We start from the raw sequence: 144179 nt of genomic DNA on the forward strand, positions 1-144179 counted from the left end.
TAAATATACTAAAATTAGTCATGCTGAGATTATTTTCCATGGTATGAGTTAGTATATTAAGAAGGGAAAAGGGTCAAATATGCCCCTAAACTATTCAAAAAGGTCTAGATATATCCTCCGTTTAAAGTTTGATTCATTGATGCCCTCGCCATCCAACTTTTGGTCCAAATATGCCCTTATGGATGTTAGTTGTCATGTTGGACATATCCAACTCATTTTTTATTTCTTTAAATGCCACATGGAATTGTCATGTCATTTTGGCCTTACCACATAACATTTATATGAAAATGGAAAGATATTCGGACTCATAAACACCTAATCCGACCCATAAAACAACCCCTTTTAAATAAATTATCCGACCAATTTTCAACAATTTTATTTATTTTTTATTTTTTTTGATAAATTTCGAAAATGAGTAATTGATAAATAAAAATAGGAAAATATGAAAAAAGTATAAAATTAACGCCAAAATTCATAAATAATTATAGTAACCTTAAATTCAATTTAAACACTTTTTTAAAAAAAAAATTATTTTTTCGATAAATCCCGAAATGAGTAATTGATTAATAAAAAATATGAAAAAATATAACATTGTATAACTAATACATAGTTATATATATAGCTCAAAATCCTACCAAAAAAATATTAAAAAATCATGAGTCATGACTAATACTTCTATTAAATTTTCTAATACTCCCATCCTATCAAAATAATCAAATGACCCCTTAATGATAAGTAGGGACAAAAATAAAAGACCTCTGTACTTGAATTTTGAGGATAAAAATAAAAAATCATCCATATAAAATTTAAATAATATTTAAATAAATTATCTAATATCAACTTAATTTATTTTGATCCGTTAAATTCCATTTATTAGTGGAATTGTTTGTTATTATTCCCTTCGATAGCCGCAAATTCAACTCCTGAAGTTGATCTAACGTTGACTTACTTATTCACCCTTTGCACGTCTTCCCCCTCAACTAATATTTTTTTTTCTTGTTTTTTGGCCTAAATTAATTAAAGTATGTTTTTCACGAGTAGTACACAAATTATAATTAAAAAAAAATTATAGTTAGTGTGTACCCAATACACTAAAAAGATGATGATTTGGTCCATGGTTATAAGGTTGTGTTTTATTCTATATAATGACACAATAAAAATTTTGATGGCATAGTAGAATCTAACCAAAATACTTGAGGAGGAAAGGAGAATTCCACTTGTAGAATAAATTCTCCTTTCCCAAGCCATGTGTGTGGATAAAAACAACAAACCATAGAATTTTATTTTCTTCATAGTAGTCTTCTTATCATTATTATTCAACTTAGAAGTTTCATTTTAAATTTCCAAGCAAAGGTCAATGTAAGTTCCCTTCTACTTTAATTTGTTATTCATAAATACTTCACCTAAAAACTTCTATATGCTATTGCTCTTGTTCTATTGTAGTTCTTTGTTTGACAAACGTTCATTTTCTTTGTTAGTTGTTGTTGTAGTTCTTTGTTTGATGAACGTTCATTTTTTTGTTATTGTTGTTGTTGTTCTTGTGTAGTTCTTTGTTTGATAAACGTTCATTTTTTTGTGATTGTTGTTGTTCTGGTGTAGTTCTTTTTTGTTATTGTTGTTTTTGTTCTGGTGTAGTTCATTGTTTGATAAACGTTCATTTGTTTGTGTTAGAATGTCTACGTTGAACGAAAGCCATATCCAAAGGATATTCGACAAGCTTGATGAAGATGGTGATGGATTAGTGAGTTTAGATGAGCTCAAAGAGCTTCTTGATAAGATTGGAGCTTGCACGGGGCTTGATGAGCTTCAATCTTTGGTAGGTAAAACGAGTCTCAACTTCATCGATTTCTTATTCTTTTACGAGGCTATGGTGAAGAAAAATAATGAAGAAAAGATAAAAGAAGACAACATGAATATCAATGATAATAGTTTGGAAGATGATCTTGTTGAAGCATTCAAGGTGTTTGATTTGAATGGAGATGGTTTTATATCATGTGAAGAGCTTCAAAAAGTGTTGTCAAGATTAGGATTATGGGATGAGAAAGAAGGAAGTGATTGTAAGAACATGATTCACATGTATGATACTAACCTTGATGGGGTTCTTGATTTTGAAGAGTTTAAGAACATGATGTTGGTGTCTAAATCTTGAGTGTATTCATAATTTGTAACTAATTGTTGACTTCTTCTTTTATAATGTTTTTGAAACTTTCTTGTGATCAACATTGTTATGATGACTTTTATATATTATGGTTTATTAACTTCTTATATTGTATTATGCTTTTAACATATTCCATGGTACTCAAGACTTTGTATATTTGTTGGGAAAATATGAAATTTTCTTCAAATAATAAGTAGAATATTAACTAACTACATTTCAGCAAAACGGTGGGTGGGTCCTTTCGAGATCATATATAGCAGTATTATATTTTTTTGTAAAAGAAATAAAATATAAATATCTGAACCCTCACTCAGAGTATCATATAATGTGATGATATAATTTGGTACACCTCTCTATATGAGGTTAGAAATTTAAATATTATATTTATCTTGTTTTATTTTTCTTTCTAAAATTAGATAACACCTCTCTAAGTGGTTATCGATAGAACTTTTGATATTTAATTAATTCATATGTATATAAGAATTCCTTATTGTCTGTTCTATTATCATAATTACTTCAATGCATATGAAAAAATGAAATAGTTTAGACTATGATAATTTAAATCTTATCGAGAATGTAAATCTACGAAATAAAATGGATGTTTGCATTAAAGAACGTCACTATTATCTCACGTGATTCCGTTAGTCTTTTTAATTTTTTATTGTTCTGAGTTAAAATTTTAACATAAGACTTCATTTCGATTACTGAATTATGCATGTGAAAAATTTTCAACTAGTTTGTAGTGTATTTAGAATATGAAAATTTACCAAAGTGCAATGATAGAGGCTATTATTGAAAACTTTTTTCTTTGAGCCAAAGTTGTCATAATTTATTTATTTTTTTGATTCATTTATCTTTATAAATTAAAAAGTTTGAATAACCCAAACCGAAGTCTGAACTTGTTATTTACAAGGTTAAAAATAGAATTAAATATTTGATTGTTTTAATGAACACATTTATTCGTAAGGTGATATCATATTCGTAACATTTAAATCTTGAATCCATCTTTAGTTATAGTCTATAATTATAAAAATAATAAATATTGAGCGATCATTAAAGTGCATATTTAATGATAAAAGAAGGATAACAAAAAGAATCATCGATAAAAAATGATCCAATGCATACAGTGTTTCATATTTATGCAAAATCAAAAAAGGACAATACATGTAGTCACGTAGACAATCTAGCTACTTAATACAAACACTAGCAAGTATTTTCAGAATTTAAGTTCGAAATATATAGATCACACGAAAATAATATTATCATTGTTCCAACAACCCATTTCAATTTGTGTCCTATTGATATTCTACCAGATAAGGAGCAAATTTCTAAACATACAAATGGAGGAAAAAAGTTTTGAGAATATAATGCGAGGTCCACAATTTTAAAGTTATGGACACAAATGATATACCTTTGTCAAGAATCTTCACTTCTAAAAAAAATGTATCCATTTCGTACATATAATAATTGTGATATGTATTTTAAGTTTTTACTCTTAAAATTAAATTATTTAATTTGATATAAATATCTAATATTAGTAAGTTTTTGTTGTTTATGGTATTAATTAATTGAATGTCTGAGATTTCGTAATTATTTTTTTTAGAATTTTATACAAATTTCATAGTGTATAGACCTATTTAGATCATATTCCTATTCTTTTTCAAATAATAAAAATCTCTTAAATTTAGTGGAACTCAAATATATCCCATAACGTTTCAATACCGTCCCTATTCAGAATATTGCTCAATGTACTGATATATTGAATTTCAATTTCGAATAAATCATTCAACGTCTTGATACATTGCGTCTCGATTTCAAATATAACGCGTAAAATGATGTATCTAAAAATTGAAGAAAATTATAAAAAAAAATTCTAATGGTATAAATTTTTTAAAATATAATAAAATAAGTTATATTTTTAGATAATTTTTTTAGGACACGTTCGACGATGAAATGGATAATTAACTTTAAAAATCTCACTATATTAATCATAATAAACTCCTTTTTTATTGTATTTTAATCGCCCAGTCAAACAGAATTTTTAAATATGAATTCTCAAATATTCCTTTAGATAACTTTACGAAATCTCATCGTTAGCTAGAATTTTGCAAAAAGGATTTTTTTTTTATGGTTTTCTCCGTCTCAAATTATATGTCTTCAATTTATTTTAAAATAATTTTTTATAATAATATTTTACGTGATAAATTTAAAATTATTTTAAAAAATTATACATATCTAATCGTAAAATTTAAAAAAGTTATTTATTTTTTAAAATTTTATATTTAGTCAAATTAAGATATCTAAATTAAAATAACGGAAGTAAGTATTATTTTATGGGCGCACGTAATGCACGCCAAACTGTAACGTCATACGAAAAATTTGGGGAAAATGTCTAGACTTTACTTTTAAATATATTTTATAAGTCTTTGGTCAATTGGTCCGATGATTCAAATTTGTTAGAGATTCACTGTTTTCGTGATTGAGATGGAGCTAGGTGGAGTTCATAGATTTAAAGATATTTATAAATTTTTTCATAAATTTTATATTTGTATTATAAAATCTCTAAATAAATTTAATTTAAGATTTTGAACTCTTAATTTTGACTTCGGCTTTGTTTTCATAAGCAACAAACATTAGTTTGTTATAATCCACTAACTTCTTATGTTGATTAATTATCTATAATTATGGGTAAAATAGGAAAAAATAATTAATTCTGTCTTAATTTAATTAGTGATCTACTAATATGAAACAAATATTTTAGTAAGATGTTTATATTAAATATAGAAATGAGATGTACTTTTTCAGTTCCTAATTAGTTGTTTATTTTTTTTTTAGTTGTGTATTACTAGTTCATTTTGAAAAATCAAGAAAGGATAATTTTTATTACCTATTATACAATCAATTAATTACTTTAAAAAATATAGAACTTCTTAAAATTTTAAATTTTTAATGCATTCACTTTATATTTAATTAATAGAGATAAAATCGTAAAATCACTATATCAGTAATTAAAAATGGAGGAAGTAATTTAACAAATAACAATGGAGAAGAGTCACCAGCACACGTCTGTAGAATTCAAATGATATAAAAGGATATATTTGTCAGTAGATATTAAATTATTTGAGGATATTTTTAATAAATTATATTTAGAAGTTATGTGAAAAGTTTATAAATTACAATATATTTTTAAAAATCATATAAAGATTTATCATCAAACAAAAAGTTATCGACTCTCCAAATTTTCATTTCTATCCTATAAAATGGAACAAGGAGGAATGAAAGTAAAAACATTTTTCAATAATTTATATATTTGAATTACAATAATTAATAATTTAAATTAATTATCAAAATTGTATTTTGTAAAATAACATATATTGAACACAGACTCCGCATATCTAGTTATGATAACATATGTTTGCGTAAGTGAATTTCTGGTGTTATAATGTATAGTTTTATGTTTTCAGAATATATCATCGGAGGCAAAATTAAGGAAGTGCGTTGCTAAACAATTATTGTGGATTAATTGTTAAATTTCTACTTCCAAGCTTATGAGCAGGCTCAAAATTTCCCAATTGTAATTCCATCCACTTGTATTTTGTATTTATTTTATATTGTGTTTTATATTTATTTTGTATCAATTTTATTCGAAATATAACGAATATAATTATATTTATCCTCTCTTTGATTAGATACAAATATATTTGACAAAGAGAATGAATCCATAAGGTATTCGTATGGATACAAATATGATTGATACAAAAAAAAAACAATTGAAATAACATACAAGAGAGAGGGAGAAGAGGCAAGGGACAACGGGGAAGTCTTTGTTATAAAATCAACATATTGCTCTTTTCATAATATTTTGAAACTATAGTCGTTTTTTGTAAATATATTGCTTTCATTTATTAACTTAACTCAATTGAATTCGTTCAGATTCAAGTCAACGTAACCTCCACATTTGACACCTTTAGCTATTTCATGACCATGTAGCATCCTATTTTAGATAGAGCAATATTTCACTCACTATAACATTTTTTAGATCATAAATTTCCCTTGACTTCTTTATATTTGGATGGAGTAGGTTTGAATAGGCAGTTTTGGTTATTTCAAAATAAACAACTTGTGGATTGGGACCATTTCTCTTTAACTATACTAGGGTTAGAATAGAAGAAGTCTATGCTAATTATTATTATGAAGTGTATGTGTCTAATTTTGATTCTCATCCACTTCTTCTATATGTGTTCTTTCTTTTATATGCTTTTTTTTTGTAAAAGTTATTTGGACATGAATATTTGTAATAGAGTCGGATTAAATTTAAATTTATGTTGAAAAGTTTCATGCACATTGAAAAATTAAGTAGTCTCTAATAAAAACGATTCCATGACCAAGGGAAATTCAAACTCGGTAAAGGAGTACTTACAACTCCACCACAATATTAATCCTTATTTAATCCTTTCTATGCTTGTTCTTAGCAATTACTCTTCAAGGTTTGACATCCGCATTAAAACCTGATTAATTTGAATACACATAGTGTAAGACCTCATTTTGAAGAGAAGCACTCCCTATTGGAAAAACATTTTTATTCTCAAGGTTTAAACTCTCGAGACAGGTAATTAAGAAAGGAACAATCTCACGTTAATTGTTGAGGGCAAGGTCCCTCAATGAGCTCAAGGGACAAAAGAACTAAAAGATTAAAAAACAAAATACTTGCAAGGCAGGGTTAAGATTGAAAGGCATAATCTAGGACTTTTTATTCTTTGTGGTCCTAAAATACATTCATTATGGATTGTTCATAGCTCTTTGTTCATCTCATATTCTATAGTAATCAGAGGCCGAATATATTATAGTAGTACATTTCTTATAAAAAATTTCATTTATAAATATCTTAAGTATTTTACACCACAAATAATATCGTATAAATTATGACGAAAATATAACTTTGACAATATTACTTTCTATGACATTGTATCTTGAACGTGTGAAATTTGCTTTGTGTATTTCTATTATTCTCCTAATTGGAAGTTGTGATACAGACAAAGGAAATTTCTAGAAAGTTTACTTATATATATGAAGTCAATAATAAACATAACTCTTCAAGCCAACGAAAAAACACAGAAATTACTAGTAATACTTATTTGTTTTGATTGAATTTATAAATGTCTGCTTATTTTCTTATAAAAAACTTTCTTCCAAGAAACTTCCTATTTAATATTTTTCCAATTTCAATCACAAGTAATGTCTTGTGATTGTTATATATAAAAAAAAATTTTAGGTATATTAGTCCGTACAAGTAAAGGACATGGGATATTTCCTCTCAATATCTTGATTGAAGTACTATATATAGGTACTACATCTTCTTTGAAGTTTTTCTCTAAAGCATCATTATTTCGCGTCAGAAATTTACTGACTCGATTAATTCAGAAAGCCCTCAATAACTTTATTTATCAATCATGTCTCCGATCAACTCAATTAATTTGTCAAAAATCTTCTCAAAGCTTGACAAGAATGGTGATGGCCTTGTGTGTCTTGATGAGTTAAAGGGATTTCTTGATACAATAGGAATTATTGCAAGCCAAGAGGAGCTAGAGTTGCTACTTGGTAAAACAAGCCTAGACTCCATTGATTTTTTCTTCTTCTATGATGCTATCACAAAGGCAAATATTAATAAAGGTAGCAATTATAAGCACGAGGATCGAGAAAATGTTTTCTTGGAAAATGACCTACGTAAAGTGTTTAGAGTATTCGATTTAAACGAGGACGGATTCATATGTTGTGAGGAGCTGCAAAGAGCATTGTCAAGATTAGGATTGTGGGATGAACAATGTGGGAAAGATTGTAAGAGTATGATCAATGTTTATGACAAAAATTTAGATGGAAAACTTGATTATGAGGAGTTTAAAGACATGATGTTTGATAATTAATTAGAATTAGAGGCATGTAATATAATATAATATAATCCCGCTTACAATCTACCAAGAAAAAAAAATGTTTTAGTTTTATGCATTTGGATTAATGATGTTTGATGGTTTGCTGGGGATTTAATTTTATAGTTTTGTTGAACTTTATATTACTAATAGACTTTTAATATACTCTAGAAATATTAAGCTGCTGACTTTTCTCTTCTACTTGTTTGTTCATAATTTCGTATAAATAACTTTCAACATTTGAATTTGAATGTTTATACTTGCAAGAATTCAATAATATTTCAATCAGATCTTTTTCTTGCAATATCAGCAACCCTTAATTGACAGTTAATGGTGTTGGGTTTTATTGACATAATTTCTTATCATAAATAGGTTTTCCTTTTAGTAAAAGATTTTGGATTGACTAATCCAGGTTATAGGAATGTTTCTTCTAACTTAATCATCATTCACAATGTAGCCTCAAGGGCTTTGAGAGTTTTGGTTAGAGGGAGAACTTGTGGGTCACAAGCTTGATACGTTATTACTTTTGTGAACCTCCCATGTATTCCGAGTGAATTGGTTGAGGTTGTTTTCCTTTGTATTTTGTACTCTCATATTTATAGTGGATTGCTCATCTCCTTTGTGGACATAGGTTGATTGACCGAACCACGTTAAATCTCTGTGTCTTTTGGTATATTTCTCGTTTTCTTCTTACTCGTGGTCTTTTGGAGTTTGCTTTGCTAGCTTCCGCATTTACACCTACTTATTTTCGATCCTAACAAAGTGCCAATTAATTAAATAATTATAATAGAGCGCATATTATTATTTTATGTAGGGATTAGTTGTGTTGTGATACATGTATTCATTATTCCATCTTACATAAAACAATATCGATGTCGCATTAATTTTTCACATAAATAACTTACTTCCTAACTAGCTACCAAATGTGATATTACTTAATAAAATTTTATATCCTGCATAACTCACCTTAAAATCGGACAAACAAAAAGTGTAAATGATTTTTACACAATCAAGTCAATGAGAGTAAATAGCAACTGAAATCAAATCTGAGGCTCTTGCAATCTTTTTTAGAGCCAAGCAGCAAAAGACTACTTGTAAGGTTAGAAATAAATACAAATTAAATTCAAAAAGTAACCAAATTGCTCAATTATTTACTGTATACATAAAAAAAAAAAAGATTTCTCTCCAGAGGCTTTATCAATTTTGATTAAATCATCTATCTTCTTTAGAAATAAGTGAGTGTTGTATCAAAACATATAAATGACACGAGATGATTTGTGCACTGAGCTGCTCTGTGTTATTATAGACGCTTCTCGCCAATCAGTAGCTTCCAATTGGAATGAGGTCCCTCGCTGCTATCATATTTAAATGACACCCATCCTAAGGCCTGTACAATTTCTATGAGCTCTTCGATAACAGGTGTGGTGTCACGAATATAAACTCGTCCCCCGGGACGAAGAATTCTGTCTATTTCTAGCATGATAGTTGTCGCGTTGCATCTGCATGAATGAGATGTGAGGATATATAATCAATCACCTTCACATAAAATGAACTGCTTTGATGAATCACATTAATCGAAAAGTTTAATGCAAGGTGAAGAAGTATTATACCTGTTTTTTTCGACTGAGAAAAGAGCAGCAGCGTGGACTAAATCATACGTTCTTGGATAAGTATCAAATGGCTCACACCTGGAGGTCAAAACAATAGGATTTAAACAGGTCAAGCTATTCGTGTCCACGTTCTAATTTGTTGGTACGAAGTGGTTTTCAAACGACTGAAATTGATTTTGATGTAAGCCAGCCCCGTTATTCATTTGATACATGATCATCTAGAGTGCAATCTAAGATGCTCAAATTCATATAGACATGTTATCAAATCTACTAACGAACAAAAGAGAGAATTCTATGATCTACAGTACAAGCCACATAGTGTAGTGCACTAATTTTGGCTGTACATGAATACCATGATCCGTCACCAAATCTGATGATTAGACTCCTGAAAAAACTTGCAAAACATTTGATGTAAATACTATCCACAGAAGGAGAAGTGTATTTTACCAGTCATGCATGACTCCAATGAAACCCCGGTCATATAGAACAGGCAGTGTATTATGACCACTAATGGGAACAACATTCATAACCCAGCAATCGAAGTTGAAATCATGCAACGCAGCTGCAAACCTACCAAAACATCTCAACAATTAGGAGCACTGCAGCTTAAAATGTTTTTCGAATTTCAAAAGCTTTAGATGTCAGCAGAGCATGTAAAATGGAATGAATAGGTCCAATTCTTTTAAATGAAACATACCCCCCATATACAGCTCTCATGTCCAGCACGTTTCGTAGGTTTAACTTTTCCCAACGGAAAGCACCAATATATCCTTTTATTACAGCATACCAAAAATTTGACTCCGCTTTATAAATTTCCCTCCTAGATAATTCAGCATCCATTTTTATACTAAACAGCCTGTCCGATGGAGAGTGAAGGCGTGCAGGCCAAGCAGTCACGTTAGCTCCATAGCCATTCTCAGGTAATTGGGTAATACATTTCGTTAAATTTACATTCCTGCCACAAAGAATCAATAAAACAAGCATCAGCCCACATAACTACGAATTCAATTACAACCTTGTCACAATGTATTCGGTTTTCTTAAGACCCCTATCGTCAGTCATCCCCTGAAATTTTTGTAAGAAAACAATATGTAAACACACACAGACATACTCTATTAAGATAAATTCATGCAGATAACAAATAGGACTAGTTGATATGAGTAAATGACTAAAAAGGAGCCAAGGAAAATGATAGGCAAGTATCAATATTGATGAAATTAGAGCATGCTACATTATGAAATTGGCAAAAGAGAGTAGAAAATACCAGACATTATCTGGATCATCACCAGCTGAACATAGAGAAGGTTGAACTGCTGGAGCGCGACTGAGATAGCAACTATTATTCAATGGCTTCCTCCAAATATAAATGTCACCCTCCTTCTTCAATAACTCCCAGCATAGGCGTCGGGTAAGATCCTCCATTTCTGCATAACAGTAAGGAACATAAAGCATAAGTAACATTTCACCTTAACGCAGTTTATAGAACTCACAGTAATGATAAAACTGTAAAGAAAAGTAACCAAAATGGACATAGCATTTAATTTAAATATCTGACTCTCCTTAGGCTACATAAAGAGAAATCTAAATATAGACTCTTTGCACAATTTCGCAAACAGAAACAAGCCCAGATGATTTGTGTCTACATTTTTTACTCACATCAGCCTCTATTGGTGCCCTATTGCTAGATAATGATAAAGCAGTTACCTTTAAATGGTGCAAACAAGTTCTCTTCATGTTTGTGAACGGGTTCTGCTGCCCAGATAAAATATCCTCCTGCCCTAAGCATTCTGTTCACCTCTAGAAGCAGAATGCCATCTACACCGGAAAATCAAAGAGCAATAGATGAGAAGCGACAGATTAGGTTGGCAATATCCACCCCTTAAACAATCTAGATAATGTAGCAAAAGAAGAGAAGAAGCCCCAAAAGATAGTTACATGGAGATGCAAATACAATTTACTTATTAAAGAAGAATGCCTGTTAAACTCACAAGATGTTTTTTGCTACTGTCGATATGTTCCTTTCTATTTCCCATATTATGTTGTTGACCACATGTCTACTATTTTTTTCTTTTAACAGGGGAGATGACATCGATTTTAGTTAAAAAGAACAGTTTAAGACATGTCACAAAATCAAAACCTAGCTTTGCATCAGATAATTGTACCATAAGAAAACATATCAACTTTGTCCTGGAAGTAACAGAATTCTGAATGATTTCTTGGTCAAGAACTTGATGATGAATAGCAATCTATAGTGAAACAAACGAGATATATACCATCACGGGTCCAATTTATGCTACATCTGGAACAATGTATCATGTCAAATGCCTGGCTAGGGTACAAAAGACGGTGAGTAGTAAATGCTGCGAACATAGCAGGCACTCCACGTTCCAATGCAAATTGAATCTGATTGTTATGCACATCTTTTGTTGCAATAGACAATGTACTGACATTGTGGTCCATCAGATATGCCCCAAAACTCGCTATTCCACAACTAATATCCATGACAACTCTTGTTCGTTGGCCAAAAGCAATTTCTGGAACCATCTATGGTTGCATGAAAATAGTAGCATAGTCAAGTAATATTGATGAAAAATAAACCAAGTAAGAAGTGGAGAAGCAGAGTACCTTAGAAATCTGATCCAAGTATTGATTTACACCCTGGGAAAATTGTGTCATGTCTCCTGGAAATATGTACTTGTCACCCTTCCTTACTACCCACTTATTGCCTGCTTTTCCTTTGGCAAAGGGTGTACGGGCCACATTGGATAACCATATCTGTTTAAAGCTAGAGCTTTTTAGAAGTAATGCCTTGAATCATCAAATAAAGAAAACAGCACCACACTCGTTTTTGGTTTCCAATATCAATAATAATGGTTTACTTGTGCCGAGGGTCTATCCGGAACAACCTCTCACCTCCACAAGGTGGGATAAAGTTCTGTGTACACTCTTATCTCACCCGACCCCACATTATGGAAATCATTGGGAATGTTGTTGTTATAATATAATAATAATGGTGAATAAGACTAAATTTCAATATTGTTCTCTGGGTCACTTCTAAAACATAGAAACGCTCGTACTTCTAGACAGACTGTGTTCCGAAATGAAAAGAAAGAGATTGCGGATTAATGAGTGTCATCACAGCTCACACCAGAGAATAAATATGATCACATATTGAACCAAAAGAGGAACAGTTGTGGCATTTTCCCTCTAACAGGAAAATGAAAGAAAAGAATACAGAAGATAGTGACCGATAATGGTTAGAGAAATACCACAATCTCAGGAAATAATTAGGCCAGTTCAATTAATTGGATGACTAACATATGTGGTGAGTTCACTGGCGATAATATTGATCAGAAAATTTCTGATGATAATTATCTAAGACTAGCAAGATAAATTACATAGCACATGGTTAGACAGGGGAAAATTAGGTGATGAAAACATGGGGTGTGTGCCTATCAACTAGCAGCTGCCCCATTCTTAATATTAAGTAGTTATTGAGGGCATTCAATCACCATGATAACACAGTAAAGAAAAGTCTAATACCTAACCTACACCACCTCAGAGAGTTTGGTAGGACTTGGAGCAACTTTACCCATAACTTACAACTCCCCCAAACCTGTCTCATGCAAGTATTTAGCGTGGAAGAACCATAACCTAACTATTCAACCACCAAAAGTCCTAGACAAGCCATTTGCAACTATTCCCCTAATTCTAAACTATAAGATCAACCATATTCTATTCCTGTAAATGAGCATTGATGAAAATAATACTTGTAATTCAGTTGGCCAAATTCACCATCACCATTAATTAAAGTGGACCAAAACCAAATAAGAAACCTAAATCACTAAAAGTATGTTAGTAATTCAATTCACCTTCACCGTTAATTAAAGATTGAGCAAAAACCAAACAGGAAACTTATTGGAATTGGCAAAATTCACCATCACCATTAATTAAAGATGGAGACAAACCAAATAATAAGAAACAGGCCTGACTAAACAAAAGTTCCTTCAATTTGGTATCGAGTCATAAAGAAGGCTACGGATAAGCAACTAACATAAACTACTACTGTACAACGCATCTCGTGGACAGCCTTCAAAGGCTATCGTTCTCTAGACCTAGTAGAGGTCCGAATAGACTAGACTATAAGGACCAGTGTCCAAAGACCTGCCAGACCGCTGATCTCACTTAACCTCTCGATGTCACAAATAACAATAAGAAAGGTTCACGTCACAGGCAGCAGATCTGACTAGCTCAACATTAACTAAAAGTATTTTAGTAATTCAGTAAAGTCAAATTCACATTCACCATTAATTAAAGATTGAGAAAAACCCAAACAGAGAAATAATTAACTAGAAGTATCGTGATAACAATAATAATAATTAATGAATAAAACATAAATCCAGTACCTCATCCCTGCTCTTTGGCCATGTTATTCTTAGTTTGTAACCTTTAGGCCATGGCACCAAACAATCCAATCCTTTTCCTTTTGGAGGGCAATGCCTTTCCAAAATCCCCTCCATATTATCCAAACAAGGAATATAATCCCTCATGCGCTCATCACAAACTTTAAATTTCCCAATTTTACCCCTCAAAACTCCTCCATTCTCATCACTCCCATTCTTCTCATCCACCACACTGTCTATCACCTCCTCATCAAAATCCCCCACCACAAACTCAGTTGTCATTGCCCCATTCTCATCAACAATCCCCGTCCTCTCCATCCCCGGCTGTCGGAGCTTCGGAACAGCTGCCGCCGCCGACGGCGGCGGATATGGATTGTCACCGGCAGTGGGTGTGGAAGTGAAAGACATAGAAAATGCTAGAGAAGGGGTTGTGGGGTTAGAGACAGTAGTGATATCTGATGAAAAACTTCTGAGAATGATGAAAAGGGAAAGGCATAGAAAAGAAAACCCCATGATTTTGACGAAAGCTGGAGACTTTGTAAGTGAAACAAGATTATTTTCTGAACCTGACAAACTCGTACTAATCCCCTTCATTGTTCCTCCCTCCACCACCAAAAAAAACGAAAAATCAAGAACTGAAGTTGGAATTCACGTAAAGGTTTGTGGGGTTGAATTATTTCTTAAGAAATTCTTTGCTGGTTTTACATGGCATTGAAACAGTGGACTCTTAGGGGGAGGCGTAAACGTGACGGTAGAAAAATGGTAACATATAAAGTATATATATTATTTCACTTATTTCAAGGAATTGTAAAGTTCAATAATGGCAGAAAATCAAGAATCATCTGAACTGAAGTAGGAGAGTGTGTGTATATTTGTGGGTCCGACTTTTTTCCTATTTTGGCAAGTGGGTCAGGTTTGGTCCACGAACCACTTGTCCCACCCGAACGCTTTGGGGGAAAAGGAAAATTGGTATAAGAGAAAATTATCAAATGGTCCTTGATATATTGAGGTTATTTTATTTTGGTTCTTAATATATTCTACGTGATTGAAATAGTTCTTCATCTATGACAAAATGTGTTTAATTTAATTTATTACACTAAACTTAATAATTTACCTCAAGAACTGTTAAATATAATAGTGAGATCCACAGAACTTACAAAATCCACCATTTTACTATCTTTATTAGTTCAAAAAAAGAGTTTCATGAATTCTAAAAAATATCATTTTCACTAATATTTAACCGCACAATTACAAAATCATTATTGTAAAATCTAGATAGGCTAGAAACAGATCTCTCATCCATTTGTATGGAACATGGTGAAAAACTGACTGATTAAAGCCAAATACTATGGGAATTTGTGAGTTTCTTTCAAGCCTTAAGGGGACTAATACCGAGGAGTTGCCATCTTTGGACTTTAAAATAATAAAGGATGGCCATTTCTTGAATAAACACCAACAACAACTTTGAAAAATGAGGTAAACACGGAAGAGATCATACAAGCACTGAATGAGATGCCAAATAAAAGAAGCTCCAAGTATTGATGGGTTTGCTGTAGAGTTTTTAAGATAATAGTGAAAGATAATAGGAGACGAGATCATTCAAGTGGTTTTCCACTTTTTTGAAATAGGCAACCTGCTAAAAAGGGTTAATTATATTACTGTGACTCTGATCCCTATAGTGTCCAACCCCATCTATGTCAAAAAATGCAGGTCAATTGCTTGTTGCAACATGATGTATAAACTAATAGACATAATAATCACCTCAACATTAGTGTTGGTTATCAATTACTAATTGGTAGATCCATCTCGGTCGGCCTTTATAGTTGATAAGAATATACTAGATAATGTGATTGTGGCACATGAGCTAGTCAAAGGCTAAACAATAAGGGAGTATCATTAAGGTGTCTAATCAAAGTAAACATCAGAAAGAACTATGGTTCGGTGGACTGAGCCTTCCTAAAGATGGTGCTGTTGGAATCTGGACTTTTGTCTAGATTTGTGAATCGAACCATGCATGTGTGTCTACAATAAGTTATTTTTTATTTATTAATAGAGGCTCAACCCCACACTTTGAAGCTAGAAATGATTGAGTCAAGGAATTCCCATGTCCCATACTCTTTGTAACTATAATGGAAGACCTAAATAAAACATTCAAGCAATTAAGACATAACCCCTCATTCAAACACCACCTTAGATGTGGGAAACTGAGAGTGATACATATATGCTTTGCAAATGACCTGATTATGTGTTTCGGGGCTCAAAAATTATCAAATTATTTAATATTGCGAGTATTTAATCATTTCTCAAAGGTTTCAAGGCTAAATGCAAATTTGGAGAAAAGATCACTATACATTTCTGGTACTATACATGAATTCAAAGAATAGATATTAAGAGATATCCTCTTCGTCGTAAGAGAGTTGCCTTTTAGATATATTGAAGTCTCGATATTCTCAAAGAAGATTACAGTACATCAATACATGTCACTAGTAATTTAAGTGATTGCGAGAATAGATGTTGGACTAAGTTCTCATCATATAGTGACAGAGTTCAACTCATCAAGAATTTCCTATTTGAAATGTAAACATATGGGGGACCAATCATTCTAATTTCTAAGAAGGTTATATAACAAATGTAATATCTCGCAATTTGAAATAACTAGAAAGAAACTTGAAAATTTTTGTTAAGTTAGAAAAGTTGAGTTTTGGTCAACTTCAAATGACCATAATATTTAGTTCAGGATTAGTTGGAGGTACTTTCAAATATGGTAGGAAAGCTCTTGGAACGATGAGTTGGAGGTACTTTTAGATATGTCTTTCAAAAGTTGGGTTGTTGCAATAAGAAAAGTCCAATCTGGACTTTTTATGGGTAGTTTGGTCTTTTTCTTACTCATTGTCGCGCCTCATTTTCTCGCGAAAACGGGTTTTATCGCGACCTAATAACTCTTTTGGGGATTTTAGGTTTTGAGGAATCGCCACCTAACAAATTAATGTGTGTTAGGGCACCTATCTAACATAACTAAGTCTAGCTAAGGATAACGAATCAGAGAATCGGGTAAGTGTTCAAATTACCTCGAGGGAAAGGTGTTAGGCATCCCTCAAGGTCCACAAATGTGGATCCCGACCGTATCTCATGCAATTTATGTGGGGGTTACAAGTAGCAGATAAGGTTGATTCATTATTTATTTATTTAATTTTAACATGCTGGTTAGGTGATAACATTAAACAATAAAAATTAATTTATTATTAATTAATGAAACATGTAAGACTAGGTGATAAGAATATTGAACAATTAAAACTATTTTAATTAATTAAACTTGCGAAGGCTAGGTGACAGCTATATTCAGCAATTAAGATCATTTTTATTTAACTTAACATGCGAGACTATGTGATATAACAAGTTGAACAAGTAGTCATATTATTATTTTAATTATTTTTAAGTATGCGAGTCTAAGTGATAACAATAAAACATATATATTAAGCAATTAATAAATAGATAAGCGAGAGGATAGAAAAGAGACAAATAAATAAGCAAATAATTTTATATTTTTAATTTTAAACTACCCAAAATAAACAAAATTTAAACAAACAAATAAAGGGATAAAGGGAAGGGAGCCTCAAAGAGAGACTTTTGGATTAACACTCAACTTTTCTTTTTATTTTTTGATAGGCTGCCGTATAGGGACAGACAAACCAAGGTTTGTCTTTTCGAGCTAGAGTCGATGTCATCATCTCCATAGGGCCAACTACCCCTACCCAACTACCACATGCATTTCGTACCTAAAAGGTGTGTAATCGTCCCAATTTTATTGTCCAAGAGGCATTGGACTCTTAAAGGGCGGGTTTAGACAATAAAATATAAGGCCCTCCTAAACACCAAGTCAAACAAACAAGACAAACAAGATGGTCATTTTAGCATGATATGTTTCAATTTAGCTTCTAAATTTTAATTAGACATGCTTGCAAACAACACATAATTGTGAAAGGTTTTCATGATAAGTGTGTGAGCATACAAACAAGCAAACTTTCAAAAATAGCACAGAATTAAGCAGGCAAAATTATTAATAGACATTCTTAAAAGCATGCAGACAGTTATCGAATTAGATTTAAAAGTGATCGAGAAATATTACACAATGAAGATTTAGCTAATTTTAAAATGACCAAAAGTTAGTGCCTAAATAGATTTTATTTGATTTGATTTTCAAGTAGCAAAGGAATGATCACACATGCATATATATTTTGAATAGTAGCGAATTTGATTATTAAGGCAGAAAATATTATTTAGAACAAAAGACTTTATTTGTTTAAGACAGAAAGTTATTTTAAGGACAATAGTATTTATTACTAATGCAGAATTTTTTTTAATAAGTGACAAATTTATTGTTAATGCAGAAAATTATTTTTAGAACATTGATGGATTTACAGATTGGTTATTAATGTTAAAAAATATTTTTTGGCAGAAAATAATTACAATGCAGAATAAATTAGTATAAATTTTAGATGCAAAAGAGGTTAATTGTGATGCAGAAAAATGTTAATTTTTTTTTTTGCAGATTTTTCTAGGCAAATTAGTATGACAATTTTTAGGAAGAAACATAAAATAATAATGTACGCAGAAATTCGCTATTTTACATAGAGCTGAAAAATATTGGCAGGTTATCTTGTTTTAAGACATGCTAAGAATTATTAGAGAATGACTATAATGAACAATCATATTTAATTAAATCCTATAGGCATGGTTTCTAAGTGAACATGTTGAAACTCGTTAGTAAAATTCACATTAATAAATAAGGGGCAGATTGACATTCAAGATTTTTATACCTTTCAAAATAAGTTAGCATGCTAGAGATTAGTTGGTGATTCCTATTAACATGATTTCTAGGCGATTGGAAAGTCAAAACAACACATATAGACATGTTTTTCTAACTCTCAAAGGACGTAAACTATTTTAATCCTATAAGCATAATAAGACATGTACACGAGTTCTAGCAAATTAAAGAGAGATCTATACTCATAACTCAATTAAGTAATATCATAATGAAGTTAGTCTCAACATTTGATTAGACAAGATTAGCCAAGTCGTCAAACAAAGACGACTTTATTTTATTCTTTTATTCTTTAGTGAGATCTAACTGATTTATCAAATGAGAACTATCAAACGAATTAAAATCCTATAGGCAAGCTTTTTAACACGGAAAAATTTTGCAAGATAAAAGATAGATTAGCACATAATTCCACCTCCCCTTATACGATCCCCAATATATTTCATGTATATAGTTAGCGAGTTTTACAAATATTATAAAATATGAACCAAGTGTACACATTAAAATAAATAGCTTCTTTCGAAATTTTCATCTAGGCAAATCTTCAAACTCTTGAACTCTAAGTTCAAACCTGTTCGAAAGAATATAGCACATATACGATGAAAAAAATCATTGTAACATCCAATGTTCATAATAACCAATTACTCTCATATATATGTACATAACACACAAAAAAAGATAAAGAATAACCATAGTTATGTTATCACACGTAAAAGGATAATGAAACTTACTTGAATGTTTCCTTGTTGTTTCGTTTTCCAAAACACAAGTATTTATAATTATGCAAAAATTAAATTTAAACTAATAAAAAGGGCTAACCAATTATGCAGAAAAGATTATCAACAATAGAGACAGCGTAATCTGAACACAGCAAAGTAACAAAAAGCACTTGAATGCTTATCAGAATCTTAACTTATTTTTAAGAGTAGAACAATATTATTAGTAATCAAGTATGAGCAATGAGAGAATGAGAGAGAGTTAAGAATAAGGTAGCACTTGTATTAGAAGAATGAGTTGAAAATAATGAAGTGAGGGGTCCTATTTATATAGCAAAGAAGAGAAACATAATAAGGGAAATAAAATAAATTAAGGAGTCAATTAAATCACAATTTCCTTATTTTAAAGAAGAGCCAAATCAGAAAAAAATTAAAAATATTTTATTACCAAATATAATTAAGTAAGAATAAATTAATAGAGAGTAATATTATTTTTCCATAAATAAAGAAGAGCCAAAATTGATTTTTTTTAAATTATGATTATTATTTTACCATATAAAAACAAGTAAGAAATCAGTCAAAATTCTAGTTATCCAAGCAAATCAAATAAGGATATTCACTAATTAGTAATATATAAATTGACAGAATTTAAGGAAAGATGTAACGACCCACTAGGTCGTTATGAGAATTAGGACTATTTTGACTCTTCCATTAAAAAATGTATAAAAAAATTAGAGGAGTAATTTAAACTATTCGATAACTATGAGTACTAGAGTTGAGTAGTTAATGTGTCACATCCCTAATAAAAAGTTACCACTTGATCCATGTATGGAATTCACTAAGAAAAGAAATGTTTCACAATTTCTGAGTCAAAGCTCGGGAACAAAAAAATACATAAATATTAAAATATCAAAAAAAAACCAAGAAGTATTATTAGGTCAAGGAGCACGAAATGTTGCGGGGTTACGATGATTTCCTGGTAAGCACTTCAATGTCATCACTTTGTATATGTAAATTGTGCAATGCATCTGAAGGAGTATAATAATTTATTTTAGTATAAGAGTATAACTCTCGATGTATTTTCGAGGAGTACCATGTATATATGGTTGAGGGAGTACAGGGTATTCTGAGATATATCATTTCATGGTAATTATTACATTGCATTTTATCACATCCTTCATTCTTGATGCTTATCTATTTAATTTGGTGGTTGGAAATTACTTAATGTTTGATTACCTCTATTTGATGAAACTTAAGTCCGAGCTTGGAGTGTCTTGGAGTTGTGGTGGGCTATTTGGTTGTTCCGTGGCCCACACCTCCCTTTATCTTTTACTTATTTTGTCATTTAGTATTCAGCAAAGGTATCCCTTATGTTAGATTTGTCATTTTAGTTTCAGACTTGCATTAGATTTGTCATTTTAGTTTCAGACTTGCATCGTATTTTAGAAGCTATTGTACTTATGACACCAATTCTTGGGTGGTATTTTTAGCTTTTCGCAGTTCGTACTTCTAAAGAGCTTTATGTTGGAGATTTTCACTTAGTGTTTATTTTCTTTTTTTCTCACTATTTAGTTAAGGTTGGTAAAATATGTTGGGTTGACTTACCTATTGGTTGGGAACATAGGTGTCATCACGACTTGTGAATTTGGGTCGTGACAATTTTAATATCAGAGCCCTAGGTTCATTGGTCTCATGAGTACAAGAGCAACATGATCCTATTCCTACACCTGCTTCTAGGAACACTATCTGAGGTAGAGGCAGGGGACGAGCTCGAGGTCGGAGTAGGGACCGTATTGCAGTACATGTGGAAGGTCAAGTACCAATAGCTACCTAGGGTCGTGATAGGACCGGACCTCCGGATGCAGAGGTTATTCATGGGGATGTGCAAGATCGTGTCGAGGGGGATGGGCCAGCTCAAGCTCCACCCAGTACTATTGTCACCCAAGTGCTTCAAGATACCTTAGCTCGTATATTAGGATTCCTAGAGGGAATGTCTTAGACAGGAGCTTTACCTGTCACTTTTGATGTCTCACAGACCCGTAGTGGATGTCAGACTCCAGATCCAATAGTTTCCCCAGACTCTCAGAATCCAGAACTCAGCCAGCTACTACTGTAGCTCCTCGTTTGGATGGTATGGAGTTTCCAGATATGCATCACATTTGGCGAACAGACCTTCTATGACCGTTGATGATCAAAAGATGTTTGGAAGGTTCAGGCTAATGAATCCTCCTACTTATACTGGTGACTTAATTGAGGATGCATGTGAATTTATAGTTAGTTGTCATGTGAGGTTCATAATCTTGGATTAGTGGAGTCTCATGGAGTTGACTACACAGCGTTTCAGATGACTGGCTCTACCAAGCAATGACGGAGGGATTATATTAGTTGTAGGACAATGAGAACCCCTCCACTATCCTGGACTCAGTTTACTTAGGTACTTCTATTCAAATTTGTTCTACGCAGTGAGAGAGCGCGCAAGAGGGTCGAGTTTGAGGGTTTGCAGCAAGGTGGTATGTCAGTTGCAGAGTATGAGGATCAATTTCATGCCTTGGATAGGCATGCTTCGATGATAAATCCCACAGAGGCTGAGAGAGTGAGAAGGTTTGTTAAGGGGCTAATTATTCCGATTCGTCTAGGAGTTTCTCAGGTTGCTGCTTCTTGTGTTCCATTCCATAAAGTGGTAAATGCTGCTAAGGAGTTGGAGATGATTCAACGTGAGGGATTTGAGCAGTGTGAGGGCTAAAGGACCCGTTATTCAGGTGATTATGGTGGTGCTCCGCCTAGGAGTCAAGGTTATGTAGGGAGAGGTTATCACTCTCAATCCAGCAGGCCCGTTCATGTTGCTATACCTTCGTTTGAGGTTGGTTACGCTGGGCATAGTTCTTCGAGCTCAGTGCATACATCACATGGTTCATCTTCTAGACCTATAGTTCGTGGAGGGCATTCTGGTCATTTAGGTTTCTCTCATCAACCTGAGTCTCGTAGGGGCTATTTTGAGTGTGGTGATGTGGGACACTTTGTGAGAGACTAACCTAGGACCAGACGAGGTGGCTTACATCTGGGTTCTCAGGCTTCGACTTTCAGAGCTGCACAACCTCCAGCTAGGGATGGTGCACAGAGTGGTGGAGGTGGTTCTCATTCAGGTAGAGGTGATTCTCCTTCTGGTCGAGGTGGTAGTCGTGGAGGTTCACAATCTGAGGGAGGTTGTTCTCATTGTTATGCTTTTCCGGGTAGGCCAGAGGTTGAGGCTTCAGATACTATTATCACAGGTATTATTTCGGTTTGTCATCGACCAACTACTGTATTATTTGATCCAGGATCTACTTATTCTTATGTGTCCACATATTTTGCTCCTAGTCTGGATATATTATGTGAGTCTCTTGATTTGCCGATGCATATTTCTACTTGTGTTGGGGATTCTGTAGTTGTATATCGAGTGTATCGATTATGTATTGTTACCTTGATAGATTATGACACTCGTGCAGATTTAAATGTCTTAGATATGGTAGATTTTGATGTGATTCTTGGTATGGATTGGTTATCTTCTTACCACACAATTCAAATGTCATGCCAAGAGAATCACTTTAGCTATGCCTAGAATTTCTATAGTAGAATGGAGAGGTTCTTTTAGTCACCATCCTAAGGGTGTGATATCATTTCTTAAGGCTCGTCAGTTGGTACAGAGAGGATGTTTAGCTTACTTGGCACGCATTCAAGATACTAGTGTTGAAACTCCTATACTTGAGTCTATTCTAATGGTAAGTGAATTTTCAGAGGTATTCCCGACCGATTTGCCAGGTCTTCCACTAGATCGTGATATTGATTTTTGTATTGATGTAGAGCTAGGCACTCAGCCTATTTCCATTCCTCCTTATCATATAGCACTGGCTGAATTGAAAGAGTTGAAGGAGCAGTTGCAGGATTTGCTGAGCAAAGGTTTTATTAGACCAAGTGTATCTCCTTGGGGTGCTCCAGTGTTATTTATGAAGAACAAAGATAGATCTATGAGTATGTGTATTGACTATCGGCAATTGACAAGGTAACCATCAGAAATAAGCACCTGATACATCGTATTGATGATTTCTTTGATCAATTGCAGGGTGCTTCAGTTTTCTCCAAGATTGATTTGAGATATGCCTTTCATCAACTGAAGGTTAGGGCGAAGGATATCCCTAAGACATCTTTTTGAACACGTTATGGACATTACGAGTTTTTGGTGATGTCTTTTGGATTGACTAATGCCCCTGCAACTTTTATGGACTTGATAAATGGAGTTTTCAGACCGTATTTGGATTCCTTTGTTATTGTTTTCATAGATGATATATTGATATACTCACGCACTAACGAGGAATATGAGCATCATTTGAGGATTGTGCTTGGGATTCTAAAGAAGAAGAATCTTTATGCAAAGTTTTCAAAGTGTGAGATTTGGCTTAGTTCGGTAGCATTCTTGGTACAGTGTCCAAGGAAGGTATTATGGTGACCCTAAGAAGATTGAGGCAGTTAGAGATTGGGTCAGACCTGCTTCAGTTACTGAGATTCGGAGTTTCTTAGGCCTTGCTGGTTATTATAGATGGTTTGTAGAGGGTTTCTCATCCATTTCAACTCTATTAACTAGATTGAAACAAAAGGAGGTGACTTTTCTGTGGTCTGACGAGTATGAGGTTAGTTTCCAAAAGCTCACTTTTATTGACTACCGCTCCAATTTTGACCCTACCCGTGGAGGGAGAGGGTTTTGTTGTATATTGAGATGTTTCTCGGATTGGTCTTTGTTGTGTATTGATGTAGAAGGGAAAGTGATAGCTTATGCTTCGAGGCAGTTGAAGGTTCATCAGAAAAACTACCCTATTCATGATTTAGAGTTGGCAGTTGTTGTGTTTACGTTGAATATTTGGAGGCATTATCTTTATGGTGTACATTGTAAGGTGTTCATGAATCATTGTAGTCTCAAGTATATATTCAATCAGAGGGATCTCAATTTGAGGCAACGGAGATGGTTGGAGTTGCTCAAGGACTACGACATGACTATTATTTATCATCTAGGCAAGGCAAATGTTATAGTAGATGCCTTGAGTCGGAAGGCGGTAAGTATGGGTAGTCTAGCCATGTTACAAGTTGGCGAATGTCCTTTAGCAAGGGATGTTCAATCCTTGGCCAATAAATTTGTGAGACTTGATATTTCAGAACCTCGTAAGGTGTTGGCTTATATGGAGGCTAGGTCATCCTTGTTGGAACAGATTCGAACTCAACAGTTTGATGATGGTGATATATGTAAGATTAGAGACAAGGTGGTAAAAGGAGAAGCCAAGGCTGCAATTCTTGATAGTGAGGGAGTTTTGAGGATTAAAGGTTGTATGTGTGTTCCTCGGACAGGTGATTTGACTAGATTGATCATGGAGGAGGCCCATAGTTTGAGGTACTCTATTCATCCAGGAGCTACTAAGATGTATCGTGACTTGAAGCAACATTATTGGTGGTGTCGTATGAAGAGGGACATAGTAGATTTTGTATCTCGATGTTTGAATTGTCAGCAAGTGAAGTATGAACACCAAAAGCCTGGAGGTATGACTCAGAGGATGCCCATACCTGAGTGGAAGTGGAAGCGCATTGCTATGGACTTTGTGGTAGGGTTGCCACGTACCTTGGGTAAGTTTGATACTATATGGGTCATCGTGAATCGACTGACTAAGTCTGCACACTTTGTACTAGTTCAGACTACCTATAACTCAAAGAAGATAGTGAAGATCTATATTCAAGAGATAGTTCGTTTGCATGGGGTTCCTATATCTATTATTTCAGATCGTGGCACCCAATTTACATCTCATTTCTGGCGTTCTATGCAGAAGGAGTTGGGCACTCGCGAATGCTGCTGACCTCGATGTTTCATGGTCTCCATTGCTGCTGAAGCTGCTGCCAGTTGTTGCTGGTTCAGCTGTCTCTGCAGGTTGCTGGCTGCTGCTGTTGCTACCGGTAGTCTACTGCTAGTCGCCAGCTGCTTCTGCTAGAGCTCGCCTGCTACTGTCCCTGCAAAATAAGAAGAAAAGAACAGAAGAAGAAGAAGGGGAAGGCAGATGAGGGAAACAGGGAAGGAAAGAGGAACGATCGGAGAAAGGGAGAGGAGAAAAGGGAGACGGCTGGAGAGAGAGGATGAAGAGAATGGAATGAAAAATGTTTTAGGTTTATGTCTTTTAGGTAGAAAAGGTAGATTAAATCTGGACCATTAATTTTAGAAGAGATGAGGGGCTAGGATTTGATTTAGGATTTAATTAACTAAATCGATGGATGAGATTAAAAGATGGAGTCTTAAAATCAAATTGGATTGGATATGGAATGACTAAAATTGCAATAAAATCGGCTAGAATTGAAAGGAAGAGGATGATTAAAGTTGAAATAAAATTTGAATTGGAGTGGCTAGAATTGAAAGAAATTAGAAAACAATGGGTTAAGATTTAAATGATTTTGAGGAAAATTTAGGAATTAGTATTCAATAAAAATACTATATATATTAAAAATATTTTCACTTAAATTTTAGAACATTCAAAATTTATTAATAATTTTATAATATTTTAATAATATGTACAATAATTTTATAAAATAAACATACTAAAATATAATTTCCATGCAAAATCGATTAAAATTCTAAACTTTAAATAAATTTTAAATAATCGAATAGTATCCATAGAAATGGTTAAAGGTCGGTCAAAATTGGGTGTCAACATTTTTTTATTTTAATTCATTTTTGATAATTACTTAGTGGTCTAAACTGAACTTAGTCAGTTTGCACTTTTGGAAAAAGAACAAGGGCTTTGAGAAAAGAGAGAAGAAGAGGAGAAAGGAGAAGAACGTTCGTGATTTGTCAACATCGTCGAGATTAGCTTGTGGGTTTCGTTGGAGGTGATCCCTACAAAGGTATGTGAGATCATAGAGTTGGGTTCTTTCACCCACGTGCGAAATATGTTTAATTCAATGATTTTTGTCCTAAAAGAGTTAATATTTTGATGTTATTGAGTTGTGTTCTTGAATTGTTTTCATTCTTGAACTTACATATGATTGATGGGTTTTTTTTTGACATTTTTGCGATATTAGAATTTATTTCGACTTAGATTCTAGTTTACATGTTTTGTTTATCTGAATCTAAGAAAGTATTGAGAAAAAAAATTGATTTAAACGATTTAAGATTAGAAAATGAGATTAAAAAAAGTGTCAAACATACCTGGGGAGGGTCAGGCGCGGCACGCCCCATCTGCGCTTGACGGTCTGGGGCGCCGCGCCTGCAATGCACCCAAAGTGAGCCCCAGGAAATTCGAGCATGGTCGATGCCCCCCGAATGCGCTCGGATCAGCATTTTTCATGCAAATTTTGTCATTCAATCTGTTTAAGCCTTTTTAAAGTGTATTAACACTTTTTGTTGATTCTAACTACTCTAAATGAATTCTAGACATCTAGAATTCATCCAGAAAGATTACAACCTTGAATCTATAACTTTAAATTAATGGAAAGTTAAGAGCCTAGTCTAGGAAGTTCTTAGAGTCTTTTCAAGAAGTCTTTTACAAATGCTTTTAATTTTGTTTTAAGACTTGCATATCAAGTTGAATAAAGAGTAAGGATAAAGATTGAAGTTCATTTCTTCAAAGAAGTATAATATGGAGACTAAGTATTCCCAAATAGTTTAAAATGTTTTCACATTTAAGTAAGAACAGAAATTGAGATTTCCAAAGAGCCTTAGAGCTAGTTTTCAGAAAACAGTAACCGTTTTCCCTTTTCTTCTTAACACATTCTTTTTCTAATAATGTTTTTTTAAATTAACAAATGTTCATCTTACTTCAATTTTTATATATATATATTTAAAAGAGTACATGAAGTTATTCTATTTTAATTGATAAAATGAGATTAAGAAGAAAATAAATATTTGCCACATTTTTATTTGTTAAAGTGATTTTCAAAGAGAGAAAACAAGAATAATATTCTTTAATAATATTTTAATTAAGACAAGACGTGTTTAAAAAGAAAAAAAATGTATACATTTATTTGAAAAAGGATATTTTTGACCCGTTTAGTAACTTTAGGGACATTTTTGGACCATAATATCGATTGCAAAGGCATTTTTGAATCAAGTATTGATGATAAGTAATTTTTTAAGTCAAATTATAAATGAATAATATTTTTATTTCTTTTACATAGTTTAAAGAAATTTTTAACCCTTTTCCCTTATTTTAAGCGTAGTTTTAAGAATATTTTAAGACTAATATTGAGACTAAAAATACCATATGGTATTCTAAAATTTGACACAATTTTCAATGGGGTACCGACATTAGCCGGTCAATTCCCGGTCAACAGTGAAACTGCAGAGAAAAAAAAAAGTTTTTTGTTTTTCCTACTTAAACTACACAAAAAGCGGAAAATGCCCTCTATGTTTTCAAATTTTTTGAAGTACTCTCTAGGATAAGACCTAGTTCTCTCTCTGCCATTTTTCAGACTGAATCACTCAAAAATCTCCATAGATATACTCAGGTGAAGTTAAATTTTGCATTTTTATAGTTATTTTTTGTGTAATTTATTTGAATGCACTCTTTTTAAGTTGATTCATTTGGTCAAGTTATGTTTTTTATGTTAAAATGTTGCAGTTCTTTTGTGATTTTTGAGTTGTATGGATTAATCGGTTTGTTTGGTATGAATATGGTGTAATGCTTGTTATTTTGTTGCATTATTGAGGAGTTGGAATGTGTTTTGATGGACCATGTTGGGATTTTTTCTTTGTAGGATTTTTTTTTTTTTTTGATTTAGAGGTTTAGGAATTAGGGTTTTTTAATTGGTTCATTGAGGAGGTAGAAATGGTTGATGATGTAGAAATGTATGTCTTTTCTTGACATGTTTTTTTTTTTTACTTTCTTGGCTATTGACAGTATTAAATGTTGCAGTTCTTTTATGGTTTTTAGTTGTTTGGATTAAGGGATTTATTTAGTATGGATATGGTGGAATGCTTGTTCTGTTGTTCCCTGATTGAGGAATTAGAATATTTTTTGATGGACCATGTTGGGATTTTTTTTTTTTTGGGATTTTAGTTTTCTTTTTGATGTAGGGATTTATGGATTAGGGTTTCTTGATTTGCTTATTGAGGAGGTAGAAATGGTTGATGATGTAAAAATACACGTCTTTTCTTGACATGGTTTTTAGTTACTTTGCTATTGACAGCGTCTCGTTGATAATCTGTTTTGATTTTTTACCTTTTTGGATAGAGGTTAATTTAGTGTTGGAGTAGTGAAATGGATTATGTTTTGTTGATTGATAGAGAAATTTGAAGCATCTTATGGGGCAAAATGTTTTTTTTTTTTGTAGTGGAAACTTACTTTTCTTTGCTACAAAGATTTTGGAATTAGGGTTTTGGTTGATTGGCCAAGGAGGCAGAAATGGTTGGTGAAGATAAAGGGAAGAGTGCTGGTGCTATTGTTCCACCAGGTTTCTTGGCCGAAAATGGTCAAACTCTAAAGAAATTGAAGTGCCACCTAGTTGAAGACAAGGATGGTGATATGAATCTTGATGGTTCATCAGATGTTGTTTGTCGGACTTACAAGAGGCGGAAGCGTACAAAAGTGGTAGAAGATGGCTTTGTGGTGGGGCACTCTGCTGGTCAGAGTACTAACAAGGTCTGATACTCCTTACACGCAAACTCTTGAAATGACTTTTTTATCTTCTGTTTTTTACCTTTCTTATGCGTAATGTCTTAGTCTTTCCTCTATCCTTCATGGAATAACCAGTTTTGAATCTGATGATATGTTTATTTTGTTTCTTTATCAATAAAAAATTCCTACTCTTGTTCTCTTTCTTTGCAATTATCTTTATATGAGGTATTAGTTCTTTTTTATTGGCTCTTCTCTTAACTTAGGTTGTGTACAGAGTTACGTGGAAAGCTATACTAATTTAGAAGACCTATCTTTTTTCTCTTCTCACTAAAGAATTCGTTCTACTTTATATGAGGGGTGCCCATGTGAGCTTCTTGAGAAGGGAAAAGGAGTTGGTGGCTCTTGGGTAACGCCCCTTAACCAAAAAAAAGTCTAAAAAATATACAAAAGGTAGAGATAAATTATTGATTTTTTAGCAAACATAATAAAATAAAGATAATTATAATAATAATATGAAACTACATTGACATATATATCTCCTTGTTGCTCTATGCTAATAATTCAATATCATGGTTATGGTTGGCGACTTGACATAAAGTATACCCCTCTCTTCCTTGCCTGTTGGTAAACACCCCAACCCCCACCCCAATTTTTTTTCTCTTTCTATCTCTTTGAGATCAATGACATATAACAATGATGAATGGATTTACCAGATAACAGAAGTATAGACCATTTGTACCAAGATATTAGAGATGTTGTTCATACGCATAGTTCAGAAAATACAATTTCATTCATCATTTATGTTTTGAAAATAGAATGTGGTTTTAACTGTAAAGGTTGATTCTTCTGCCATTCTGCTTCTGGTCCCAGAACCAATATCAATTAGCACCAAAATTCTACCAAGTTCCCAGATGGAGATCCATTATGAAGGCCATCATATGATTAACTCCTAAGTGAAAACTTAAGCTCTAGTTCTGCTATCTGTAATGTGCTGCGAGGAAGAAAATTTTAATTGTCTCTGTTCTCTTTAGACAAGAAACACCTCCTTACAATTTTTCTCCACAAGTTACTTAATAATAGCACAAGTGAAGCCACCTTCCGTGGCTTTTTATGATTTCCAATGGGAGAAAGGATTCTACTCAATCATGTAAAAGTCAGTTTTAGATAGATCTAATGATTCGTGATTCTGTGCCCCTGCATCTTCTTCCATTCTTTTCTCCCAACACCTTTTTTCCCCCCAATAAAGTTAATCTTGAAATCATTTTCATATCAATTATTTTTGATGCTGCACAGGAATACCCTTAGTTGCTTAGTTTAAAATAACCAGGGTGGATGCAACATTATGTTACCGGGTTCGTCTAAATCCAATACTTTCAAAGTGGAACCTGAATTTATGTGTAAAAATTCGCTGAAATTGCAACAGCAAGTAGAGTTGAACCCATTAGTTACATATATAATGAGTTCAATACTAAGAACCTTAAAAGTTGAACCCATAAAGCAGTGTTCAGGAAAGTGAGAGCGATGAAGCGAAGCGATGCGAGCCTTCTATGCTTCACAGACTAGAATGAGTATGTGCACGCTTCATCGAAGCGAGCGCTTTATCGCCTAAAGCGTGAAGCATAGCCTTATCGCTTTTTTACCGCTTCACGCTTCCCTGAACACTGCCATAAAGTGTAATTCTTAGACTATCCTCTGTTTAAAAAAAATGTCTTCTTTTCACTTCATTTAGATGATGCCACCTTTGAATATTATATGATAAAATTTCAAAATGTAGTGTGAGTTATGCTGTATGTCTAATAGAAAATTTTATGGTGTAGACTTTTCTTTGAAAGAAATGTTGTAAATTTTGATAGAAATTTCTGTTAGACAGACATTTCCTTCAAATATAAGTCTGTACCCTAAAAATTTCTATTAGACAGAAAGCATAACTCATACTACATTTTGAAATTTTATCATATAATATTCACAAAGAACATAATGTGCAGAATTTAGGAAAGATGAAAGAATATCCAACACAAGAAAAAAATTGATATGTATTCACCATTGATTTTGATAGAGAAATCAATATATTGTGATTAAGAGGATTTATGAAGTGAAAATCATGTTAATCAAGATGGAAATACATATCAATTTTTGGTTCAGATGCAAATATACAATTTCACGTTTTCTTACTCCCAAGTTTCTAATTTCCTATTATGAAGTATTCACCTAGTTTATTTTCTTTAAGATTATGTTATAAATGTACTGCTTAGTACTGCTTCCTAATAAGGAGAGTTCATGAGCCTACTGACTTATCCCAATTCTTTTTTTTGAAACTGGTAACATTACTCTATATCCACAGGTATACTACAACCAAAAAATGTAGTTCCCCTTCAAAGGTATCACAATCTATCAAAAGCTCAAGGCTAATACTTGTTGCCTATAAACAATCTAGAACATCAAAGACGTCTTCAGTTTGAGCTAATAAACTATGTTTGCACCAAAACTAAAATAGAGCTGAACACTTCATTTTGACATTCTGTAGACTGTTTTGCACATTACCAGAGCTCCTGTTGTTTCTCTCTTTCCAGATTGACCACCAAATGCATGCTGGGACTTATCCCGATTCTTCAAAAATGCTTTTTGTTGGATGATTTTTGCTTAGAGTGCCTTGCATCATCGCTGCCTGCAATATGCCTTGCTTCAAGACCACGATCTTGACAATGTCATAGTTACTCTTTAAGAGATGCACGTCCAATTAAGAAATTCCGTCCTTTAAGTACTAGTTGGTGGTCTTCTTCTTGTTTCTTCCTTCCTCCTGTTTTTCTTTGTCCATCTGCACTATACTTTTCTTGTTCTTTGATATACAACTGGTTTGCTTTTTGGTATTCTCTTTGTCCATATGTTGTGTTGTAGGTTTTTACTTTTTGGTATACTTGTATGGCCAATTTTGTCCTTTTCATTAATATAGTCGTTTACCTGATAAAAAAACAACTGGCTTGCTTGATTTTATGCAGTCGATGAATGGACCAGTAGATACAGCTCTTAACAAAAGTTCTTGCATGCAAGCTAGTGTAGCTCATATGGAACCACATGGTCTTCTGAATGATTCCGGTGATTTGCTTGTTAGGAATTGGAAGGGTGCTGCTCTAAAGCAGATGTTTCAATCATTAGAGAGTGATGGTGGTCTGAAAGGATGTATTCAAGAGGCACTGGCATCACATTCAGAAGCCAGTTGTGCTGTTGAAGCTAAGGTATTTCTGTTGCAAGTATCTGGATAACTCAATATACATTAGTAAGCTACTATATACTTTGCTGTTAATTGTTCTTTATAGCTTGTTGCTTTTTTTTTTTCAGGAATCTGGAAAATGTTGTGAAGATGGGAACCGAGGTTCTCTGCCATCACAGCCTGTGTCTTATGGAATCCAGAATGGAACAAAAGCAGTGCCTGGTGGATCAGTGGATGAGCCAAAAAGTCGCACAGTGACAGAGTTCTGTCAGCACATGTTTCTTGATATTGTCAAATCAGAAAAGTTTGCTCAGCTATGTCACGTGCTCTTTGAAAATTTCGAAGGAATGAAGGCTGACAAATTTTTTGATATTAGTCGCATTCACTCAAGGATGAAAGATGGATCTTATGAAGGCTCATCCCTCCTTTTTCACTCAGATATTCAACAGGTACTGTTTTGCATTTTCTGTTTGTGCGTTGGTTTCAGGAAAACAGCCATGTTGTGTATTACTTGGACTTGGCTAACAATCTAGCTAAAATCTCTTTAGTTCCTACATTATGTTATGGTGTAATGTACTTAATCCATCTTTCATCCTCTCTGCTTAGTTTCTCCTTTTTTGAGTCTGATAATGAACTCTCAGCCAGGGAGTAGCTTTGAGATACTTGTTATTGGCATTATTCATTGTCTGCTATAGCTTGTGCATGTGTTAAGTGTTATGAACCTTCACGATGCATTTTGAAAACTGGGTTAAATATAACTGTTTTGACTTCTCGGAATGGTAGTGGTTGGGTAAGACTACTAAAATCTTGTACCTTCTATTCCAAACCTCACTACTATTCTTCGTGTTTTTTCCATGGTTAGGAATACAAATGTCTAAATTCCTAGGCACTCTTAAAGTATTGATACAATCTGTTATGAACTCCATATATTGTGCTGCATTAACTTCATGCATTGAAGCATACAGCTAACATACCCAGGAACTTTGCTGCGCATAGGAAATACACTAGATAAAACTTTATATTGAGACTTTCTTTAAAGTAAATGAACTTTTTTTTAAAGACTTACAATTACAAATATATTAAAGTAATTCAACTGACCAAACAACAACAGCAACACACTCAAGCAATTCAAATCAAAATCAACAGTTCCTAGATCTGCTTCTGTTTGTACTGACTTCATGAGAGACAAACATACAAAATTCAATGTAATTTGTTGTATTGATAAAACTGTGATAAATAAAATGAACTGTTGATGTACATATGGGAACTCCTGTTGGAGAAATTTTATAATGGGTGAGACACAAGTATGACTAGTTGTGTGAGGGATTTTCAATAAAAATATGAGTGTAATATGGGACCAATTATTGACGGGAAACAATATAGGACCCATTATCTCATTTTTTTTTGGAATCAGATAACATTATCTTTTTTTTCCTCTTCACCCAACTACACAAATTCATTTCTGGCCAGTGAATTACCTGCTACTTGAAATGCAGCTCATTACAATAAAAGAAGCGTTCAAAGTTGCTGGTAATGCAGCTTGTTACAACAAGAAGCATCCTGAATGGAAATTGCAGAAAATTTTCCTTTTATGGTATTGCGTACCTTTTGTATGTATTTTTGGTGGTAGAACATATCTTGCTCAGAGATAATGAAAGCAACATATTTGCAATTGTAAGATTCGGTTCCTACTAGTCTACTTTATTGTTACTGAATAAACACCGTAATTTCAGAAAAGAAGAAAAAAACTTTTCTACCAATTTTGAACCAAAACCTCTTCAAGATGTCCGCATTCACAACCTTCTTTTCACTTTCACTGAATACCCATTTTTCAGTTTCTGAAGTTCTTAATAATATTGTCCTTTTGTTTACACCCCCATTTCTTTTCCATTTTCACTATCCATATTGTCAATTTCTTGAAATGCTTGTAATTTTCTAATTTTTTGATAATCATTACCCAAATCAAAAATAGAGAGAGGAAGGGAGAAAATATGGATGATAGAGTTGTGGATTGAACAGTGGCATCCCATTTCTGACTTTGAACTCGGGGCTGGGGTTGTATTGGGATTTGGGGGCTGTTCTGATGAAGAGGGAGAAAAGATAGAGTAGGAGAAAGATGTTTGTGTGTGTGTGTGTGGGGGGGGGGGGGGTGTCTAGGAGTAAGAAATGTGGAGAGGGGATTCGCAAGGGTGATGAGGGGAGTGAGAGAGAAATTGATAAATTAGGGGTTCCACAATTTACACTTGTCATGAAATGTGAAATCTCATACAATTAATAATTTTGTCTCACACCAACTAAAATTTCTCCTCCTATCGAAACATACAGATAAGTTGTAAAAACTGCATGGAGTGTCCTGATGATAAATCTTAGTTACTGGGGAACCTTGTTAGATATTCGTATTAAACCAAAGAAGATCATTTCCATTACAAATCCTAGGAACCTGTTTAGTGTTGTCTAAGGCCTGCATCTGCAATCCATTCAAATCAATATGGCACTCTTGAGCAAAAACTGCTTTGAGTATCTCTGGGAATGATCTGTATTTAGTGTGAAATTCTTTAAATGCAACGTAAACATCTCTGAGGATAAATTTGCAAGGTGTGAATTTTGTCTGGGTCTCTGGGAATAAGAAATGTGGAGAGGGGATAGATTCGCAAGGGTGATGAGGGGAGTGAGAGAGAAATTGATAAAGTAGGGGTTCCACAGTTTACACTTGCCATGAAATGTGAAATCTCATACAACTAATAATTTTGTGTCTCACACCAAATAAAATTTCTCCTCCTATCGAAACATACAGATAAGTTGTAAAAGCTGTATGGAGCGTCTGACTTCAATTTGAGTAGCTGTACCTGATGATAAATCTTAGTTACTGGGGAACCTTGTTAGATATCCGTATTAAACCAAAGAAGATCATTTCCATTACAAATCCTAGGAACCTGTTTAATGTTGTCTAAGGCCTGCATCTGCAATCCATTCAACTCAATATGGCACTCTTGAGCAAAAGCTGCTTTGTGCATCTCTGGGAATGATCTGTATTTAGTGTGAAATTCTTTAAATGCAACGTAAACATCTCTGAAGATAAATTTGCAAGGTGTGAATTCTTAGTCTGGGTCTCTGGGAAAGTTGATGATGGATGGGGAAGTCTTCTAGTCATATTACTGATTGGTGTTTTTTTTTGGGTTGGGAGGCTTGGTAGTATTCTGGATTCCCTGCTAATTGTGTAGAAGGTTGATCTATGTTTTTTAGTTCCATCTGATAGGTTTTTTGCTTAGTTATTGCTATCTTTACTTCGTTAGAGTATTTCATGCATCCTATTGTGGTATCTAAATGTAGTGCTTTATGATTGCAAACTTACGTATTTGACCATGAAAATACTGTCAGTGTCTCCAGTTAAATGAGTTGTAACTTGATTAAAGAAGGATCCTTTGATTAGTAAAATGGTCTAAAGATCAACATAATGAGAGGAAGACTTTAGCTTATGCAGAAATTTGGATTGCCGAATAATACATGTGAGTGGTGAAAGCTATGTATGATTTTATGCTTTTTGCAGTTAAATTATGTCTTGTTTCGGGAATTGGGTCTTCATAATTGAGGAGATAGTTTACGAGGAAAGAGGCTGTTGAAACTTGAAACTTTCCATAGAGGAAAGAGGTGGTTTGGTGGTAATTTCTTGAAACTGGATAGATGGAAGGTGCAAGATGGGTGTGTTGATACTCATCTTATCGGTGATACTGTGATTGTAAATTTGGTGGGTTTGCCGCTTCACCTCTGTTTGTTGACCTTTTCAAGAAGGTAGGGGAGCTGTGTGGGGGGCTTTGTTGATGTTATTTGCAGTATGCAGTATGCACAGCATTTCTAGAGTGAAAATTAGGGTGAGGAAAGGGGGGAGGGGCTCTGTTTCTATGAAGGTGGATGTTGGAGAAAGTAGCTATAGAACATGGATGTGCATTATATTTCAAGCTGAGTTTTTTATTGCAGAAATGGAGGAAAACATGAATCTATCCAGCAGGAGGGGAGGAAAAGGAGGTGGGAAGGGGAGTAGGGTAGCGGAATAAAGGGGAAAAAGGTCATCGGAAGTTATGTAAAGAGCTGTTGCTGAAGAGTTGCTGGAAGGGAAATAAGACTAGAAAGTGATTTGCGTAGGGTTATGCCATCATTCCAACCCTACCCATATTATTTCTCTTTTTCAATCGCGTCGTTCCATCAATTCGAACTATCCTATATAATTTCTATTTACTAGTTTGGTCGTGACATCATTCCGACCATACCCATATAATTTTATTTTTAGATTGTGACCACTTTTAGCCATCAAATCTAATACTCCGGCATATGAGCATGTTCCGATCAATTTTTCGGTGACTTTCTTATTTAATATCATCTCATCTATTGATTCCGACACGATCCATATACTTTATAGTAGATTTGAGCACTTTGTTGCTAAGGGGGAGTTTAGTAGCCTTGTATGTCGATTGTGCATATCACTCTATGGTTTAGAACAATTTTTCTCAAGCTTGGTTTGGGAAGTTCAACACAAACATCATGAATCTAATTCAGTATTTCATGCGAAAATCAAGAACATCGAGATTGACTGACATTATGCATCAAATCCAATATTTAATGTGAAGGCAAGCACATTGATTATTGACTGTCAGTTTTGTGAAGTCTACAAATATCTCACCAAGTCCCTCATCGGTCTCCGTGTTAATTACATTCGTAACAAGCTAGGTACATGAATTGTACGCACTAGCTTGAAGGGGAGTGTTAGAATATGAATAGGTTTATACAATCCTATGAGAATAGGAATATGTTTATACAATCCTAGTAGAACAAGAAAGGTTTCTACAATCCTATTTAGAATAGAATAGGAATAGAAATAAAAACAGGAATAATAAATAGTATCTTACTTGGTAAAGGTTTGTGTTCTGGTGTCTATAAATAGGGTTTCAATGTAATAATGTATACAACAACAATTCAATAATATTCTTTTCCTATATTTCTCACAAAGGGAAGTAAATAAGAGTTGTTAGAATAGTAATAGGTATATATAATTCTACTTACTAGCGTTTGGCCATAGATTTTCAATTATTCTTGGCAAATATTATTTGAATGAAAATTTGGGTGAAATTTCACCATATGTTTGACCATAGTATTCGGAAAATATAAAAAAGAATTTGGAAAATATATTTCACTTTTTTAGAAAAATATGACTTATACTCATAAGTTTTAAAAACTATCAAAACTAACTATAAGTTTGTATTACAAGTCAATTGGATGTCCGTTGCAACGGTAACAATTAGTGTCCATGACACTAGAGCAATGTGGTAGTTTAGAGTGAGCGCAACAAGCATTATTCCATACATCGTGAAGTAGACAAAGCACATGACTTTGTTACCTTGAGCCGATTGTTCATCATTTCATCAACAACCATATCATCATTTAAATATTTCATCACTACTTTGGTGTTCACGTAAAAATTATGTTGTACAACGCAACCTACTACTATAGAGGGTGTTTTTTGTAAAAAAATAGAAGTTCGGGGTACAATTTCAATTTTCAAAAGATTTCAAATAATGAGATTTGACCCAAATACTAGAAAAAACTAGTATTTGGAAATTTGGGATATTTGCTAAATAATGACAAATTGTATGGACAAACACTATTTGTCAATTTTTTTTCCAAATATTAATTAGGAAATCTATGGCCAAACGGGCCCTTAGAATAGGAATAGTAGTAGGAATAGTATATAGTGTCCTACTTAGAAAAGGATTGTATTGTAGTGTCTTAGTTGTAAAATATGTCTATTGTATTGTCTATAAATAGGGTCTCTTTGTAATAGTGTAGATACAAAAATTCAATAATATTCTTTTCCAATATTTCTAACAAGAGTTACTTACAGAACCTAGTAAATGAGTAGTGTTATTACTTCATATAGGAGATACAAACACATATAAAATATTGACAAATTTATAGACAACAATGAAATCTATATGATGCATGTCTAAAAGTACATAGAAATGAATTTAAGAATGAAATCACGTGTCATTTCTTGAAACAAAATTTTCCCTTGACCATTGACCATTGATCGATTGATGTGCATCTACTGAAATCGTCCAATCTTAGTTTTGGTTTCTGATTTCCTAACAAATTGCCGATCAGCAATGGGAAAGAGGTTAATCAATCTTGAGTTTATATATTGCATTGACAAAAGAGATGTCTACTCTTGTTGTCTCTAGCTAGAGTAAAACAACATGACTAAGCACCTTATATGGACATGCAAAAATGAAAACAGCTTCCCTGATTTATGCATTCAAGTTTTCTTTCTTGTTCTGCTCTCTTCTTTAAATTTGTTAAGAATTCCATCTTCAAAAGTTAACTCTATTAGTTTCTTCACCGACTTGAACCTGATTGTGAACACATCTTTTGATCAATACTTCAACCAATTAAAAAGAAAATTGCTTAAAAATAATTAAAAATTACCAAGTCCGAAGGACTTCTGTATCTTCTCCTTTACCGAACCAACTAATTGGAGAGCTAACACAATATGAAAAATGGAGTCCTTAATTAACTAACTGAAGGACGCTCCCTGAAATAAACATGCTTTTATGGATGGTCTAGAGAAGACATCGACAATGGTTACACATTAAATACGGATTGACATAAGTAATCACAAACATTTAAACTTAAATGCAATGAATCACAATTCTAAGTGTCTCAAATGAACAAAATACATTAAGACACTGAGGTAATACATCATGACATGAATAAACATTTAAGCAAATACCTTGTCGTCATCTCACTCTAAGCTTCTTAAACAGGTAAAATTACAAAGCTTAATAACTAGCACGAGTTAACAAATCAAAAACATGCATAAACATTCAAACAAAAATGCCTTGTATGCAAAACACAATTTTAAGCTTCTTAAACACATAATAATAGAACTTACAATAACAAATAGGAAAACCACACCTACCTCTCACACCTTTTCACTAGGGCATATGCGCCGCTGCCCTTAATGTGCCCGCATCATTTCAGCTTCGCTTCCCTCATCTTGTCCACCACAAGGCCCACTCCACCTTGTCTTGGACATCTTCGTTCCTAATCCTTTCTTTCCTAATATGTCCACACATCCATCTCAGCATCCTCATTTTCACAACTTACATCTTCTGAACGTGGGAGTTTTTTATAGGCAACACTCCGTCCAAACAACATGGTTGATCTAACCACCACTTTGTAGAATTTATCTTTTAAGTTTTGGTGGCACTAATCACTTAAGTTGCTCAGATTTGGGTGCAGATGTCCGATACGGGTGTGAATCTAGAGGTCGGGTCCTTCATGATCTAATTTTAAACATTCGGGGATATGGATCCATGTATGAACACGGGTGCACGGGTTCGCCTGAAATTGATTAAAATATATAAAAATAGAGTTGTAAAACCTAGATTCTGAGATAATATGTGGAGAACTTGAGGAGAATCTGGGAAGGAGATTAAAGGAAAAAGAGTGACATAGGAATTTCTATATAAAAGGTATTCCATTTTTTTCAATTTCATCACCCACAACCATGTCGTGTCGACACAGGTACGGCACCAAAAGTGAAGACTCCGAGCAACTTAGCGTGAGTTATCGCACAAGACTCTAGATGTGAGCCTCCATTTCATCCACCCTGCATTCTTAGCTTCTTTACGAATACCATCAATAACAAAATTAATCAGCTCAGCACCCTGGTATTATGACCCTTGACCTCTAGCCCAATTGTTGCCAACACTCGGCTGACCAAAAATAATGTTATTACTTATTAGATCTGAAAGACTGACCGTAATGGTCATATCTAACACTGTTCAAAGTATCAGGCTCTAAATCCATAAGAAGAGTTTCAGTTGCAAGTCTAAATGAACTAATCTATGTTAGCAGATGTAATTTGCAAAGAAGTTCCTCAATAGAAAATTAATGATTGTTTTGTTGTGAAAAAGAAAAAAGCTGATGTAGTAGAAGAAGGATAAGATAGTTAAACGGTTTAAATATGGCAATAGTTATGTACGTTTCCAATTTTTAAAACTTGAAATGGCAATTTTTTCTTTTGAATTTTCTGTTTTTAAAATAATGTCTATTGAAAATTTATGTGTACCACGTGATAGCTGGCACTTTCTAAAGATACAGATTTGATTTATTTTTTTAAAATTGAGAATTTGGTTTTTTTTGGGTGGTGCTTACACGTGGCACTTTTGCCTCTCCTATTGTATACTTTTTTTTTTCAAACTGTCCTCTCCTATTGTATATAGATAGATTATTAAATATAAATCAACGAATTGTACAATGATTGGAGCTATCAAGTTAGATTTTAGATGTCCGTGAATGAAATTTTTGGTGTAACTTATATAGGACTATGCTTAATTTTAGGTAATGTTGGTTATAGTTTCTGATGATATATCTGTACTGACATATCTTGAGCTATGATGTTTGCAAGTCTTAACGAATTTGGTAAGACTAAAAAATACGCCTTGCTACTTCCTTTTTTTAAAATCTTTGTTACCTAATGTGCACAGACACAATATCATATTGTATACATAGCACAATCATTTATAAAAGATATTTAAGGATTTTCTGATTTTGTTTCCTTAGATAAATCTGCTTTTCTGATTCTGTTTCCTTAGACTTGCTTGTACACATCTAAATAACTCTCATTCTTTGAATGATACGTGTAGGAAGGTTGTTCCAGGGTCTATGGTTCTACCTTTATCTGAAGCAACACAATGATGATGAAGCATTTTTTAGTTCTAACTCGTGTATCGTCATCCTGAATTATTTGCAGATGTGGACAAAGCTTAATGAAGTTGGCAGTGAAATGATTTCTCTTTCAAGGAGTCTTTCAGAAATATCTACAGGTTGTTTCCGAGCTCAGGTACGTGGTTTCTTGCTAACACTTGGTTCATTGAGCTTCTGTCTTTTGCACACAATGCTGGTAAAATTGATGTGATTTTAACCTGTCACCTCTTTAGGTGAGCGGTTCAGTGCATGAAAACACTGAAGATATAAAAGAGGAGGCAAGTCTTCTTTTCCGTCATGCTTTTCTGTTTCCGTTTTAGTGGTTGACTATTGGTAATTTTGGTTGTTCTCTAGTTAGCTTCTTGGAGGAGAAACCGCTTTTGAAAATTGTCGTCCCGGAAATTTCAAATCCTTCACTGTTCTTGTAGCATAAAATTTCTCATTCAATGGTATTATCTCTCAATTCTGGATATTTGGTTGTGGCAACTGGCAAGTGCACGTCACCAACCAAGTACTTGCAGTTATTCCAGATTTCTTGGGGAACCACTCAGGGGAATAATGTAGCCAAGCTCCTAGAAGTGGTATTGGAAGCCCTTTATGGGGAGATACCATCTAAAAAAGCTCTTTATGGGGATATATATAGGTATCTTCCATATATAGTGTTTACGTGAACCGAGGGTGTATGACCTACTGTCAGTGAAGTCGGTGCATACCTCAGCTATGCCAAGGTTCACATCCCAGCAGCACCAAAATTACATTATGTGATTTCTTTCCATGAGTTTAAGCGTTGGTGCTGAGTATCTGTGCTAGTTTAAGGTAGTACCTAGTGGAATAGTCGAGGTGTGTGCAACTGGCTTGATCACCACCATTTTCAAGAAAAAGCTTGTCGTATACTTATTTTGCTTTTGGTTTCAAACCTTGAGTTCCACATCGTTGGAATTATATCTTCGTTTTAATATGAAAGTATAAATTAAAAAATTCTTGCTTTTGGCTGGACTCGGTGCTGCAACTTGATATCTACTTTATGAAACCCACAAAGTAAAAAATCACAAAAAATCTGAGGGATTGACTTGGCATCGTATTTTATTTGTTTCGACAACTTGAAACTGCAGATATTTTTAATTATTAGAATTCAAGTTTACTATGTTTTCTTTTCTTTTTGATGTTGACAGTTAGTTGCTAAAATGGAACAAGCAGAGACCAATGGTGTAAATAAAAGATGTGCTTGCCAATGTTGTGGAGAGAAAGCGGATAGTGGGGATAGTTTAGCTTGTGATTCATGTGAGGAGATTTATCATCTGGCTTGTGTTGAGCCTAGTGGTAAAGAAATTCCCATAAGAAGTTGGTATTGTCCCGAATGCACTGCCAAAGGAATGGATTCTCCCCATGACAACTGTGTAGTATGCGAAAGACTCACCACGTCTAGCTCAGTGATAGTTGAAAATGAGGTTGAAGACCTTACATCTGAAGATATGGTTCAAGAATTGGAGGATAGCACAAACGGTTTAGTGGATGGTGAACTTAAACTCTGTGAAGGAGTTGAGGATTCGCCCTTTTGCAACGTATGTAGAACTGTGGTGAGTAATGACAATGTTAGAATATGTGGTCATTCCTTCTGCCCTCACAAGTTTTACCATGAGAGGTGCTTGACCAGAAAGCAGTTGGATGCTTCTGGCTCCTGCTGGTACTGCCCCTCATGTCTGTGTAGAGCTTGCCTGAATGATTGTGACGATGACAAAATCGTACTTTGTGACGGCTGCGATCATGCTTATCATATTTTCTGCATGCAACCACCACACACTTCAATTCCTGTAGGGAAATGGTTTTGCAAAAAATGTGATGTACAGATACAGCGCATACGCAGAGCAAGAAAGGCATTTGAGTCTTCTGAAAATGAAGCGAAGAAGAGAAAAGAACAATGTGGAGAATTAGGTGTACCAAAGGGTAAGGAGAAGGAAGCTTTAAATGAATCTGGAGGTATGGAAATGCTTCTAGATGCTGCCCAAACTCTCAACTACCAGGAGGATTTAGCTGCTTTAGGATCAAAAGACTGATACTCAAATCATTGCATGAATTATGGTAGCTCTGTATATGAAGGATGTGGTTGGGTTCCAGTTGACAGTGGTACATGACCTGTTTACCGGTGGTTTGGCCTGTAAGGAAGATACTAGTGGTGAACTTTCAGATATTGGTAGCATACAATTTCTTGTCTAACTGATAGTCCTTACAAGCCATGCATGCCTGTAGTGTTGCAGATTGTATTTTCTAGTACATATTGCTTGTTGGGGTTGCCAGCCACAGCAACTGCTGTTCCATGTGGTTGTAAAATGAGAGAACCGACTTCCTGAATGTCAAAAGGAATTTCTCTATTCTTCTTTGTTGTTTATGACATGTTTAGGGATAGCAAACAGGGCAGTTTCAGGGTAAACCTGGGAATTTCTCTATCCTGATTTGTTGTTTATGCCCTTTGTTTAGTGATAGCAAACACGGCGATTTCAGGGCAAACCTGTGAAGACTTCCCCGCATAATTTGCTGTTCTTTTTTCTTAGATAAAATGAAAATAGAAATTTCAAACAACAGTTGTTTTTCCAACGGGCGTCCTCTTTATCATACAGTGACAGGTAAATATTCCTGGCGTTATTTTCTTTACATGTGCATGTGTTGGTATGTGTATAGTTCTAAGTTGTGTGAAATATATTTTTTGATATTGAGAAAGAAAGAGATAAGTTTTAGGTCCATCAAGGCTGTTCTTCTTTCAGGGAGACGAAGTCGTCCCTTCTGCTAACTGAACCCTCAATTTATTACAAGACTCCAATCTTCAATGGGTCTGACTAAGAAAGGCAAACTATGTAATCTAGAAAAAAATTATGAAAGGTGGGGATGGCTATACAAATCATTGGGTGTGATACAAATTCTTTCACTGGTCGATACAAATCAGATATACTATTTGAAAGTAAAAAACGTCATTCACTTGATTTGCGCACCAGAGTGTGTGTGTGTATATATATATAGTACTAATCAGAATAATCGAACAAACACAAGCATGAAGTAACTCTATGTTAGAGGCCATAGAGGATCATCTATATTACAGGTACACATTTCAGTGCCCAGGCTCATGTTTTACCATTGTCAACCCTTCTGGCTATTTTATCTCCTCACTGATATGCACACCTACAACTCATTCTATACCTGAACCAGCATTTTGGAACCGCGACTCGAAGTCAAATGTGGCAGAAGATATTCCCTAGCCTCAGGATCTTATCGGAACAAAGCATCCTCTGTAATGAGATTAAACCTACGTTTTCAAACCTTCAAGTGCTCTCAGTTTTGTCGACTACAGCAAAACGGTTTTGGTTCATGCTTAAACCTGATGTCTGTAACTGTTTTCTCCTCTGAATATGATGCAAGGCAGCTTGTCGATCATTACGAGCCTCAGCAGAGTCTGGCTGCAAAACAAGTCCGATTTATGGTTCGTAAGTGGCTTACTAAACACGTGAGCATATCTGACACACTTAGCACAATATACCACTGAATATTTCAGAACTAGGATGTGATAAAAGCAAGATGAATAAAGTTAGACAATTGCTTAAATCTCAAAAGGCAGTTTGTCCTCCAGATATAAAGGTAGTAATATTGACCTTGAGTCTCGGTGTAATACATTAAGCAGAGAATATCCATTTATTCATGAAGGGAACATCTCAGTTAAAAAAGGATCCTCAGAGGAAGCAAGGTTCAGCATTAGCTATGAATTTAATTTATACCTTGATGGCTAGTGCTCTGTCTAAGCTTTCTATAGCACTGTCAGGCTCACCATAATTCAGCTGTGCTCTACCAAGGGTGACCCACGCCTGCAACAGACAGAAGAACTAGCAATCACTGGAATGAAGTAGTGTACATTCTAGTGATAGTTGAAATTGACCGTTCCCTAAGAATCAGAAGCTTGCAGTCAACTGCCTTTTAGTCTAAGCTTCATTTTCCAAAGCTGTAAATAGTTTGGATTAAAGAAATGGAATAGAAACGGAGAGTGCTTTTGCCTGATCATTCCATCAAGCTCTAAGCTCAACTATTTACACAAGTATGAACATGAAGTTCAAAGTGCAAAGCTGCTTCTATCATGAGGTAGCTAGTCAGTACACTGTTCATTACCTATCTTAACCTCTAAAGCCAGTAATTTATTACCAAGTGAAGACATAGAAGCATTGAATTTGCATAGTCTAGGGAATAGATGCAGGAAGAGGTAGAACAGAAAGGAAGTAACATGCACATTGGGTGAACAATTAAGGCTGAAATCCAGAGGACTTTGCACATGAAAACTAGCCCATGACACTTACAGTTAGTAGAAGTTTGAAAAACTAGTCTTAGAAGTATTGAAACTGAGCAGACTACAGATAAAAGTATGTTACGTTGTCCATCAGGATCCCCCATGATATTTAGCAAGGATGGTGTAGGTTCCCAACTATTGCAGTGCACTAAGAGTTGCGTTTACATCCCTAAAGCAGGTATATGAACAACAGGTGAAACAATAGTAAAGCTGAATGATCAACAGTTTCACACACCTCACCCCAGCTTGGTTCCAACTCAGTTGCACCTGCTCAAACAGGAAGCAGGTTACTATGAGTCATGAAATATATCAACTGAAGTTATTTTATACACAAACACAGATCAATGACTTAAAGAGGGCATTAGTGACCATGAAAGTAGGCTAAAATCCAACTTTGAATGTCTATATGCCAGATATAGATTTACAACAGGAAGAATGTGCAAAAGAAAAATCTTCCAATGCTAAGGAAAAGATGAGTAAAAAATAAACTTCATCTTACTCTAGGTTCTGACATTTGGCTGTTATCAAGATCATACCTGAAATGATATATTTGCCAGATTTGTTCATAATCTTAAAGATGAGTCAAAAGTAGGCACAAGAAGCTTCAGAGCCTAAAAATAGGTGCATAACCTTTCATGATATATAACATTGAAAATAAATCCAAGTAAAATATGTTTGTGAATTGACTCTCAGCATAATTTGCTCAGGGAATGAGGAGAATTTCATTTAAATTAATGCGAGTGTCAAAACATACGAGTAGCAGCTTGTAGCGCCTTCCATGTTTCTCCAAGTTCAAGCAAAATTTGAGCCTTCTGTTCATGCAGAATGGCACGATCTGGCATCAAAAGTAGAGCAGACTCCCACTTTCCAAGTGCTTCACGATATTTCCCTTCCTTCAAAAAAAAAAAGAAAAGAAAAGAGAAGAGACTTAACCCCGGCTTCTGGATTATGCTGTTGGAATTTGGAAATGATATCAACAATCAATTAATTGTTCGAAATCACTGATCCAAAAAAAAATATTCCTCGAGGACTCAATGAGGGTTTGAGTGACCAAATGTGGTAAGAGTATCACACCCTTATTTAGAGATAAAAAAAGATCCTTGCAACATAGATATTGAGGTTTGCAAAAGAGGTCATGTGTGCATAGCCTCACTCTCTGAACCGCAACCAGGCCATCTACAAGAGAACTTCTGACATCCAACTCACCTCAACATATACTTTTTTTAATAAAAACTGGTAATGCAGTATTCCTCGGCATTTAGGATATGTTAAAGACCTCCAGAAAAGGTTCTCGCCTCAACATATACTTACTTACCTCTGTCTCAAAAAAAAACATATACTTATTTACCAATGTGTTGAATCTCTTGTTAGTATACCTTTTGGTACTAAAAATCTGTATATAGCCTTAACTTTTATTCTATTCTGAGGCTATTTCAAGGCTTTTCAACTTCAGAGCCACCATAAATAAAGTTAGCTAGCCTCGGCTATCAGTATTAATGCAAAATGTAGCACAACCTTACCTTTATAAGCAACTGTATTAAGTCTTACTTTCTGCAGTAGATTTACCGTTGTGCTTAGCGTTGCCTTAAAGTATCATGCAAAATATACTTCATATAGAGGTAATTTCACACTCAACTTACCATCGCATTAGAGCTCATCTTTAAGATAAGAGTATTAGTGAAACATCACTAAATCCCCCTTCCTCTTAAAAAAAATGTGTTAGTTAACATGACAAGCACTTGTGCATAATCTTACTTTCTACAATACAAAGAAGGTAGTTTCAAGACTCAACTCTTCACTTCAGTTCATCCTCTTACAGTTAACTTACTGCAACGTTAACGCCCGATAAGAGGTGGTGCAAACTGCAGACAACCACTTGGCAAATAGCCTTCCTATCCACATAGAGAGGTAACTGTTTGAAAGACTGAACTTTTGACCTCCAATTCACAACTCCAAACTTTAATGACACAATAAATTTCTAAGGGGTTGTTTGGTTTGCAAATAAGCTATACCCAGGATTATAATATGGGAATTATAATATATATACACTTCTTTTTGTAGATGTTTGATTCATTGAACTAAAAATGAGATATACGGAGCATAATATAAAACATGGGCTTGATTATACAATAAACAAAACTTTTATTTACAATTTTAACCCTGGCCTTCTTAAAAGACTTTGGGAAAGAGCTTTTGTGAATAACAGTTTTGTCGTTTGATTGCTTTGTCCCGAACATCTAATCCCTGAATTGTTATCTCGCATTGGACGGTATTCAAAATAATACTAAAATGTGCTATAACTAATCTGAGAAATGCTTATACTAAAAACAAAAATTCAACCAAACAGGGGATTAATAATCCTACATTTTAGTGCATTCTATCCCTGGATTATTATTTTTTATCCCATTAGCCAAATGACTCCTAATTATTTTTTGGGGGTGCAATAAGGTTTAGAAATCTGGAGTCAGGGCATGCCCCAGCCCTCAACAAAGAGTTACCTTGGGTTTATATAGTGCCCAACAAAATGAATTCTTGGCAGCAAGAAATGATATAGGCCCTTCACGCGAAACATGCTATGCTTACCTGTAAATCTTTGTATATTCATCACTTGTAAATCTTGATTGTCGTTACATGTAAGAACTTCAAGGATCAAACGCTAGATGCTACATTTACGTCAGAGACATAAACTGCTACATTAAAATATTCACCTACTTACTTACAATGACTTCTTCCTCTTAAGAGCTTACTGAAGCAAAAAGTAATATGTTAAAATCTTCTTCATCCCAAAAGAAGAGGAAACAAGGACAAACATATGGAAGAAAACAACCTATCTAGTTAAATATGTAAATCCAATACATGTCTATCAATAGAACAACTACTTTAATTAAGTTCAGTAATCAGATGCAATAAAAACCTTCCTAATACGAACAACATACCCAGCCTGCCTTATTCTGGAGTTCCTTGGAAGATATAGAGTTACTACTGATGCGAAAAAAGAAGGGGAAAAATGAAGAAGAAAACAGAGAGAAGGAAGAGAAAAAGTGACAAAAGAAATAGAGATTACGAGAGACAACGATGGGAGTGAAAAGGTGGGACGATAATGCACCCAAGGGTGTCGCTAACTAGTTGAGGAAACAACGGAGACCATGGTATATGCAAATTCAATGAAGCCAAGGCAAAAAGTTTGGCGATTCCTTTCCATTTGCTTAAACCTCGATGAACAACATTATTATGTATGGATGTAAGGATCATTCCATTACTCGAAATGCATGAACATTAGTCCAGACACCACTATTAGCTCAAGCTAAACAGAATATAAACTTAATTTCTAAATACTCGAGTAAATATAAGAATGATTAACAACTTGGAACTATTGAAATTACTAATACTTCTTTAGAACAACACTTAAGATAATCTTTTACTTTATTTCCATCTAATAAACATGGATAACAATATCAAGTGACCATCTAACAGCAATTTGCTAAAACTAATCAACAACTGTAAATTATACCAGTGAATAACCTCATACAGATTGAAAAGGAGAAAAATTAGATAAAATACAGAAAAAAGAAGAGAAACCCATGTGAGGAAATACCTCAGCAAGCTTATTTCCTTGTTGTTGAAAGGACTCAACAAGTTTGATTGTATCTTCATCTCCATTAACATGAGAAATCTCTTCATTTTTAGCAAGTTTTTCCTCGGGAAAAGTGGAATCTTCAGTAGGATCGAATGGGAGGTTTTGGAGTTGGGAAATAGGTCTTTTGTTAGGGTTCTTCTTGCTCTGATTCTTCCATGTCATCTTCATCTTTTTCTTCTCCGAGCTGTCTCACTGCTGTGGTTGCCACAGTTTAATTTCAAAACTAACTTTTATCTATTTGTGAACTTTTCTGATAAATATTATTCCAAACTGTTTTAATTTATATTTCATCCATATTAATTAATGAGACAATATTTTTCATTTTAATTTATATTATATTTTTTTAATTTTCAAATTTGAATAAGTTTTAATTTAGCTTTGATTTTTTTCAAATTATTAATTAATTATTGTACCTAAATTTATAATGAAAGTTAAATTATTTTACTTTGAAAATTCAAAAGAAGAAGATCTATTTGGTACTAAAGGAATGTAATTTTAAAAATATTTTTCATATTAAAGGTATGGGATTTTAATCATTTTTAGGTAAAATTATAAAGATGCAACTTTTTTCATAATAAATTAACAATTTTACCAATTATACTAACCTAATTTCTTACCCATTATAATATAAAATTATCATGATGGGTAGATTTTTTCATTTTTACAGGTAAAAATTATAGAAAAACAATACGTGCTTATACATATTTTAGATTGAAAGCAAAAATTATCATAAAAAAAGTTTATCAATTTAACGAGAGAAAATGACCAAAATATCTTTACTTCTCAATTTAATGACAAATAACCAGGCATATAAAATAATAATAATTAAATTTTGATATTTTTTAAAAATTAATAAACATTTGATATATATATATAAACAGAGATATTGAAAAGTTGGTGAGAGTGTTTAAGCTTAATGATAGTTCAATAATTTTCATCTACCAAATTACTATTTACTTCTATTACATTGCATTATTGACGTTAAAGAGTTGTTCTTTGAAATATTTGTCCATAAATTCATATTACTTCAATGATAAATACAATTTTGTTGTATGCATATTTTTAATGAAAATATTTAATTCACGCTTTTAATATGGGTATACACCACATATTAGTTTTTTCAATTTAGCAACATTATCTTACATAAGTTTCGCCAACAACTAAAAGTATTTAAAAGTTTTATTAAATATAGTGTTCAATTGATATAAAGTCATGAATAAAATGTCTAACTAATAATCTGTATCAAATATAAAATTTTTCTCAAATCATTCAGCTTAATAAAATAAAAACACAAGTAACATAACAATAACAATGACAAAGAGATATATAAATTTTCAAGGGAGGGGAACTTTCACATATAGCCACTTAAAAATAGCTTAATTATTCTTCATATCTATAGTTTGATAATTACAATTTGTAGTTACATGTTATATGGAGAAGAGAGGTGAGAGAGCGGGAAAAAATGGGAAAAAGGTACATTGTATAAATGTATATCGGTTAGATAAATGTATACAGACACATGTATCTGTATATATGACAAGCGAGAGCGGGAGAGAGGGGAGAGAGGCGAGTGAGACTAGAATAGGGAGGAGAGATGCGAGCGAGAGATGGCAGAGAGTTGGAGAGAGGTGAACTGTATATGTATATAATTGTATATTATACATATGCATTTGTATATATGGCAAGCGAGATTGGGAGAGGGAGAAGATATGTGAGCAAGATCGGGAGAGGGAGGAGAGAGGCGAGCGAGAGAGGGAAGAGAGTGAGAGAGAGATAATTGTATATGTATATAGGTTAAATAATTGTATGTTATACATATGTATTCGTATATTCTGGCGAATTATACATATACAAACGTGACTTATTATACAAACTTGAAGTTATGCCACATAATTAATGTATAATGTTAGTCGTGAGTGATAATTACAGCAAACTATAACTATACTAAATAATTAAATAATATAAATTTATTTATTACGTAATTTTTTAAGAGACACAAATAATCCACAAAATTTACAATAATTTCCCTATATGCCTTACCTACACAAACACACACACAAAAAAAAGAAAAAAAAAGAAAAAAGAGGACAACATAAAATATCAAAACACGGTTAGCGAATTAAAAAAAAAATATATATCAGAAGAATTGTCCTACACGCTTATTACATTAATAAATTCTTTTACATATTATTTCTTGGGTAAACTACATAAATCCCATTAATTTAGGTTTCAATTATTTAAATTCTTAATAGTTTTAACGGAACAAGGTCAAAAATACCTTTGAACTATCCGAAATAGCTCACATATACCCTTAAACTATATTTTGACTCAAATATATCCTTTCCGTCAAACTGTAAGGTCAAAAACACTCTTCCTATTAACAGAATCTGTTAAAGGTCACTTGGATGTTACGTGGATTCCACATATGGGTCTAATCATGACATGTATGCTAATAAACTTCCCCTAATTTTCTCCATTTCTCTAAAATTTTGAAAAATTGACTGAAAAACATAGCAACCCAACCATAATCTTCAACACAATTGATTCTTTTACGAAACCTTTCACCTTTTCCATATCATCCTCAATGAATCTCTATTGTAAAAACGAATAGCACGTATAAGGGAAAATAAATTGAGAAGAAAGATAGATCAGAATAACCATGTCAACAAAAGGGTCTACCCCTAGTTACGAAAGAAGTAATTGTCGATCAATAAAATTATACAAGGCTCAAGCTTCTCCATCAGCAAGAAGTTTCAGAAAGTTTGAAATATAGTACAAGGCTCAAGCTTCTCCCTGCCGCTCAAGCGGGATCAGATCGGGCTTTAGCGAGAACAACTGTAATTGAATCGGGAACGGAAAGACTTCACTTCAACTCAATAAATGACGTCTACTTCGTAAGTGCTAAGGCAAAATATATCACCGAATCTCCATCAGCAAGAAGATGTCTTTAGTGAGGTCTCACTTTAAATTTAGAGAAGAAAATAAAGTAGTTCAAAACTATCATGTGAAATAGTTCAAAATTTTTAGGAAAATGGAGAAAATTAGGAGAAATTAGGAGAAGTTTGTTAGTATACATGGCATGATTAGACCCTATTGGCTTATGTGGCATGCCATGTGGTATCCAAATCTCGTTTAACAGATTCTATTAATGGTTTTGACCCTATAGTTTGACGAGAAGGGTATATTTGAGTCGAATATAGTTCAAGGGTATATATGAGTTATTTTAAATAGTTCAAGTGTATTTTTGACCCTTTTTCGTAGTTTTAAATATTACTTCCTCTACCATATTTCATACTTAGGATACATGGAATAAATCTTAATGATTACGATTCAAACCTAATATCAAACACACTTAATAAACTGAATCGAAATGATTAAAATTTAGACTCTCATTAAGTGCAAATAAATAAGTCCGAAGCCTAGTATTTGAGTTCGAAATATTCTTTGCATGTAAAAGTTAGGATAGGGACATTTTTCTTTTATGAAAACTACGATCTACATTTATAATTACACAAATTAAATAGGAGTCATCCTAATTAATCCCCCCCCCCCCCGCAACACACCCACACAAACCCACAAAATCCATTTTGCCCCACCTCACCCTATGTTTGATTTATAATACTTTTCATATAACTATTAAAATTATAAATTTTATAATAAAATATTCAAAAAGTTTTTATTCAGATTCATAATTAAAATAAAAAATGTTAACCACCATCACACTGACTCTGTATTCTTTCACATAAATTGAAGACGAAAGAATATTACAGATTCATAATTAAAATAAAAAATGTTGACTACCATCATACTGACTTTGTATTCTTTCACATAAATTGAAGACGAAAGAATATTAATGAATAAAATTATTTAGATTTTAGCAACTAATAAAATTATAATTAAAAATCAATGGCGATTAAGCACATCTATATAATTATATAAAGTCACACATTTTAAATTGGAATAACACAAGACTTAGAGCAATAAATAAATAAGAATTACAAACACACACACATAAACACACACAATAACACATTCCATGCAAGAAATAACAACAATGTTGTCAAAATCTTACTTAGAAATTGATGAAGTTACATGAAAAGATCAAGAATGCCATAAACAAAGCCTATAAATACCTCAACATATGAACTCCTCTAAGCATCACAACTTAAAGCAACAAAGCAATAATACACTACACTTTATCATATTTATAATATTATTAGTAAGAGAATAGATATGGAGAACAATGGAAAGGGCAAAGTTAGCACATTAAAGAATGGAAGTGTGTTCCCAAAGAAAGATAAGAAGTCAGTGAAGGCAATGGCTATTGAAAAGATAGGTAAAACTGTGGTGTCCACTTTCAAGAATGATAAGAAGAAGATTAACCCCTCTGATGGAACCTCCTCTTAGTCCCCTTAATTACTATAATCAACTTGCTTCTATGATTGTGCTAATATTATTCAATAATATGTATTTTATTCGATTCTTACATATTTCGAGGGTTTAATTTTATATACATCTCCAGTATTGTAAAGAATAATTGGCCCACACGCTTATTACATTATTTATTAATTAATAAAATCCTTAGCTTTTTTTTATGTATTATATATTTATATATTTCTTTGAGCTCGAACTGTTTTTTCATGTAAAAATTATGGTAGGGACATTTTTCCGTTATGTAAATTACTATATACATATCTTATTATTAGACAAATTAAATAGGAGTCATCTTAATGAGTTAATCCAGACGCTAACCCACAAATTACCCACTCCTCCTCCAACACATGATTTTCTGAAACTTTTTAGCATTGTTGACAAGTAGAACTTTTCATGTCATTTTCAATTTGATTTTAAAATATTTGAAGAATCTATATCCAAATTTCTTACTAAGAAAATTAAAGTTGTTTGAGAGTTGTATTTAGAACCTCTTCATATAAATTGAGGCATAAAGAATTCCAAATAAAAATTTCTTTCATTTTTGAAACTGATTTAGATTGTATTACATTATTAATAAATTTTAATTGTTTAGTGCATCAATACGACTCACACTTTTCAATAGCACAAGATATGATATATAAACAAAATTAAATATGAATTTCACACACACAAACACATTCCATATTGCACGAAATAGACAACAATATTCTCAAAATCTTACATGATCCAACCTAGAAATTCATGAAGAAGTTACATGAAAGCATTCTGAATAAAACCATAAACAAAGCATGACAATTAGTCCCATTATTATGATGAATTTACCTTTTGGATTGTGCTAATATATATTAATATTGAATAAAGTATTTATTTGATTTGAGACCGTTAACTTATATACATCGTCAGTATTATAAAGAATGCTTACACTATTTACCTAATTCCATCTTTATAATACTATTGAGGTATATAAGTTAAATTCATTAGTAACTATGGTATAGTATTTTGTTTTTCAATGAGAGTGATTTTTCCTTTATTAATTAACCTTCTAGAATGTTATAAAATGTAACATGAATCTCGTTTCCGTTTGTTAGTTTTCCTCTTCAATTGCCACGACCCAAAAATGGACGTGATGGCACTCGTCTTATCCCACCAAGACAAGTAAGCCTAAAACTCAACTATTACAATAAAAATGCGGAAAATTTACTATCAACTTACATTATACCCCAAAACCTGGTTGTCACGTGTACAAGCGTCTAAAGTATTACAATCGGATCAAAAGAAAATATAAGTCTCATATGATATTGTTTCTAGAGTAGAACAAAATCATAAACAAGAGTAAGTGTTTTATCGAAAAATGGTGATTTTCGAAAAGAGTTCGTTTTATTTTAAAGATATTTTCGACTTTTAGGAGTCGCCACTTAATTTTTAAGAAAAATCAAGAAAACTTTGTTTCTAAACAACCTAAACAGAAAAAATTGTTTTGAAACATTTTTTAAGGGTTCGGGATTCTTATTAGTGTCTTAGGAAGGTGTAAGGCACCTAAGACACTCCGTTAAATACGGTTTTCCGACGATTAACTTATTTGACTATTTATTTTAAAGACTTGCGAATTTTGAACTACTTAAGATATCTAGGCGAACTTTATAAGTTTTGAAATATTTAACTTTGTAAAATCGTTTTAGGGCTAAGACACTTTATATTCACACAAACTTAGAATTTGAATTTTAAACCTATTAGAGTTTCAAACAAACTTATGAGTTAAAACATTTATCGTTTCGAGATTCCATTAAAGTTAAACCTTTTAAACTTAAGTCTAAGCGACTTTCAAATTCGAACATCTTTAAAGTTCCAATTTTTAATTTCAAGTTTTGATAAAGCAAAAGGCGTTCAATGGGGGTTTGGAGTTCTTCCAACTCTAAAACTAAACGATATTCAAGCACGTAACCAATTAATAAAGAGAGAGAGAGATTTTTGAGTCCAGACTCGGGTTCTGTCCGCCTTGACCGAGTTTTGGACCCACCCCTTTTCCTTTGTGCCTGTCCTAGCCTAAACATGTAAAAAAAAAAGAAATCGAAAAATAAAAGAAACAACAAAGGGCTTATGCCCATTACAACAGTGTAACTAAATAAATAATAAGGACAATCTTCTAATCCGCCTCGGATTTATTCAATCTTCGTGGCATTTTGAATTTTCGCCCGTTGTCTTGACTCGGTAAGATTTTGAACCTTTACGGCTCAACGAGGATGTGTGGGATGGAAATCAAGTCCACAGGGACTCGCGAATAATTTCACATGCAATAAAATGACAATGGATTAGCATATTAAGTGGTATAATAAACAAGACACATATCTTGAACGAAAACAGATTTTACTAAAAGAAAGCTTACTTCAAGGGGTTCAAATTGAAACGACACGTATGACTCTAAAGAAAAGCAAATGAATCAACTAAAGCTTACGAAGTTGATATCAAAATGTGACACTTAGATAGTAACATATATTTCACGTATATCCAACTATGAACACATTATATTTATGGAAGTACATAACCGCTCATCGACAATTAGACTCGAAAAATATAAAGGGAGCATGTTACACATTTACCAAATAAACAACTCGTGCACAATTGAAACAATTCATTTTTGATAAAATAAATATGATATGGATGCAATAGCTGGCTTATTAAGTTGGCAGTAATCCAACAAAATGAGACTTAGACATCTTTGCTCAGACAAATATAATAACAAAGAAGCCAATGCTACTTAGGAAAAGAAGCAGACCATCATAATCGATGCCATTAAAATGCAATATGAGACATGATAAACGGAGTAAAAAGAAAGGAACACGTATAGCACAGAGTTATGCTTGTAGAACAAGAGCAAAACAGTGGATAGAATTGTTAAAATATGCTACTTTTTTATGAAACTTCAGGCATGAATCAGAGAGGGAGTTCAACATATTTTCCCAACTTCACATGAAGAGAAGGGATAGGATGCAAGCAACAAAATATTTTCCATTTTTTTATACGCTAAAGCATGTCCTTAAGGATAAACAAACATGCATCAAAAACTCAAACTTTAAGACTATAATCTTGTGGAATGATAAAATTAACGAAAACCATTATAAAAGAACACAAAACAGAACTCATGCTTTGTAAATATACGTGAGAACATGTCAATCACGAAAACTGGAAAAGAAACTAAACAACTATATAAACAAACATATGCACGCTAAGAAAGAAAATGTCACATATCCAGAGAGAATGTGTGGCAACAACACCATGGGATCTAAATGGGGAGGTAGAAAAGCAGTTGCATCCAAACGAACAATAAATAACACATATAACTTCTACACCATTCAGCCTTCCGACCAATCCAAAGGAAATGCGTTGCAGCTTCCTAAGAAAGCTTAAGAGAAGAAAAATGAGGCAAACTTAAACAAGACTTAGACTAGGATTGGTATCCTACCGAGCAACGAGAACTTTATGCTAAAGAGATAATCTCATGATGAACTCGCTAACCGGGTGAGCAGCACGAACAGGCAAGCATAGCAAACAACAAAGAATAAGACGACGGAAAAACAAACCGTCACGCAAGACCCTTTACAGAATTAGGCCAACAAACAGTGTGTGACTTCCCATACCGCAGCAACACGACCCTATACTAGACGTACAAATGCCAACAGATTTGATCCCAGAACGAAACCAAACGAATAATACATCTACAGCAGCAGCACCCAAAGCATGAAGCAAATAATAATAAAAAAAAATCTTAAAACAGGAAAACAACCGAAGAAATAGGATGGAGAAAGAGAATTACCTCTTCGAAAGCAGCGAAAAGGGGACGGGTGAGCAGAGGACGAGCAGCAGCAACGAGCTTACACCTCCAAAACCAACTTCGAACCACAGCGAAGGCGTCTAGCGGAATATCACAATCGCGCACCCTAGACGGAATGGAAATATTTCTCGACTTCCTTTTCAACTCCTCTCAAAACTGGACAAGAGAAAAAATCGACAGAACAATCTTACGATGAAGCCTGAAATCAGTTTCCCAACCTAACGATTCTGCTATGGGTTGAGCGATAAACAAGAAACTTTTCCAACAGAAAGAAAATCTTTCTGAAAAATCCTCTTCCGAGCTTTCGAACCCAAATTTCTCAACCAAAAATTGCTAACCCCAAAATTCCCCCTTTTTCGTGAAAAACTCCCCCCCTTTTTTATGAAGATGGGAGGGATTTATGTAGGGTCGGTGATACGATTTTCCGCCCATTTTTGAACTCAAAATCGAAATCCCTTGGGTCAAAACCCACATGGCCATTGCGTGTTGGCGAGGGTGACATTGACGATTGGCAGACCTGTTTTGACAGGGCATGGGAGTCTGCGGGGTTGTTGGCGAGTCGCGTCTGAGTTTTCTGGGTTTCTGTCGAGAGGGGAAGGAGAGAGCGAGCGTGGGGGAGACGCGGGAGAGAGGGAAGGAGAGGCGTGAGGGAGACGCGAGAGAGCGTGGGGAGGGGGTCGCGTGGGGGGTGCTGTTCTTCCTGTGTTTTTGCAGGCTGTGATGGGATGGGGAGAGAAAGGGAAAGGGAAAGGGAAAGGGAGGGAGGTCGCGTGGGGGAGAGACGCGTGAGAGAGACGAGAGCGTGGGGAGATGAGGGAGAGAGCGAGATAGCGTGGGGGAGACGCGGGGTTTTTCGGGTTTCGTTTGTTGTTCTGGGTTTCTATTTTGTTCTGGGTTTCTGTTGGGAAAAGATTGAATGGGGCTGAAGAAGAAAGGGGGGGGGGGGGGGGAACGGGTTATTGGGGTTGGGTCAGGTGTTGGGTCGGGTTTTTGGGTGGTTGGGTTTGAATTGGGTTGGGTTGAGGGGAATGTTGGGTTTGAATTGGGTTGGGTTGAGGGGAATTTTGGGTGTTGGGCCGGTTTTAGGAAGAGAAGTGGGAGAATTGGGAACGTTTGGGCCTGAAGGGAACTTGGGCCTGGCTTGGAAGAGGAGGGGTGTGGGCTGATGGGGGGAAGTTGGGTTGGTTTAGAATATACACAAGATATACCGGCTATATACACCACTATGTAAACGTTAAATCGTTATATTTTTTGCAAAAATTATAAAACTAATTAATTTGAATTATTTGGAAAATTTAGGAAGCTCGATAATTAATTTCTACCGACGTGGGTCAAAATTGGGTGTCAACAACTGTCCCTCATTTTACTTTGGTTGATGCAAGCAACTCGAGGAAAATGAAATTGACCAAACCAATTTTGACCAACCTCCATTCACTTTTAAACAGCAGGATTTGACAAAGAGTTTAGGAATTAGGGCCGGACCTTTGAAAACGGGTCTCCTACATATCTCAGGCTATATGAGAATTCAGGCCACCTGTAGTTCGATAAGCTTGATTTACCGCACGATTTCAAAGAATCAAAAGCCACCTCGACACCGAATTATGAAGGTATCGAAATGCTCGAGAATAGAATTCGAGAGCGAATGTTGGAATACAGCCGAGTTTTCAACATTGAATCCGCCTACATACCCTTAAACCTTCGGAATCGGGCTGTGTGTAGTTCGACTCGATTGTTGGAAAAGGAAAATTATTATGCTAGCTAACCTTCGGTTTTGGACGAGTGACACATTAAACGAGTATGAAAAAAAGGCTTGTAACCTCTTAGCCATGAATGTGGCGTGCTTCACACCCATAATTAAGAACTTACACGGACATAATTTCCAAATCTTTTGGCGTATTGTCACTCAGATTGGAAACTTGCTTCCGATAAAACAAAACTTTCGGAAGCGAGACAGAAACTGACAGAACTAGAGAAAACCCGTATGCCTCGAGAGGGGTGGTTCGATCGTGGTGGAAGTCGCTCCTCTGCTCGCGTCCTAAGAGTTTGACACTCCTCTTTGGACTGTGTCCCAGTTCGCTGCTAAGAAAAAGTTCCACGTTGTGCTGCATCCTTTTTGATGTCGTCCGCACCTGTGGTTTTTGGAGAATTCATCCTTTTGGATGCTCTCGACAAAGACTGAGATAAAACTCGTCAGCTTATAAAATGCAATTAGGATGGGAGACAGTGTCTTTTACCATGTCGACACTTCATTGTTCTCCTCCATGTTCGATGTCGACTCGATCGGTCTGACGTCCAGCAAATAAAGCTTATGCCTTGTGTTTTGCAATATCATCTTCAATGTATTCCATACTTGATGTCGAAATAAATAAATAAATAAATGCTGATGCGATATTGATGTTTCTTTTGTTGTCATCTTCGATGCTCTCCATGATGTTTATTTTTATAAGAAATAACATAATGCAGTCGAGGCCAATGGATAAGTATTGCTCTTTCTTTATCCAAGTACGTCTTCTTGCGGGTCATGAATATCTTCCCGCGATACGTAAATTCCTGCGAGATATGAATCTTCTCGCGATGCATAACTTTCAGCGAAGAATAAAATCTTCTGGCGATGTGCAAATTTTGACGAGGCATGAATTCTTCTCGTCGTGCATAAATTTTGACGAGGCATGAAATCTTCTCGTCGTGCATGATTATTGACTCGCGATGCATGATTTCCGCGATGCATGATTCCGCGATGCATGAATTCCAGCGAGGCATAAATTCTTCTCGCGATGTATAAATTTCGAAGAGGCATGAAATCTTCTCGTCATGCATGATTATTGACTCGCGATGCATGATTTCCGCGATGCATGAATTCCAGCGAGGCATAAATTCTTCTCGTGATGTATAAATTTTGACGAGGCATGAAATCTTCTCGTCATGCATGATTATTGACTCGCGATGCATGATTTCCGCGATGCATGATTCCGCGATGCATGAATTCCAGCGAGGCATAAATTCTTCTCGCGATGTATAAATTTTGACGAGGCATGAAATCTTCTCGTCATGCATGATTATTGACTCGCGATGCATGATTTCCGCGATGCATGATTTCGCGATGCATGAATTCCAGCGAGGCATAAATTCTTCTCGCGATGTATAAATTTCGACGAGGCATGAAATCTTCTCGTCATGCATGATTATTGACTCGCAATGCATGATTTCCGCGATGCATGATTCCGCGATGCATGAATTCCAGCGAGGCATAAATTCTTCTCGCGGTGTATGAATTTTGACGAGGCATGAAATCTTCTCGTCATGCATAATTATTTATATTGCCCCCGTGAATAGTAACGGCAAGACGACCTCCAAATAATATATCGACTTGATCGATAATGATAAAAATAATAATTGCATAGCTGTCTCTTCTGAGGTAATGCATTGTCTTGATCGACAATAATCATCTTGCTTTGATAACGCAATGCAAATAGCGTCTTCTATAGAAATCGTGAAATCTTCGCTAAGATTCCTTTTTGATCCACCTTTGAATCTGGCCAGGCACTTTGTAAATTTCATGTATTGGGGAATGGCTTGAAATAAACAAACACATTCACAAGCATCTTGGCATAAAGATATGAAATGCTTCTTGCTTTCAATAAAATCACCGGCTTTGGAGATAGTTTTCTCCTTCTCCGTATTCATCAGTCGGAAGAATTCGGCCGATTTCGAAGAGAAGCTATAAACCTGCATCCACAGAAAAATTGTTAGTTTTAAACATACTGATCTGTGTCGATCCCTTCGATTGTTTGCTCCTTGTCTTGACGTCCTCGGTTGATTTCCCGATTTCCCGACTCTTGATAGATAAGAAAATATCTTATGCCAAAACAGATGAAATATAAAAGGGAAATTTTTAAGAGAAGCAAGAAATTTTTTAAGAAATAGTATCTCGAAAAAGTCAATGCCAAGTCATGTCATGTAAGGCTTAACGAGCTTCTTTGAGTCCGACGCTTGTCGAATGAATTTCAGAGGCATTCCGGACTTGTGGGGAAGTCCCATGACGAAATTTTGAGGCCATCCTCAAAATTTCTGTCCCAGTTTAGTATCTTGCTCATCTTTCCATTGTAACCGAACAGATCTCGGAATTTTTGAGATCTTCTCAAAAATTCTGTCCCAGTCGCAAACTCGAAATGTCTTTAGTTTGATCCGCTGAGGAGAAGGTTCCTTCTGGAGAATTTTTGAGTCCCTCTCAAAAATTCTGTCCCAGTTTCTATTGTAGAAGGGGGAAATAGAAATCTTACGAGAGATATGACCGAGCCCTTGTGGCGCCTACGTATCCCGTTGAGGCACGAATCAGGTCAAACGTAGTTCCCCTTTAAAGGTTAACAAGAATAAAATTTACAAAGAAACCGACCGAAGCCGACACAGGCCGCCTACGTATCTCATTCTTGAGAATTCAGGTCGAACGTAGTTCAGGTACAAAGAAATAGTAAAGGGGGTAAATTGGGTGACCGAAGCCGACATAGGCCGCCTACGTATCTCATTCTCGAGAATTCAGGTCAGACGTAGTTCGTTACAAGAGGGATAAGAATTCAAATTAGAACAAATACAAGCAAACAGAAGATTACAAGTAAATGATGGGAAATGCAAAACGAACTTCACGCGTAATATCTCTTGACAGCATCTGAGTTGATAGGTTTGGGCCACACAGCGCCATCCATCTCTGACAAGACTAAAGCACCTCCAGATAGTACTTTGCGGACCATGTAAGGACCTTGCCAGTTTGGTGCGAACTTTCCTTTGTACTCGTCTTGATGAGGAAAAATACGCTTAAGAACCAACTGACCAACTTCAAAATTTCTGGCTCTTACTCTTTTGTGAAAAGCGCGAGTCATTCTTTGTCTATACAACTGGCCATGGCAAACAGCAACCATCCTCTTTTCATCAATCAAGGCTAGTTGATCAATCCGTTTGCTAACCCACTCAGCATTACTTAGCTCAACTTCTTGGATGATCCTCAGTGATGGTATCTCGACTTCAACAGGTACGACTGCTTCTGTTCCGTATACTAGCAAGTATGGAGTAGCCCCAGTTGATGTTCTGACCGTCGTTCGATAACCCAGTAGAGCATATGGCAACATTTCATGCCAACCCCCCTGCTTGTCAATCATTTTCCTCAGAATCTTCTTGATGTTCTTGTTGGCGGCCTCTACAGCTCCGTTCATTTGAGGGCGATAAGCAGTTGACCTTCGGTGAATAATCTTAAATTGTTCACATATCTCTTTCATCAGATGACTGTTGAGGTTTGCACCGTTATCAGTGATGATGGATTCTGGAACTCCAAATCGGCAGATCAGATTGTTGCGGACAAAGTCGGCCACCACTTTCTTGGTTACCGATTTGTAAGAGGCTGCTTCCACCCACTTGGTGAAATAATCGATGGCAACCAAAATGAATCTGTGTCCATTAGACGCGGCTGGCTCTATAGGACCGATGACATCCATTCCCCAAGCTACAAATGGCCAAGGTGAACTCATAGCATTGAGTTCGTGAGGTGGCACCCTTATCAGATCACCGTGCACTTGACATTTGTGGCATTTTTGCACGAATTTGCAACAGTCATGCTCCATAGTCATCCAGAAATAACCGGCTCGAAGGACTTTTCTTGCCAGGGTAAGCCCGTTCATATGTGTGCCACAGACTCCAGCATGTATCTATTCAATAAGCCTCACGGCTTCAGCAGCATCCACGCATCTCAAAAGACCCAAATCTGGAGTCCTCCTGTAAAGGACTTCTCCATTCAAAAAGAAATTGAGAGCCATACGACGTATCGACTTCTTTTGATTAGATGTGGCGTCTTCTGGATATGTCTCAGACTCCAAGTACCTCTTTATGTCGAAATACCAAGGCAAACCATCTGGTTCTGATTCAACATGTGAACAATGGATTGGATGTTCCTTCAAGTCTATATCCAATGGGTCGATGTAATCAGTATCCGGATGTTTGATCATTGAAGCGATGGTGGCAAGAGCATCAGCTAATTCATTCTGTATTCTGGGAGTATGTCTGAACTCGATCTTGCGAAACCTTTTACACAGATTTTGCACATATTGTACGTAAGGTACAATCTTCGGGTTCTTCACAGCCCATTCTCCTTGAACCTGATGAATCAAGAGGTCTGAATCTCCAATAACCAGTAACTCGTAAACATTCATGTCAACGGCCATCTTCAAACCGAGAATGCAAGCTTCATACTCAGCCATGTTGTTTGTGCAGTCGAATCGTAGTTTAGCCGCCATAGGATAGTGCTGACCAGATTCTGATACCAGGACTGCTCCAACACCCTTACCCTGGTGATTCACCGCTCCATCGAAGAATAATCTCCAACCTGGATAAACTTCAGAGATATCCTCACCCACAAATGACACTTCCTCATCGTGAAAATACGTCTTGAGAGGTTCGTACTCTTTGTCAACGGGATTTTCCGCAAGATGATCAGCCAAAGCTTGTGCTTTTATTGCCTTCTGAGTCACGTACACGATGTCAAACTCACTCAACAGCATTTGTCATTTAGCTAGCTTCCCAGTCGGCATCGCTTTCTGGAAAATATACTTCAACGGATCCATCCTGGAGATAAGATATGTAGTATACGACGACAGGTAGTGCCTCAGCTTCTGGGCAAGCCACGTCAGAGCACAGCATGTTCTTTCCAGCAAAGTGTAACGAGACTCGTACGGAGTAAGTTTCTTGCTGATGTAGTAGATAGCCTTTTCCTTTTTCCCTGTCTCGTCGTGTTGACCAAGTACACATCCAAAGGCGTTATCCGAGACAGACAAATATAGCAACAAAGGACTCCCTTCTCGCTGAGGAACCAATACTGGTGGGTTAGACAAGTAGCTCTTGATAGCGTCGAAAGCGGTCTGGCACTCCTCAGTCCACTTAGTTGGGGCATCTTTCTTCAGCAACTTGAAGATAGGCTCACATACCACCGTCGATTGTGCTATAAACCGGCTGATATAGTTTAACCTCCCTAAGAAACTCATCACCTCTTTTCTCGTCTTCGGCGGAGGTAACTCCTGAATTGCTTTGATCTTGGAAGGGTCGAGCTCAATACCTCTTCTGCTGACTATAAACCCTAACAATTTCCCAGCTGGGACTCCAAAAGCACATTTGGCGGGGTTTAGCTTCAAGTTGTATCTACGCAAACGTTCAAAGAATTTTCGCAGGTGTGTCAAATGATCCGAACTCTTGCGGGATTTGATTATAACATCGTCCACGTACACTTCGATTTCCTTGTGAATCATGTCATGAAAGATGGTCGTCATGGCTCTCATGTAGGTAGCACCGGCGTTTTTGAGCCCAAACGGCATCACCCTGTAGTGATACACCCCCCAAGGTGTGATGAAGGCCATTTTCTCCGCGTCTTCCTCATCCATCAGAATCTGGTGATAACCCGCGTAACAATCCACAAATGACTGCATCTCATGTTTGGCACAGTTGTCAATCAGAATATGGATATTTGGCAACGGGAAATTATCCTTTGGACTAGCCTTGTTGAGATCTCTGTAATCAACGCAAATCCTGATTTTTCCATCTTTCTTGGCGACCGGAACGACATTCGCCAACCAGGTGGGATATTGCGTTACTTCTACCAACCGGGACTCTATCTGCTTGGTGATTTCCTCCTTAATCTTCAAACTCAATTCAGGCTTGAATTTCCGAGTCTTTTGCTTCACTGGCTCGAACCCTGGATTGATAGGCAGCTTATGAGATACGACATCAGTACTCAACCCCTGCATGTCACCGACCTCCCAAACAAACACATCGTTGTATTCGGCAAGCAAATGAATTAGGCTCTCCTTCTGAGTTTCATTCAGGTGAGTGCTGATCTTAACCTCTTTGACACATTCTGAATCTCCCAAATTTACCGTCTCTGTTTCCTCCAGATTCGGTTTATGTTGATTCTCGAACTGTCGAAACTCTTCTACTACATAGTCTGGTTCCCCACTTTCTTCGTCGTAGTCGTCAGCCTCGTCGTCATTTGCCTCATTTTGTTCGTTTAGCTCATGACATGACATGACGTTGGCAGGTTTGTAACTTACATTACTGAAATCATAAACAGACAAAATTAGAAAAGTAAAATATAACAAGCAATCGAATAAACAAAGTCAAAATAAGGAGGCTTTCATTTAAATTGAATCAAGATGCAAAGTTGGGTCATGGCACAAGGCCATGTCGCCCTTTAAACAATCATAACAAAATTCAAAATCAAGAAAATGCAGAAATGGTGGGTCTCGGGCCTCTTCTGAACGACCACCGATTTTGGCATGCACAAAATAATTCCTTTCTACCCAAAAGTCCGGGACATCAGGATTGGTGTGGACGTCCAATTTTTCAGCATCTCCCCCGGTTCAGCATCACGAAATCCAGCTGGCTCAGCCTCCTCCTCTATGACGGCATTGATCTCCTTGAACAGATCACAGATTCCTTCCCCGTCGTCTTCAGGCTCGGCATGCTCCCGAACTGGAAAGGAGTGATAGAGATGCGGGATCGGCTTAGTCAACTCTTGATCCCTTCTCCTCTTCATCTTCATATCATCATCTGTGGGGATGTACCCCAAACCATACTTTGATCCCTGAGCAAGGACCGGAACAGGCTCAATAATTCCTTGGGAATCTCTTCCCAATCCGAAACCTGGCTCGAACCCATTTTGCAGCATCACCGTGGTTATCATTTTGTACACGGTTGGCATGGAGTTGAGGGCCAAATCTTCGTTGGTGGCATTCACCAGCTCCACTGTGTAAAAGTCTGCGCCTTGCGGCATCTCATCAATGACCGACACCTGCTTGCCCGAGCGACTTCCCTCGCCGTGAATCACTAACTCTTCATTTTTCCATACAAGCTTCATCATCTGATGGAGAGTAGAGGGGACGGCTCCAGCCATGTGGATAAACGGCCTTCCCAAAAGAAGGTTGTAGCTAGTGTCTATGTCCAATACTTGGAATTGCGCACTGAACTCTGCGGGGCCCATTTGAAGGGTCAAAGTCACTGCCCCTAAGGTGTCTCTTTGCACACCATCAAATGCCCTTACATTGACCTGATTCTGCTCCAGTTTCCCAAGGTCAAAATTTAGTTGCCTCAACGTCGTCAATGGGCAAATATTCAAACCGGACCCATCATCTACCAAAACACAGTTGACAACCTTTCCACGACATATCACGGTAATGTGTAGCGCTTTGTTGTGGGATCTTCCTTCGACTGGCAACTCATCGTTGTTGACACCCAATTTTGACCCGCGTCGGTATGAGTTAATTGGTTTTATAAATCTTGCGAAAATAAGATAGATGTATATATATACATATATGTATATACATATATGTATATGTATATGTGTGTATCTTAAGGCTTCCCTTCCTCCAGCCCATTTCCCTTTTGTTTATTTTCAGCCCACCCCATTTCTCTTCCCCTTTTCCAGCCCAACGCCCAGGCCCAATCTCCCTTTCTTCAGCAGCCCACCCTTTCAAACATCCCCAGGCCCACTTCGTTCACTCTCCCCAGGCCCAATTACCCCTCAACCCAATAAAAACCCCTCAACCCAACACTAACTTAAATATCCCAGCCCACTTCTTCCCATTCAGACGGCCCAAAACATTTAAATAAAAAAAAACCCTTCAACCCAGCCCATACCCGCTCCGACCCGACCCATCCCTATTCCCCTCTCTTCTCTCCCTTGCCCACCACACGACCCCATTCCCAGGAAGAACAGCACCTCCCACTTGACCCCCTCCCCACGCTCTCTCGCGTCTCCCTCACGCCTCTCCTTCCCTCTCTCCCGCGTCTCCCCCACGCTCGCTCTCTCCTTCCCCTCTCGACAGAAACCCAGAAAACTCAGACGCGACTCGCCAACAACCCCGCAGACTCCCATGCCCTGTCAAACAGGTCTGCCAATCGTTAATGTCACCCTCGCCAACATGCAATGGCCATGTGGGTTTTGACCCAAAGGGATTTCGATTTTGAGTTCAAAAATGGGCGGAAAATCGTATCACCGACCCTACATAAACCCCTCCCATCTTCATAAAAAAGGGAGGAGAGTTTTTCACGAAAAAGGGGGAATTTTAGGGTTAGCAATTTTTGGTTGAGAAATTTGGGTTCGAAAAGCTCGGAAGAGGATTTTTCAGAAAGATTTTCTTTCTGTTGGAAAAGTTTCTTGTTTATCGCTCAACCCATAGCAGAATCGTTAGGTTGGGAAACTGATTTCAGGCTTCATCGTAAGATTGTTCTGTCGATTTTTTCTCTTGTCCAGTTTTGAGAGGAGTTGAAAAGGAAGTCGAGAAATATTTCCATTCCGTCTAGGGTGCGCGATTGTGATATTCCGCTAGACGCCTTCGCTGTGGTTTGAGGTTGGTTTTGGAGGTGTAAGCTCGTTGCTGCTGCTCGTCCTTTGCTCACCCGTCCCCTTTTCGCTGCTTTCGAAGAGGTAATTCTCTTTCTCCATCCTATTTCTTCGGTTGTTTTCCTGTTTCAAGATTTTTTTTATTATTATTTGCTTCATGCTTTGGGTGCTGCTGCTGTAGATGTATTATTCGTTTGGTTTCGTTCTGGGATCAAATCTGTTGGCATTTGTACGTCTAGTATAGGGTCGTGTTGCTGCGGTATGGGAAGTCACACACTATTTGTTGGCCTAATTCTGTAAAGGGTCTTGCGTGAAGGTTTGTTTTTCCGTCGTCTTATTCTTTGTTGTTTGCTATGCTTGCCTGTTCGTGCTGCTCACCCGGTTAGCGAGTTCATCATGAGATTATCTCTTTAGCATAAAGTTCTCGTTGCTCGGTAGGATACCAATCCTAGTCTAAATCTTGTTTAAGTTTGCCTCATTCTTCTTCTCTTAAGCTTTCTTAGGAAGCTGCAATGCATTTCCTTTGGATTGGTCGGAAGGCTAAATGGTGTAGAAGTTATATGTGTTATTGATTGTTTGTTTGGATGCAACTGCTTTTCTACCTCCCCATTTAGATCCCATGGTGTTGTTGCCACACATTCTCTCTGGATATGTGACATTTTCTTTCTTAGCGTGCATATGTTTGTTTATATAGCTGTTTAGTTTCTTTTCCAGTTTTCGTGATTGACATGTTCTCACGTATATTTACAAAGCATGAGTTCTGTTTTGTGTTCTTTTATAATGGTTTTCGTTAATTTTATCATTCCACAAGATTATAGTCTTAAAGTTTGAGTTTTTGATGCATGTTTGTTTATCCTTAAGGACATGCTTTAGCGTATAAAAAAAATGGAAAATATTTTGTTGCTTGCATCCTATCCCTTCTCTTCATGTGAAGTTGGGAAAATATGTTGAACTCCCTCTCTGATTCATGCCTGAAGTTTCATAAAAAAGTAGCATATTTTAACAATTCTATCCACTGTTTTGCTCTTGTTCTACAAGCATAACTCTGTGCTATACATGTTCCTTTCTTTTTACTCCATTTATCATGTCTCATATTGCATTTTAATGGCATCGATTATAATGGTCTGCTTCTTTTCCTAAGTAGCATTGGCTTCTTTGTTATTATATTTGTCTGAGCAAAGATGTCTAAGTCTCATTTTGTTGGATTACTGCCAACTTAATAAGCCAGCTATTGCATCCATATCATATTTATTTTATCAAAAATGAATTGTTTCAATTGTGCACGAGTTGTTTATTTGGTAAATGTGTAACATGCTCCCTTTATATTTTTCGAGTCTAATTGTCGATGTGCGGTTATGTACTTCCATAAATATAATGTGTTCATAGTTGGATATACATGAAGTATATGTTACTATCTAAGTGTCACATTTTGATATCAACTTCGTAAGCTTTAGTTGATTCATTTGCTTTTCTTTAGATTCATACGTGTCGTTTCAATTTGAACCCCTTGAAGTAAGCTTTCTTTTAGTAAAATCTGTTTTCGTTCAAGATATGTGTCTTGTTTATTATACCACTTAATATGCTAATCCATTGTCATTTTTTTGCATGTGAAATTATTTGCGAGTCCCTGTGGACTTGATTTCCATCCCACACATCCTCGTTGAGCCGTAAAGGTTCAAAATCTTACCGAGTCAAGACAACGGGCAAAAATTCAAAATGCCACGAAGATTGAATAAATCCGAGGCGGATTAGAAGATTGTCCTTATTATTTATTTAGTTACACTGTTGTAATGGGCATAAGCCCTTTGTTGTTTCTTTTATTTTTCGATTTCTTTTTTTTTACATGTTTAGGCTAGGACAGGCACAAAGGAAAAGGGGTGGGTCCAAAACTCGGTCAAGGCGGACAGAACCCGAGTCTGGACTCAAAATCTCTCTCTCTCTCTCTCTCTCTTTATTAATTGGTTACGTGCTTGAATATCGTTTAGTTTTAGAGTTGGAAGAACTCCAAACCCCCATTGAACGCCTTTTGCTTTATCAAAACTTGAAATTAAAAATTGGAACTTTAAAGATGTTCGAATTTGAAAGTCGCTTAGACTTAAGTTTAAAAGGTTTAACTTTAATGGAATCTCGAAACGATAAATGTTTTAACTCATAAGTTTGTTTGAAACTCTAATAGGTTTAAAATTCAAATTCTAAGTTTGTTTGAATATAAAGTGTCTTAGCCCTAAAACGATTTTACAAAGTTAAATATTTCAAAACTTATAAAGTTCGCCTAGATATCTTAAGTAGTTCAAAATTCGCAAGTCTTTAAAATAAATAGTCAAATAAGTTAATCGTCGGAAAACCGTATTTAACGGAGTGTCTTAGGTGCCTTACACCTTCCTAAGACACTAATAAGAATCCCGAACCCTTAAAAAATGTTTCAAAACAATTTTTCTGTTTAGGTTGTTTAGAAACAAAGTTTTCTTGATTTTTCTTAAAAATTAAGTGGCGACTCCTAAAAGTCGAAAATATCTTTAAAATAAAACGAACTCTTTTCGAAAATCACCATTTTTCGATAAAACAGAAATGGCGACTCTGCTGGGGATTTGGAGGATTCTAACCTTAAGATTAACGTATTTGATTATTTGTGATTAACTGTTTAAGTGTTTAAATTATTTAGATTTTTTAAACTGTTGCATACATAGCATACATACTTCCGTCAAACGACACTTTTTTACATTTCCACTAAAGGACGATTATGCGGGTTCGCAGTCGTTCGTTAACCAAAAATCTTCTCGGGGCACCCTGACGAGTGTAGTTGATTACTTGATAGTCAACGATCGTTAATTGTCCCAGCCCAAGTAGTCCACTTGGGTTACCCATTCCACTTTAAATATAACCCATTCTTAGTTAAACTAGGATAGAGCGAAACCAAATCCCGAAAATAGCGCATTGGCCTAAGATGACCCGACACCCAAGGAGTGTCGGGCCCATTAGAAAAGTCCACCTTGAGTCCAAAGAGCCTACGGCTCGATAGGACGCTCATGTTTGTTGTTTAAATTTGAAGGATGTATTGCGTGTTTAACTAGTTGTTGTATCGGGGGGATTGAAAATTAACTAGTTGTATGTTTTTGTAGATGTCAAGTCAGTTCCTTCACTTCAAAATGTTCACCCAGGCACCCAACATTCTTCGAGTATGGTGGGGCAATCTTAAGGAGTGTCAGAAGAGAGAAATCTCGATTTACTTGGGTCACCTACCTTCGATAATGGACTTCAAGGTATGGCCCACGTTTATCGAGGTCATCACCCGATTTTGGGACTATAAGAAGATGGTCTTTCGATTTGGAGATGTCGAAATAACACCCACATTAGAAGAGATCAAATATTGCCTTGACTCGATTGGGACGTGTGGCAAAAGGAAAAAACGTCCCGATCATCACATTCTCCTGCCAGATAGGCCAACCGAGACTGAGCTAAGAGACATATTATCCCTAGTGAATGTGAATTGGTTAGAGACCCACAACATTCCACTGATGAGGTTTTTCGAGAGGTGGGGACACGACATTTATTTTAGATTATTCCCGGACGAATTTCATGATCACAGTACTTGGAGGCAAACCCAAGCTATCGCTTTCTCCGCATGCCTCTTGGGAACTATGGTGTTCCCTAAAGACGAAGGTAAAGAGGTCGACACCCGGGTAATAATGGTAGTTAATGCCATGTTCAGAGGAGTCGGTAGAAAATCTGAAGAAAAGAAATATTGCTGTTTGGCCCCAGTCATCTTGTCCGACATTTACCGATCTTTGAGCCTGTGCAAGAATGGTTTCCCGTTTTTTCAAGGTTGCAACATCTTACTTCAATGGTGGTTGACGGAACATCTATGCAAAAGAGACAGCCCCCAACTACAGGGTTTGGCCGAACCAAGTCAAACAAGTCCTCTCGATAATTACGAGTTCTACTTGAGTATCCGTAAATTTCCAATTCACACCACCAGGGATGCGTGGGCAAAGGTGTTTTACAATTTGAAAGAAGGAGACATACAATGGGTATTACCGAGCTTCAGGTCTCAGATGATAGCAGCCCAAGGGGCCAAATTGCCATTTTTAGTCCTTCCCGGCATCAGAGGATTGCGTCCTTACAACCCGACGAGAGTAATGCGGAAATTTGGAAAAGTCCAAATCATACCCGCCCAAGGAGATGTCAGCTCTTTCATTGTCGATTACAACGAGAAGGACAAAATACCTTTCGCTAAAATTATCCTCCAGGAATGGGCCGGACGTGTCAACATAAAGGGGGAGGTTACCGCAGATAGGTATGAAGCTGGATATGTTGACGAATATAAGACATGGTTGCATAATAATTTGCATGGTGTAGTTGATCCGACACCACGTACGAGTCGGAAAATCGAAGACGTGGAGACAAGGCTTCAGATTCACGCGTACCATTTTCAGCAAGAGTGGGACCGAAGGGAGCAGGAATTCTATAAGAAAGAACAGGAATTTCAACAAAATGAGCAAGCATACCAACTCCGGGAATTAGAAAATCAGAGAGTTTTGGCCGTAATGTCACAAGAATTAGCTGACACAAGTACTTGTCTAATGCGTTTGGACACTATTTTGGACGAGCAGATGAACACCTTACAAGCCGTACCAACATCTTCCAAAGCTGAGTTCGCTGAGCCATACGTGTTCACCAGCAAGTGCATTATCCGAGAAGAAGTGGAGAAGGCCAGAAGAGGAGCTGGATCATCAACCTTTTAACTCCCCTGCGTGGGATTGATTTTATATATGTATTTGCATTGCATCCCATTCCCAAGATGTATCCCGTTTGATTTTGATTGTGTAATGAACGCTATGACATCTAGTGAAATTTGTTTCGGGGGTACAATTACTTATTTAAATGGCGCAATACATCCTTCAGATCGCTAGGCCTACCCTTGGCACAAAAGGGTCACATGCATGTTTAGGACACGATATATTTGTTTGAATGCTTATGTGTTATGTCGCTATGATTGAGGATATCGTAAACCCACTCCTAGCCAAAATCCTAAAGAGTATACAAAAGCCAACATTACAATTGTCCGACCAAAATTCCCGAGTCTCAAGTTTCTCACACAAAATCCATACCATAAATCCTAAGTACCGCTCTATCATCTCAGGAAAGTTGAATCACCGCTATGGTCAAAGGCAAGAACGTCCAGACGGAGCTCACTGAGGAGGAATTGCAAAGAAAGATCGAGCGAGTTACTCGAGAGATTCAGAAGGTTAAGGAGGAAGGACTCAAAGTAGACGTGACCACGGCGATCTACAAAGCTGCGGTCACAACCTTGGATGAAGATCTGGCGTCACAGATAAAGAGAAAGAAGGAGGTTGAGATGGAAACCGAAAGCCTAAGGAAAAGGTTGAACTTGCTTCGTTTGGAGATACACGAAGGAAAGGCGAGAGAGGCGAAGATAGATATCGAGACTGCTGTGTTGTTGGATAGAAGCGCGGCGCTCGACGAGGAATTGGCGACCCATAGCGACCCAAAGGGCAGAAAATACCTCGCCCGTGATCGGGGAGAAGATAACAGTGGCCCCGGCCGTGAAGTGATTGAGGAAGATGATGAAGAAGAAATCGTCTACAAGCCTCCATTTCCAACTGTCTGAAAGGAAAGGAATGACGCAGCCACAAGACAAGAAATCTCCAAATGTTGTCTTCTAGAAATTTTGATGTTGTTTTTCAATTCCCTTGTAATCGTAACGAAAGAATGAATGGAAAATTTTCATCCTAAAATCCGAACTACGTTGGGCCTGAATTCTCCCCGTGAGATACGTAGGCAGCCTTCTCGGCCCGGCCCCTATCACAGAAAATTTTCATTCTCCTCCATGTTTCGGAGATACGAAGATAAGATCAACAGACGTCACAAAGCAGCTGCAAGAAGACCATAGCTCAACGTGATTCAGATTTCCCAAGATAGCGCCAAACAAACAAATTCCTGTTTGTTCAAAATATATATCCGTCCTTATTCGTGGGTTATAATATCCTCAAACAAAACGACTTGTGTGTTTATCTGTTTTATGTGCGATATTATGCATTTTGTACTCTGGATATGCACTAACAAATTTGCCTTTGAGTTGTTTTTACCTCTCAGGTACCTTTTACTGATCTGTGTCGATAAAGCTGGCAGATCATCCTTACTTCACCAGGTCAAAAGGTCCTACAGATTCCTTCCCTCGATCAAATTCAGACAAAAGAAAAACAGTTATGGGAGACAACAATGACGAAGGGCGTCTTACTGACGTTGTGGTGGCTCAGCCCACTGTAGTGGAACAGAATGAATTGATCATGCAACTGATGCAACAGATTGCTGAAATGAAAGTTGAAATGCAACGGAGACAGGATGCGCCTCCACCTGGATTTGGTACTAATATTGCTGATGCAAGACCTCCGGTCTACTTCCCTTCATCAAACATAGATCCAACTCAGAACCAGCCTTCTACACCTGTGCATAATCCGTCTGTGATTGACCTCACAACCCAAAACCCTCAATACGCTTCTGCATCTTACCAAACTCCTTCACCTCTTCCAAATAACCACCCTCAAATACCACCCCATCCTCAGAATACTCAAACTGCCCCACCGCCACAAAATCAAAACCAAACTCAAACTGCCTTCAATACCCAAGCATTTCATCCGCATTTGAGTCAGAACACCAATCCTCAGGCCTACCCACAAAACTACCAGACCGCCCAAAACGTTCCAAGTCCCTTTATAGCTCCACCCCTCCCAAAAAGAGCCACCTTCCAAGTTCCCGTTCCTGCCGAGCACGAGGTGCACGGTTCTGAGTTGGATCACTATGAAGAACAGGAAAGAGAATGGAAGGCGAAAGAAGAAGTGAAGATCGATATAAAGGAAGAAATCAAAAAGGCTATGAAAGAGCTGCAGTGCATCCCAGACGCCGTCGGACTTAGCTACGCAGAATTGTGCATCCATCCAGATTTGAACCTTCCCGAAGGTTTTAAAATTCCGAAGTTTGACACCTTCGGAGGAGTGGGCAATCCTATGGCACATTTGAGAGCGTATTGTGACCAGCTCGTGGGAGTTGGCAGGGATGAGGCCTTGTTGATGCGGCTTTTCAGCCGAAGTCTGTGTGGAGAGGCCCTCGAGTGGTTTACTTCACATGAAACCAGGAAGTGGCCCAATTGGAATGCATTGGCTAAGGACTTCATTGACCGATTCGCCTATAATGTTGAAATAGTGCCCGATCGGTATTCTCTAGAGAAGATGAAGCAGAAACCAACTGAAAGCTATAGGGAATTTGCCTATAGGTGGAGGAAAGAAGCGGCGAGGGTAAAGCCACCCATGACCGAGAAAGAGATTGTGGAAGTGTTCGTGCGGGTACAGGAGCCTGAGTACTATGATCGAATCATGTTGCTGGTCGGAGCTAAATTCGCTGAGATAGTCAAAGTTGGTGAGACTATCGAAGATGGTCTAAAATCGGGGAAGATAGCCCGAGTATCTGCATCGCCTGGGTCTTCAGGATTGATAAGAAAGCAAAGAGAGGAAGTTGCCGCTGTCTCGTATGGGGGAAGAAAAACCCCTAGAAACCCGTCACATTCCCAAGATCGTTCCAGGCCTTCCCCAAAGTCTCACCGATCCAACTACCCACAATCCAATCATCCTAATAACCACAATACTGTACCCACCTATCAGAATGCTCAAATTTCGTCGTACCAAAGTCCACCTTCTAATCTCCAAAACTTTTCTCCCATATACCCAAATTACCCTCAACCATACCAGATCCCATCCCCTTATCAGAATATTGCTCCCAACTGTGCCAACGTACAGTCGAGCTACCGACCACCTCCACCCACTTATCAAGTCCAAGCTCCATTATACCAGGACCCCCTCCCGAATTACCAAGCTCCAATGCCAAATTTCCAGGCAAACCCTTATCCCCGGAGCCAAGCTCCTCGTACAAATACCCAAAATTATCAGCGGGTGCCTCCCCCTCGGCAAAGCGGTTATGATACTTCCCATCCAAGATCTGAAAAAAGGCCTTCAAGTAACTTTACCACACTTGCTGAAAGTCGGACCAAACTATTTGAGAGGCTAGCCGCAGATGGATACATCAACCCTGTGGGGCCCAAACCCGGGGATGTCAACTCAAAGTTCTACAGGCCAGATCAAAGGTGTGCTTATCATTCCAACAGTGTTGGACATGACACGGAAGATTGCATCAACCTTAAGCACAAAATCCAAGACTTGATCGATCAGGAGGTAGTTTCTCTTCAACCGGCAGTGCCAAACGTCAACACAAATCCGTTGCTGAATCATGGAGGTGACAACCTTAATATGATTGAAATGGATGAAGACGGGTGTGGAACAAAGATGATTACCCCTATTGTGCATGAGGACTTGGAAAGGGCTGTCGCTTCTTTAAGCGTCAAAGAAAGGAGGAAGTTTGTTATTCTGACACCTGCAAAGGCTGTTGCCTTGGTGCCTTCGAAAACTCTCGTTAAGCCCAAATTTGTCATTGAAACCGCCGTGGCCCAAGGGATGACCAGGTCCGGAAGGTGCTACACTCCTGATGAGCTTGCTCTCGGAGGACAGAAGAAGGACCATGCTAAGAGGCCGATAAGCGAGGGGGAAGCAGAAGAATTCTGGAGAAGGATGCAACCGAAGGACTATTCCATCGTCAAACATTTAGAGAAGACTCCGGCTCAGATCTCCGTGTGGGCCCTGCTGATGAGCTCTCAGTCCCACGAGCAAGCCTTAATGAAAGCTCTTGATGATACATACGTACCCTCAGGTACAAGTAGTGATAACGTGGCCGCTATGATTCATCAAGTCATTCGGGGGCACCGAATCAGCTTTTGTGACGATGAGTTGCCAGTCGAAGGAAGATCCCACAACAAAGCGCTACACATTACCGTGATATGTCGTGGAAAGGTTGTCAACTGTGTTTTGGTAGATGATGGGTCCGGTTTGAATATTTGCCCATTGTCGACGTTGAGGCAACTAAATTTTGACCTTGGGAAACTGGAGCAGAATCAGGTCAATGTAAGGGCATTTGATGGTGTGCAAAGAGACACCTTAGGGGCTGTGACTTTGACCCTTCAAATGGGCCCCGCAGAGTTCAGTGCGCAATTCCAAGTATTGGACATAGACACTAGCTACAACCTCCTTTTGGGAAGGCCGTTTATCCACATGGCTGGAGCCGTCCCCTCTACTCTCCATCAGATGATGAAGCTTGTATGGAAAAATGAAGAGTTAGTGATTCACGGCGAGGGAAGTCGCTCGGGCAAGCAGGTGTCGGTCATTGATGAGATGCCGCAAGGCGCAGACTTTTACACGGTGGAGCTGGTGAACGCCACCAACGAAGATTTGGCCCTTAACCCCATGCCAACCGTGTACAAAATGATAGCCACGGTGATGCTGTAAAATGGGTTCGAGCCAGGTTTCGGATTGGGAAGAGATTCCCAAGGAATTATTGAGCCTTTTCCGGTCCTTGCTCAGGGATCAAAGTATGGTTTGGGGTACATCCCCACAAATGATGATTTAAAGATGAAGAGGAGAAAGGATCAAGGGTTGACTAAGCAAATCCCACATCTCTATCACTCCTTTCCAGTCCGGGAGCATGCCGAGCCTGCAGACGATGGGGAAGAAATCTGCGACCTGTTCAAGGAAATCAACGCCGTCATCGAGGAGGAAGCTGAGCCAGCGGGCATTCGTGATGCTGAACCAGGGGAGATGCTGCAAAACTGGACGTCCACGCCGATCCTGATGCCCCGAACTTTTGGGTAGAAAGGAATTATTTTGTGCATGCCAAAATCGGTGGTCGTTCAGAAGAGGCCCGAGACCCACCATTTCTGCATTTTCTTGATTTTAAATTTTGTTATGATTGTTTAAAGGGCGACATGACCTTGTGCCACGACCCAACTTTGCATCTTGATTCAATTTAAATGAAAGCCTCCTTATTTTGACTTTGTTTATTCTATTGCTTGTTATATTTTACTTTTCTAATTTTGTCTGTTTATGATTTCAGTAACGTAAGTTACAAACCTGCCAACGTCATGTCATGTCATGAGCTAAACGAACAAAATGAGGCAAATGACGACGAGGCTGACGACTACGATGAAGAAAGTGGGGAACCAGACTATGTAGTAGAAGAGTTTCGACAGTTCGAGAATCAACATAAACCGAATCTGGAGGAAACAGAGACGGTAAATTTGGGAGATTCAGAATGTGTCAAAGAGGTTAAGATCAGCACTCACCTGAATGAAACTCGGAAGGAGAGCCTGATTCATTTGCTTGCCGAATACAGCGATGTGTTTGTTTGGGAGGTCAGTGACATGCAGGGGCTGAGTACCGATGTCGTATCTCATAAGCTGCCTATCAACCCAGGGTTCGAGCCAGTGAAGCAAAAGACTCGGAAATTCAAGCCTGAATTGAGTTTGAAGATTAAGGAGGAAATCACCAAGCAGATAGAGTCCCGGTTGGTAGAAGTAACGCAATATCCCACCTGGTTGGCGAATGTCGTTCCGGTCGCCAAGAAAGATGGAAAAATCAGGATTTGCGTTGATTACAGATATCTCAACAAGGCTAGTCCAAAGGATAATTTCCCGTTTCCAAATATCCATATTCTGATTGATAACTGTGCCAAACATGAGATGCAGTCATTTGTGGATTGTTACGCGGGTTATCACCAGATTCTGATGGATGAAGAAGACGCGGAGAAAACGGCCTTCATCACACCTTGGGGGGTATATCACTACAGGGTGATGCCGTTTGGGCTCAAAAACGCCGGTGCCACTTACATGAGAGCCATGACGACTATCTTCCATGACATGATTCACAAGGAAATTGAAGTGTACGTGGACGACGTCATAATTAAATCCCGCGAGAGTTCGGATCATTTGACACACCTGCGAAAATTCTTTGAACGTTTGCGTAGGTACAACTTGAAGCTAAATCCCGCCAAGTGTGCTTTTGGAGTCCCAGCTGGGAAATTGTTAGGGTTTATAGTCAGCAGAAGAGGTATTGAGCTCGACCCTTCCAAGATCAAAGCAATTCAGGAGTTACCTCCGCCGAAGACGAGAAAAGAGGTGATGAGCTTCTTAGGGAGGTTAAACTATATCAGCCGGTTTATAGCACAATCGACGGTGGTATGTGAGCCTATCTTCAAGTTGCTGAAGAAAGATGCCCCAACTAAGTGGACTGAGGAGTGCCAGACCGCTTTCGACGCTATCAAAAGCTACTTGTCTAACCCACCAGTATTGGTTCCTCCGCGAGAAGGGAGTCCTTTGTTGCTATATTTGTCTGTCTCGGATAACGCCTTTGGATGTGTACTTGGTCAACACGACGAGACAGGGAAGAAGGAAAAGGCTATCTACTACATCAGCAAGAAATTTACTCCGTACGAGTCTCGTTACACTTTGCTGGAAAGAACATGCTGTGCTCTGACATGGCTTGCCCAGAAGCTGAGGCACTACCTGTCGTCGTATACTACATATCTTATCTCCAGGATGGATCCGTTGAAGTATATTTTCCAGAAAGCGATGCCGACCGGAAAGCTAGCTAAATGGCAAATGCTGTTGAGTGAGTTTGACATCATGTACGTGACTCAGAAGGCAATAAAAGCACAAGCTTTGGCTGATCATCTTGCGGAAAATCCCGTTGACGAAGAGTACGAACCTCTCAAGACGTATTTTCACGATGAGGAAGTGTCATTTGTGGGTGAGGATATCTCTGAAGATTATCCAGGTTGGAGATTATTCTTCGATGGAGCGGTGAATCACCAGGGTAAAGGTGTTGGAGCAGTCTTGGTATCAGAATCTGGTCAGCACTATCCTATGGCGGCTAAACTACGATTCAACTGCACAAACAACATGGCTGAGTATGAAGCTTGCATTCTCGGTTTGAAAATGGCCGTTGACATGAATGTCTACGAGTTACTGGTTATTGGAGATTCAGACCTCTTGATTCATCAGGTTCACGGAGAATGGGCTGTGAAGAACCCGAAGATTGTACCTTACGTACAATATGTGCAAAATCTGTGTAAAAGGTTTCGCAAAATCGAGTTCAGACATACTCCCAGAATACAGAATGAATTAGCTGATGCTCTTGCCACCATCGCTTCAATGATCAAACATCCAGATATTGATTACATCGACCCGCTGGATATATATTTGAAGGAGCACCCAGTCCATTATTCACACGTGGAATCAGAACCAGATGGTTTGCCTTGGTACTTCGACATAAAGAGGTATTTGGAGTCTGGGACATATCCAGAAGATGCCACATCTAATCAAAAGAAGTAGATACGTCGTATGGCTCTCAATTTCTTTTTGAATGGAGAAGTCCTTTACAAGAGGACTCCAGATTTTGGTCTTTTGAGATGCGTGGATGCTGCTGAAGCCGTGAGGCTTATTGAACAGATACATGCTGGAGTCTGTGGCACACATATGAACGGGCTTACCTTGGCAAGAAAAGTCCTTCGAGCCGGTTACTTCTGGATGACTATGGAGAACGACAGTTGCAAATTCGTGCAAAAATGCCATAAATGTCAAGTGCACGGAGATTTGATAAGGGTGCCACCTCACGAACTCAATGCTATGAGTTCACCTTGGCCATTTGTAGCTTGGGGGATGGATGTCATCGGTCCTATAGAGCCAGCCGCTTCTAATGGACACAGATTCATTTTGGTTGCCATCGATTATTTCACCAAGTGGGTGGAAGCAGCCTCTTACAAATTGGTAACCAAGAAAGTGGTGGCCGACTTTGTCCGCAACAATCTGATCTGCCGATTTGGAGTTCCAAAATCCATCATCACTGATAACGGTGCAAATCTCAACAGTCATCTGATGAAAGAGATATGTGGACAATTTAAGATTATTCACCGAAGGTCAACTGCTTATCGCCCTCAAATGAACGGAGCTGTAGAGGCCGCCAACAAGAACATCAAGAAGATTCTGAGGAAAATGATTGACAAGCAGCGGGGTTGGCATGAAATGTTGCGATATGCTCTACTGGGTTATCGAACGACGGTCAGAACATCGACTGGGGCTACTCCATACTTGCTAGTATACGGAACAGAAGCAGTCGTACCTGTTGAAGTCGAGATACCGTCACTGAGGATCATCCAAGAAGCTGAGCTAAGTAATGTTGAGTGGGTTAGCAAACGGATTGATCAACTAGCCTTGATTGATGAGAAGAGGATGGTTGCTGTTTGCCATGGCCAGTTGTATAGACAAAGAATGACTCGCGCTTTTCACAAAAGAGTAAGAGCCAGAAATTTTGAAGTTGGTCAGTTGGTTCTTAAGCGTATTTTTCCTCATCAAGACGAGTACAAAGGAAAGTTCACACCAAACTGGCAAGGTCCTTACATGGTCCGCAAAGTACTATCTGGAGGTGCTTTAGTCTTGTCAGAGATGGATGGCGCTGTATGGCCCAAACCTATCAACTCAGATGCTGTCAAGAGATATTACGCGTGAAGTTCGTTTTGCATTTCCCATCATTTACTTGTAATCTTCTGTTTGCTTGTATTTGTTCGAATTTGAATTCTTATCCCTCTTTTAATGAACTACGTTTGACCTGAATTCTCAAGAATGAGATACGTAGGCGGCCTATGTCGGCTTCGGTCACCCCATTTACCCCCTTTACTATTTCTTTGTACCTGAACTACGTTCGACCTGAATTCTCAAGAATGAGATACGTAGGCGGCCTTTGTCGGCTTCGGTCGGTTTCTTTGTAAATTTTATTCTTGTTAACCTTTAAGGGGAACTACGTTTGACCTGATTCCTGCCGCAACGGGATACGTAGGCGCCACAAGGGCTCGGTCATATATCTCGTAAATTCTATTCCCCCCCCTTCTACAATAGAAACTGGGACAGAATTTTTGAGAGGGACTCAAAAATTCTCCAGAAGGAACCTTCTCTTCAGCGGATCAAACTAAAGACATTTCGAATTTGCGACTGGGACAAAATTTTTGAGAAGATCTCAAAAAATTCTGAGATCTGTGCGATTACAATGGAAAGAGGAGCAAGATACTAAACTGTGACAGAAATTTTGAGGATGGCCTCAAAATTTTGTCATGGGACTTCCCTACAAGTCCGGAATGCCTCTGAAATTCATTCAACAAGCGTCGGACTCAAAGAAGCTCGTTAAGCCTGACATGACATGACTTGGCAGTGACCTTTTCGAGATACTATTTCTTAAAAAATAAAAAAAAAATTTGCTTCTCTTAAAAGTTTCCCTTTTATATTTCATCTGTTTTGGCATAAGATATTTTCTTATCTATCAAGAGTCGGGAAATCGGGAAATCAACCGAGGACGTCAAGACAAGGAGCAAACAACCGAAGGGATCGATACAGATCAGTATGTTTAAAACTGACAATTTTTCTGTGGATGCAGGTTTATAGCTTCGCTTCGAAATCGGCCGAATTCTTCCGACTGATGAATACGGAGAAGGAGAAAACTATCTCCAAAGCCGGTGATTTTATCGAAAGCAAGAAGCATTTCATATCTTTATGCCAAGATGCTTGTGAATGTGTTTGTTTATTTCAAGTCATTCCCCAATACATGAAATTTACAAAGTGCCTGGCCAGATTCAAAGGAGAATCAAAAAGGAATCTCAGCGAAGATTTCACGATTTCTATAAGAAGACGCTATTTGCATTGCGTTATCAAAGCAAAATGATTATTGTCGATCAAGACAATGCATTACCTCAGAAGAGACAGCTATGCAATTATTATTTTTATCATTATCGATCAAGTCGATATATTATTTGGAGGTCGTCTTGCCGTTACTATTCACAGGGGCAATATAAATATTCATGCATCGCGGAATCATGCATCGCGAAAATCATGCATCGCGAGTCAATAATCATGCATGACGAGAAGATTTCATGCCTCGTCAAAATTTATACATCGCGAGAAGAATTTATGCCTCGCTGGAATTCATACATCGCGGAAATCATGCATCGCGAGTCAATAATTATGCATGACGAGAAGATTTCATGCCTCGTCGAAATTTATACATCGCGAGAAGAATTTATGCCTCGCTAGAATTCATGCATCGCGGAATCATGCATCGCGGAAATCATGCATCGCGAGTCAATAATCATGCATGACGAGAAGATTTCATGCCTCGTCAAAATTTATACATCGCGAGAAGAATTTATGCCTCGCGGAAATCATGCATCGCGAGTCAATAATCATGCATGACGAGAAGATTTCATGCCTCGTCGAAATTTATACATCGCGAGAAGAATTTATGCCTCGCTGGAATTCATGCATCGTGGAATCATGCATCGCGGAAATCATGCATCGCGAGTCAATAATCATGCATGACGAGAAGATTTCATGCCTCGTCGAAATTTATACATCGCGAGAAGAATTTATGCCTCGCTGGAATTCATGCATCGCGGAAATCATGCATCGCGAGTCAATAATCATGCATGACGAGAAGATTTCATGCCTCGTCAAAATCTATACATCGCGAGAAGAATTTATTCCTCGCTGAAATTCATGCATCGCGGAAATCATGCATCGCGAGTCAATAATCATGCATGACGAGAAGATTTCATGCCTCGTCGAAATTTATACATCGCGAGAAGAATTTATGCCTCGCTGGAATTCATGCATCGCTGAATCATGCATCGCGGAAATCATGCATCGCGAGTCAATAATTATGCATGACGAGAAGATTTCATGCCTCGTCAAAATTTATACATCGCGAGAAGAATTTATGCCTCGCTGAAATTCATGCATCGCGGAATCATGCATCGCGGAAATCATGCATCGCGAGTCAATAATCATGCATGACGAGAAGATTTCATGCCTCGTCAAAATTTATACATCGCGAGAAGAATTTATGCCTCGCTGGAATTCATGCATCGCGGAATCATGCATCGCGGAAATCATGCATCGCGAGTCAATAATTATGCATGACGAGAAGATTTCATGCCTCGTCAAAAGTTATACATCGCGAGAAGAATTTGTGCCTCGCTGGAATTCATGCATCGCGGAATCATGCATCGCGTAAATCATGCATCGCGAGTCAATAATTATGCATGACGAGAAGATTTCATGCCTCGTCAAAATTTATACATCGCGAGAAGAATTTATGCCTCGTCAAAATTTGCACATCGCAAGAAGATTTTATTCTTCGCTGAAAGTTATGCATCGCGAGAAGATTCATATCTCGCAGGAATTTACGTATCGCGGGAAGATATTCATGACCCGCAAGAGGACGTACTTGGATAAAGAAAGAGCAATACTTATCCATTGGCCTCGACTGCATTATGTTATTTCTTATAAAAATAAACATCATGGAGAGCATCGAAGATGACAACAAAAGAAACATCAATATCGCATCGGCATTTATTTATTTATTTCGACATCAAGTATGGAATACATTGAAGATGATATTGCAAAACACAAGGCATAAGCTTTATTTGCTGGACGTGAGACCGATCGAGTCGACGTCGAACATGGAGGAGAACAATGAAGTGTCGACATGGTAAAAGACACTGTCTCTCATCCTAATTGCGTTTATAAGCTGACGAGTTTTATCTCAGTCTTTGTCGAGAGCATCCAAAAGGATGATTTCTCCAAAAACCACAGGTGCGGACGACATCAAAAAGGATGCAGCACAACGTGGAACTTTTCTTAGCAGCGAACTGGGACATAGTCCAAAAAGGAATGTCAAACTCTTAGGACGCGAGCAGAGGAGCGACTTCCACCACAATCGAACCACCCTCTCGAGGCTTACGGGTTTTCTCTAGTTCTGTCAGTTTCTGTCTCGCTTCCGAATGTTTTGTTTCATCGGAAGCAAGTTTCCAATCTGAGTGACAATACGCCAAAAGATTTGGAAATTATGTCCGTGTAAGTTCTTAATTATGGGTGTGAAGCGCGCCACATTCATGGCTAAGAGGTTACAAGCCTCTTTTTCATACTCGTTTAATGTGTCACTCGTCCAAAACCGAAGGTTAGCTAGCATAATAGTTTTCCTTTCCAACGATCGAGTCGAACTACACACAGCCTGATTCCGAAGGTTTAAGGATATGTAGGCGGATTCAATGTTGAAAACTCAGCTGTATTCCAACATTCGCTCTCGAATTCTATTCTCGAGCATTTCGATACCTTCATAATTCGGTGTCGAGGTGGCTTTTGATTCTTTGAAATCGTGCGGTAAATCAAGCTTATCGAACTACAAGTGGCCTGAATTCTCATATAGCCTGAGATATGTAGGAGACCCGTTTGCAAGGGTTCGTCCATAATTCCTAAACCCTGTGTCGAATCCTTCTTTTAAAACGATTGGGGTTGATCAAAATTGGTTGGTCAATTTCATCTTCCTCGAGTTGCTTGCGTCAACCCGAGTAAAATGAGGGACAGTTGTTGACACCCAATTTTGACCCGCGTCGGTATGAGTTAATTGGTTTTATAAATCTTGCGAAAATAAGATAGATGTATATATATACATATATGTATATACATATATGTATATGTATATGTCTGTATCTTAAGGCTTCCCTTCCTCCAGCCCATTTCCCTTTTGTTTATTTTCAGCCCACCCCATTTCTCTTCCCCTTTTCCAGCCCAACGCCCAGGCCCAATCTCCCTTTCTTCAGCAGCCCACCCTTTCAAACATCCCCAGGCCCACTTCGTTCACTCTCCCCAGGCCCAATTACCCCTCAACCCAATAAAAACCCCTCAACCCAACACTAACTTAAATATCCCAGCCCACTTCTTCCCATTCAGACGGCCCAAAACATTTAAATAAAAAAAAACCCTTCAACCCAGCCCATACCCGCTCCGACCCGACCCATCCCTATTCCCCTCTCTTCTCTCCCTTGCCCACCACACGACCCCATTCCCAGGAAGAACAGCACCCCCCACTCGACCCCCTCCCCACGCTCTCTCGCGTCTCCCTCACGCCTCTCCTTCCCTCTCTCCCGCGTCTCCCCCACGCTCGCTCTCTCCTTCCCCTCTCGATAGAAACCCAGAAAACTCAGACGCGACTCGCCAACAACCCCGCAGACTCCCATGCCCTGTCAAACAGGTCTGCCAATCGTCAATGTCACCCTCGCCAACACGCAATGGCCATGTGGGTTTTGACCCAAAGGGATTTCGATTTTGAGTTCAAAAATGGGCGGAAAATCGTATCACCGACCCTACATAAACCCCTCCCATCTTCATAAAAAAGGGAGGAGAGTTTTTCACGAAAAAGGGGGAATTTTGGGGTTAGCAATTTTTGGTTGAGAAATTTGGGTTCGAAAAGCTCGGAAGAGGATTTTTCAGAAAGATTTTCTTTCTGTTGGAAAAGTTTCTTGTTTATCGCTCAACCCATAGCAGAATCGTTAGGTTGGGAAACTGATTTCAGGCTTCATCGTAAGATTGTTCTGTCGATTTTTTCTCTTGTCCAGTTTTGAGAGGAGTTGAAAAGGAAGTCGAGAAATATTTCCATTCCGTCTAGGGTGCGCGATTGTGATATTCCGCTAGATGCCTTCGCTGTGGTTCGAGGTTGGTTTTGGAGGTGTAAGCTCGTTGCTGCTGCTCGTCCTCTGCTCACCCGTCCCCTTTTCGCTGCTTTCGAAGAGGTAATTCTCTTTATCCATCCTATTTCTTCGGTTGTTTTCCTGTTTCAAGATTTTTTTTTATTATTATTTGCTTCATGCTTTGGGTGCTGCTGCTGTAGATGTATTATTCGTTTGGTTTCGTTCTGGGATCAAATCTGTTGGCATTTGTACGTCTAGTATAGGGTCGTGTTGCTGCGGTATGGGAAGTCACACACTGTTTGTTGGCCTAATTCTGTAAAGGGTCTTGCGTGACGGTTTGTTTTTCCGTCGTCTTATTCTTTGTTGTTTGCTATGCTTGCCTGTTCGTGCTGCTCACCCGGTTAGCGAGTTCATCATGAGATTATCTCTTTAGCATAAAGTTCTCGTTGCTCGGTAGGATACCAATCCTAGTCTAAATCTTGTTTAAGTTTGCCTCATTCTTCTTCTCTTAAGCTTTCTTAGGAAGCTGCAATGCATTTCCTTTGGATTGGTCGGAAGGCTAAATGGTGTAGAAGTTATATGTGTTATTGATTGTTCGTTTGGATGCAACTGCTTTTCTACCTCCCCATTTAGATCCCATGGTGTTGTTGCCACACATTCTCTCTGGATATGTGACATTTTCTTTCTTAGCGTGCATATGTTTGTTTATATAGTTGTTTAGTTTCTTTTCCAGTTTTCGTGATTGACATGTTCTCACGTATATTTACAAAGCATGAGTTCTGTTTTGTGTTCTTTTATAATGGTTTTCGTTAATTTTATCATTCCACAAGATTATAGTCTTAAAGTTTGAGTTTTTGATGCATGTTTGTTTATCCTTAAGGACATGCTTTAGCGTATAAAAAAAAATGGAAAATATTTTGTTGCTTGCATCCTATCCCTTCTCTTCATGTGAAGTTGGGAAAATATGTTGAACTCCCTCTCTGATTCATGCCTGAAGTTTCATAAAAAAGTAGCATATTTTAACAATTCTATCCACTGTTTTGCTCTTGTTCTACAAGCATAACTCTGTGCTATACATGTTCCTTTCTTTTTACTCCGTTTATCATGTCTCATATTGCATTTTAATGGCATCGATTATAATGGTCTGCTTCTTTTCCTAAGTAGCATTGGCTTCTTTGTTATTATATTTGTCTGAGCAAAGATGTCTAAGTCTCATTTTGTTGGATTACTGCCAACTTAATAAGCCAGCTATTGCATCCATATCATATTTATTTTATCAAAAATGAATTGTTTCAATTGTGCACGAGTTGTTTATTTGGTAAATGTGTAACATGCTCCCTTTATATTTTTCGAGTCTAATTGTCGATGAGCGGTTATGTACTTCCATAAATATAATGTGTTCATAGTTGGATATACGTGAAATATATGTTACTATCTAAGTGTCACATTTTGATATCAACTTCGTAAGCTTTAGTTGATTCATTTGCTTTTCTTTAGAGTCATACGTGTCGTTTCAATTTGAACCCCTTGAAGTAAGCTTTCTTTTAGTAAAATCTGTTTTCGTTCAAGATATGTGTCTTGTTTATTATACCACTTAATATGCTAATCCATTGTCATTTTATTGCATGTGAAATTATTCGCGAGTCCCTGTGGACTTGATTTCCATCCCACACATCCTCGTTGAGCCGTAAAGGTTCAAAATCTTACCGAGTCAAGACAACGGGCGAAAATTCAAAATGCCACGAAGATTGAATAAATCCGAGGCGGATTAGAAGATTGTCCTTATTATTTATTTAGTTACACTGTTGTAATGGGCATAAGCCCTTTGTTGTTTCTTTTATTTTTCGATTTCTTTTTTTTACATGTTTAGGCTAGGACAGGCACAAAGGAAAAGGGGTGGGTCCAAAACTCGGTCAAGGCGGACAGAACCCGAGTCTGGACTCAAAATCTCTCTCTCTCTCTCTCTCTCTTTATTAATTGGTTACGTGCTTGAATATCGTTTAGTTTTAGAGTTGGAAGAACTCCAAACCCCCATTGAACGCCTTTTGCTTTATCAAAACTTGAAATTAAAAATTGGAACTTTAAAGATGTTCGAATTTGAAAGTCGCTTAGACTTAAGTTTAAAAGGTTTAACTTTAATGGAATCTCGAAACGATAAATGTTTTAACTCATAAGTTTGTTTGAAACTCTAATAGGTTTAAAATTCAAATTCTAAGTTTGTTTGAATATAAAGTGTCTTAGCCCTAAAACGATTTTACAAAGTTAAATATTTCAAAACTTATAAAGTTCGCCTAGATATCTTAAGTAGTTCAAAATTCGCAAGTCTTTAAAATAAATAGTCAAATAAGTTAATCGTCGGAAAACCGTATTTAACGGAGTGTCTTAGGTGTCTTACACCTTCCTAAGACACTAATAAGAATCCCGAACCCTTAAAAAATGTTTCAAAATAATTTTTCTGTTTAGGTTGTTTAGAAACAAAGTTTTCTTGATTTTTCTTAAAAATTAAGTGGCGACTCCTAAAAGTCGAAAATATCTTTAAAATAAAACAAACTCTTTTCGAAAATCACCATTTTTCGATAAAACAATCGTCACAAAAGCTGATCCGGTGCCCCCGAATGACTTGATGAATCATAGCGGCCACGTTATCACTACTTGTACCTGAGGGTACGTATGTATCATCAAGAGCTTTCATTAAGGCCTGACTGTGGGACTGAGAGCTCATCAGCAGGGCCCACACGGAGATCTGAGCCGAAGTCTTCTCTAAATGTTTGACAATGGAATAGTCCTTCGGTTGCATCCTTCTCCAGAATTCTTCTGCTTCCCCCTCGCTTATCGGCCTCTTAGCATGGTCCTTCTTCTGTCCTCCGAGAGCAAGCTCATCAGGAGTGTAGCACCTTCCGGACCTGGTCATGCCTTGGGCCACGGCGGTTTCAATGACAAATTTGGGCTTAACGAGAGTTTTCGAAGGCACCAAGGCAACAGCCTTTGCAGGTGTCAGAATAACAAACTTCCTCCTTTCTTTGACGCTTAAAGAAGCGACAGCCCTTTCCAAGTCCTCATGCACAATAGGGGTAATCATCTTTGTTCCACACCCGTCTTCATCCGTTTCAATCATATTAAGGTTGTCACCTCCATGATTCGGCAACGGATTTGTGTTGACGTTTGGCACCGCCGGTTGAAGAGAAACTACCTCCTGATCGATCAGGTCTTGGATTTTGTGCTTAAGGTTGATGCAATCTTCCGTGTCATGTCCAACACTGTTGGAATGATAAGCACACCTTTGATCTGGCCTGTAGAACTTTGAGTTGACATCCCCGGGTTTGGGCCCCACAGGGTGGATGTATCCATCTGCGGCTAGCCTCTCAAATAGTTTGGTCCGACTTTCAGCAAGTGTGGTAAAGTTCCTTGAAGGCCTTTTTTCAGATCTCGGACGGGAAGTATCATAACCGCTTTGCCGAGGGGGAGGCACCCGCTGATAATTTTGGGTATTTGTACGAGGAGCTTGGCTCCGGGGATAAGGGTTTGCCTGGAAATTTGGAATTGGAGCTTGGTAATTCGGGAGGGGGTCCTGGTATAATGGAGCTTGGACTTGATAAGTGGGTGGAGGTGGTCGGTAGCTCGACTATACGTTGGCACAGTTGGGAGCAATATTCTGATAAGGGGATGGGATCTGGTATGGTTGAGGGTAATTTGGGTATATGGGAGAAAAGTTTTGGAGATTAGAAGGTGGACTTTGGTACGACGAAATTTGAGCATTCTGATAGGTGGGTAAAGTATTGTGGTTATTAGGATGATTGGATTGTGGGTAGTTGGATCGGTGAGACTTTGGGGAAGGCCTGGAACGATCTTGGGAATGTGACGGGTTTCTAGGGGTTTTTCTTCCCCCGTACGAGACAGCGGCAACTTCCTCTCTTCTCTTTCTTATCAATCCTGAAGATCCAGCCGACGCAGATACACGGGCTATCTTCCCCGATTTTAGACCATCTTCGATAGTCTCACCAACTTTGACTATCTCAGCGAATTTAGCTCCGACCAGCAACATGATTCGATCATAGTACTCAGGCTCCTGTACCCGCACGAACACTTCCACAATCTCTTTCTCGGTCATGGGTGGCCTTACCCTCGCCGCTTCTTTCCTCCACCTATAGGCAAATTCCCTATAACTTTCAGTTGGTTTCTGCTTCATCTTCTCTAGAGAATACCGATCGGGCACTATTTCAACATTATAGGCGAATCGGTCAATGAAGTCCTTAGCCAATGCATTCCAACTGGGCCAGTTCCTGGTTTCATGTGAAGTAAACCACTCGAGGGCCTCTCCACACAGACTTCGGCTGAAAAGCCGCATCAACAAGGCCTCATCCCTGCCAACTCCCACGAGCTGGTCACAATACGCTCTCAAATGCGCCATAGGATTGCCCACTCCTCCGAAGGTGTCAAACTTCGGAATTTTAAAACCTTCGGGAAGGTTCAAATCTGGATGGATGCACAATTCTGCGTAGCTAAGTCCGACGGCGTCTTGGATGCACTGCAGCTCTTTCATAGCCTTTTTGATTTCTTTCTTTATATCGATCTTCACTTCTTCTTTCGCCTTCCCTTCTCTTTCCTGTTCTTCATAGTGATCCAACTCAGAACCGTGCACCTCGTGCTCGGCAGGAACGGGAACTTGGAAGGTGGCTCTTTTTGGTAGGGTGGAGCTATAGAGGGACTTGGAACGTTTTGGGCGGTCTGGTAGTTTTGTGGGTAGGCCTGAGGATTGGTGTTTTGACTCAATTGCGGATGAAATGCTTGGGTTTTGAAGGCAGTTTGAGTTTGGTTTTGATTTTGTGGCGGTGGGGCAGTTTGAGTATTCTGAGGATGGGGTGGTATTTGAGGGTGGTTATTTGGAAGAGGTGAAGGAGTTTGGTAAGATGCAGAAGCGTATTGGGGGTTTTGGGTTGTTAGGTCTATCACAGACGGATTATGCACAGGTGTAGAAGGCTGGTTCTGAGTTGGATCTATGTTTGATGAAGGGAAGTAGACCGGAGGTCTTGCATCAGCAATATTAGTACCAAATCCAGGTGGAGGCGCATCCTGTCTCCGTTGCATTTCAACTTTCATTTCAGCAATCTGTTGCATCAGTTGCATGATCAATTCATTCTGTTCCACTACAGTGGGCTGAGCCACCACAACGTCAGTAAGACGCACTTCGTCATTGTTGTCTCCCATAACTATTTTTCCTTTATCTGAATTTGATCGAGGGAAGGAATCTGTAGGACCTTTTGACCTGGTGAAGTAAGGATGATCTGCCAGCTTTATCGATACAGATCAGTAAAAGGTACCTGAGAGGTAAAAACAACTCAAAGGCAAATTTGTTAGTGCATATCCAGAGTACAAAATGCATAATATCGCACACAAAACAGATAAACACACAAGTCGTTTTGTTTGAGGATATCTTAACCCACGAATAAGGACGGATATATATTTTGAACAAACAGGAATTTGTTTGTTTGGCGCTATCTTGGGAAATCTGAATCACGTTGAGCTATGGTCTTCTTGCAGCTGCTTTGCGACGTCCGTTGATCTTATCTTCGTATCTCCGAAACATGGAGGAGAATGAAAATTTTCTGTGATAGGGGCCGGGCCGGGAAGGCTGCCTACGTATCTCACGGGGAGATTTCAGGCCCAACGTAGTTCGGATTTTAGGATGAAAATTTTCCATTCATTCTTTCGTTGTGATTACAAGGAAATTGAAAAACAACATTGAGATTTCTAGAAGACCACATTTGGAGATTTCTTGTCTTGTGGCTGCGTCATTCCTTTCTTTTCAGACAGTCGAAAATGGAGGCTTGTAGACGATTTCTTCTTCATCCTCCTCCTCAATCACTTCACGGCCGGGGCTACTGTTATCTGCTCCTTGATCACGGGCGAGGTATTTTCCGCCCTTTGGGTCGCTATGGGTCGCCAATTCCTCATCGAGCGCCGCGTTTCTGTCCAACAACACAGCAGTCTCGATATCTATCTTCGCCTCTCTCGCCTTTCCTTCGTGTATCTCCAAACGAAGCAAGTTCAACCTTTTCCTTAGTCTTTCGGTTTCCATCTCAACCTTCTTCTTTCTCTTTATCTGTGACGCCAGATCTTCATCCAAGGTTGTGACCGCAGCTTTGTAGATCGCCGTGGTCACGTCCACTTTGAGTCCTTCCTCCTTAACCTTCTGAATCTCTCGAGTGACTCGCTCGATCTTTCTTCGCAATTCCTCCTCAGTGAGCTCCGTTTGGACGTTCTTGCCTTTGTCCATAGCGGTGATTCAACTTTCCTGAGATGATAGAGCGGTACTTAGGATTTATGGTATGGATTTTGTGTGAGAAACTTGAGACTCGGGATTTTTGGTCGGACAATTGTAATGTTGGCTTCTGTATACTCTTTAGGATTTTGGCTAGGAGTGGGTTTACGATATCCTCAATCATAGCGACATAACACATAAGCATTCAAACAAATATATCGTGTCCTAAACATGCATGTGATCCTTTTGTGCCAAGGGTAGGCCTAGCGATCTGAAGGATGTATTGCGCCATTTAAATAAGTAATTGTACCCCCGAAACGAATTTCACTAGATGTCATAGCGTTCATTACACAATCAAAATCAAACAGGATACATCTTGGGAATGGGATGCAATGCAAATACATATATAAAATCAATCCCACGAAGGGGAGTTAAAGGTCGATGATCCAGCTCCTCTTCTGGCCTTCTCCACTTCTTCTCGGATAATGCACTTGCTGGTGAACACGTATGGCTCAGCGAACGCAGCTTTGGAAGATGTTGGTACGACCTGTAAGGTGTTTATCTGCTCGTCCAAAATAGTGTCCAAACGCATTAGACAAGTCCTTGTGTCAGCTAATTCTTGTGACATTACGGCCAAAACTCTCTGATTTTCTAATTCCCGGAGTTGGCACGCTTGCTCCTTTTGTTGAAATTCCTGTTCTTTCTTATGGAATTCCTGCTCCCTTCGGTCCCACTCTTGCTGAAAATGGTACGCGTGAATCTGAAGCCTTGTCTCCACGTCTTCGATTTTCCGACTCGTGCTTGGTGTTGGATCCACTACACCACGCAAATCATTGTGCAACCATGTCTTGTATTCGTCGACATACCCAGCTCCATACCTGTCTTCGGTGACCTCCCACTTTATGTTGACGCGTCCGGCCCATTCCTGGAGGATAATTTTAGCGAAAGGTATTTTGTCCTTCTCGTTGTAATCGACAATGAAAGAGCTGGCATCTCCTTGGGCGAGTATGATTTGGACTTTTCCAAATTGCCGCATTACTCTCGTCGGGTTGTAAGGACGCAATCCTCTGATGCCGGGAAGGACTAAAAATGGCAATTTGGTCCCTTGGGCTGCTATCATCTGAGACCTGAAGCTCGGTAATACCCATTGTATGTCTCCTTCTTTCAAATTGTAAAACACCTTTGCCCACGCATCCCTAGTGGTGTGAATTGGAAATTTACGGATACTCAAGTAGAACTCGTAATTATCGAGAGGACTTGTTTGACTTGGTTCGGCCAAACCCTGTAGTCGGGGGCTGTCTCTTTTGCATAGATGTTCCGTCAACCACCATTGAAGTAAGATGTTGCAACCTTGAAAAAACGGGAAACCATTCTTGCACAGGCTCAAAGATCGGTAAATGTCGGACAAGATGACTGGGGCCAAACAGCAATATTTCTTTTCTTCAGATTTTCTACCGACTCCTCTGAACATGGCATTCACTACCATTATTACCCGGGTGTCGACCTCTTTACCTTCGTCTTTAGGGAACACCATAGTTCCCAAGAGGCATGCGGAGAAAGCGATAGCTTGGGTTTGTCTCCAAGTACTGTAGTCATGGAATTCATTTGGGAATAGTCTGAAATAATTGTCGTGCCCCCACCTTTCGAAAAACCTCATCAGTGGAATGTTGTGGGTCTCTAACCAATTCGCATTCACTAGGGATAATATGTCTTTTAGCTCAGTCTCGGTTGGCCTATCTGGCAGGAGAATGTGATGATCGGGACGTTTTTTCCTTTTGCCACACGTCCCAATCGAGTCAAGGCAATCTTTGATCTCTTCTAATGTGGGTGTTATTTCGACATCTCCAAATCGAAAGACCATCTTCTTATCGTCCCAAAATCGGGTGATGACCTCGATAAACGTGGGCCATACCTTGAAGTTTATTATCGAAGGTAGGTGCCCCAAGTAAATCGAGATTTCTCTCTTTTGACACTCCTTAAGATTACCCCACCATACTCGAAGAATGTCGGGCGCCTGGGTGACCATTTTAAAGTGGAGGAATTGACTTGACATCTACAAAACATACAACTAGTTAATTTTCAATCCCCCCGATACAACAACTAGTTAAACACGCAATACATCCTTCAAATTTAAACAACAAACATGAGCGTCCTATCGAGCCGCAGGCTCTTTGGACTCAAGGTGGACTTTTCTAATGGGCTCGACACTCCTTGGGTGTCGGGTCATCTTAGGCCAATGCGCTATTTTCGGGATTTGGTTTCGCTCTATCCTAGTTTGACTAAGAGTGGGTTGTATTTAGAGTGGATTGGGTAACCCAAGCGGACTACTTGGGCTGGGACAATTAACGATCGTTGACTATCAAGTAATCAACTACACTTGTCAGGGTGCCCCGAGAAGATTTTTGGTTAACGAACGACTGCGAACCCGCATAATCGTCCTTTAGTGGAAATGTAAAAAAGTGTCGTTTGACGGAAGTATGTATGCTATGTATGCAACAGTTTAAAAAATCTAATTAATTTAAACACTTAAACAGTTAATCACAAATAATCAAATACGTTAATCTTAAGGTTAGAATCCTCCAAGTCCCTAGCGGAGTCGCCATTTCTGTTTTATCGAAAAATGGTGATTTTCGAAAAGAGTTCGTTTTATTTTAAAGATATTTTCGACTTTTAGGAGTCGCCACTTAATTTTTAAGAAAAATCAAGAAAACTTTGTTTCTAAACAACCTAAACAGAAAAAATTGTTTTGAAACATTTTTTAAGGGTTCGGGATTCTTATTAGTGTCTTAGGAAGGTGTAAGGCACCTAAGACACTCCGTTAAATACGGTTTTCCGACGATTAACTTATTTGACTATTTATTTTAAAGACTTGCGAATTTTGAACTACTTAAGATATCTAGGCGAACTTTATAAGTTTTGAAATATTTAACTTTGTAAAATTGTTTTAGGGCTAAGACACTTTATATTCACACAAACTTAGAATTTGAATTTTAAACCTATTAGAGTTTCAAACAAACTTATGAGTTAAAACATTTATCGTTTTGAGATTCCATTAAAGTTAAACCTTTTAAACTTAAGTCTAAGCGACTTTCAAATTCGAACATCTTTAAAGTTTCAATTTTTAATTTCAAGTTTTGATAAAGCAAAAGGCGTTCAATGGGGGTTTGGAGTTCTTCCAACTCTAAAACTAAACGATATTCAAGCACGTAACCAATTAATAAAGAGAGAGAGAGAGATTTTTGAGTCCAGACTCGGGTTCTGTCCGCCTTGACCGAGTTTTGGACCCACCCCTTTTCCTTTGTGCCTGTCCTAGCCTAAACATGTAAAAAAAAAAAGAAATCGAAAAATAAAAGAAACAACAAAGGGCTTATGCCCATTACAACAGTGTAACTAAATAAATAATAAGGACAATCTTCTAATCCGCCTCGGATTTATTCAATCTTCGTGGCATTTTGAATTTTCGCCCGTTGTCTTGACTCGGTAAGATTTTGAACCTTTACGGCTCAACGAGGATGTGTGGGATGGAAATCAAGTCCACAGGGACTCGCGAATAATTTCACATGCAATAAAATGACAATGGATTAGCATATTAAGTGGTATAATAAACAAGACACATATCTTGAACGAAAACAGATTTTACTAAAAGAAAGCTTACTTCAAGGGGTTCAAATTGAAACGACACGTATGACTCTAAAGAAAAGCAAATGAATCAACTAAAGCTTAAGAAGTTGATATCAAAATGTGACACTTAGATAGTAACATATATTTCACGTATATCCAACTATGAACACATTATATTTATGGAAGTACATAACCGCTCATCGACAATTAGACTCGAAAAATATAAAGGGAGCATGTTACACATTTACCAAATAAACAACTCGTGCACAATTGAAACAATTCATTTTTGATAAAATAAATATGATATGGATGCAATAGCTGGCTTATTAAGTTGGCAATAATCCAACAAAATGAGACTTAGACATCTTTGCTCAGACAAATATAATAACAAAGAAGCCAATGCTACTTAGGAAAAGAAGCAGACCATCATAATCGATGCCATTAAAATGCAATATGAGACATGATAAACGGAGTAAAAAGAAAGGAACACGTATAGCACAGAGTTATGCTTGTAGAACAAGAGCAAAACAGTGGATAGAATTGTTAAAATATGCTACTTTTTTATGAAACTTCAGGCATGAATCAGAGAGGGAGTTCAACATATTTTCCCAACTTCACATGAAGAGAAGGGATAGGATGCAAGCAACAAAATATTTTCCATTTTTTTATACGCTAAAGCATGTCCTTAAGGATAAACAAACATGCATCAAAAACTCAAACTTTAAGACTATAATCTTGTGGAATGATAAAATTAACGAAAACCATTATAAAAGAACACAAAACAGAACTCATGCTTTGTAAATATACGTGAGAACATGTCAATCACGAAAACTGGAAAAGAAACTAAACAGCTATATAAACAAACATATGCACGCTAAGAAAGAAAATGTCACATATCCAGAGAGAATGTATGGCAACAACACCATGGGATCTAAATGGGGAGGTAGAAAAGCAGTTGCATCCAAACGAACAATAAATAACACATATAACTTCTACACCATTCAGCCTTCCGACCAATCCAAAGGAAATGCGTTGCAGCTTCCTAAGAAAGCTTAAGAGAAGAAAAATGAGGCAAACTTAAACAAGATTTAGACTAGGATTGGTATCCTACCGAGCAACGAGAACTTTATGCTAAAGAGATAATCTCATGATGAACTCGCTAACCGGGTGAGCAGCACGAACAGGCAAGCATAGAAAACAACAAGGAATAAGACGACGAAAAAAAAAACCGTCACGCAAGACCCTTTACAGAATTAGGCCAACAAACAGTGTGTGACTTCCCATACCGCAGCAACACGACCCTATACTAGACGTACAAATGCCAACAGATTTGATCCCAGAACGAAACCAAACGAATAATACATCTACAGCAGCAGCACCCAAAGCATGAAGCAAATAATAATAAAAAAAATCTTAAAACAGGAAAACAACCGAAGAAATAGGATGGAGAAAGAGAATTACCTCTTCGAAAGCAGCAAAAAGGGGACGGGTGAGCAGAGGACGAGCAGCAGCAACGAGCTTACACCTCCAAAACCAACCTCGAACCACAGCGAAGGCGTCTAGCGGAATATCACAATCGCGCACCCTAGACGGAATGGAAATATTTCTCGACTTCCTTTTCAACTCCTCTCAAAACTGGACAAGAGAAAAAATCGACAGAACAATCTTACGATGAAGCCTGAAATCAGTTTCCCAACCTAACGATTCTGCTATGGGTTGAGCGATAAACAAGAAACTTTTCCAACAGAAAGAAAATCTTTCTGAAAAGTCCTCTTCCGAGCTTTCAAACCCAAATTTCTCAACCAAAAATTGCTAACCCCAAAATTCCCCCTTTTTCGTGAAAAACTCCCCCCCCCCCCTTTTTTATGAAGATGGGAGGGATTTATGTAGGGTCGGTGATACGATTTTCCGCCCATTTTTGAACTCAAAATCGAAATCCCTTTGGGTCAAAACCCACATGGCCATTGCGTGTTGGCGAGGGTGACATTGACGATTGGTAGACCTGTTTTGACAGGGCATGGGAGTCTGCGGGGTTGTTGGCGAGTCGCGTCTGAGTTTTTTGGGTTTCTGTCGAGAGGGGAAGGAGAGAGCGAGCGTGGGGGAGACGCGGGAGAGAGGGAAGGAGAGGCGTGAGGGAGACGCGAGAGAGCGTGGGGAGGGGGTCGCGTGGGGGGTGCTGTTCTTCCTGCGTTTTTGCAGGCTGCGATGGGATGGGGAGAGAAAGGGAAAGGGAAAGGGAAAGGGAAAGGGAGGGAGGGAGGTCGCGTGGGGGAGAGACGCGTGAGGGAGACGAGAGCGTGGGGAGATGAGGGAGAGAGCGAGAGAGCGTGGGGGAGACGCGGGGTTTTTCGGGTTTCGTTTGTTGTTCTGGGTTTCTATTTTGTTCTGGGTTTCTGTTGGGAAAAGATTGAATGGGGCTGAAGAAGAAAGGGGGGGGAAAACGGGTTATTGGGGTTGGGTCAGGTGTTGGGTCGGGTTTTTGGGTGGTTTTTGGGTGGTTGGGTTTGAATTGGGTTGGGTTGAGGGGAATGTTGGGTTTGAATTGGGTTGGGTTGAGGGGAATTTTGGGTGTTGGGCCGGTTTTAGGAAGAGAAGTGGGAGAATTGGGAACGTTTGGGCCTGAAGGGAACTTGGGCCTGGCTTGGAAGAGGAGGGGTGTGGGCTGATGGGGGGAAGTTGGGTTGGTTTAGAATATACACAAGATATACCGGCTATATACACCACTATGTAAACGTTAAATCGTTATATTTTTTGCAAAAATTATAAAACTAATTAATTTGAATTATTTGGAAAATTTAGGAAGCTCGATAATTAATTTCTACCGACGTGGGTCAAAATTGGGTGTCAACAGTAAGGAGGGATGCTGAGATGACCAACAACTACCTCACAAAATCTCCAGGAAGCCTCGGAAAAGAAGAGAATATATCATAAAGTCCGGGCTAGTAACCTACAAAAATTTGTAGAAGCAAGGGGTGAGTACCAAACCACACGGTACTCAGCAAGTAAACCTCTAAACACAAGCTAAGGGGATGAAATACGGGTACTCCTACCACCCCCAACCGAACCTCCACAACTACAACCTACATAAACATCAGCCCAACCTAACAACTCACAGTTTACATAGAACGTAACTCAACAAAAACATTTAGACAAATTACATATCCTCCACAACAACACTTTAACAAATTACATATCCTCCACAACAACACTTTACAAATTATATATCCTCAACATCAACACTTAAACAAATTAGATATCCTCAATAGCAACACTTCCAACAATTTACATATCCTCAATAACACACTTCAACAAATCACATATCCTCAACAACAACACTTCAACAAATCACATATCCTCAACAACAACACTTCAACAAATTATATATCCTCAATAACAAGCTCAGTATTCAACAATCACAAGTTCCGCAAAAAGGCAATCACTAGATCAGCAAAACACAATATCAAGTTCACTAATGATAAGTATGTGCAATGTAATGGAATGCAATGTCAAGTATAATGATGCATGTCTGACCTAGTGATACACATCCGCTGTCTCTCAGTCCGGGACCCATGGGGGACATATCTGTCCATGCATCTGTCGCGGCGCACGACACGACCCTCGATAATAGTAACCATCGCGGCGCGCGATACGTCCCTCGAAATATAGTATCCATCGCGGCGTGCGATACGTCCCTCGAAATGGTACATCCTCTTAAGTACCCATTATTTCTCAATGCACATAACACTTGCCACAACCAATGCCTCAGAATAATGCAGATGACAAGTTCACACATATAACGAGGAGATGACCATTTTTCATAACATCGCACAGTTCACAACCACAAAAACATGAAGTTACATAAACAATGATTCAACAAGCCTTCAACCCTTTCTCAACACAACACACATAAACAATTAATCACAATGCTTTTTGTTATCCCCATTCTTTTCATCATTAAAATTAATCAATGTGGACAAGTCAACCCATCACCAATCCCGTTACTCCCAACATATACCACAAGGACATACACACATTTCATACACTTAACAAGAGTTTAGAAATCCACTTGCCTCAAATAGTCGAACAATGACTCTAAAACTTGAGCCTTCCTCTTTTAGTTGACTTCCAAACCAATAAAATCTATTCAAATAAATAACCACGATATGATTTCGAAACTAACAACATTCATATTGCTATATCTCAAGCTTACACCCAAAACTCATCCAAATTTATAATAAAATTTCTAAATTTTTATTCCAACCAATTGATCAAATCTCATATTTTTTGAATTTCAAGTTTAGTGTTAAATCTTAATTCTCCGAATAACATAATTATAATGATTTTTATATATCATAATGCACCCACTATTTAACACATATCTCAATATATCAAAACTTGAATCCTAATATGATAATCAAATGAAAATAATTAACGCCGAAACTAACTGCCCAACACACCAATGGCGGACTACAAAACTATTTGCTGAAACCACTTATTTTCAATGTTCAAATTCATATTTATCGTTCCACTATTAATAATCCTAATCTTGGAGTAATCATTGTCCAATGATTAGGACTAATCATTGTCCAATGATTGAACCATAATACTTATACACATTTATAACCCCAAGTTCACATATTAGTATAAATTATACACGTTTTAACCTAAAAATCTATTCCTAGTTACTCAAAAATTTAATAGAAAGGATAAGAATAATTACCTTGATATCTCGAGATAAAAATATCGTTGTTTCTCCTCCTTTTTCTTTTTCTTTTCTCCCTTTCTTTTCTTTTCTTACCTGCGTATTTTTTTTTCCAGATCGTTCCTTTCTTTCCGTTTCTTTAAGCCATGCGGATTTTTAATAGCCTAGGGCATTTTGCCCCTTTTTTTTATTATTATTTTATTAATTTATTTAATTAATTCCTTTTCCATTTTTTTAAATTATATATGTATTAAAAGTAACACTTTCTAATAACCTATTTAAATATTTCAAACTTGGCCTATTATTATTAAAAATAAATAAATTACCCGACATTAATTAATTTAGTTAAATGACAATTAAAAATTATCAAAAATGATCTTTTCGGATCCGGGTCATTACATCAATAGTGCTAATCCGTTGTTAACTTCTCAATTTAAACTAAAGTGGAGTATTCGAATTTTGGGGAAATTTATTAGGTAAATGGTTCAGTTGACTATATATATATTCGAACTTTCACTTTATTGGTGAGAGTTTGATTTTTGAGTTTTTTAATTCTCCCCTCGTATATCTTTCCCCATTCCCTATCCTCATTTTTACTTTTTTTTTTTAGAGTTCTTGAATATTCATTTTAATATGAGGTGAAAATTTTAAGCTAAATATTGAAAGCACTGTCCTATAACTAGGGGGTATATAATAAAATCAAAAATCGAATCAAATTGCAAAAATCGAGTCAAATAAAAAAAAAACAGACTAGTGGTTTGGTTTTACTTGATTTGGTGTTGGAAACCCCCCCCCCCCCCGACTATATTCCCAACCCGACATTATATATAATTTTAAATACGTAAAATACTTATTTTGATATAATTTTTAAATATCTCTTATACTTTTTCCTAGTTTTTATCTTTTAATATATTTATTTCATGTATGGACGTTAGAATTCTTAATGATCTAATAAAGATTATAGTTCACATGGTGGTAATTATAATAAAGTTTAAATAAAAATCAAATTAATACTAATGGAAAAAGAAAATCAATTCAACACTAGGAATGACAATCATATAGAAAAATTGTTTTTTAGTTTTACATAAATTGAGACAATTAAAATACATGATCTAATTTTACTTTCTTTTAATATTTAGTCATGTAACTAATACTTATAAACTTATTTTAGCATGATTTAGTACTTTAAATTATGATCAATTTTATTATGACTTATTAATTTGCAATATATTTTTACGCGATTTCGTTGTTATTTTTTTGTTGGATATTTTAGTGTCATTAATCATGTCATATTTTTTGTTATTTTCTTGAGAAATAACTTAGAGAGTTGCATTTTGATGGGACTAAAGAAATATTTGAAGTACAAGTATATTATATGTTTGTATGAATACTTTATAAAAAAAATTCGAAAATCTGAAAAATCTCGAACCCCTGTCTCATCCCTGACTTGACCCAAATACCAACCTAAGATACGATCCTAGTCTCGACCCTGAATTAAGACCCAACCCTCGATACTGACTCCATCCCACCTTGAAACTTGATCCTCAACTCGACCCTAGCCTAACTCTACCCTGGGACTTGACATCCGGCTGCTGCTAACATCGACTTGAGACATAATTGGGCCAAAAAAAACATGAAAAAAATTCAAAAAAATTTAACTTCATACCAAACATAATGCACACTCATTCTTTCAATCTTACATGATTTGATTTGTTTTTTTAAAAAAAAAAAAATAGAAGGTATTTTATGTATTAAGCATTTTCCCTGAATTATTTGTGAATCATTAAATCTTTTAATTTTTTTTCACCAATCATTATATATATATGTATAAACACATGTACCTGATTATTTGAAGTCTAAGATGTTTTTTCATGTAAGATCATTATGATAGGGACATGATTTTTTTACAAAAAAAAAAAAATACGATTTATATATTTTGCGTGGCAAAGCTGATAATGAAAATATATAGTGAAATTACGTGGAAAAGTAAAATCATTTTTCTCTTAATTATTGATATTTGGTTAATTATTTTTGTAAAATAAACTATTTTCATAAGTATTACGGAGTATTTGAATATTTCCTAGAAATGTATAACAAATTAAATAGAAGTCATCTAATTAATCTACAAACCAATAATAACCTCAACAACACACTCACACACAGCCATGCAATAATAAACTATATAAAAATATTGGTTTTCAGTAATTTAAATTAGCATGAAAATTAAATTCATAGTTTCCTGTCTCGTCAACACACACAATTTCTTAATAACTTCATATTAAAAAATGAACAATCTGAAATCACACACCCACATAAATATGAGAAGAATTGTCCCACACGCTAATTACATTAATAATTTTTTTACGTATTATTTCTCTAATACCGTCAATAAACATTTTAAAACACATTAAGCCTAATAGTTGAACTCGAGATATTTCATTTTTTTTCATGTAAATTACGATAGAGACATTTTTCTTTTATGAAAACTACCATCCACATATATTATAATTAGGCAAATTAAATAGGAGTAATCCTAATTAATCCCCACATACACAAAACCCATCTTGCCCTCACCACACCCCGTTTATAATACTTTTCATATAATTTTTCAAATTATAAATTTTATGATAAAAATTTTGAAAAGTTTTTACTCGGATTCATAATCAAAATAAACTATGTTGATCCTCATACTAACTCTGCACCCTTTCACATAAATTGAGTACTACTGAATAAAATTATTCGAATTTTAGCAACTAATAAAATTATAATTAAAAATCAATAATTAAATGGCGATTAAACGTATCTATTATCTATATGAATTCACACTTTTTAATAACACAAGACTTAGAGATATAAATAAATAAGAATTACAAACACACACACATAAACACACACAATCACACATTCCATGCAAGAAATAACAACAATGTTGCATGTCAAAATCTTACTTTGAAATTGATGAAAAAGAAGTTACATGAAAACATCAAGAATGCCATAAACAAAGCCTATAAATACCTCAACATATGAACTCCTCTAAGCATCACAACTTAAAGCAACAAAGCAATAATACACTACACTTACTCATATTCATAATATTATTAGTAAGAGAAGAGATATGGAGAACAATGGAAAGGGCAAAGTTAGCACATCAAAGAATGGAAGTGTGTTTCCAAAGAAAGATAAGAAATCAGTGAAGGCAATGGCTATTGAAAAGATAGGTAAAACTGTAGTGTCCACTTTCAAGAATGATAAGAAAAAGATTAACCCCTCTGATGGAACCTCCTCTTAGTCCCCTTAATAATTACTATAATCAACTTGCTTCTATGATTGTGCTAAAATTATTCAATTATATGTATTTATTATGTATTTCGAGGGTTTAACTTATATACATCTCCATTATTGTAAAGAATAATGTTTATATTTCATTGTTAGTTTTTAAACATATATAAGCTAAAATAAAGTATTTAAGTTTGAGAAATCTTTATAGTTCAATTAGTTGATTCAGTTTCCTACCTTGTAATCCCTCTCCATTTCTCATTTCCCCATTTTTCAAAAGAAAAATGTAAAGAGGTTGTTTATGTCTGATAGGGCATTGCCTCCAGTAAAACATGTCAAAAAAAAAAAGGATGGACAGAAAGTATATTTTCTTATTTAATAATAGTAGCAATAAAAAATAATTTGATAATCAGAGCAAATGAAATAATTAAATACAATAAAATTGAAGAATAAGATAGTAGAACAATGATAAGGATATTTCATTTATCTCATATTATATGAACATTTTTTATTTTACTCAGTAATCAAGAAATCATTATTATTTTGATTAATCTTAATTTATTTTTGAACGCCGACCTCAAAAGAAAGCTCTCTAGAAAAGAAAAGAGAAGAAAGAATCAATGACATATCCCAATCCAAAAGAAATTTTTGGGTCATTAAAGTTTGTTTAAGTTTTCAAAGACCATACTAATTGTAGGGATAAAATGACAAAAATTTAATGAATTCTATCCTAATTTTGTTATTGATCGAATAAATGAGACACATATTTTTTTATAAAATATTTGTTTAGTATGGAACAAAGGAATTATATGTTATTACATTACATTATAATAAAATCCTTTATGTATTATTTAGAGTATGTGTTATATGTTTCTTTGATTTAAGCTCGAGATATTTTTTCATGTAAATATTATGGTAGGAACATTTTTCAGTTATGTAAATTACTATATTCATATGAGACAAATTAAATAAGAGTCATCTTAATGAGTTAATCCACACGCTAACCCACAAATTACCCACTCCTCCTCCAACACACACACATGACACAACCCATGCAACAATATGATTTTCTTCAAACTTTTTTCTTAATTTTTATTTTTGAAAATATTAGAAGCTATGTTGACACGTAGAACTTTTCATGTTCTTTTCAATTTTATTTTAAATGTTTGAAGATTCTATATTCGAATTTCATAAATAAAAAAAATTAAAGTTGTTGACCGTCTTATTACAAACATGTTCATATAAATTGAGGTCGAAAGAATTTAAATATGAACTCACACTTATTAATAACACAAGATATGATATATAAATAAATTAAATATGAATTTCATACATATCATGCATGCACGAAAGAGACAACAATGTTCTCAAAATCTTACATAACATCAGGGTCATCTTAACCCCTAGACCATTTAAGTCATCGCTTGAGGTCTCATATTTTTTGAGGGCCGAAGTGAAAATTTTAAGCTAAATATTGAAATCACAATCTTATAACGTCGAAGGGTATCCTTGGCACCGCGAGGAAATGTTGAGGCAACAAAATTCAAATGATATGACATTGAACTTGGACCCCATCTCAGGCCTTAATTACATAGATCAATCAAACATGAAAAAATTAAAAAATATTTAACTTCATACCAAGCATAACACACACCCCTTCTCTCAATCTTATATGAACTAACTTAGAAATTCAACCATATATAATTACATGATTTTTTTATGCTTTATTTTAGAAAATATTCTGCGTATTTAGCATTTATCCCTGAATTTGTGAATCATTAAATCTTGTAAGTACATATCAATTCCTTTGTGCCATTAATATATATATTTAAAACGAATCTACGTGATTATTTGAAGTCCAAAGATACTTTTTTATGTAAGATCATTATGATAGGGACGTGCTTCTTTTACAAATAAAAATTGAATAAGGATTCGGTCAAGTGTAGTAATGTTCAATAACCTTATAGACTAATGCCATGTATATTATATGATTATTTATGGTTGAGATTTATATAAATTATATACTCATCTTAATAATAAAAATAACAAAGTTATCAACTTTTTATTTTTTAAAACTATCGAATAAAAGAATTAAGTGTATATCCAAGCTAATATTTTTTTTAAAAAAAATAATTAAGATTGAAAAAGAAAATTTAATATACTTGATTGAAATTATTTGCATTATCAATTTGAGTCTTATCATCAACTCTCGATAATCTTAATTTTTTTTCTTGAAAATATTAGTTTGGGTACACTTAATTGCTTTATTTGATAGTTTTTTAAAAAAATAAAAATAGTTGACAGCTCTGTTGTTTGTATTATTAAGATGAGTGTATAATTTAAATTTATTATTAAGTTGAATATATAATATAAATGAATCTCAACCATAAATTATTATATAGTACACATGGCATGAATCTATAAGGTCATTGAACATTACTTGACCTAATTATACTTGACCGGAATTTTAAAAAAATTACGATTTATATATTGACCGATACTTTATCCAAAAAAAATTACAATTTATATATTTTGCGAGACAAAGTTGGTAATAAAAATATATAGTGAAATTACATGGAAAAGTAAAATCAATTTTCTCTTATTGATATTTGGTAAAGTATTTTTTTAAAATAAAACTATTTTCATATGTATTACGAAGTATTTGAATATTTCCTAGAAATGTAAAACAAATTAAATAGAAGTCGTCTAATTAATCTACAAACCCACACAAACCAATAACCTCAACAACACACTCACATACACAGCCATGCAATAGTAAACTATATAAAATATTAGTTTCCATTAATTTAAATTAGCATGAAAATGAAAATCATAATTTCCTAGCTCATCAACACATAAAATTTCTCAATAACTTCATATTTAAAAGTGAACAATCTGAAATTACACCCACATAAACACATGATATGCAAGAAAAAAATAAAATAAAAATTAGTTTTTGGTAATTTAGGTTGAACAATAAATACGTATAAGTTTTCCTTGGCTCAACCCACACAAATAAGAGTTAGTTTCTTGGATAGTCATACAAGTGATGAAAATAACCTAAAATATCATTTTCTTTCATCTGCACAACAAAATCATTCAATAATTTATTTATTTTTTGATTCAAACCCCCAAAACCCACACTCACATATTCCATGCAACAAATTAATAATTAATCAACAATCTTCTTTTAATCTTGCATGAGCTAATTACTTAGAAATTCAACCAAAATTACATGACCATAAACAAAAGTCACAAAACTCCTATAAATACCTTAACATAGGTACTCCTCAAAACATCACAAGCTAAAAGCATTAATACACTCCCTCATATTCATAACTACTAAGAGAAGAGATTGTTGAAGTATTGAGTGATCATTTCATCTAAAAACTAAAGTCATTACAGAAAACAATACAGTTTTATTTACTTAGTTATATATATTTATCAACAAAGATATGGAGAACAATGGAAAGGGCAAAGAAGGCACATCAAAGAATGGAAGTGTGTTTCCAAAAAAAGACAAGAAATCAGTGAAGGCAATGGCTATTGAAAAGATAGGTAAAACTGTGGTGTCCACTTTCAAGAATGATAAGAAAAAGATTAACCCCTCTGATGACACTTCCTCTTAGTCCCAATGAACTTGTGTTTTTTTTAAATTTATTTTGGTAATATTATTGAATAAAGTATTTATGTAATTCATATGTATTCAGCCGATAGTTTAAATTATATATATTGATAATATTGTAAAGAATATTTGCACAATTTAATTGATTTCTTATTGTACTGGTGATGCATGTAAGCTAAATTCATCAATAAATTATATTACTGTTTAGTATTATGTTATTGTTTGTGATTGTTAATCATCTTACAAGCAAAGGACGTTGTATGTTGTTATAGGGTCTCCATTTTTGTTTATTTAATTTTCCTCCCCAATAATGTTACACCGTTGTTAAATTTTTTTTGTGTTAAACTAAAGTGGACTGCTCACATTTTTATTTTCAAAATTTAAGGTAAATAATGAAATCACATTCTATAATGCCAAAAGAACTAACACTTACACACGCTAAATATTTTTGATTATCTTATCGATACTTATATTTCGTACGCAACAACACAATATTAAGAAATATTTTTTTTAGTAATTTAGAAAAGGAGACGATCTCTAATTGATCGCTCAACCAATTAACTTTGGCTAAAAATGTGATTGATTGATGAATTTTTTGATCAAATTTATTTTTCGTTATCACTTGTTAATTTCCTTTGTCATATTATTTTTGATTTACTCGGTTTGTTGCTAAAGTTTTGTAATATCAATTAGTTGCAAAATAGTGTTCTATTTTATCATGAAAGAAATTAATCCAAATCCTTCAACAAGTGTAAGATTATAAAATCCCTTAAAAAAACACAATATTTTGTATGGTAGAAACTTTATTTTTATTTTTATTATTTTCATTTCTATTAATCTATTTTTTTATCATAGAAATAACATTTTTTTTCCATGTAAGATTATTATAAGTACAACTTGAATTTTATATATTTTACTGGGGAAAACTAGTAACAAACATATATAGTGAAATTACATAAGTAAAATCAATTTTCTCATTGATTGGTTACTAATTTTTTTTTTTAAAACACTACTCTCATAAGTATTACGGAGTAATATACTTGAACATTTCCTAGAAATTAATATAAAAACAATTTCTTCGTCAACTAAAAATTGATAAATACACATGAATTAATTTTAAAATAAAAAATCATCCTAATTAATTTACAAACCCACACAAATCTATTACCCCTCCAACACAAACACCTATAAGTTTTCAGTAATTTAAATTAACACACACTCACACAAACACATATTCCAGTTCAAGAAAACAAAATTAGTTTTTGATAATTTAGGTTGAAAAATAAATACATAATTTCCTTAGCCCAACTACCCAAGTATATAATTTCTTGGATGGTCATTCAAAGTTATGAAAATTACATACTATTCAATCTTTTTTCATTTTTATTTGGACAACAAAAATCATTAAACTATAGTTGTTGTTTTTTAACTAAAAAATATCCAAAAACCCACACTCACACATATAGATAAGCTAATTACATAGAAATTCAACCAGAGTTGCATGAGAATTGTTAAAGCAACAAAGGCCTCAAAACAACTATAAATACCTTGAGATATAAACTTCTCAAATCATCACAATTGTTAAAGCAACAAAGCAATATACAGTACACTTGCTCATATTCATAATTAATTTTAAGTGAAGAGATATGGAGAATAATAGTGAAAAGGGCAAAATAAGCACATCAAAAAATGGCAGTGTGTTTCCAAAGAGAGATAAGAAATCAGTGAAGGAAATGGCTGTTGAAAAGATAGGCCAAACTATGTTGTCCCCTTTTAAGAATGATAAGAAAAAAATTAACTCATCTAATGACACCTCCTCTTAATTAATTAGTCCCCTTACTATTTGGATTGTGTTTATATTATTGAATAAAGTTGTTGTTTTGATTTTGTTGTAGTCATAGGGTATAGCTTATGTACATTGATAATACTATTGTAAAATAAAATGTTTACACGGTTTGACTGATTCTTTATGTTACTGTTGATGTTGATGTATATAAGTTAAACTTATTAATATAAACTGTTGTGTGGTTTTATGTTTTTGGTTAAATATTGTGTAGTATTATGTTATTTTTGTGAGGGTGACATTTCCTTTGTTAATTATCCTTCAAGGACGTTGTATGGTGTAATATTAGTCTTCATTTTCGTTTATTATTTTTACTCTTTAAATTCTGCTATTGTGTTGTTAAAAAACTATAAGCGGAATAATCAAATTTTGGAGAATATTAGTAGCACAATTGATTTACTATTTGAATTTTTACTTTTTCTTTTCTATAGGAATGACAAGGGAGAAATCAAATTTAATTTCAACTTTTTGCGTACATGTTAAAGTGATACAATGCCTTTCACGAGTAAAAATATACAAATCTCATGACAAATTCATTATCTTTATTCACTTTATAATATCAATTGAAAGTTTCTTTAAAGTTACTAAAATATTGAAGATAGTAAATAACAATAGTTTAATAAAAACTAGTACAATTTCTAACAAGCTTTCTAATCGACCTCTAGAAAATAAAATTCTAAGTCATTATTCTATTAAATTAATACATCTTAATGAGAAATTAAATTTCTTTCTATTAATTTTATTTTTTGTATCGAACTTAATTAAAAAGGAAAAAATATTGACAAAATTAGGCAAGATGGGGCAGGTTGAAAAATAAAAATAAAATTATGCAAGGTGAAGCGGGGCTAGTTCAAAACAATGAAAAATTACTTGAATTAATATATAATTACTGATTTTAGCTATACTTTTTATTTATTACCATCTGTAGTAACAATATATTAAATCTACATTATGTATTAAAAGTGAATTATGTATGCAATAAATATATAGTATAACTATTTTTAAAAATACTTTTGTCACACATTGTATTATGAGTATATTAAAATGTGAAATAAATATATTAATCATTAATAAAATTCAAAGTGGCCGTTTGGTTGAGAAAAAGTTATCCCGGGATTAGTTATCTTATGGTTAGCTATTCTGGGTTAACTTATCCCATCACTGATCACTATGATATAAATTGTGAGATAAGTTATCCCAAATATGACAACCGAACAAGATATATTTTTTTAATCTCATAATATTTATTTTTATCCCTCATACCAAGCTATCCCTAAATGACATGACATCAAACTTGAACCCCACTCCCTGTCTTAACATAGACTCGAACCCCTGTCTCATCCCTGACTTGACCCCAATACCAACCTAAGATACGATCCTAGTCTTGACCCTGAATTAAGATCCAACCCTCAATACTGACTCCATTCCACCTTGAAACTTGATCCTCAACGCGACCTAGCCTAACTCTACCCTGGGACTTGACAATTGATTCGAGATCCGACATTGATGTTACATCGACTTGAGACATAATTGGGCCAAAACAAACATAAAAAAAATTCAAAAAAATTTAACTTCATACCAATCATAATGCACACTCATTCTTTCAATCTTACATGATTTGATTTGTTTTTTTAAAAAAAAATAGAAGGTATTCTATGTATTAAGCATTTTCCCTGAATTATTTGTGAATCATTAAATCTTTTAATTTTTTTCACCAATCATTATATATATATATATATATGCTTTTAAGAAACACAAATAATCCACAAAATTCACAATGAATTCCCTATATGCCTTACCTTCACAAACACACACACAAATATCAGAAGAATTGCCCCACACGCTTATTACATTAATAATTTTTTTTACATATTGTTTCTCTAATACCGTCAATAAACATTATAAAATACATTAAGCCTAATAGTTGAACTCGAGATATTTCATATTTTTTCATGTAAATTACGATAGGGACATTTTTCTTTTATGAAAACTACCATCCACATATATTATAATTAGGCAAAATTAAATAGGAGTAATCCTAATTAATCCCCACACACACAAAACCCATCTTTCCCTCACCACACCTCGTTTATAATTCTTTTCATATAATTTTTCAAATTATAAATTTTATGATAAAATTTTTGAACAGTTTTAACTCGGATTCATAATCAAAATAAAATATGTTGATTCTCATGCTAACTCTGCACCCTTTCACATAAATTGAAGCAGAAAGAATAGTACTGAATAAAATTATTTGAATTTTAGCAAGTAATAAAATTATAATTAAAAACCAATAGTTAAATGGAGATCAAGCATATCTATTATCTATATGAACTCACACTTTTTAATAACACAAGACTTAGAGATATAAATGAATAAGAATTACAAACACACACACATAAACACACACAATAACACATTCCATGCAAGAAATAACAACAATGTTGTCAAAATCTTACTTAGAAATTGATGAAGAAGTTACATGAAAAGATCAAGAATGCCATAAACAAAGCCTATAAATACCTCAACATATGAACTCCTCTAAGCATCACAACTTAAAGCAACAAAGCAATAATACACTACACTTTATCATATTTATAATATTATTAGTAAGAGAATAGATATGGAGAACAATGGAAAGGGCAAAGTTAGCACATTAAAGAATGGAAGTGTGTTCCCAAAGAAAGATAAGAAGTCAGTGAAGGCAATGGCTATTGAAAAGATAGGTAAAACTGTGGTGTCCACTTTCAAGAATGATAAGAAGAAGATTAACCCCTCTGATGGAACCTCCTCTTAGTCCCCTTAATTACTATAATCAACTTGCTTCTATGATTGTGCTAATATTATTCAATAATATGTATTTTATTCGATTCTTACATATTTCGAGGGTTTAATTTTATATACATCTCCAGTATTGTAAAGAATAATTGGCCCACACGCTTATTACATTATTTATTAATTAATAAAATCCTTAGCTTTTTTTTATGTATTATATATTTATATATTTCTTTGAGCTCGAACTGTTTTTTCATGTAAAAATTATGGTAGGGACATTTTTCCGTTATGTAAATTACTATATACATATCTTATTATTAGACAAATTAAATAGGAGTCATCTTAATGAGTTAATCCAGACGCTAACCCACAAATTACCCACTCCTCCTCCAACACATGATTTTCTGAAACTTTTTAGCATTGTTGACAAGTAGAACTTTTCATGTCATTTTCAATTTGATTTTAAAATATTTGAAGAATCTATATCCAAATTTCTTACTAAGAAAATTAAAGTTGTTTGAGAGTTGTATTTAGAACCTCTTCATATAAATTGAGGCATAAAGAATTCCAAATAAAAATTTCTTTCATTTTTGAAACTGATTTAGATTGTATTACATTATTAATAAATTTTAATTGTTTAGTGCATCAATACGACTCACACTTTTCAATAGCACAAGATATGATATATAAACAAAATTAAATATGAATTTCACACACACAAACACATTCCATATTGCACGAAATAGACAACAATATTCTCAAAATCTTACATGATCCAACCTAGAAATTCATGAAGAAGTTACATGAAAGCATTCTGAATAAAACCATAAACAAAGCATGACAATTAGTCCCATTATTATGATGAATTTACCTTTTGGATTGTGCTAATATATATTAATATTGAATAAAGTATTTATTTGATTTGAGACCGTTAACTTATATACATCGTCAGTATTATAAAGAATGCTTACACTATTTACCTAATTCCATCTTTATAATACTATTGAGGTATATAAGTTAAATTCATTAGTAACTATGGTATAGTATTTTGTTTTTCAATGAGAGTGATTTTTCCTTTATTAATTAACCTTCTAGAATGTTATAAAATGTAACATGAATCTCGTTTCCGTTTGTTAGTTTTCCTCTTCAATTGCCACGACCCAAAAATGGACGTGATGGCACTCGTCTTATCCCACCAAGACAAGTAAGCCTAAAACTCAACTATTACAATAAAAATGCGGAAAATTTACTATCAACTTACATTATACCCCAAAACCTGGTTGTCACGTGTACAAGCGTCTAAAGTATTACAATCGGATCAAAAGAAAATATAAGTCTCATATGATATTGTTTCTAGAGTAGAACAAAATCATAAACAAGAGTAAGTGTTTTATCGAAAAATGGTGATTTTCGAAAAGAGTTCGTTTTATTTTAAAGATATTTTCGACTTTTAGGAGTCGCCACTTAATTTTTAAGAAAAATCAAGAAAACTTTGTTTCTAAACAACCTAAACAGAAAAAATTGTTTTGAAACATTTTTTAAGGGTTCGGGATTCTTATTAGTGTCTTAGGAAGGTGTAAGGCACCTAAGACACTCCGTTAAATACGATTTTCCGACGATTAACTTATTTGACTATTTATTTTAAAGACTTGCGAATTTTGAACTACTTAAGATATCTAGGCGAACTTTATAAGTTTTGAAATATTTAACTTTGTAAAATCGTTTTAGGGCTAAGACACTTTATATTCACACAAACTTAGAATTTGAATTTTAAACCTATTAGAGTTTCAAACAAACTTATGAGTTAAAACATTTATCGTTTCGAGATTCCATTAAAGTTAAACCTTTTAAACTTAAGTCTAAGCGACTTTCAAATTCGAACATCTTTAAAGTTCCAATTTTTAATTTCAAGTTTTGATAAAGCAAAAGGCGTTCAATGGGGGTTTGGAGTTCTTCCAACTCTAAAACTAAACGATATTCAAGCACGTAACCAATTAATAAAGAGAGAGAGAGATTTTTGAGTCCAGACTCGGGTTCTGTCCGCCTTGACCGAGTTTTGGACCCACCCCTTTTCCTTTGTGCCTGTCCTAGCCTAAACATGTAAAAAAAAAGAAATCGAAAAATAAAAGAAACAACAAAGGGCTTATGCCCATTACAACAGTGTAACTAAATAAATAATAAGGACAATCTTCTAATCCGCCTCGGATTTATTCAATCTTCGTGGCATTTTGAATTTTCGCCCGTTGTCTTGACTCGGTAAGATTTTGAACCTTTACGGCTCAACGAGGATGTGTGGGATGGAAATCAAGTCCACAGGGACTCGCGAATAATTTCACATGCAATAAAATGACAATGGATTAGCATATTAAGTGGTATAATAAACAAGACACATATCTTGAACGAAAACAGATTTTACTAAAAGAAAGCTTACTTCAAGGGGTTCAAATTGAAACGACACGTATGACTCTAAAGAAAAGCAAATGAATCAACTAAAGCTTACGAAGTTGATATCAAAATGTGACACTTAGATAGTAACATATATTTCACGTATATCCAACTATGAACACATTATATTTATGGAAGTACATAACCGCTCATCGACAATTAGACTCGAAAAATATAAAGGGAGCATGTTACACATTTACCAAATAAACAACTCGTGCACAATTGAAACAATTCATTTTTGATAAAATAAATATGATATGGATGCAATAGCTGGCTTATTAAGTTGGCAGTAATCCAACAAAATGAGACTTAGACATCTTTGCTCAGACAAATATAATAACAAAGAAGCCAATGCTACTTAGGAAAAGAAGCAGACCATCATAATCGATGCCATTAAAATGCAATATGAGACATGATAAACGGAGTAAAAAGAAAGGAACACGTATAGCACAGAGTTATGCTTGTAGAACAAGAGCAAAACAGTGGATAGAATTGTTAAAATATGCTACTTTTTTATGAAACTTCAGGCATGAATCAGAGAGGGAGTTCAACATATTTTCCCAACTTCACATGAAGAGAAGGGATAGGATGCAAGCAACAAAATATTTTCCATTTTTTTATACGCTAAAGCATGTCCTTAAGGATAAACAAACATGCATCAAAAACTCAAACTTTAAGACTATAATCTTGTGGAATGATAAAATTAACGAAAACCATTATAAAAGAACACAAAACAGAACTCATGCTTTGTAAATATACGTGAGAACATGTCAATCACGAAAACTGGAAAAGAAACTAAACAACTATATAAACAAACATATGCACGCTAAGAAAGAAAATGTCACATATCCAGAGAGAATGTGTGGCAACAACACCATGGGATCTAAATGGGGAGGTAGAAAAGCAGTTGCATCCAAACGAACAATAAATAACACATATAACTTCTACACCATTCAGCCTTCCGACCAATCCAAAGGAAATGCGTTGCAGCTTCCTAAGAAAGCTTAAGAGAAGAAAAATGAGGCAAACTTAAACAAGACTTAGACTAGGATTGGTATCCTACCGAGCAACGAGAACTTTATGCTAAAGAGATAATCTCATGATGAACTCGCTAACCGGGTGAGCAGCACGAACAGGCAAGCATAGCAAACAACAAAGAATAAGACGACGGAAAAACAAACCGTCACGCAAGACCCTTTACAGAATTAGGCCAACAAACAGTGTGTGACTTCCCATACCGCAGCAACACGACCCTATACTAGACGTACAAATGCCAACAGATTTGATCCCAGAACGAAACCAAACGAATAATACATCTACAGCAGCAGCACCCAAAGCATGAAGCAAATAATAATAAAAAAAAATCTTAAAACAGGAAAACAACCGAAGAAATAGGATGGAGAAAGAGAATTACCTCTTCGAAAGCAGCGAAAAGGGGACGGGTGAGCAGAGGACGAGCAGCAGCAACGAGCTTACACCTCCAAAACCAACTTCGAACCACAGCGAAGGCGTCTAGCGGAATATCACAATCGCGCACCCTAGACGGAATGGAAATATTTCTCGACTTCCTTTTCAACTCCTCTCAAAACTGGACAAGAGAAAAAATCGACAGAACAATCTTACGATGAAGCCTGAAATCAGTTTCCCAACCTAACGATTCTGCTATGGGTTGAGCGATAAACAAGAAACTTTTCCAACAGAAAGAAAATCTTTCTGAAAAATCCTCTTCCGAGCTTTCGAACCCAAATTTCTCAACCAAAAATTGCTAACCCCAAAATTCCCCCTTTTTCGTGAAAAACTCCCCCCCTTTTTTATGAAGATGGGAGGGATTTATGTAGGGTCGGTGATACGATTTTCCGCCCATTTTTGAACTCAAAATCGAAATCCCTTGGGTCAAAACCCACATGGCCATTGCGTGTTGGCGAGGGTGACATTGACGATTGGCAGACCTGTTTTGACAGGGCATGGGAGTCTGCGGGGTTGTTGGCGAGTCGCGTCTGAGTTTTCTGGGTTTCTGTCGAGAGGGGAAGGAGAGAGCGAGCGTGGGGGAGACGCGGGAGAGAGGGAAGGAGAGGCGTGAGGGAGACGCGAGAGAGCGTGGGGAGGGGGTCGCGTGGGGGGTGCTGTTCTTCCTGTGTTTTTGCAGGCTGTGATGGGATGGGGAGAGAAAGGGAAAGGGAAAGGGAAAGGGAGGGAGGTCGCGTGGGGGAGAGACGCGTGAGAGAGACGAGAGCGTGGGGAGATGAGGGAGAGAGCGAGAGAGCGTGGGGGAGACGCGGGGTTTTTCGGGTTTCGTTTGTTGTTCTGGGTTTCTATTTTGTTCTGGGTTTCTGTTGGGAAAAGATTGAATGGGGCTGAAGAAGAAAGGGGGGGGGGGGGAACGGGTTATTGGGGTTGGGTCAGGTGTTGGGTCGGGTTTTTGGGTGGTTGGGTTTGAATTGGGTTGGGTTGAGGGGAATGTTGGGTTTGAATTGGGTTGGGTTGAGGGGAATTTTGGGTGTTGGGCCGGTTTTAGGAAGAGAAGTGGGAGAATTGGGAACGTTTGGGCCTGAAGGGAACTTGGGCCTGGCTTGGAAGAGGAGGGGTGTGGGCTGATGGGGGGAAGTTGGGTTGGTTTAGAATATACACAAGATATACCGGCTATATACACCACTATGTAAACGTTAAATCGTTATATTTTTTGCAAAAATTATAAAACTAATTAATTTGAATTATTTGGAAAATTTAGGAAGCTCGATAATTAATTTCTACCGACGTGGGTCAAAATTGGGTGTCAACAACTGTCCCTCATTTTACTTTGGTTGATGCAAGCAACTCGAGGAAAATGAAATTGACCAAACCAATTTTGACCAACCTCCATTCACTTTTAAACAGCAGGATTTGACAAAGAGTTTAGGAATTAGGGCCGGACCTTTGAAAACGGGTCTCCTACATATCTCAGGCTATATGAGAATTCAGGCCACCTGTAGTTCGATAAGCTTGATTTACCGCACGATTTCAAAGAATCAAAAGCCACCTCGACACCGAATTATGAAGGTATCGAAATGCTCGAGAATAGAATTCGAGAGCGAATGTTGGAATACAGCCGAGTTTTCAACATTGAATCCGCCTACATACCCTTAAACCTTCGGAATCGGGCTGTGTGTAGTTCGACTCGATTGTTGGAAAAGGAAAATTATTATGCTAGCTAACCTTCGGTTTTGGACGAGTGACACATTAAACGAGTATGAAAAAAAGGCTTGTAACCTCTTAGCCATGAATGTGGCGCGCTTCACACCCATAATTAAGAACTTACACGGACATAATTTCCAAATCTTTTGGCGTATTGTCACTCAGATTGGAAACTTGCTTCCGATAAAACAAAACTTTCGGAAGCGAGACAGAAACTGACAGAACTAGAGAAAACCCGTATGCCTCGAGAGGGGTGGTTCGATCGTGGTGGAAGTCGCTCCTCTGCTCGCGTCCTAAGAGTTTGACACTCCTCTTTGGACTGTGTCCCAGTTCGCTGCTAAGAAAAAGTTCCACGTTGTGCTGCATCCTTTTTGATGTCGTCCGCACCTGTGGTTTTTGGAGAATTCATCCTTTTGGATGCTCTCGACAAAGACTGAGATAAAACTCGTCAGCTTATAAAATGCAATTAGGATGGTAGACAGTGTCTTTTACCATGTCGACACTTCATTGTTCTCCTCCATGTTCGATGTCGACTCGATCGGTCTGACGTCCAGCAAATAAAGCTTATGCCTTGTGTTTTGCAATATCATCTTCAATGTATTCCATACTTGATGTCGAAATAAATAAATAAATAAATGCTGATGCGATATTGATGTTTCTTTTGTTGTCATCTTCGATGCTCTCCATGATGTTTATTTTTATAAGAAATAACATAATGCAGTCGAGGCCAATGGATAAGTATTGCTCTTTCTTTATCCAAGTACGTCTTCTTGCGGGTCATGAATATCTTCCCGCGATACGTAAATTCCTGCGAGATATGAATCTTCTCGCGATGCATAACTTTCAGCGAAGAATAAAATCTTCTGGCGATGTGCAAATTTTGACGAGGCATGAATTCTTCTCGTCGTGCATAAATTTTGACGAGGCATGAAATCTTCTCGTCGTGCATGATTATTGACTCGCGATGCATGATTTCCGCGATGCATGATTCCGCGATGCATGAATTCCAGCGAGGCATAAATTCTTCTCGCGATGTATAAATTTCGACGAGGCATGAAATCTTCTCGTCATGCATGATTATTGACTCGCGATGCATGATTTCCGCGATGCATGAATTCCAGCGAGGCATAAATTCTTCTCGCGATGTATAAATTTTGACGAGGCATGAAATCTTCTCGTCATGCATGATTATTGACTCGCGATGCATGATTTCCGCGATGCATGATTCCGCGATGCATGAATTCCAGCGAGGCATAAATTCTTCTCGCGATGTATAAATTTTGACGAGGCATGAAATCTTCTCGTCATGCATGATTATTGACTCGCGATGCATGATTTCCGCGATGCATGATTTCGCGATGCATGAATTCCAGCGAGGCATAAATTCTTCTCGCGATGTATAAATTTCGACGAGGCATGAAATCTTCTCGTCATGCATGATTATTGACTCGCAATGCATGATTTCCGCGATGCATGATTCCGCGATGCATGAATTCCAGCGAGGCATAAATTCTTCTCGCGGTGTATGAATTTTGACGAGGCATGAAATCTTCTCGTCATGCATAATTATTTATATTGCCCCCGTGAATAGTAACGGCAAGACGACCTCCAAATAATATATCGACTTGATCGATAATGATAAAAATAATAATTGCATAGCTGTCTCTTCTGAGGTAATGCATTGTCTTGATCGACAATAATCATCTTGCTTTGATAACGCAATGCAAATAGCGTCTTCTATAGAAATCGTGAAATCTTCGCTAAGATTCCTTTTTGATCCACCTTTGAATCTGGCCAAGCACTTTGTAAATTTCATGTATTGGGGAATGGCTTGAAATAAACAAACACATTCACAAGCATCTTGGCATAAAGATATGAAATGCTTCTTGCTTTCAATAAAATCACCGGCTTTGGAGATAGTTTTCTCCTTCTCCGTATTCATCAGTCGGAAGAATTCGGCCGATTTCGAAGAGAAGCTATAAACCTGCATCCACAGAAAAATTGTTAGTTTTAAACATACTGATCTGTGTCGATCCCTTCGATTGTTTGCTCCTTGTCTTGACGTCCTCGGTTGATTTCCCGATTTCCCGACTCTTGATAGATAAGAAAATATCTTATGCCAAAACAGATGAAATATAAAAGGGAAATTTTTAAGAGAAGCAAGAAATTTTTTAAGAAATAGTATCTCGAAAAAGTCAATGCCAAGTCATGTCATGTCAGGCTTAACGAGCTTCTTTGAGTCCGACGCTTGTCGAATGAATTTCAGAGGCATTCCGGACTTGTGGGGAAGTCCCATGACGAAATTTTGAGGCCATCCTCAAAATTTCTGTCCCAGTTTAGTATCTTGCTCATCTTTCCATTGTAACCGAACAGATCTCGGAATTTTTGAGATCTTCTCAAAAATTCTGTCCCAGTCGCAAACTCGAAATGTCTTTAGTTTGATCCGCTGAGGAGAAGGTTCCTTCTGGAGAATTTTTGAGTCCCTCTCAAAAATTCTGTCCCAGTTTCTATTGTAGAAGGGGGAAATAGAAATCTTACGAGAGATATGACCGAGCCCTTGTGGCGCCTACGTATCCCGTTGAGGCAGGAATCAGGTCAAACGTAGTTCCCCTTTAAAGGTTAACAAGAATAAAATTTACAAAGAAACCGACCGAAGCCGACACAGGCCGCCTACGTATCTCATTCTTGAGAATTCAGGTCGAACGTAGTTCAGGTACAAAGAAATAGTAAAGGGGGTAAATTGGGTGACCGAAGCCGACATAGGCCGCCTACGTATCTCATTCTCGAGAATTCAGGTCAGACGTAGTTCGTTACAAGAGGGATAAGAATTCAAATTAGAACAAATACAAGCAAACAGAAGATTACAAGTAAATGATGGGAAATGCAAAACGAACTTCACGCGTAATATCTCTTGACAGCATCTGAGTTGATAGGTTTGGGCCACACAGCGCCATCCATCTCTGACAAGACTAAAGCACCTCCAGATAGTACTTTGCGGACCATGTAAGGACCTTGCCAGTTTGGTGCGAACTTTCCTTTGTACTCGTCTTGATGAGGAAAAATACGCTTAAGAACCAACTGACCAACTTCAAAATTTCTGGCTCTTACTCTTTTGTGAAAAGCGCGAGTCATTCTTTGTCTATACAACTGGCCATGGCAAACAGCAACCATCCTCTTTTCATCAATCAAGGCTAGTTGATCAATCCGTTTGCTAACCCACTCAGCATTACTTAGCTCAACTTCTTGGATGATCCTCAGTGATGGTATCTCGACTTCAACAGGTACGACTGCTTCTGTTCCGTATACTAGCAAGTATGGAGTAGCCCCAGTTGATGTTCTGACCGTCGTTCGATAACCCAGTAGAGCATATGGCAACATTTCATGCCAACCCCCCTGCTTGTCAATCATTTTCCTCAGAATCTTCTTGATGTTCTTGTTGGCGGCCTCTACAGCTCCGTTCATTTGAGGGCGATAAGCAGTTGACCTTCGGTGAATAATCTTAAATTGTTCACATATCTCTTTCATCAGATGACTGTTGAGGTTTGCACCGTTATCAGTGATGATGGATTCTGGAACTCCAAATCGGCAGATCAGATTGTTGCGGACAAAGTCGGCCACCACTTTCTTGGTTACCGATTTGTAAGAGGCTGCTTCCACCCACTTGGTGAAATAATCGATGGCAACCAAAATGAATCTGTGTCCATTAGACGCGGCTGGCTCTATAGGACCGATGACATCCATTCCCCAAGCTACAAATGGCCAAGGTGAACTCATAGCATTGAGTTCGTGAGGTGGCACCCTTATCAGATCACCGTGCACTTGACATTTGTGGCATTTTTGCACGAATTTGCAACAGTCATGCTCCATAGTCATCCAGAAATAACCGGCTCGAAGGACTTTTCTTGCCAGGGTAAGCCCGTTCATATGTGTGCCACAGACTCCAGCATGTATCTATTCAATAAGCCTCACGGCTTCAGCAGCATCCACGCATCTCAAAAGACCCAAATCTGGAGTCCTCCTGTAAAGGACTTCTCCATTCAAAAAGAAATTGAGAGCCATACGACGTATCGACTTCTTTTGATTAGATGTGGCGTCTTCTGGATATGTCCCAGACTCCAAGTACCTCTTTATGTCGAAATACCAAGGCAAACCATCTGGTTCTGATTCAACATGTGAACAATGGATTGGATGTTCCTTCAAGTCTATATCCAATGGGTCGATGTAATCAGTATCCGGATGTTTGATCATTGAAGCGATGGTGGCAAGAGCATCAGCTAATTCATTCTGTATTCTGGGAGTATGTCTGAACTCGATCTTGCGAAACCTTTTACACAGATTTTGCACATATTGTACGTAAGGTACAATCTTCGGGTTCTTCACAGCCCATTCTCCTTGAACCTGATGAATCAAGAGGTCTGAATCTCCAATAACCAGTAACTCGTAAACATTCATGTCAACGGCCATCTTCAAACCGAGAATGCAAGCTTCATACTCAGCCATGTTGTTTGTGCAGTCGAATCGTAGTTTAGCCGCCATAGGATAGTGCTGACCAGATTCTGATACCAGGACTGCTCCAACACCCTTACCCTGGTGATTCACCGCTCCATCGAAGAATAATCTCCAACCTGGATAAACTTCAGAGATATCCTCACCCACAAATGACACTTCCTCATCGTGAAAATACGTCTTGAGAGGTTCGTACTCTTTGTCAACGGGATTTTCCGCAAGATGATCAGCCAAAGCTTGTGCTTTTATTGCCTTCTGAGTCACGTACACGATGTCAAACTCACTCAACAGCATTTGCCATTTAGCTAGCTTCCCAGTCGGCATCGCTTTCTGGAAAATATACTTCAACGGATCCATCCTGGAGATAAGATATGTAGTATACGACGATAGGTAGTGCCTCAGCTTCTGGGCAAGCCACGTCAGAGCACAGCATGTTCTTTCCAGCAAAGTGTAACGAGACTCGTACGGAGTAAGTTTCTTGCTGATGTAGTAGATAGCCTTTTCCTTTTTCCCTGTCTCGTCGTGTTGACCAAGTACACATCCAAAGGCGTTATCCGAGACAGACAAATATAGCAACAAAGGACTCCCTTCTCGCTGAGGAACCAATACTGGTGGGTTAGACAAGTAGCTCTTGATAGCGTCGAAAGCGGTCTGGCACTCCTCAGTCCACTTAGTTGGGGCATCTTTCTTCAGCAACTTGAAGATAGGCTCACATACCACCGTCGATTGTGCTATAAACCGGCTGATATAGTTTAACCTCCCTAAGAAACTCATCACCTCTTTTCTCGTCTTCGGCGGAGGTAACTCCTGAATTGCTTTGATCTTGGAAGGGTCGAGCTCAATACCTCTTCTGCTGACTATAAACCCTAACAATTTCCCAGCTGGGACTCCAAAAGCACATTTGGCGGGGTTTAGCTTCAAGTTGTATCTACGCAAACGTTCAAAGAATTTTCGCAGGTGTGTCAAATGATCCGAACTCTTGCGGGATTTGATTATAACATCGTCCACGTACACTTCGATTTCCTTGTGAATCATGTCATGAAAGATGGTCGTCATGGCTCTCATGTAGGTAGCACCGGCGTTTTTGAGCCCAAACGGCATCACCCTGTAGTGATACACCCCCCAAGGTGTGATGAAGGCCATTTTCTCCGCGTCTTCCTCATCCATCAGAATCTGGTGATAACCCGCGTAACAATCCACAAATGACTGCATCTCATGTTTGGCACAGTTGTCAATCAGAATATGGATATTTGGCAACGGGAAATTATCCTTTGGACTAGCCTTGTTGAGATCTCTGTAATCAACGCAAATCCTGATTTTTCCATCTTTCTTGGCGACCGGAACGACATTCACCAACTAGGTGGGATATTGCGTTACTTCTACCAACCGGGACTCTATCTGCTTTGTGATTTCCTCCTTAATCTTCAAACTCAATTCAGGCTTGAATTTCCGAGTCTTTTGCTTCACTGGCTCGAACCCTGGATTGATAGGCAGCTTATGAGATACGACATCAGTACTCAACCCCTGCATGTCACCGACCTCCCAAACAAACACATCGTTGTATTCGGCAAGCAAATGAATCAGGCTCTCCTTCTGAGTTTCATTCAGGTGAGTGCTGATCTTAACCTCTTTGACACATTCTGAATCTCCCAAATTTACCGTCTCTGTTTCCTCCAGATTCGGTTTATGTTGATTCTCGAACTGTCGAAACTCTTCTACTACATAGTCTGGTTCCCCACTTTCTTCGTCGTAGTCGTCAGCCTCGTCGTCATTTGCCTCATTTTGTTCGTTTAGCTCATGACATGACATGACGTTGGCAGGTTTGTAACTTACATTACTGAAATCATAAACAGACAAAATTAGAAAAGTAAAATATAACAAGCAATCGAATAAACAAAGTCAAAATAAGGAGGCTTTCATTTAAATTGAATCAAGATGCAAAGTTGGGTCATGGCACAAGGCCATGTCGCCCTTTAAACAATCATAACAAAATTCAAAATCAAGAAAATGCAGAAATGGTGGGTCTCGGGCCTCTTCCAAACGACCACCGATTTTGGCATGCACAAAATAATTCCTTTCTACCCAAAAGTCCGGGACATCAGGATTGGTGTGGACGTCCAATTTTTCAGCATCTCCCCCGGTTCAGCATCACGAAATCCAGCTGGCTCAGCCTCCTCCTCTATGACGGCATTGATCTCCTTGAACAGGTCACAGATTCCTTCCCCGTCGTCTTCAGGCTCGGCATGCTCCCGAACTGGAAAGGAGTGATAGAGATGCGGGATCGGCTTAGTCAACTCTTGATCCCTTCTCCTCTTCATCTTCATATCATCATCTGTGGGGATGTACCCCAAACCATACTTTGATCCCTGAGCAAGGACCGGAACAGGCTCAATAATTCCTTGGGAATCTCTTCCCAATCCGAAACCTGGCTCGAACCCATTTTGCAGCATCACCGTGGTTATCATTTTGTACACGGTTGGCATGGAGTTGAGGGCCAAATCTTCGTTGGTGGCATTCACCAGCTCCACCGTGTAAAAGTCTGCGCCTTGCGGCATCTCATCAATGACCGACACCTGCTTGCCCGAGCGACTTCCCTCGCCGTGAATCACTAACTCTTCATTTTTCCATACAAGCTTCATCATCTGATGGAGAGTAGAGGGGACGGCTCCAGCCATGTGGATAAACGGCCTTCCCAAAAGAAGGTTGTAGCTAGTGTCTATGTCCAATACTTGGAATTGCGCACTGAACTCTGCGGGGCCCATTTGAAGGGTCAAAGTCACTGCCCCTAAGGTGTCTCTTTGCACACCATCAAATGCCCTTACATTGACCTGATTCTGCTCCAGTTTCCCAAGGTCAAAATTTAGTTGCCTCAACGTCGTCAATGGGCAAATATTCAAACCGGACCCATCATCTACCAAAACACAGTTGACAACCTTTCCACGACATATCACGGTAATGTGTAGCGCTTTGTTGTGGGATCTTCCTTCGACTGGCAACTCATCGTTGTTGACACCCAATTTTGACCCGCGTCGGTATGAGTTAATTGGTTTTATAAATCTTGCGAAAATAAGATAGATGTATATATATACATATATGTATATACATATATGTATATGTATATGTGTGTATCTTAAGGCTTCCCTTCCTCCAGCCCATTTCCCTTTTGTTTATTTTCAGCCCACCCCATTTCTCTTCCCCTTTTCCAGCCCAACGCCCAGGCCCAATCTCCCTTTCTTCAGCAGCCCACCCTTTCAAACATCCCCAGGCCCACTTCGTTCACTCTCCCAGGCCCAATTACCCCTCAACCCAATAAAAACCCCTCAACCCAACACTAACTTAAATATCCCAGCCCACTTCTTCCCATTCAGACGGCCCAAAACATTTAAATAAAAAAAAACCCTTCAACCCAGCCCATACCCGCTCCGACCCGACCCATCCCTATTCCCCTCTCTTCTCTCCCTTGCCCACCACACGACCCCATTCCCAGGAAGAACAGCACCTCCCACTCGACCCCCTCCCCACGCTCTCTCGCGTCTCCCTCACGCCTCTCCTTCCCTCTCTCCCGCGTCTCCCCCACGCTCGCTCTCTCCTTCCCCTCTCGACAGAAACCCAGAAAACTCAGACGCGACTCGCCAACAACCCCGCAGACTCCCATGCCCTGTCAAACAGGTCTGCCAATCGTTAATGTCACCCTCGCCAACATGCAATGGCCATGTGGGTTTTGACCCAAAGGGATTTCGATTTTGAGTTCAAAAATGGGCGGAAAATCGTATCACCGACCCTACATAAACCCCTCCCATCTTCATAAAAAAGGGAGGAGAGTTTTTCACGAAAAAGGGGGAACTTTAGGGTTAGCAATTTTTGGTTGAGAAATTTGGGTTCGAAAAGCTCGGAAGAGGATTTTTCAGAAAGATTTTCTTTCTGTTGGAAAAGTTTCTTGTTTATCGCTCAACCCATAGCAGAATCGTTAGGTTGGGAAACTGATTTCAGGCTTCATCGTAAGATTGTTCTGTCGATTTTTTCTCTTGTCCAGTTTTGAGAGGAGTTGAAAAGGAAGTCGAGAAATATTTCCATTCCGTCTAGGGTGCGCGATTGTGATATTCCACTAGACGCCTTCGCTGTGGTTTGAGGTTGGTTTTGGAGGTGTAAGCTCGTTGCTGCTGCTCGTCCTTTGCTCACCCGTCCCCTTTTCGCTGCTTTCGAAGAGGTAATTCTCTTTCTCCATCCTATTTCTTCGGTTGTTTTCCTGTTTCAAGATTTTTTTTATTATTATTTGCTTCATGCTTTGGGTGCTGCTGCTGTAGATGTATTATTCGTTTGGTTTCGTTCTGGGATCAAATCTGTTGGCATTTGTACGTCTAGTATAGGGTCGTGTTGCTGCGGTATGGGAAGTCACACACTATTTGTTGGCCTAATTCTGTAAAGGGTCTTGCGTGACGGTTTGTTTTTCCGTCGTCTTATTCTTTGTTGTTTGCTATGCTTGCCTGTTCGTGCTGCTCACCCGGTTAGCGAGTTCATCATGAGATTATCTCTTTAGCATAAAGTTCTCGTTGCTCGGTAGGATACCAATCCTAGTCTAAATCTTGTTTAAGTTTGCCTCATTCTTCTTCTCTTAAGCTTTCTTAGGAAGCTGCAATGCATTTCCTTTGGATTGGTCGGAAGGCTAAATGGTGTAGAAGTTATATGTGTTATTGATTGTTTGTTTGGATGCAACTGCTTTTCTACCTCCCCATTTAGATCCCATGGTGTTGTTGCCACACATTCTCTCTGGATATGTGACATTTTCTTTCTTAGCGTGCATATGTTTGTTTATATAGCTGTTTAGTTTCTTTTCCAGTTTTCGTGATTGACATGTTCTCACGTATATTTACAAAGCATGAGTTCTGTTTTGTGTTCTTTTATAATGGTTTTCGTTAATTTTATCATTCCACAAGATTATAGTCTTAAAGTTTGAGTTTTTGATGCATGTTTGTTTATCCTTAAGGACATGCTTTAGCGTATAAAAAAAATGGAAAATATTTTGTTGCTTGCATCCTATCCCTTCTCTTCATGTGAAGTTGGGAAAATATGTTGAACTCCCTCTCTGATTCATGCCTGAAGTTTCATAAAAAAGTAGCATATTTTAACAATTCTATCCACTGTTTTGCTCTTGTTCTACAAGCATAACTCTGTGCTATACATGTTCCTTTCTTTTTACTCCATTTATCATGTCTCATATTGCATTTTAATGGCATCGATTATAATGGTCTGCTTCTTTTCCTAAGTAGCATTGGCTTCTTTGTTATTATATTTGTCTGAGCAAAGATGTCTAAGTCTCATTTTGTTGGATTACTGCCAACTTAATAAGCCAGCTATTGCATCCATATCATATTTATTTTATCAAAAATGAATTGTTTCAATTGTGCACGAGTTGTTTATTTGGTAAATGTGTAACATGCTCCCTTTATATTTTTCGAGTCTAATTGTCGATGAGCGGTTATGTACTTCCATAAATATAATGTGTTCATAGTTGGATATACATGAAGTATATGTTACTATCTAAGTGTCACATTTTGATATCAACTTCGTAAGCTTTAGTTGATTCATTTGCTTTTCTTTAGATTCATACGTGTCGTTTCAATTTGAACCCCTTGAAGTAAGCTTTCTTTTAGTAAAATCTGTTTTCGTTCAAGATATGTGTCTTGTTTATTATACCACTTAATATGCTAATCCATTGTCATTTTATTGCATGTGAAATTATTTGCGAGTCCCTGTGGACTTGATTTCCATCCCACACATCCTCGTTGAGCCGTAAAGGTTCAAAATCTTACCGAGTCAAGACAACGGGCGAAAATTCAAAATGCCACGAAGATTGAATAAATCCGAGGCGGATTAGAAGATTGTCCTTATTATTTATTTAGTTACACTGTTGTAATGGGCATAAGCCCTTTGTTGTTTCTTTTATTTTTCGATTTCTTTTTTTTTACATGTTTAGGCTAGGACAGGCACAAAGGAAAAGGGGTGGGTCCAAAACTCGGTCAAGGCGGACAGAACCCGAGTCTGGACTCAAAATCTCTCTCTCTCTCTCTCTCTCTTTATTAATTGGTTACGTGCTTGAATATCGTTTAGTTTTAGAGTTGGAAGAACTCCAAACCCCCATTGAACGCCTTTTGCTTTATCAAAACTTGAAATTAAAAATTGGAACTTTAAAGATGTTCGAATTTGAAAGTCGCTTAGACTTAAGTTTAAAAGGTTTAACTTTAATGGAATCTCGAAACGATAAATGTTTTAACTCATAAGTTTGTTTGAAACTCTAATAGGTTTAAAATTCAAATTCTAAGTTTGTTTGAATATAAAGTGTCTTAGCCCTAAAACGATTTTACAAAGTTAAATATTTCAAAACTTATAAAGTTCGCCTAGATATCTTAAGTAGTTCAAAATTCGCAAGTCTTTAAAATAAATAGTCAAATAAGTTAATCGTCGGAAAACCGTATTTAACGGAGTGTCTTAGGTGCCTTACACCTTCCTAAGACACTAATAAGAATCCCGAACCCTTAAAAAATGTTTCAAAACAATTTTTTCTGTTTAGGTTGTTTAGAAACAAAGTTTTCTTGATTTTTCTTAAAAATTAAGTGGCGACTCCTAAAAGTCGAAAATATCTTTAAAATAAAACGAACTCTTTTCGAAAATCACCATTTTTCGATAAAACAGAAATGGCGACTCTGCTGGGGATTTGGAGGATTCTAACCTTAAGATTAACGTATTTGATTATTTGTGATTAACTGTTTAAGTGTTTAAATTATTTAGATTTTTTAAACTGTTGCATACATAGCATACATACTTCCGTCAAACGACACTTTTTTACATTTCCACTAAAGGACGATTATGCGGGTTCGCAGTCGTTCGTTAACCAAAAATCTTCTCGGGGCACCCTGACGAGTGTAGTTGATTACTTGATAGTCAACGATCGTTAATTGTCCCAGCCCAAGTAGTCCACTTGGGTTACCCATTCCACTTTAAATATAACCCATTCTTAGTTAAACTAGGATAGAGCGAAACCAAATCCCGAAAATAGCGCATTGGCCTAAGATGACCCGACACCCAAGGAGTGTCGGGCCCATTAGAAAAGTCCACCTTGAGTCCAAAGAGCCTACGGCTCGATAGGACGCTCATGTTTGTTGTTTAAATTTGAAGGATGTATTGCGTGTTTAACTAGTTGTTGTATCGGGGGGATTGAAAATTAACTAGTTGTATGTTTTTGTAGATGTCAAGTCAGTTCCTTCACTTCAAAATGGTCACCCAGGCACCCAACATTCTTCGAGTATGGTGGGGCAATCTTAAGGAGTGTCAGAAGAGAGAAATCTCGATTTACTTGGGTCACCTACCTTCGATAATGGACTTCAAGGTATGGCCCACGTTTATCGAGGACATCACCCGATTTTGGGACTATAAGAAGATGGTCTTTCGATTTGGAGATGTCGAAATAACACCCACATTAGAAGAGATCAAATATTGCCTTGACTCGATTGGGACGTGTGGCAAAAGGAAAAAACGTCCCGATCATCACATTCTCCTGCCAGATAGGCCAACCGAGACTGAGCTAAGAGACATATTATCCCTAGTGAATGCGAATTGGTTAGAGACCCACAACATTCCACTGATGAGGTTTTTCGAGAGGTGGGGACACGACAATTATTTTAGATTATTCCCGGACGAATTTCATGATCACAGTACTTGGAGGCAAACCCAAGCTATCGCTTTCTCCGCATGCCTCTTGGGAACTATGGTGTTCCCTAAAGACGAAGGTAAAGAGGTCGACACCCGGGTAATAATGGTAGTGAATGCCATGTTCAGAGGAGTCGGTAGAAAATCTGAAGAAAAGAAATATTGCTGTTTGGCCCCAGTCATCTTGTCCGACATTTACCGATCTTTGAGCCTGTGCAAGAATGGTTTCCCGTTTTTTCAAGGTTGCAACATCTTACTTCAATGGTGGTTGACGGAACATCTATGCAAAAGAGACAGCCCCCAACTACAGGGTTTGGCCGAACCAAGTCAAACAAGTCCTCTCGATAATTACGAGTTCTACTTGAGTATCCGTAAATTTCCAATTCACACCACCAGGGATGCGTGGGCAAAGGTGTTTTACAATTTGAAAGAAGGAGACATACAATGGGTATTACCGAGCTTCAGGTCTCAGATGATAGCAGCCCAAGGGGCCAAATTGCCATTTTTAGTCCTTCCCGGCATCAGAGGATTGCGTCCTTACAACCCGACGAGAGTAATGCGGAAATTTGGAAAAGTCCAAATCATACCCGCCCAAGGAGATGTCAGCTCTTTCATTGTCGATTACAACGAGAAGGACAAAATACCTTTCGCTAAAATTATCCTCCAGGAATGGGCCGGACGTGTCAACATAAAGGGGGAGGTTACCGCAGATAGGTATGAAGCTGGATATGTTGACGAATATAAGACATGGTTGCATAATAATTTGCATGGTGTAGTTGATCCGACACCACGTACGAGTCGGAAAATCGAAGACGTGGAGACAAGGCTTCAGATTCACGCGTACCATTTTCAGCAAGAGTGGGACCGAAGGGAGCAGGAATTCTATAAGAAAGAACAGGAATTTCAACAAAAAGAGCAAGCATACCAACTCCGGGAATTAGAAAATCAGAGAGTTTTGGCCGTAATGTCACAAGAATTAGCTGACACAAGTACTTGTCTAATGCGTTTGGACACTATTTTGGACGAGCAGATGAACACCTTACAAGCCGTACCAACATCTTCCAAAGCTGAGTTCGCTGAGCCATACGTGTTCACCAGCAAGTGCATTATCCGAGAAGAAGTGGAGAAGGCCAGAAGAGGAGCTGGATCATCAACCTTTTAACTCCCCTGCGTGGGATTGATTTTATATATGTATTTGCATTGCATCCCATTCCCAAGATGTATCCCGTTTGATTTTGATTGTGTAATGAACGCTATGACATCTAGTGAAATTTGTTTCGGGGGTACAATTACTTATTTAAATGGCGCAATACATCCTTCAGATCGCTAGGCCTACCCTTGGCACAAAAGGGTCACATGCATGTTTAGGACACGATATATTTGTTTGAATGCTTATGTGTTATGTCGCTATGATTGAGGATATCGTAAACCCACTCCTAGCCAAAATCCTAAAGAGTATACAAAAGCCAACATTACAATTGTCCGACCAAAATTCCCGAGTCTCAAGTTTCTCACACAAAATCCATACCATAAATCCTAAGTACCGCTCTATCATCTCAGGAAAGTTGAATCACCGCTATGGTCAAAGGCAAGAACGTCCAGACGGAGCTCACTGAGGAGGAATTGCAAAGAAAGATCGAGCGAGTTACTCGAGAGATTCAAAAGGTTAAGGAGGAAGGACTCAAAGTAGACGTGACCACGGCGATCTACAAAGCTGCGGTCACAACCTTGGATGAAGATCTGGCGTCACAGATAAAGAGAAAGAAGGAGGTTGAGATGGAAACCGAAAGCCTAAGGAAAAGGTTGAACTTGCTTCGTTTGGAGATACACGAAGGAAAGGCGAGAGAGGCGAAGATAGATATCGAGACTGCTGTGTTGTTGGATAGAAGCGCGGCGCTCGACGAGGAATTGGCGACCCATAGCGACCCAAAGGGCAGAAAATACCTCGCCCGTGATCGGGGAGAAGATAACAGTGGCCCCGGCCGTGAAGTGATTGAGGAAGATGATGAAGAAGAAATCGTCTACAAGCCTCCATTTCCAACTGTCTGAAAGGAAAGGAATGACGCAGCCACAAGACAAGAAATCTCCAAATGTTGTCTTCTAGGAATTTTGATGTTGTTTTTCAATTCCCTTGTAATCGTAACGAAAGAATGAATGGAAAATTTTCATCCTAAAATCCGAACTACGTTGGGCCTGAATTCTCCCCGTGAGATACGTAGGCAGCCTTCTCGGCCCGGCCCCTATCACAGAAAATTTTCATTCTCCTCCATGTTTCGGAGATACGAAGATAAGATCAACAGACGTCACAAAGGAGCTGCAAGAAGACCATAGCTCAACGTGATTCAGATTTCCCAAGATAGCGCCAAACAAACAAATTCCTGTTTGTTCAAAATATATATCCGTCCTTATTCGTGGGTTAAGATATCCTCAAACAAAACGACTTGTGTGTTTATCTGTTTTATGTGCGATATTATGCATTTTGTACTCTGGATATGCACTAACAAATTTGCCTTTGAGTTGTTTTTACCTCTCAGGTACCTTTTACTGATCTGTGTCGATAAAGCTGGCAGATCATCCTTACTTCACCAGGTCAAAAGGTCCTACAGATTCCTTCCCTCGATCAAATTCAGACAAAAGAAAAACAGTTATGGGAGACAACAATGACGAAGGGCGTCTTACTGACGTTGTGGTGGCTCAGCCCACTGTAGTGGAACAGAATGAATTGATCATGCAACTGATGCAACAGATTGCTGAAATGAAAGTTGAAATGCAACGGAGACAGGATGCGCCTCCACCTGGATTTGGTACTAATATTGCTGATGCAAGACCTCCGGTCTACTTCCCTTCATCAAACATAGATCCAACTCAGAACCAGCCTTCTACACCTGTGCATAATCCGTCTGTGATTGACCTCACAACCCAAAACCCTCAATACGCTTCTGCATCTTACCAAACTCCTTCACCTCTTCCAAATAACCACCCTCAAATACCACCCCATCCTCAGAATACTCAAACTGCCCCACCGCCACAAAATCAAAACCAAACTCAAACTGCCTTCAATACCCAAGCATTTCATCCGCATTTGAGTCAGAACACCAATCCTCAGGCCTACCCACAAAACTACCAGACCGCCCAAAACGTTCCAAGTCCCTTTATAGCTCCACCCCTCCCAAAAAGAGCCACCTTCCAAGTTCCCGTTCCTGCCGAGCACGAGGTGCACGGTTCTGAGTTGGATCACTATGAAGAAAAGGAAAGAGAATGGAAGGCGAAAGAAGAAGTGAAGATCGATATAAAGGAAGAAATCAAAAAGGCTATGAAAGAGCTGCAGTGCATCCCAGACGCCGTCGGACTTAGCTACGCAGAATTGTGCATCCATCCAGATTTGAACCTTCCCGAAGGTTTTAAAATTCCGAAGTTTGACACCTTCGGAGGAGTGGGCAATCCTATGGCACATTTGAGAGCGTATTGTGACCAGCTCGTGGGAGTTGGCAGGGATGAGGCCTTGTTGATGCGGCTTTTCAGCCGAAGTCTGTGTGGAGAGGCCCTCGAGTGGTTTACTTCACATGAAACCAGGAAGTGGCCCAATTGGAATGCATTGGCTAAGGACTTCATTGACCGATTCGCCTATAATGTTGAAATAGTGCCCGATCGGTATTCTCTAGAGAAGATGAAGCAGAAACCAACTGAAAGCTATAGGGAATTTGCCTATAGGTGGAGGAAAGAAGCGGCGAGGGTAAAGCCACCCATGACCGAGAAAGAGATTGTGGAAGTGTTCGTGCGGGTACAGGAGCCTGAGTACTATGATCGAATCATGTTGCTGGTCGGAGCTAAATTCGCTGAGATAGTCAAAGTTGGTGAGACTATCGAAGATGGTCTAAAATCGGGGAAGATAGCCCGAGTATCTGCATCGCCTGGGTCTTCAGGATTGATAAGAAAGCAAAGAGAGGAAGTTGCCGCTGTCTCGTATGGGGGAAGAAAAACCCCTAGAAACCCGTCACATTCCCAAGATCGTTCCAGGCCTTCCCCAAAGTCTCACCGATCCAACTACCCACAATCCAATCATCCTAATAACCACAATACTGTACCCACCTATCAGAATGCTCAAATTTCGTCGTACCAAAGTCCACCTTCTAATCTCCAAAACTTTTCTCCCATATACCCAAATTACCCTCAACCATACCAGATCCCATCCCCTTATCAGAATATTGCTCCCAACTGTGCCAACGTACAGTCGAGCTACCGACCACCTCCACCCACTTATCAAGTCCAAGCTCCATTATACCAGGACCCCCTCCCGAATTACCAAGCTCCAATGCCAAATTTCCAGGCAAACCCTTATCCCCGGAGCCAAGCTCCTCGTACAAATACCCAAAATTATCAGCGGGTGCCTCCCCCTCGGCAAAGCGGTTATGATACTTCCCATCCAAGATCTGAAAAAAGGCCTTCAAGTAACTTTACCACACTTGCTGAAAGTCGGACCAAACTATTTGAGAGGCTAGCCGCAGATGGATACATCAACCCTGTGGGGCCCAAACCCGGGGATGTCAACTCAAAGTTCTACAGGCCAGATCAAAGGTGTGCTTATCATTCCAACAGTGTTGGACATGACACGGAAGATTGCATCAACCTTAAGCACAAAATCCAAGACCTGATCGATCAGGAGGTAGTTTCTCTTCAACCGGCAGTGCCAAACGTCAACACAAATCCGTTGCTGAATCATGGAGGTGACAACCTTAATATGATTGAAACGGATGAAGACGGGTGTGGAACAAAGATGATTACCCCTATTGTGCATGAGGACTTGGAAAGGGCTGTCGCTTCTTTAAGCGTCAAAGAAAGGAGGAAGTTTGTTATTCTGACACCTGCAAAGGCTGTTGCCTTGGTGCCTTCGAAAACTCTCGTTAAGCCCAAATTTGTCATTGAAACCGCCGTGGCCCAAGGGATGACCAGGTCCGGAAGGTGCTACACTCCTGATGAGCTTGCTCTCGGAGGACAGAAGAAGGACCATGCTAAGAGGCCGATAAGCGAGGGGGAAGCAGAAGAATTCTGGAGAAGGATGCAACCGAAGGACTATTCCATCGTCAAACATTTAGAGAAGACTCCGGCTCAGATCTCCGTGTGGGCCCTGCTGATGAGCTCTCAGTCCCACGAGCAAGCCTTAATGAAAGCTCTTGATGATACATACGTACCCTCAGGTACAAGTAGTGATAACGTGGCCGCTATGATTCATCAAGTCATTCGGGGGCACCGAATCAGCTTTTGTGACGATGAGTTGCCAGTCGAAGGAAGATCCCACAACAAAGCGCTACACATTACCGTGATATGTCGTGGAAAGGTTGTCAACTGTGTTTTGGTAGATGATGGGTCCGGTTTGAATATTTGCCCATTGTCGACGTTGAGGCAACTAAATTTTGACCTTGGGAAACTGGAGCAGAATCAGGTCAATGTAAGGGCATTTGATGGTGTGCAAAGAGACACCTTAGGGGCTGTGACTTTGACCCTTCAAATGGGCCCCGCAGAGTTCAGTGCGCAATTCCAAGTATTGGACATAGACACTAGCTACAACCTCCTTTTGGGAAGGCCGTTTATCCACATGGCTGGAGCCGTCCCCTCTACTCTCCATCAGATGATGAAGCTTGTATGGAAAAATGAAGAGTTAGTGATTCACGGCGAGGGAAGTCGCTCGGGCAAGCAGGTGTCGGTCATTGATGAGATGCCGCAAGGCGCAGACTTTTACACGGTGGAGCTGGTGAACGCCACCAACGAAGATTTGGCCCTTAACCCCATGCCAACCGTGTACAAAATGATAGCCACGGTGATGCTGTAAAATGGGTTCGAGCCAGGTTTCGGATTGGGAAGAGATTCCCAAGGAATTATTGAGCCTTTTCCGGTCCTTGCTCAGGGATCAAAGTATGGTTTGGGGTACATCCCCACAAATGATGATTTAAAGATGAAGAGGAGAAAGGATCAAGGGTTGACTAAGCCAATCCCACATCTCTATCACTCCTTTCCAGTCCGGGAGCATGCCGAGCCTGCAGACGATGGGGAAGAAATCTGCGACCTGTTCAAGGAAATCAACGCCGTCATCGAGGAGGAAGCTGAGCCAGCGGGCATTCGTGATGCTGAACCAGGGGAGATGCTGCAAAACTGGACGTCCACGCCGATCCTGATGCCCCGAACTTTTGGGTAGAAAGGAATTATTTTGTGCATGCCAAAATCGGTGGTCGTTCAGAAGAGGCCCGAGACCCACCATTTCTGCATTTTCTTGATTTTAAATTTTGTTATGATTGTTTAAAGGGCGACATGACCTTGTGCCACGACCCAACTTTGCATCTTGATTCAATTTAAATGAAAGCCTCCTTATTTTGACTTTGTTTATTCTATTGCTTGTTATATTTTACTTTTCTAATTTTGTCTGTTTATGATTTCAGTAACGTAAGTTACAAACCTGCCAACGTCATGTCATGTCATGAGCTAAACGAACAAAATGAGGCAAATGACGACGAGGCTGACGACTACGATGAAGAAAGTGGGGAACCAGACTATGTAGTAGAAGAGTTTCGACAGTTCGAGAATCAACATAAACCGAATCTGGAGGAAACAGAGACGGTAAATTTGGGAGATTCAGAATGTGTCAAAGAGGTTAAGATCAGCACTCACCTGAATGAAACTCGGAAGGAGAGCCTGATTCATTTGCTTGCCGAATACAGCGATGTGTTTGTTTGGGAGGTCAGTGACATGCAGGGGCTGAGTACCGATGTCGTATCTCATAAGCTGCCTATCAACCCAGGGTTCGAGCCAGTGAAGCAAAACACTCGGAAATTCAAGCCTGAATTGAGTTTGAAGATTAAGGAGGAAATCACCAAGCAGATAGAGTCCCGGTTGGTAGAAGTAACGCAATATCCCACCTGGTTGGCGAATGTCGTTCCGGTCGCCAAGAAAGATGGAAAAATCAGGATTTGCGTTGATTACAGATATCTCAACAAGGCTAGTCCAAAGGATAATTTCCCGTTGCCAAATATCCATATTCTGATTGATAACTGTGCCAAACATGAGATGCAGTCATTTGTGGATTGTTACGCGGGTTATCACCAGATTCTGATGGATGAAGAAGACGCGGAGAAAACGGCCTTCATCACACCTTGGGGGGTATATCACTACAGGGTGATGCCGTTTGGGCTCAAAAACGCCGGTGCCACTTACATGAGAGCCATGACGACTATCTTCCATGACATGATTCACAAGGAAATTGAAGTGTACGTGGACGACGTCATAATTAAATCCCGCGAGAGTTCGGATCATTTGACACACCTGCGAAAATTCTTTGAACGTTTGCGTAGGTACAACTTGAAGCTAAATCCCGCCAAGTGTGCTTTTGGAGTCCCAGCTGGGAAATTGTTAGGGTTTATAGTCAGCAGACGAGGTATTGAGCTCGACCCTTCCAAGATCAAAGCAATTCAGGAGTTACCTCCGCCGAAGACGAGAAAAGAGGTGATGAGCTTCTTAGGGAGGTTAAACTATATCAGCCGGTTTATAGCACAATCGACGGTGGTATGTGAGCCTATCTTCAAGTTGCTGAAGAAAGATGCCCCAACTAAGTGGACTGAGGAGTGCCAGACCGCTTTCGACGCTATCAAAAGCTACTTGTCTAACCCACCAGTATTGGTTCCTCCGCGAGAAGGGAGTCCTTTGTTGCTATATTTGTCTGTCTCGGATAACGCCTTTGGATGTGTACTTGGTCAACACGACGAGACAGGGAAGAAGGAAAAGGCTATCTACTACATCAGCAAGAAATTTACTCCGTACGAGTCTCGTTACACTTTGCTGGAAAGAACATGCTGTGCTCTGACATGGCTTGCCCAGAAGCTGAGGCACTACCTGTCGTCGTATACTACATATCTTATCTCCAGGATGGATCCGTTGAAGTATATTTTCCAGAAAGCGATGCCGACCGGAAAGCTAGCTAAATGGAAAATGCTGTTGAGTGAGTTTGACATCATGTACGTGACTCAGAAGGCAATAAAAGCACAAGCTTTGGCTGATCATCTTGCGGAAAATCCCGTTGACGAAGAGTACGAACCTCTCAAGACGTATTTTCACGATGAGGAAGTGTCATTTGTGGGTGAGGATATCTCTGAAGATTATCCAGGTTGGAGATTATTCTTCGATGGAGCGGTGAATCACCAGGGTAAAGGTGTTGGAGCAGTCTTGGTATCAGAATCTGGTCAGCACTATCCTATGGCGGCTAAACTACGATTCAACTGCACAAACAACATGGCTGAGTATGAAGCTTGCATTCTCGGTTTGAAAATGGCCGTTGACATGAATGTCTACGAGTTACTGGTTATTGGAGATTCAGACCTCTTGATTCATCAGGTTCACGGAGAATGGGCTGTGAAGAACCCGAAGATTGTACCTTACGTACAATATGTGCAAAATCTGTGTAAAAGGTTTCGCAAAATCGAGTTCAGACATACTCCCAGAATACAGAATGAATTAGCTGATGCTCTTGCCACCATCGCTTCAATGATCAAACATCCAGATATTGATTACATCGACCCGCTGGATATATATTTGAAGGAGCACCCAGTCCATTATTCACACGTGGAATCAGAACCAGATGGTTTGCCTTGGTACTTCGACATAAAGAGGTATTTGGAGTCTGGGACATATCCAGAAGATGCCACATCTAATCAAAAGAAGTAGATACGTCGTATGGCTCTCAATTTCTTTTTGAATGGAGAAGTCCTTTACAAGAGGACTCCAGATTTTGGTCTTTTGAGATGCGTGGATGCTGCTGAAGCCGTGAGGCTTATTGAACAGATACATGCTGGAGTCTGTGGCACACATATGAACGGGCTTACCTTGGCAAGAAAAGTCCTTCGAGCCGGTTACTTCTGGATGACTATGGAGAACGACAGTTGCAAATTCGTGCAAAAATGCCATAAATGTCAAGTGCACGGAGATTTGATAAGGGTGCCACCTCACGAACTCAATGCTATGAGTTCACCTTGGCCATTTGTAGCTTGGGGGATGGATGTCATCGGTCCTATAGAGCCAGCCGCTTCTAATGGACACAGATTCATTTTGGTTGCCATCGATTATTTCACCAAGTGGGTGGAAGCAGCCTCTTACAAATTGGTAACCAAGAAAGTGGTGGCCGACTTTGTCCGCAACAATCTGATCTGCCGATTTGGAGTTCCAAAATCCATCATCACTGATAACGGTGCAAATCTCAACAGTCATCTGATGAAAGAGATATGTGGACAATTTAAGATTATTCACCGAAGGTCAACTGCTTATCGCCCTCAAATGAACGGAGCTGTAGAGGCCGCCAACAAGAACATCAAGAAGATTCTGAGGAAAATGATTGACAAGCAGCGGGGTTGGCATGAAATGTTGCCATATGCTCTACTGGGTTATCGAACGACGGTCAGAACATCGACTGGGGCTACTCCATACTTGCTAGTATACGGAACAGAAGCAGTCGTACCTGTTGAAGTCGAGATACCGTCACTGAGGATCATCCAAGAAGCTGAGCTAAGTAATGTTGAGTGGGTTAGCAAACGGATTGATCAACTAGCCTTGATTGATGAGAAGAGGATGGTTGCTGTTTGCCATGGCCAGTTGTATAGACAAAGAATGACTCGCGCTTTTCACAAAAGAGTAAGAGCCAGAAATTTTGAAGTTGGTCAGTTGGTTCTTAAGCGTATTTTTCCTCATCAAGACGAGTACAAAGGAAAGTTCGCACCAAACTGGCAAGGTCCTTACATGGTCCGCAAAGTACTATCTGGAGGTGCTTTAGTCTTGTCAGAGATGGATGGCGCTGTATGGCCCAAACCTATCAACTCAGATGCTGTCAAGAGATATTACGCGTGAAGTTCGTTTTGCATTTCCCATCATTTACTTGTAATCTTCTGTTTGCTTGTATTTGTTCTAATTTGAATTCTTATCCCTCTTTTAATGAACTACGTTTGACCTGAATTCTCAAGAATGAGATACGTAGGCGGCCTATGTCGGCTTCGGTCACCCCATTTACCCCCTTTACTATTTCTTTGTACCTGAACTACGTTCGACCTGAATTCTCAAGAATGAGATACGTAGGCGGCCTTTGTCGGCTTCGGTCGGTTTCTTTGTAAATTTTATTCTTGTTAACCTTTAAGGGGAACTACGTTTGACCTGATTCCTGCCGCAACGGGATACGTAGGCGCCACAAGGGCTCGGTCATATATCTCGTAAATTCTATTCCCCCCCCTTCTACAATAGAAACTGGGACAGAATTTTTGAGAGGGACTCAAAAATTCTCCAGAAGGAACCTTCTCTTCAGCGGATCAAACTAAAGACATTTCGAATTTGCGACTGGGACAAAATTTTTGAGAAGATCTCAAAAAATTCTGAGATCTGTGCGATTACAATGGAAAGAGGAGCAAGATACTAAACTGGGACAGAAATTTTGAGGATGGCCTCAAAATTTTGTCATGGGACTTCCCTACAAGTCCGGAATGCCTCTGAAATTCATTCAACAAGCGTCGGACTCAAAGAAGCTCGTTAAGCCTGACATGACATGACTTGGCAGTGACCTTTTCGAGATACTATTTCTTAAAAAAAAAAAAAAAATTTGCTTCTCTTAAAAGTTTCCCTTTTATATTTCATCTGTTTTGGCATAAGATATTTTCTTATCTATCAAGAGTCGGGAAATCGGGAAATCAACCGAGGACGTCAAGACAAGGAGCAAACAACCGAAGGGATCGATACAGATCAGTATGTTTAAAACTGACAATTTTTCTGTGGATGCAGGTTTATAGCATCGCTTCGAAATCGGCCGAATTCTTCCGACTGATGAATACGGAGAAGGAGAAAACTATCTCCAAAGCCGGTGATTTTATCGAAAGCAAGAAGCATTTCATATCTTTATGCCAAGATGCTTGTGAATGTGTTTGTTTATTTCAAGTCATTCCCCAATACATGAAATTTACAAAGTGCCTGGCCAGATTCAAAGGTGAATCAAAAAGGAATCTCAGCGAAGATTTCACGATTTCTATAAGAAGACGCTATTTGCATTGCGTTATCAAAGCAAAATGATTATTGTCGATCAAGACAATGCATTACCTCAGAAGAGACAGCTATGCAATTATTATTTTTATCATTATCGATCAAGTCGATATATTATTTGGAGGTCGTCTTGCCGTTACTATTCACAGGGGCAATATAAATATTCATGCATCGCGGAATCATGCATCGCGAAAATCATGCATCGCGAGTCAATAATCATGCATGACGAGAAGATTTCATGCCTCGTCAAAATTTATACATCGCGAGAAGAATTTATGCCTCGCTGGAATTCATACATCGCGGAAATCATGCATCGCGAGTCAATAATTATGCATGACGAGAAGATTTCATGCCTCGTCGAAATTTATACATCGCGAGAAGAATTTATGCCTCGCTAGAATTCATGCATCGCGGAATCATGCATCGCGGAAATCATGCATCGCGAGTCAATAATCATGCATGACGAGAAGATTTCATGCCTCGTCAAAATTTATACATCGCGAGAAGAATTTATGCCTCGCGGAAATCATGCATCGCGAGTCAATAATCATGCATGACGAGAAGATTTCATGCCTCGTCGAAATTTATACATCGCGAGAAGAATTTATGCCTCGCTGGAATTCATGCATCGTGGAATCATGCATCGCGGAAATCATGCATCGCGAGTCAATAATCATGCATGACGAGAAGATTTCATGCCTCGTCGAAATTTATACATCGCGAGAAGAATTTATGCCTCGCTGGAATTCATACATCGCGGAAATCATGCATCGCGAGTCAATAATCATGCATGACGAGAAGATTTCATGCCTCGTCAAAATCTATACATCGCGAGAAGAATTTATTCCTCGCTGAAATTCATGCATCGCGGAAATCATGCATCGCGAGTCAATAATCATGCATGACGAGAAGATTTCATGCCTCGTCGAAATTTATACATCGCGAGAAGAATTTATGCCTCGCTGGAATTCATGCATCGCTGAATCATGCATCGCGGAAATCATGCATCGCGAGTCAATAATTATGCATGACGAGAAGATTTCATGCCTCGTCAAAATTTATACATCGCGAGAAGAATTTATGCCTCGCTGAAATTCATGCATCGCGGAATCATGCATCGCGGAAATCATGCATCGCGAGTCAATAATCATGCATGACGAGAAGATTTCATGCCTCGTCAAAATTTATACATCGCGAGAAGAATTTATGCCTCGCTGGAATTCATGCATCGCGGAATCATGCATCGCGGAAATCATGCATCGCGAGTCAATAATTATGCATGACGAGAAGATTTCATGCCTCGTCAAAAGTTATACATCGCGAGAAGAATTTGTGCCTCGCTGGAATTCATGCATCGCGGAATCATGCATCGCGGAAATCATGCATCGCGAGTCAATAATTATGCATGACGAGAAGATTTCATGCCTCGTCAAAATTTATACATCGCGAGAAGAATTTATGCCTCGTCAAAATTTGCACATCGCAAGAAGATTTTATTCTTCGCTGAAAGTTATGCATCGCGAGAAGATTCATATCTCGCAGGAATTTACGTATCGCGGGAAGATATTCATGACCCGCAAGAGGACGTACTTGGATAAAGAAAGAGCAATACTTATCCATTGGCCTCGACTGCATTATGTTATTTCTTATAAAAATAAACATCATGGAGAGCATCGAAGATGACAACAAAAGAAACATCAATATCGCATCGGCATTTATTTATTTATTTCGACATCAAGTATGGAATACATTGAAGATGATATTGCAAAACACAAGGCATAAGCTTTATTTGCTGGACGTGAGACCGATCGAGTCGACGTCGAACATGGAGGAGAACAATGAAGTGTCGACATGGTAAAAGACACTGTCTCCCGTCCTAATTGCGTTTATAAGCTGACGAGTTTTATCTCAGTCTTTGTCGAGAGCATCCAAAAGGATGATTTCTCCAAAAACCACAGGTGCGGACGACATCAAAAAGGATGCAGCACAACGTGGAACTTTTCTTAGCAGCGAACTGGGACATAGTCCAAAAAGGAATGTCAAACTCTTAGGACGCGAGCAGAGGAGCGACTTCCACCATAATCGAACCACCCTCTCGAGGCTTACGGGTTTTCTCTAGTTCTGTCAGTTTCTGTCTCGCTTCCGAAAGTTTTGTTTCATCGGAAGCAAGTTTCCAATCTGAGTGACAATACGCCAAAAGATTTGGAAATTATGTCCGTGTAAGTTCTTAATTATGGGTGTGAAGCGCGCCACATTCATGGCTAAGAGGTTACAAGCCTCTTTTTCATACTCGTTTAATGTGTCACTCGTCCAAAACCGAAGGTTAGCTAGCATAATAGTTTTCCTTTCCAACGATCGAGTCGAACTACACACAGCCTGATTCCGAAGGTTTAAGGATATGTAGGCGGATTCAATGTTGAAAACTCAGCTGTATTCCAACATTCGCTCTCGAATTCTATTCTCGAGCATTTCGATACCTTCATAATTCGGTGTCGAGGTGGCTTTTGATTCTTTGAAATCGTGCGGTAAATCAAGCTTATCGAACTACAAGTGGCCTGAATTCTCATATAGCCTGAGATATGTAGGAGACCCGTTTGCAAGGGTTCGTCCATAATTCCTAAACCCTGTGTCGAATCCTTCTTTTAAAACGATTGGGGTTGATCAAAATTGGTTGGTCAATTTCATCTTCCTCGAGTTGCTTGCGTCAACCCGAGTAAAATGAGGGACAGTTGTTGACACCCAATTTTGACCCGCGTCGGTATGAGTTAATTGGTTTTATAAATCTTGCGAAAATAAGATAGATGTATATATATACATATATGTATATACATATATGTATATGTATATGTCTGTATCTTAAGGCTTCCCTTCCTCCAGCCCATTTCCCTTTTGTTTATTTTCAGCCCACCCCATTTCTCTTCCCC

At 37.6% G+C, this 144179-nt stretch overlaps 9 protein-coding genes across 13 annotated transcripts; 4 read left to right on the forward strand and 5 right to left on the reverse strand.

The window, feature by feature from the left end:
* The first annotated feature begins 1220 nt into the window (after positions 1 to 1220).
* On the forward strand, positions 1221 to 2265 carry LOC101245539 (probable calcium-binding protein CML44). Its single transcript, XM_004237308.5, has 2 exons — positions 1221 to 1359; positions 1672 to 2265. Exon 2 carries the CDS (start codon positions 1673 to 1675, stop codon positions 2147 to 2149), a length of 477 nt encoding a protein of 158 aa, XP_004237356.1. The 5' UTR covers positions 1221 to 1359; position 1672; the 3' UTR covers positions 2150 to 2265.
* A 5183-nt stretch (positions 2266 to 7448) lies between these two features.
* On the forward strand, positions 7449 to 8283 carry LOC101245247 (probable calcium-binding protein CML44). The gene has a single exon (XM_004237307.5). The coding sequence runs from the start codon at positions 7609 to 7611 to the stop codon at positions 8077 to 8079; it is 471 nt and encodes a 156-aa protein (XP_004237355.1). The 5' UTR covers positions 7449 to 7608; the 3' UTR covers positions 8080 to 8283.
* An 839-nt stretch (positions 8284 to 9122) lies between these two features.
* On the reverse strand, positions 9123 to 14920 carry LOC101244948 (probable methyltransferase PMT10). The gene is made up of 9 exons (XM_004237306.5): positions 14099 to 14920; positions 12318 to 12467; positions 11966 to 12236; positions 11397 to 11507; positions 10957 to 11116; positions 10390 to 10647; positions 10140 to 10262; positions 9693 to 9770; positions 9123 to 9581 (listed from the first exon to the last, which is right to left on the reverse strand). The coding sequence occupies exons 1-9, from the start codon at positions 14687 to 14689 to the stop codon at positions 9383 to 9385; spliced, it is 1941 nt and encodes a 646-aa protein (XP_004237354.1). The 5' UTR covers positions 14690 to 14920; the 3' UTR covers positions 9123 to 9382.
* A 6584-nt stretch (positions 14921 to 21504) lies between these two features.
* Positions 21505 to 25781, forward strand: LOC138348189 (uncharacterized). Its single transcript, XM_069296812.1, has 10 exons — positions 21505 to 21558; positions 21666 to 21742; positions 22094 to 22344; positions 22390 to 22649; positions 22701 to 22899; positions 23405 to 23583; positions 23730 to 23783; positions 24076 to 25046; positions 25474 to 25574; positions 25636 to 25781. Exons 1-10 carry the CDS (start codon positions 21505 to 21507, stop codon positions 25779 to 25781), a joined length of 2292 nt encoding a protein of 763 aa, XP_069152913.1.
* A 2187-nt stretch (positions 25782 to 27968) lies between these two features.
* Positions 27969 to 43795, forward strand: LOC101244658 (PHD finger protein EHD3). 4 transcript variants are annotated; one of them, XM_010321398.4, is made up of 7 exons: positions 27969 to 28141; positions 28967 to 29274; positions 32247 to 32483; positions 32587 to 32907; positions 41265 to 41354; positions 41452 to 41496; positions 42391 to 43795. In XM_010321398.4, the coding sequence occupies exons 2-7, from the start codon at positions 29038 to 29040 to the stop codon at positions 43270 to 43272; spliced, it is 1812 nt and encodes a 603-aa protein (XP_010319700.1). In that variant the 5' UTR covers positions 27969 to 28141; positions 28967 to 29037; the 3' UTR covers positions 43273 to 43795. The 4 variants fall into 4 exon arrangements, with proteins under 4 accessions (XP_010319700.1, XP_004237353.1, XP_025886551.1 ...); XM_004237305.5 differs by having other exon boundaries at positions 28016 to 28141; positions 28995 to 29274; XM_026030766.2 differs by lacking the exon at positions 41452 to 41496 and having other exon boundaries at positions 28020 to 28141; positions 28995 to 29274.
* Positions 43796 to 44164: 369 nt separating this feature from the next.
* On the reverse strand, positions 44165 to 49426 carry LOC101244364 (uncharacterized). Of its 2 annotated transcripts, none has more exons than XM_004237304.5 (5): positions 49135 to 49426; positions 46294 to 46432; positions 45775 to 45806; positions 44980 to 45066; positions 44165 to 44664 (listed from the first exon to the last, which is right to left on the reverse strand). In XM_004237304.5, the coding sequence occupies exons 1-5, from the start codon at positions 49342 to 49344 to the stop codon at positions 44530 to 44532; spliced, it is 603 nt and encodes a 200-aa protein (XP_004237352.1). In that variant the 5' UTR covers positions 49345 to 49426; the 3' UTR covers positions 44165 to 44529. The 2 variants fall into 2 exon arrangements, with proteins under 2 accessions (XP_004237352.1, XP_010319699.1); XM_010321397.4 differs by having other exon boundaries at positions 44165 to 44660; positions 49135 to 49425.
* A 13706-nt stretch (positions 49427 to 63132) lies between these two features.
* Positions 63133 to 63981, reverse strand: LOC138348190 (uncharacterized). The gene has a single exon (XM_069296813.1). It carries the CDS (start codon positions 63979 to 63981, stop codon positions 63133 to 63135), a length of 849 nt encoding a protein of 282 aa, XP_069152914.1.
* A 3-nt stretch (positions 63982 to 63984) lies between these two features.
* Positions 63985 to 67343, reverse strand: LOC138348191 (uncharacterized). The gene is made up of 5 exons (XM_069296814.1): positions 67106 to 67343; positions 65770 to 66598; positions 64969 to 65524; positions 64405 to 64893; positions 63985 to 64281 (listed from the first exon to the last, which is right to left on the reverse strand). The coding sequence occupies exons 1-5, from the start codon at positions 67341 to 67343 to the stop codon at positions 63985 to 63987; spliced, it is 2409 nt and encodes an 802-aa protein (XP_069152915.1).
* A 21496-nt stretch (positions 67344 to 88839) lies between these two features.
* On the reverse strand, positions 88840 to 92550 carry LOC138348192 (uncharacterized). Its single transcript, XM_069296815.1, has 4 exons — positions 92086 to 92550; positions 91231 to 91565; positions 89905 to 90970; positions 88840 to 89802 (listed from the first exon to the last, which is right to left on the reverse strand). Exons 1-4 carry the CDS (start codon positions 92548 to 92550, stop codon positions 88840 to 88842), a joined length of 2829 nt encoding a protein of 942 aa, XP_069152916.1.
* Positions 92551 to 144179: the final 51629 nt, after the last annotated feature.

The sequence above is a fragment of the Solanum lycopersicum genome, chromosome 4 (genome assembly GCF_036512215.1).
Source record: "Solanum lycopersicum chromosome 4, SLM_r2.1".
NCBI classification, from domain to species: Eukaryota; Viridiplantae; Streptophyta; class Magnoliopsida; order Solanales; family Solanaceae; genus Solanum; species Solanum lycopersicum.

Coding starts and splice junctions, on each gene's coding strand:
- LOC101245539 (XM_004237308.5), top strand. CDS start 1,673: ATGTCTACGTTGAACGAAAGCCATATCCAAAGGATATTCGACAAGCTT.
- LOC101244948 (XM_004237306.5), bottom strand. CDS start 14,689: ATGAAGGGGATTAGTACGAGTTTGTCAGGTTCAGAAAATAATCTTGTT. Junction 11,117..11,396: donor CTTGTTTGCACCATTTAAAG/GTAACTGCTTTA, acceptor ACTGTTATGCAG/AAATGGAGGATCTTACCCGA. Junction 9,582..9,692: donor TTCTCAGTCGAAAAAAACAG/GTATAATACTTC, acceptor TCATTCATGCAG/ATGCAACGCGACAACTATCA.
- LOC101244658 (XM_010321398.4), top strand. CDS start 29,038: ATGGTTGGTGAAGATAAAGGGAAGAGTGCTGGTGCTATTGTTCCACCA. Junction 29,275..32,246: donor CTGGTCAGAGTACTAACAAG/GTCTGATACTCC, acceptor GATTTTATGCAG/TCGATGAATGGACCAGTAGA. Junction 32,484..32,586: donor GTTGTGCTGTTGAAGCTAAG/GTATTTCTGTTG, acceptor TTTTTTTTTCAG/GAATCTGGAAAATGTTGTGA.
- LOC138348190 (XM_069296813.1), bottom strand. CDS start 63,981: ATGCTGTTGAGTGAGTTTGACATCGTGTACGTGACTCAGAAGGCAATA.
- LOC101244364 (XM_004237304.5), bottom strand. CDS start 49,344: ATGAAGATGACATGGAAGAATCAGAGCAAGAAGAACCCTAACAAAAGA. Junction 45,807..46,293: donor GGCGCTACAAGCTGCTACTC/GTATGTTTTGAC, acceptor CTGTTTGAGCAG/GTGCAACTGAGTTGGAACCA. Junction 45,067..45,774: donor TGGAACCAAGCTGGGGTGAG/GTGTGTGAAACT, acceptor TGTCTGTTGCAG/GCGTGGGTCACCCTTGGTAG.
- LOC138348192 (XM_069296815.1), bottom strand. CDS start 92,550: ATGGACAAAGGCAAGAACGTCCAAACGGAGCTCACTGAGGAGGAATTG. Junction 91,566..92,085: donor ACAAGCCTCCATTTTCGACT/GTCTGAAAAGAA, acceptor GTATCGATAAAG/CTGGCAGATCATCCTTACTT. Junction 90,971..91,230: donor TCTACACCTGTGCATAATCC/GTCTGTGATAGA, acceptor GTCCCTCTATAG/CTCCACCCTACCAAAAAGAG.
- LOC101245247 (XM_004237307.5), top strand. CDS start 7,609: ATGTCTCCGATCAACTCAATTAATTTGTCAAAAATCTTCTCAAAGCTT.
- LOC138348189 (XM_069296812.1), top strand. CDS start 21,505: ATGGGGATGTGCAAGATCGTGTCGAGGGGGATGGGCCAGCTCAAGCTC. Junction 23,584..23,729: donor AAGGTTTTATTAGACCAAGT/GTATCTCCTTGG, acceptor GATCAATTGCAG/GGTGCTTCAGTTTTCTCCAA. Junction 23,784..24,075: donor ATGCCTTTCATCAACTGAAG/GTTAGGGCGAAG, acceptor TTAGTTCGGTAG/CATTCTTGGTACAGTGTCCA.
- LOC138348191 (XM_069296814.1), bottom strand. CDS start 67,343: ATGGGAGTCTGCGGGGTTGTTGGCGAGTCGCGTCTGAGTTTTCTGGGT. Junction 65,525..65,769: donor CTGATGTCCCGGACTTTTGG/GTAGAAAGGAAT, acceptor TTATGATTTCAG/TAATGTAAGTTACAAACCTG. Junction 64,894..64,968: donor ATTACAGAGATCTCAACAAG/GCTAGTCCAAAG, acceptor CATGAGATGCAG/TCATTTGTGGATTGTTACGC.